The 144,179-nt window shown below is 37.1% G+C and overlaps 2 protein-coding genes and 1 long non-coding RNA gene across 8 annotated transcripts in view; 2 read left to right on the plus strand and 1 right to left on the minus strand.

Moving 5' to 3' along the window:
- Positions 1 to 3,962, plus strand: part of SLC30A7 (solute carrier family 30 (zinc transporter), member 7) — a 92,888-nt gene extending 88,926 nt beyond the window's left edge. The window contains exon 12 of the mRNA XM_011935201.1: positions 1 to 3,962. This exon is cut by the window's left edge and continues 2,468 nt beyond it. The gene's annotated coding sequence lies outside the window, so the exon portion shown is untranslated.
- An 8,148-nt stretch (positions 3,963 to 12,110) lies between these two features.
- On the minus strand, positions 12,111 to 48,400 carry DPH5 (diphthamide biosynthesis 5). Of its 6 annotated transcripts, none has more exons than XM_011935196.1 (8): positions 47,980 to 48,113; positions 47,603 to 47,760; positions 44,488 to 44,612; positions 36,560 to 36,668; positions 24,034 to 24,154; positions 17,634 to 17,673; positions 15,100 to 15,203; positions 12,111 to 13,120 (listed from the first exon to the last, which is right to left on the minus strand). In XM_011935196.1, exons 2-8 carry the CDS (start codon positions 47,735 to 47,737, stop codon positions 12,897 to 12,899), a joined length of 858 nt encoding a protein of 285 aa, XP_011790586.1. In that variant the 5' UTR covers positions 47,738 to 47,760; positions 47,980 to 48,113; the 3' UTR covers positions 12,111 to 12,896. The 6 variants fall into 6 exon arrangements, with proteins under 6 accessions (XP_011790586.1, XP_011790585.1, XP_011790587.1 ...); XM_011935195.1 differs by having other exon boundaries at positions 12,111 to 13,106; positions 15,080 to 15,203; XM_011935197.1 differs by having other exon boundaries at positions 47,962 to 48,103.
- LOC105506902 lies at positions 48,143 to 109,794 on the plus strand. Its single transcript, XR_001001007.1, has 5 exons — positions 48,143 to 48,357; positions 98,201 to 98,522; positions 100,131 to 100,279; positions 105,933 to 106,046; positions 109,265 to 109,794. It is a non-coding gene; the product is annotated as an uncharacterized LOC105506902 (long non-coding RNA).
- Positions 109,795 to 144,179: the final 34,385 nt, after the last annotated feature.

Consider the following 144,179-nt stretch of genomic DNA (forward strand, 5'->3'; position numbering starts at 1 on the left):
TTTGGTTTTTTGGGGGTTTTAGATGGAATTTCACTCTTGTTGCCCAGGCTGGAGTGCATTAGCGCAATCTCAGCTCACTGCAACTTCTGCCTCCCGGGTTCAAGTGATTCTCCTGTCTTAGCCCCCTGAGTAACTGGGATTACATGCACCCACCACCACGCCTGGCTAATTTTTGTATTTTTAGCAGAGACAGGGTTTTACCATGTTGGCCAGGCTGGTCTTGAACTCGTGACCTCAGGTCATCCTCCTGCCTCGGCCTCCCAAAGTGCTGGGATTACAGGCATGAGCCACCGAGCTCAGCCACTAGCTTTGGTTTTTTAAACACAGATTATATTCCTCAAGATGAAGGGCTTAACATATCTACAGCTTCCTCAGTTTGCTAACTCCCCATGCGTCTTTGTGAAGGACAGTATCTAGTTTATCTGTAGGTCAGTGTTCTTGTGCTGTCATTTCCCTTATATCTAGAATTTGTCAGCATTCCTGAAAACCTACACATGTGTATCAGTAACCAAAATGCTATGACTTTTTTGCACCTTTGTACAGCAGCCAAATCATGAACTCAAAATGTATTTGATCACAGTTCTGTAATATTTTTACCTACCTACTATGGAATAATCAGTTTTTACAGAGATTATTAATATGGTAGAACCCTGTTATGTAATGCCAAAATTTAAGAACCATATTTACATTGCTTAACGTAGAATTTTACATCTAAGCAAGGACTGGCCTTAGAAGCAGTCTAGTTCTACCTCTCATTTTACAGATGAGAAAACCGAAGCCCAGAAAAGCTCTCATTTGCTCAAAGTCACAGATATCATTAGTGGCAAAGCCAAAAAGATTCAGATCTTCTGACTGAAAGTTGAGAGTTCTTTATACTCTATTATGCTGCCTCTCCAGTGTAATATTTGCCTTTCTGTAAATGGGATTAAATATGATTTGTAAATAGGACATCTAACCTCCTTTTTTTGGTACATTAAGGCACTTTATAAATGGACTTTTATTGTCTCATTTTTCATATATAATTATTTCCATGATATTCTTTATGGAAGATATTGTAATTAATTTTAACTTTTTTACTCTTATAAAGCCAGTTCCTGACATTTTAAAAAATGATATCTGTAAAATGGATCCTTTTATGAGTGAATTTTTCTGTTAATTGCCCCAGGCTAAATCCATTGTAAGGATTGCTTAGTTTCTTTATTTTGTTTATGTTCTCTGAACTGGTATTTTTTTTATAAGCCAGGCTAATTCACAGGTCATTCCATTTCAGTCTTGTCATGTTGGCTTCCAGTCACTGGAAAAGCTTTTGCATTTTAAAGATTTTTAGAGCCATGCAAAACTGGGCATTAAATGTTGCATAAAACAAATCTTTTAATTAAGGTAAAATGTTGAAGTCTTAACCAGAATTCTAAATACTAAATTCTAACTCTTCATAAAAGCATGACCTTTGGAAAGTTAAATTTTTTTTTTTCCTTTCATCACCATCTTTGAAACAAATTATTTTCCAATTCATAAGAACTTTGGTTAAAAAATAAATAAATAAAAGGAAATTATATTTTGTTTGGACATTCATTGGAAGGCTTGTTGAAGACATGATCCCCCAGAAGCCTTAGTGACCCACATCTCAACCAGAGACTCAAGATAGCCTCAGATACAATGAAAGATTATGAATCCAAAAAAAAAAAAAAAAAGAGAGAGAGAGAGAAAAGGAGCAGAGAAGGACAGTTCTATTTAAAGCCAAATGGATGTGAGTCTGACCAGGGTGTCTTTGGTTTGTATTTCCTAACTGCAGATTACACAGAAGGCAAGGTTAGTAAGTATTTATGTGCCAGGCGCTAAGTGTGGTCTTCATGTTATTACATTTACGCCTCAAATTTCTACAAAGGAATAATTTTGCATGATTTTATGATTGACAGAGCATTTTCAAATCTCCTCTAATTCTCATAACTTCTCTGTGAGGAAGGGATTTGTATCCTTTTTACAGATGAGGAAGCTGTTTGGAGATAATTTAAGTGACCTGCCTGGGGAATATAGCCAGTAGTAGAGCACTGATTAATCAGGTGCTGACATCTGCTCTGCTTTGTGTATGTCATTCAGCAGTGCTTCAAAGATCCAAGAAGTTGTAGCAGATCTCAATAGACTCTCCTGTAAAATTAGTGAACAATCACCATGACAAAATGGGTATGGGGGAACAGTCATTGTACATTATTCAGACTCATTCCTTCTTCCAGTGCCCTTATGCTTATTTCCTACCTTTACCATTGGTCTTAAACTGTGCAGGCTAAAAAGAGGAACCAGAACTCCCTTAAGCACTTTTAAGACTATTTAAAAAATGGAGTTTTGTTGGCATTGCAGAGTAAGCTGCTTAAGGGACTAAATCAAAAGATAGTACCCTCTGTGGCTGTATGAAGAGAGAAACTGAACTTCTACCCGGGAGACCTTAATTTAGTTTATTAGGGAATTATGTTCCCCAAAAGTACAAGTAATTTTGTACTGCAGGAGAGGGATAAGTAGATTTGATTTACATTACATTTTGTGCATACCTTTCAAAACTAAGAAATATGTTTCATAAATAGTAGTAATCTATGCTTAAACTTAACTTTTAATGTTGACTTCTTACAACAGCCTTGAAAATTATTTGTAATTTTCATCATGATGTTGGAAAGCTTATAATAAAGAATATCTTTCTCTTATGCATTCTTTTATCCTCATGGATTTACATGCTCAGTAAATGGTTAACTAGTGAACATTTTAGATAGTTGTGTCAAAAGTAAGAGTTAGGGATAGGTAAAACCAGTAATTTACTGTTTTTTACAGAAGACATCTCAGCATTTCTTTGGCATTTTTGCACAAATAAATGACTATATATTCACCTTGACCATTTTTTTTAAGTAGCCCTGTGAGCTGCTCATTCTTTTTCATATACAGTGGAAGTATAAAGATGTTATCCATTTTACAAATTGTTGGATCGGAATTTGACAGAATTGGGACTGTGGAACCTGGGTCACTTGAATTTTCTGTATTTTGTATGGCCAAGTCAGGAACCAGACAGTCTCCATAGTCTCCTTTGTTTTTATGGAAAATTGCCATATTCACATATTTCATTTATCCTGATGTATTGTCATCCAAAACGAAAGAGGTCTTTCTTGAAGGTACTTTAAAGACAACACTACATGTATTCAATTACTGATTTAAATATTTCCAGAATTATTTTTTACCTTTCTCTTTTTCCCCTCAAACACATTTTAGTAGCACCTCCCTCTATTTCTTCGCTGATTTTTCATTGTTATTTCCATTATAGAACTTCTACTTTATACTAACGGAAAATTTTTTTATTTTGAATTTTAATATTTGAATTTTGTTTATGTATCACATATTGTGCTACAGTTAGCCTCAATGAAAATTCTATTTTGAACTAGACATCCTGTCAATAGTTTGTCAAGTAACTTCATTGCTTCCCTTAATAGCAATTCAGTGAAATTTTTTCCCAAGTGATATTCCCCCCAACTTTGTGAGTTTGATAAACAGAATGAGTCTTTTATATTGGAAATACTGTGAATGGAAAATTGCCAAATCCCTTCTTAGTATATTTTAAACACCCCTACAACACTTTACCTCCCTGCCTTCAGTGGTGTTTAAACATATGGCCAAGTTAGAATTTGGGTTTGATTCCTTTGGTGAAGACTATGGCATCAAAACATTTCTTAAAATGTTTGACTACAAGGCTAAGTTATAAAGTTATAATGTCAACTTTAAAAGACTATGTTGTGATTTGGTTTGAATATGCTGAAGTGAGCAATTATGATTTGCCCAAGTGCAATACAACAAATCTACAATGTATATGTCACATTTTCTACTTGAACTCATTCATGTATATATTTTGTTAAACTTCATATGTATTTAAAAAGAATCATGAACTGTATCAAAATTCTTTCAATAAAATTTCTGTTTAAAAATCTCTACCTGAATTGTGTCTATCAATCAATCAGTTTGATGAACTGAAATGAACACTGCGAATCTTACAGGTATTGGAATAGATTCTAGAGGACTTAAGGAATGAAAGGCAAAGAAGGATTCTCAGAGCCAAGAAATGGCAGAACTCATTAGGAGAGAAGAGATGGTAGGAGATTGAAAGTTTCTCTACATTGTGAACAGCCTCATTGTGGCTCTTAGTCAGCATTTGACCTCATAAACATGTTTCAAAGTATTTACTTCCAGATATTTCCATCACTCCCAAATTGTTCTCTCATCTCAGTTTCTATGGATGACTTAGTATTATATGACGTGAAAACCAAAGCATCTGATGTGAGCCTCCATTATCCTTCCAAATTTTTCCCTCTAATTAGAAGCAATTCCTTTTTAAAATAACTTCTTCCACAATATCTCAGGCACCACTCATGTCACCTTCCTTCTCAAATGTCTTCTTACCAAAGCAGCTTCTTTACTATCAATCTCTGCCATACTTCAAGGCTTTATCCTCAGCATGTCTGCTGTCAGATTCCTTGTGTGTGGTCTACATTTGCTGCTTCTACCTCCTTTCTAACCATTTCCATAGCTTCTAGTAGTATAGCTTCACTCCTCCCTATCTTGTAGAAGTTGCTTCAAGGCCGTCAGTGGCTTCTTGTCACATTCATGGCAGAACGACCAGCATATCCCATTCAAAATTGAAGAAAACAAATCTTTCCCATTCAATTCTCAACTACCAATTTGTCGGAATTCTTCATAGAATTCTTAGAAAACTGAGCAATGCCTTTATCACCTCCATTTCCTGAATCCCTTATCATAAAATGTCTTTCTTCCTTTGAAATCGTTTACATTCTTTTCCATTCCCACTGCCCTATTCCAGGATTTCACTGATGATTGCAAGCAGAATCACTTTCCTTGTCCAGCTCTAGCCACCTCCATTCCAGCCCCCACCCAAACAATTCTGGCTTTGGCAGGGAGTACAAGGAATTTTTGTTGAATCCAACTTTTGTCCAGGTGCTTTTGAAACTTTTGTCCTGTCCTGGCTTCCTGAATGCCTGGGGCTGGCCCCTCTGCATACCTGCTAGATTGAGACTCCCTACCTATCCTGTGTTCTCTGGAATTAGCCTCTGGCCGAATTCTACAGTGGCCTGGCAACACTCCTACAGAGCAGTCTCTTCTGTTTATACACTGGGTTAGGAAGTTGTTTGGTACAGTACTGCACCGGCCAATCTTATCTAGAGTTTTGGTTTTCCTAACCGCAGAAGCCACCCTCTGTTACACTGGTCTTGCTTTCCCAGTTTCCACTTGCAGTCCTCTAGCTCAGGAATCTTGAGTGGCTCTCTAATGCTTATCAAGTGTAAACTCTTCTGAACAACTTTCGAAACTTAAATGCATTTCTTTCCCTCCTTATTAAATCAAACCCTTGATTATGGCACCAAACTTTTCATTAGTCTAGAGCAAAAATACAGCAGAGACAAGGAGGAGAAAACAGGTTCAATAGGTGTAGACAGAATGATAGCAATTTACTATTTTTTTTCATTCTTTCCAAAAAAAAAAAGGAAACAGCATTTTAATTGGGTTCTCGTTCATTAAAACATTATCAGGTCATCCAGTTCTACTTTGAGGCAAGAAAAAAATCTACCATGAAATTCAGGCTTAGCACATGCTACCAACATTTAAATTCACAATTCAAATTTATCTGCTAATGTTAACGGTAAGAAATGCATAGTCTGGCACAGTGTAGGCAAGGCAATTTATTGAAAAAATGGATGATTTTTGCTTTTTAATCTAAAGTTTAACTCCTCTTTGAAAAGTGACTCTGTATGAATTGTTAAAGTGAATAATACTCTTTTTTGTGAGAGAGCAACTGCTGAAACTAAAGAATAAAACAAAATAATACAAAGACATTATAAAAAGTATTTCCTGAACGTAGCCACCAAATGGCATTTTTTAAATGTGGTATTTTTTAAGTAAACAAGATATTCAGATTCACATATAAGCAGGAGCACTTTCATAGCAATTAAGGCTTGGCTTGGCCATTTGGCTTGGACTTTTGAGTATGTCATTTTGACTTGTAAAATTACAAATAAAGTAAGGTCCATCTGATTAGCCGTTGTTGTCTTCCAACCTAGACAATAAGTTAAATCATAATGTTCAGCTTTACAGGGTTTATTGTCCTGTATGTGCATCATACTACTTTCCCCATGAGCAATAATTTGTACATAGGTCATGTCGGTTTCTACAGACTTCAAAAGAAGGCAAAGTCCCTACATTTGTTGTTAACATTAGTTGGAGGGAAGACTTCCCACTGCCTTCCAAAAGCTTCCCCCAGGCAATCCTGTGGTGGTGGCCAACAGTTATGGAAGCCCACAGGAACTAAAACTTTGAGGGAGGGGAATATTTCTGTTTGGCTGAGTTATGGTTTTAAAAGGGTACAGCAACCCTGTTGCTTTTATTCTCTCTGTACCCCCTCCACATGGGTCAGAATGCCGGCCCAGTCATGAAGGTATGAAATAGCAACAGAGTAGAGTAACTAGATCCCCAAGTTTCTGGCCAGAAGACCAACCAAGAAAGGGAGCCCAGGGAACCAGAAAGTAGTGGAGAGATTATGGAGTGGGAGGAAACTAGGAAAGCAATCTCATAAAGTTGTTTACGAACACCAAGGATCATCCTCAAATCACTAATGCTTGGATCTGGTTCTACTTAGCCTTGAGAATCTTGAGAACTAAACTATCCAACAGACTACTTCATAAGTCCCAAACTGCATGCCACAAACTTGAAATAGATCCAAAGAGAACTGCAGTCTTTGAAAACCGAACTTACACTGGAACTGTAGCCCATAAAGAGCAATCTGATAATTGTATCCTGAACCTAACAGGTTGGTTGCCTGCTAAAACAAAAAGATTGATATTCTCCATTAAATCTGAACAAGACCCAGCAACTCACAACGTAATATTCAAAATGCCAAGCTATAATCCAAAATTACTTGACAAAGTGCTGCAAAAATTTCAACTTACAGAAAATCAATAGATGCTAAAACTGAGATATCAATCTTAGAATTACCTAACAAAGACCTTAAAGCAGATACTTAAAATGCTCAAAAAAGCAATACAAAAATGCTATATGAAATGCTCAGACACCTACAGAAAAATATGTGACAAAGAAATCACAAATAATCTTGCAACAAATGTTAAAATAAAAAACAGAAGATACAAAAATAACCAAATGGAAATTTTAGAACAGTAACCAAAATTTTTAAAACATACAGAATGGACTCAACAGCAGAATGGAGAAGATAGAGAAAAGAGTCAGTGAATTCATAGATGGATAAAAATTATCAGCTCTGGGCAACAGAGAAAACAGACTGCAATAACAACAATGAACAGAGCTCAGGAACCCGTGGGACAGTAAGAAATATCTAACATTTATATTTATCGGAATTTCTCAAAGACAGGATAAAGTATATAGTGCTGAAATAAGATCTGAAGAAATAATGGCTGTAAACTTCCCAAGTTTGGTGACATACACCTAGAGTCAAGAAGTTGGGCAAACCCAAAACAGAATAAACCCCAAAATGTCCACACCATCTCAAACAATTCCAATCAAAATCTCACAAGCTCTTTTGTATATGTCAACAAGCTCATTCTAACATTTATATGGAAAGGCAAAGGAACTAGAATAGCTAAAACTACTTTGAAAAAAGAATGTTAAAGGAATCACACCACCTGTTTTTAAGATTTACCATAAAGCTAAAGTAATTAAGACAGCATAGTATCACAGAAGGGAGAGATACACAGATCAATAGAACAGCAAGGGTTCAGAAAGAGACCTACATAAATATGCCATAATGATTTTTACAATGGTGCAGAAACAATTCAATGGAAGAATAGTCTTCTTATCAAGATGTTGTAACTAAACATCTACATGCAAAAAAAAAAAAAAATGAGTGTGGATCTAAAACTCACACTTCATACAAATATTGAGTGTTGAATTTGGTGATGGGATCTTAGACATGGCAACAGAAGCATAATCCATATAAGAAAACATAAGCTGGATTTAATCAAAATTTAAAACGTTTGCTTTATCAAAAATGGTTAAGGGAATGAAAGGACAAGCTACAGATGGGGAGAAAATATTTGCAAGTCATATATCTTACAAAAGCTTTTATCCAGAATATGTAACAAACACTCAAAATTTAACCATATGGAAACCATCCAATTTAAAAGTAGGCAAAAGACATGAAGAGATGCTTCATCAAATAGGATATAAGAATGGTGAATAAGCACATGAAAAGATGATCCACATCATTAGGCACTGGGAAATACAAATTAAAACCACAACAAAGACACCACTGTGGCTGGGCACGGTGGCTCACGCCTGTAATCCCAGCAATTTGGAAGGCCGAGGCAGGCAGATCACCTGAGGTCGGGAGTTTGGGACCAGACTGACCAACACAGAGAAACCCTGTCTCTACTAAAAATATAAAATTAGCTGGGCATGGTGGCACATGCCTGTAATCCCAGCTACTTGGGAGGCTGAGGCATGAGAATAGCTTGAACCCAGGAGGCAGAGGTTGTGGTGAGCCGAGATCATGCCATTGCACTACTGCCTGGGCAACAAAAACAAAACCCTGTCTCAAAAAAAAGAAAAAGACACCACTACACACCTATCAGGATAGTTCAAAATACTGCCAACATGAAGTGCTGGCAAAGATAATACAATGCTGGCGAGAATGCAAAATGTACAAGCACTTTGGAAATCATTTTGGCAGTTTCTTATAAAATTAGGTGCACACTTAATCATGTGATCCAGCAATCCCTCCGGATATCAGGCAAAAACCTGTTATGTTAATGTTTTAACAACTTTATACATAATCGCTAGAAAGTGGAAACAAACCAATTATCTCTCAAATAGTGAATGGATAAAAACCGTAGTCTATCCATATGAGAGAACACTACTTAAGGAGGAATGAACTAGAGGGATGAATATAAAGGGAGAGTGGGAGATCTTGTGGGTGATGAAACTGTTCTGTATCTAGATTATGGGATGGGGTTTCACTACATGATAATTTTAAAGAACTTTATAGTATTAAAGAGCTAAACACTATTAAATAAATAAATGTATGCAGCCTTCAGGTATTTCTATTTTAACTAACACTGGGATTTCACTACTGTTCATCCTTTCCCTGCTGAGTAATGCAGTGTTCATTTTACAATTTCATTAAATTGAGATTAAGTTACATACAGAACAGGATTGCCAGATTTAGCAAACAGAGGAACCTAGTTAAGTTTAATTTCAGATAAAAATTTGGTAGGTTCCCTACTAACACCCTTGGTAGCTTTTTTCTTTTATCCTTGATTTTTAACAGTTTTACCTGTTATGTTAGGTATGACTTTCTTTATTTCACTTGGGGTTCACTCAGTTTATTGGATCTGTTGACAGCTTTTTGGGTTTGACAGAATTTGGGGTAATTCTGGCCTGTAAGTTACTTATATTTTCTTCTGCCCTATTTTCCTTCTATTCTTCTAGAAATCCAGTTACGTAAGTTAAATTGCTTGATATTTCCCCAAATGGCATTGAGGCTCTGTGCTGTTTTCCTTCTGATCCTTTCTTCTCTCTTCCTCAGATTGGACAATTTCTTTCATGTATCATCTGTATTCTCCAGTTAAACCTGACCATTTTCTTTTTTTAATGTTTCCACTTTTGGGGTGAGAGTATACACCTATATTCATTCATTACAACCACACTACCTTTTCTTCCATGAACATAGTTCTAAAAACTGCTTTAAAAATAACCTTGTCTGCTAATTGCACTATCATCTAGTTTATGTTAGGTTTTTTTTTCTATTGTCTGTCTTTTTTTTAAAACCATAAGCTATAAGCCGTATTTCCTTATTTCGTTGGATACCCTATAGCATTTTATTGTATTCAGGTCATTGTTTATATGTTATACAGATTCATTTTATTACACTCTGAAGAGTGCTAAGCTTTGATCTCATTTAAATTATTGGCTAATCACCTTGATTTTATATTATGTTAAAGGTTTTATCATTAGCTTTAGCATAAATCTTTAGTCTTGTGCACAGCCTTTATTAATACATGGCCATTCTGGGGTTTGGGAAGCTCAAAGTTCTATCAAGCCCTTCTAACTTGTCAGAATTCAAACTTGAAACTCTGTCTTCTGTTGCAAAAGAAAACAGCCATCTCTGTTCAGCTTCTTGAGACTTCCAACTGTGGCTTCCCACCAAGGTCCGTGGAGTCTTCCCGGGGCCTGCAAGGTTCGAGAGTTACCTAAGGATTTTCAAGGAGAGATCATATGCAGACAGGAAGCCTCCTCCATTTCTGACACCTTCATTTCTAGGATCTGCTGCTTTAATTTTCAGTTCTTCTAGCAGCCCTTAATTCCATCCTAACACCTCAAGCCAGTAAGACCGCAACTTTCTCTTGGGTTCTAGCCATGCCTTACCACACAGTCTGGGAATGACTTAAGGGGAAAAAATCATATATAGTTCACAGCTGGTTTCAGTGACTGCCTAGAGTTTTTAGACCATTGTTTATTATATTTTGTCCACAGTTTATAATTGGGAGGGTTTGGACATTACAAGCTATTACACCATTACCAAAACCAGAAGCTCTTCATTTTATAGTTCTTAAATGTTTAGTTTAACATATGAGAACAAAATAATATACAACTGGCATTTAAATGTACTTGCCTCTCTCCCGTTCTGTGTCTAACAGATTGAAAATGACGCCAGGCGTGGTGGCTCATGCCTGTAATCCCAGCACTTTAGGAGGCCGAGGCGGGTGGATCACTTGAGGTCAGGAGTTCAAGACCAGCCTGGTCAACATGGCGAAACCCTATCTCTACTAAAAATACAAAAAAAATACAAAAAAAAAAAAAAAGAAGAAGCCAGGCGTGGTGCCGCATGACCGTAATCCCAGCTACTCGGGAGGCTGAGGCAGGATAATCGCTTGAACCTGGGAGAGACAGGTTGCAGTGAGCCAAGATTGCACCACTGCACTCCAGCCTGGGCTACAGAGTGAGACTCTGTCTCAGAAAGAAATAAAGAAAAAAAGAGATGTTTCATATATATATATATCAATATATTTTATCTCGAAGTAAAATAAGTCGAATAATCTTTAGCTAACTGATGAACCCAGGGAGTGGGGAAATCTTTGTTCAACTTCCAATGGATTTATTAAGGGCTCAGAAAAATTGGTTAGGCCATGGAAATACTTAGAGTTGAACCAACTGAACTAGCAATAGAAATTTGTCAATTTCTATTCAGAATTGACAAAAAATATGAAACTCTTTGGTCATGAAATAGAATGACCTGTGGTCATAAATGGAGTGTTATATAAAACTAGTAAGATGTGTGACTACTCGCACATATACAATGGCATATTAACTGAGTTAAGTGATATGGCATATCTTGACTAATCCATTGTTGCTTTCAAACTTACATTTTTACAAATGTTATTTTGTTTTTTTTTTTTTTTTGAGACGGAGTCTCGCTCTGTCACCCGGGGCTGGAGTGCAGAGGCCGGATCTCAGCTCACTGCAAGCTCCGCCTCCCGGGTTCACGCCATTCTCCTGCCTCAGCCTCCGGAGTAGCTGGGACTACAGGCGCCCGCCACCTCACCCGGCTAGTTTTTTGTATTTTTTAGTAGAGACGGGGTTTCACCGTGTTAGCCAGGATGGTCTCGATCTCCTGACCTCGTGATCCGCCCGTCTCGGCCTCCCAAAGTGCTGGGATTACAGGCTTGAGCCACCGTGCCCGGCCTACAAATGTTATTTTGTAGTCAGCAAGTTTTCTATTTGTCTGCTTGGATGTGAAAGATGCTATTTAAAACCAAACAGCAACTGTACAAGACTGGCTGAACATTTATAATTAAACAATTATATAACCTCCAAAATACAGCAGAATATGAGCCACATAATTAGGATGTCAGCTAACCAAGACAGTGAATTCAGAAGAATGTCATTTTGTGGCATGTGCTCAGCTGAGCTTTAAGTCAGACTGCTGAATGGAAATGTAATCTTTCTACCTTTGTTTATATACACTAATACCAGCTACTGTCAGTACAACTCCTCATGCAGTCAGGACAGCTAACTTTTTTAAAAAGAAGAAAATCATAAACGTATTTTGTGAATATTTACTAATCTCTTATTTGCTTTTCTTGGCACTCATAAATTCTACCCTTTAAAACTGAGATTCGAGTGATTCAAATTCCAGTTACCTCTAAGTTATATTCTGTTAACAACCATCTTGTATAAATTGGTTTCATAAATAAAAACTGCTCTTAAATGATTCTGTCAGTAGGTGTCTATCCACAAGCTTGCCAGCCTGGTCTGCTTTATGTGTGTACATCCTGAAAAGTTGCCAAAATAGCAGCAACAACTGATGAAACCATAGGGAAAAAACTCACTGTCACGCGAAACCAAGCATTGTTGAATTAACTTCTTTGTGGTCACTTGTTTTATGCTTGCTAGATAAGCCAAAAGACCTGTTTGTTACACAAATGTGCATGCATCCATGTATTAGTCCGTTCTCACACTGCTATGAAGAAACACCTGAGACTGGGTAATTATAAAAGAGGTTTAACTGACTCACAGTTCCACATGGCTGGGAAGGCCTCAGGAAACTTACAATCATGGTGAAAGGCACCTCTTCACAGAGTGGCAAGAGTGAGAATGAGAGCCAGTAGGGGAAATGCCAGACACTTACAAAACCATCAGATCTCATGAGAACTCACTATCATGAGAACAGCATGGGGGTAACTGCCCCCCCCCATGATTCAATTACCTCCCACAACACCTGGGGATTATGAGGATTAAAATTCAAGATGCGACTTGGGTGGGGATACAGCCAAACCATATCAATCCATATATGGCTGAAATTTAAATCAGACAATAGTAAATATCTATGTTCAAAGTCCATCAATGCTTTGAGATTCTGAGCTATTTTCTGGTATGGAAAACAGATTTAGCATCTCCATCTCCATTGGATGTATGCTGCCTCCTGTGATGATCAAGGAATGCAATGGTTCTCCCAAGTCCACAGTACACATTTGCTGTAAAGTGCCTGCTGCAATTTTCTGGTCGTCTGCTCCAACCCTGGCTAAGCCAACACAAAGTGTCTCCTCGGTGATTGCTATTAAAAAAAAAAAAAAAGATACTGCCATTCAATTCAGCAAATGCATCATCCTGTCCAACAGTCAAACAAACATTAGTACCACAAGTACATTTCAAGAAGCCCCAAATATCTTAAATCTCTTTTGCCACTTATGGACCAGTTATCCATTAATTCATCCAAGGGATTTTCTAAATCATTTGTATTACCTAATATTATAAAAGAGTACTTCCAAACTTTACCCTTTTCAGAATTCCAAAGGCTTACATTAAGCTTTTAGGACTTGACAAGCTGTACTTACACTCTACAATTGCATAGCATTTGTTTTAAAATAAGTTCTGAATAAACAATGTTTATTACACACTTATGTTTTTAATAACTTACTTATGTTCATATTGACCTAGATATACTGAAGAAACCATGAGATTATGAAATAAATTCACAGATTTGAGTTTCTCCCTTACCAATGTGATAAATTTCAGTTTTCTGTTTTTAAAATGTAATACTCTCTCTTTTAAATCATGGTAATGAGAGCTAAGATAGTAGATATGAGACTAGTAGACTATAGATTCCTTAACAAATAATGAGCATTTGGCATGATTTATGTCTTTAAATTCAAAAGAGCCAGCCTTAATGAGCTTTAGTATTATTGACTCTGGTGCTACAGCTAAAGAGCTGACCTTTTAATGGTTGTATTGTTTAGTTGGGAAAGGGGTCTTGATTGAACAATGATCAAAAGGGTGCAGATGATTTATCCAAGGACAAACGGGAATGCAAGCAACCTCTGTACAAAGTTACGGATATAGAACAGCCTTGCAGACTATTTGCTTCACGACTGTAACATGGCCTACTAAGGAGAATAAAATAGGCAACAATCTCTCAATCTCTTGACCAGGCGCAGTGACTCGCATCTGCAATCCCAACATTTTGGGAGGCTGAGGTGGGCAGATCACTTGAGCTCAGGAGTTCAAGACCAGCTGGGCAACATGGTGAAACCCCATCTCCACCAAAAATACAAAAAAATGAGCTGGGCGTGGTGGCATGCACCTGTAGTCCCAGCTACTCAAGTGGCTGAGGTGGGAGGATGGCTTGATCCCGGGAGGCTGAGGTTGCAGTGAGCCGTGATTGCACCACTGCACTGTAACCTAGACAACAAAGCGAGACCCCATCTCAAGAAAAAAAAAAATCACAGTGGGCGCGGTGGTTCACACCTGTAATCCCAACACTTTGGGAGGCTTTGGGAGGCCGAGGTGGGAGGATCGCTTGAGCCAAGGAGTTCGAGAACAGCCTGGGCAATATGGTGAAACTCTGTCTCTACCAAAAACACACAAAGAAATTAGCCAAGCATAGTGACATGCACCTGTAGTCCACCTAAGGTGGGAGGATCACTTGAGCCCAGGAAGTGGAGGCTGCAGTGAGCTGAGATCGCGCCTCTGCACTCCAGCCTGGGTGACAAAGTGAGACCCTGTCTCAAAAAAAAAAAAGAGAACCTCCCATAAAGATTTACTGACAATAAACATTATTATTATACACCACACACTGTGTCTACATATTAGGAATATAATAACAAATTTTCTCATATTTACCCTGAAGAAAACGATTCCTAGTTTCAGTGTTAAGAATGAAAAGAGGAAAAATAAAAGTAGGATAAGTATATTTTTGCAGGACAGATCTCACCATTGATTAGGGATAACATGATAGATACATTTTACAAAAATATTTATATTCTAATATATCAAATGTGACTTATGTTTAATTTGTGAAAAATCCTCACGTTCTGGAATGGTGTGAATTACACTATAAAAGAATGCCAATTTTTTTTTCTTTCAATACAACTTGAAGCCTATGGGATTAAAGTTGGACAAAACTGACAAGAAATAGTACAATACAAAAACACTGACTCTTGCTTCCATAGTGGTATGAGTCAATATTAAGTCATATACACATCTAAATGCAGCAACAGAGGAATAATATGAGAGCCCTTCTAGGGTCTTGAGTACCTGGTTCTTCTCCTTGTATTCTTTGATTTTGAATAATCTCCAGAAGCTGCTGGGCTGCTTGGTTTACACTCATATACCGTGGAGGTTCATAGATCTTCCTTCCCCTATAGGTAGAAAACTAGATGCCACTGTTCTTAGCCATTAAACTACATAATACGTTATTAATGCAATTACTCTCCCAGGTATACTCAAGTACCACAGTCTACATTCTGTTTGATGTTTTTTACATATACTCACTTTAACCATACACAAAAGCATGATGATTGTTCATTTCTCAAGCTTTTTCATTGTTCTACTTCAACTTTCATCTCACTGAAATGATGGCAGGGACACATAAAGATAGATGTCTAAATGAAAGTTATCTTTATTCAAAGTGATACCTTTGGCAAAAACAATTCAAAATAAGTGGCAATTTGGTCTATACTCTAGCTTAATCAGGTTTAGTGTGCTTTTTATGTCCATTTTTAAACCACATTTCTTCTTTTCACTGTTTCCTCTAAGAAAAGTAAACTAAAGCATCTTGGATGCTTAAAAGTCTCAGTTGATGTTTATTTCTGTATGCCTCAAAAGCCTATCAGGCTTGCCGAATTATCATATTAATAAAAATATAGCTATTGCAGGTCACGTGTGGTAGCTCATGCCTGTAATCCGTTTTTTTTTTTTTTTTTTAATCCCAGCATTTTGGGAGGCCGAGGCGGGTGGATCACAAGGTCAAGAGTTCGATACCAGCCTGACCCACATGGTGAAACTCCATCTCTACTAAAAATAAAAAAATTAGCTGGGCTTGGTGGTGCATGCCTGTAATCCCAGCTACTCAGAAGACTGAGGCAGGAGAATCAATTGAATCAGGGAGATGGAGGTTGCAGTGAGCTGAAATCACACCACTGCACTCCAGCCTGGGTGACAAAGTGAGACTCTGTCACAAAAAAAAAAAAAAAAAAAAACATATATATATACACACACACACACACACACACATATATACACATATATATATAGCTATTGCGGTTTACAATACAGTTCATATAGATTATTTTAATGACTCTCAAAACAATTCTCTAAGTCAATGCTATCCAATGGAAATATAAATGAAGCCACATATATATATAATCAAGTTTTCTAATAGCCATATTAACAAAAAAGTTTGTAAAAAGGCAAATTTTTTTTTTTTTTTTTTTTTTTTTGAGACAGTCTCACTGTGTTGCCCAGGCTGCAGTGCAGTAGTGTGATCTCGGTTCACTGCAACCTCTGCCTCCCGGGTTCAAGCAACTCTCTGCCTCAGCCTCCCAGGTAAGTGGGATTACAGGTGCACGCCACCATGCCTGGCTAATTTTTTTTGTATTTTTAGTAGAGACAGGGTTTCACCATCTTGGCCAGGCTGATCTGGAACTCCTGACCTCATGATCCACCTGCCTCAGCCTCCCAAAGGGCTGGGATTACAGGCATGAGCCACCATGCCCAACCAAAAAAGGCAAAAATTTTAATAATATATTTTATTTAATCCAAAATGTTGTAATTTAACACCTACTCATATAAAAATTATTAAAGAGACTGTTTTTATATTAAGTCTTTGAAATCTGGTATGTACTTACAGCATATCTTAATTTGGATATTAAATTTTCACTGGAAATAGTTGATCTGTATTTAAATTTCATAAAATTTATAGTTGTAAAAGTAGATTTATATACTGAAGCTGTTTCAAACACACTTAAAAGTTTTCCAACAACAAGAGTATCATTTTTTAATTAATTAAAAGTAAATGAAAAATTCAGTTCCTCAGTCACATTAACCACATTTCAAATGCTCCTTAGTCACAGTGGGTAGTGGGTACTGTATTAGACACTGCCTCTCTAAGTAAAAAAGGATTAGTACTATCATTATACATATGAAGAAAATAAGGCTCAGAGATGGAAGTAACTTGCCTAAGAACACTCAAGTAGAGGCAGACTCAACACTCAAACCCATGTCTTTTTTTTTTTTTTTCTCACTCTGTTACCCAGGCTGGACCACAGTGGTGTGATCTCAGCTCACTGCAACCTCTGCCTCCCAGATTCAAGCGATTCTCGTGCCTCAGCCTCCCAAGTAGCTGAGATTAAAGGCACGTGCCACCACGCCCAGCTAATTTTTCCCTTTTTAGTAGAGATGGGGTTCACCATGTTGGCCAGGCTGGTCTGAACTCCTGGCCTTGAACAATCCACCTGCCTCAGCCTCCCAAAGTGCTGGGACTACAGGCGTGAACCATCGCCCAGTCTCACACCTATGTTTTCAGAATCCCAATGCATTAATTCATTCCACAAACACTGAGTGTCTGTTAGATGCTAACCACTGTTCTCAGTGTTTAATCTACAAGATATATTGCTATTTCTACTCTATTATACTGCTTATCATTTCATAAGAATAAAAATGTTTAATGTTCACACTGTTAATGAGAGCTCATTTTCAACCATCTTTAGAACTCAGGTCATTTAAGTAGAATTTATTGAATTGTTCAAGGAAATAAAACAGACGTATGCATTCTCAGAATAATAACTTACTTGATTAGATTTTCCAAAGACTGCTCCTTTACTTTGATGTCTGTAGGAAGTAAAAATAGTTCTTTTAATTTAATTAAAAACTTTATCCAAAATCCTATGTGTAAACCTCAGTTAAGAGTCACCTAAATTTGGGGGAAACATTCTTCCCTCACACTTTAATGAGCCACTTTGTTACAGTAACATAGAGAAGAATGGAAGCTTGTGGTTGTGCCACTAGTTAGAAAACAAACATGAGCTTGGCCCTGAGACCATCCTGCTAACATCTAATTTCCTTTTGGAAAAGAAGACAAAGGAAAGAATTAGATAAACATTGGCAAATACACTACTAACAGCTAATCACAATCTTTGTTTTCATTTCTGCCAGCTAGTAACTGCAGAGACCCAACTGAAAGGCCTTCAACAGATGTAAGTAGAAAAAAAATCTTTTTCACATTTAAAAAAGTCTTTCGCTTTCTTATGAATGTTAACACATGCCATAATTTTGAATAAATACTTTAATTCTAAGTATTCATGCTTTTAACAGGGATTTGAGCACCAACTGTGTGTCAGACACTGTGCCAGAGACTGGGATACCACAGGGACCTGACAAGATATAACCTCTGCTCTCAAAAAGCTTGACAGTCCAAGCATCACAAATATTTGATTCGGTATACTTTTTAATCACTAATGCTTAACTGAACTATTTGGTAAAGGTAAAAAAGCAGAATCACTCTACATCCTCAAAGGAACTCAGTATACAACAGCAACAGCTGCTTCCTGCTTTACATGCTGAAAACAAATGGTTCAGCCAAAGTTTGTTTTTGCAAAAATAAACATAGTGCAACTGAGGAGTCTTTAATAGCCTTATGCAGATTTCCTAAGTGATTATAGAAGTGTTTCTTATAAAGGATATCCAAGAGTTTGCTTGGAAATTATAGCAGAGTTAATATTAAATACATATTTTTAAACGTTCTTGGAACCAGCATTGAAAGCCTTTTTCAGGTTTGAAATATATTTCTACTTGTCTGTCACATTATGGAGAAAAAAGTGAATGTCTGTTATTAAGAATGTGGCCTCCCTATAATCAATGGTGTAAGTCAACTTTTAGATTTCCATTAAGTTATGTTTCTAAGATTTTAAAAATTTTAACCCATTTATTAATTCATTTTGAGCTTCTGAAATGTTGTGATAATGAGATTTTTCATATTTTCAGTTTTCTTTACATTTCAAATATGCTCTATAGAATCTGATTTTTAAAATGAAGAGGGCTGAGAAGAATTTTTACAGGCAAATCCTTTTTAATCAAGGAATGCATTCGTGACTTCGTCTCAAGCCAGACCCCGCGTTACTTTTCCCTTGTCTTCAAACAGTCCATAATTTTTCTTCTCTATTTCTACTTGCTAGAATGTAAGCTTCTCTGATTCATCTTAGTACCAGGACCTAGCATAATGTGAAGTACCCAGAAGACACTCCATAAATGTTTACTGAATAAATTTACTCATGTGGCTGTCCTACCACTCAGTCACCTACCCATCTTAAACTATCCACCTTCTGGACAACATAAGTCTAACTCCTTCATAAAGTCTTTGTTGACATCTCCTCAAATGCTTTTTGTTCTTGGAAAGATCTATACAATTAATGCTATCTTTTATTAACCTCTAATTATATCATATATATTGGTCTTCTCTTTCTAAGTAAATTTTAAATTCTGTGTTTTCCTACCATGATTTATCCACACTAATCCCTATAGAACTTAACCCACAGCAAGCATTCAATAAATACATACTAATTTAAATAATGAGAATGCCAGATGATAAAACGATAAGAACTATGGTTTGAGGATTTGAAATCATGACATCCTATACTTCACACCCTGTTCCTGCTTTTGTTAATGGAGCAAGGAAGATATATTGTTTAACCTTGTTTGTCTTTTCCCAGGAAAGCTAAGAAAAGTGGCAGCTCTTAGAAAGGGAACTCAAGAGCCAAATTTCTGGTTTGTCCTTCCTGCCTCTCCATACAATAGAACTTAATTGTTCTTTAAACTTTCACATGCACAACACATTAGTTCCAAACTAGATTTCAAAGCTTTGAGAGTAGGACCCACGTCTATACTTTCTTGGTATTCCAAAAGAAACGAACTCTACATGGGGCATAGGGTAAGCACTCAATAAACACCTGTACACTGATCTTGTATTTGTCTTTCCAAAGCTTCTGAAAAGATAAGTGCTGCTTGCTCTCCTTCCTGTCACTTTTTCTTTTTTTTTTTTTTTTGAGATGGAGTCTCGCTCTGTCGCCCAGGCTGGAGTGCAGTGGCGCAATCTCGGCTCACTGCAAGCTCCGCCTCCAGTGGCACAATCTCAGCTCACTGCAAGCTCCGCCTCCCGGGTTCACACCATTCCGCCTCAGCCTCCAGAGTAGCTGGGACCACAGGCGCCCGCCACCTAATTACATTACTAAATTACTAAATACACCTAATTACTAAATACAGACGCCCAGCTAATTTTTTTATATTTTTAGTAGAGACGGGGTTTCACCATGTTAGCCAGGATGGTCTCGATCTCCTGACCTTGCCTGCCTCGGCCTCCCAAAGTGCTGGGATTACTTGCGTGAGCCACTGTGCCCAGCCTTTCCTGTCATTTTTAATGGCTATAAGGGGAGGTTATCAGGTGGCCTGCCTCTCAGATTCTTCCTTCCCTGTTCTGTTTTAGAACCTTTCAGTACTGTTGTAAAACACACATTCTAATATCTGAGCTCCAATGAATCCCCATTTTTCATCCCTCAGATATATCTTCTTCAGCAAAAGTCCTTTTAAAAATTGTCCTTCACCTGTCATCTACTTTGACCTTCTACCCACAGCTGATCTTAACTGGATCGAACTTTGGGATAACAAGATGGATATATCTGATGGCACAGTCCACACCAACTCAGAAGTCTTACAGTGTCCTTTTTAGTAAGGACTATAAAGAAGTAAGACCAGTGTCTTTTTACATGGAAAATTCAAGGACAAAATTATAAAGCTAATTAATGATGAATGAAGCACTAAATCACACTGACAATAAACTAAAATAAGAAAACGTCATACTAGCTGATTGCAAATATTGGCATAAGACAAAAGAAAATGTGTTGGAGAACAGTTTATGGCTTAATCTAGATCTATAATTAATTAGATGTCAAGAATAAAAGGGGGCCAGGTGCAGTGGCTCAAGCCTGTCATCCCAGCACTTTGGGAGGTCAAGATGGGCAGATCACTTGAGGCCAGGGGTTTGAGACCAGCCTGGTTAACATGGCAAAATCCCATCTCTACTAAAAACACAAAAATTAACCAAGCATGGTGGCACACTTCTGTAATCCCAGCCTCAGGAGGCTGAGGCAGGAGAATCACTTGAACCTGGTAGGCAGAGGTTGCAGTGAGCTGAGACTGCACCACTGCACTCCAGCCTGGATGACAGGGTAAACCTTATCTAAAAAAAAAAGAAAGAAAAAAATGGAATTAAAAGGAGTGTATTCTGGCTGGAATTGATTGAACTAGCACGAGTTAAGAGATTTTCTGTGCCAATGGGTAATAAGACCAAGTCTGAGAATATAGACTAAATAAAACTTCAATTAATTTCCATAAATATTTATTTAATGCCTACACTGTGCTAGACTTCCAGACATTAGGAAGAGAATAATGAGCAAGATAAAGTCTCTGCTCTTACGACGCAGTGAAGAAATCAAGTTAATAAGGTAATTCATATGGCTGGTAAGACTATGAAAAAAGTAGTGTAAGGTTATAACACATCACTGAAGGGATTCAGGGTGCAGCACATGAGATTAGATAAAATTTCACCCACGATCAGGAGTCAGCACATTTCTGAAAAGGGGCAGACATATTTTAGGTTTTGAGGACCATATGGTCTCTGTCACAACTATCCATCACTGCTGTTGTGGCATGAAAGTGGCCATAGATAATATATAAATGAAGGTGCATGGCCATGTTCCAATAAAGCCTTATTTACAAAACAAACAGCAGGCCAGATGTGATCCATGGGTCCTTGTTTGCTAATCCCTGCTCTGGATATTAATTTCTATCCTAAGAAATGCCAATCATTAGTAAAAATGTATAATAATATTTTCTATTAAGACATACAGCCAGGCACTGTGGTTCACTCCTCTAAGCCCAGCACTTTGCGGGGCCAAGGTGGGTGGATCACTCGAGTCCAGAAATTTGAGACCAGCCTGGGCAACATGGCGAAACCCCATCTTTACAAAAAATACAAAAATTAGCTAGGTGTGGTGGCATGTGCCTGTGGTCCCATATCTAGAAGGTTGAGGTGGTAGGATCACTTGGGTAATGGGAGGTTGAGATTGCAGTGTGATGAGATTGTGACACTGCACTCCAGCCTGGGAGACAGAGCAAGACCTTATCACTTAAAAAACGAACAAACAAAAAACTTACTGTGTTGCTTAAAATTAAATATTGTTAAACAATAGAGAATTGGTTATATTATGCAAATAGCTTAAAAATTTTTGGCAAACAGGCCAGGCGCGGTGGCTCACACCTGTAATTCCAGCACTTTGAGGGGCAGAGGCGGACAGATCATGAGGTCAGGAGTTTGAGATCAGCCTGGCCAATATGGCAAAACCCCATCTTTACTAAAAATACAAAAATTAGCCGGGTGTGGTGGCAGGCACCTGTAATCCCAGTTACTCGGAAGGCTGAGGCAGGAGAATCGCTTGAACCCGAGAGGCGGAGGTAGCAGTGAGCCAAGATCGCGCCACTGCAATCCAGCCTGGGCAACAAGAGCAAGGCTCCATCTCAAAAAAAAAAAAAAAAAAAAAGGGCCAGGTGCAGTGGCTCACTCTTGTAATCCCAGCACTTTGGGAGGCTGAGGTGGGTGGATCATGAGGTCAGGAGATGGAGACCACCCTGGCTAACACAGTGAAACCCTGTCTCTACTAAAAAACTGCAAAAACTTAGCCGGGTGTGGTGGCACGCGCCTGTAGTCCTATCTACCCAGGGAGCCAAGGCAGGAGAATTGCTTGAACCCGGGAGCCAGAGGTTGCAGTGAGCCGAGATTGCGCCACTGCACTCCAGCCTGGGAAACAGAGTGAGACTCTGTCTAAAAAAAAAAAAAAATGTGGCAAACAGAAATCTTTTCTAATGTTCTGAATATCTGTATTTAATATACAGAGGCCAAAATCATGGGTTTATCTGCCCTGATCTTGTGCTATGTGATAGACATTTTGGTGAGTGACTTCACACAGTTTCACTAGGACAGTACAATTCAAAGTATGATCTCAGGACCAATGCCAGTATGTGAGCTTTGTGTTATCAGTAAATGATGAAGTAACTACAGGAGTAAGAATATGTACAAAATTTATAGTAACTTGACACTGACATAAAAGATTGAAAATTTAAAAATCAAACTTATGTTTTAAACAACCCAACCATGGTTCTTTAGTGTTTGAGAAGTACTGCTCTATACAACTCCATGAAGTAGAAAGAATTATTCCTATTTGATAAATATGCAGGCTAAGGAATGTTTACAGTATTCTCTAGCTAGTAAGTAGGAGCACTGAGATTTTGTCTTCTGATTCCAAGTAGAAGTATCATTTCAAAGTTCTCAAAAATGTCAGTTAGCTGTGTTCTGTTCAGTCACAGATTAAGTCTTTGATACCAGTATTTCTTTCTACAACATATGCTACTAAAATAGGGGCTGATTAGCAAATGTGAGTCAGTAAAATTTCAGTGCCTCTGCTACAAAGAAAACACCATGCCTTTCTGAATCTCAGTACTATTATCTTGGTAAACAAAGACAGTGATTCCAGCCAGCTCTTTCCACACGAAACAGGAAATAGGATTTGAGCAAGATGGTACAGTGAAATGAACTATTATTAAAAGGCTGATTCTCCCAGTTCTGTCACCAATTGACTAGGTGACATTGGGGAAATAATTCAATATTCTGGGCCTCAACTTCATCTGTAAAACAAGCTTCAGTAAGATGATCTCCAGAGTCTCTTTTAGATCTATCATTGTGAATCTGATAGCATCAATACTGCAGTATTCAAAGAACCTCCCTAGGAAGGTGCAGGATGGTCCTTGGTAAGACTTGCTCAGTGCATGTCTATTGGATTGCAGTAAATCCTTGATGGACAAATGAGTAAGATATGGAATACTGGAGAGGATCTACTAGGGCATAAGAGGGAGCAGCATAACTATGGTGTGTATGCAGAAATAACCATGTGGTACCTGAAGCAGAAGATGCATGTCTCTCTAAGAGTGTAGGAAACAGTGTGGTCTGCATAGAATGGCTAGACTGTGTCTTTTCTTACCTCTAGCTTATTATCCATAGAACAGTTTTTACCTTAACACAAAATCAAAAAAAGAAAAATATGATAGTTCCATATTGTTACTTCAAGGAAATTCCAAAACCCTTACCTAGTAAACATAATGTGTGCATGCCATTTTGTCTGTTCTTCTTCACTTTGTCAAAGAAGCTTTCTGGTCTCCAAGTGTCTGTCCAAAAAACAATAGAAACTGTCTCTCCAAACTTATATAACTAGAAAAAAAAAAGCACATTAATTAATGATGGAACAATTCACTAACTACTATTTTATAGATAAGGAGAGAATTTAATCATTTTACTACCAAAATAAAACGTGAAAACCCAACTTGAAATGGGTTGGGGATCAAATCTGTCACCAAAAAAGGTAGCGGGAACTTCTCTTTGGTTCATGGTAGCTGGTGTCTTTCTGATACCAGTAGTAGGTAAGTTTCAGTAATAAGTTTCTAGTATTTCTGCATTCTGTATAGGAACATGTGTAACAATTTCATAATTTAGCTATATAGTGTTGCTAAAAATACTGAAATGCAAAGAACCCAGAAGAAAAAAAAAAAGTTCTGAGCAATCAGAGCAGGGTTCACAAAGTTAATATTGTTCTCATTTTACAGATGAGACCATCAAGGCTTAGAAAGATCAACTGACTTAGCTAGTCACGTAGCTAACTAATATAAAAACAAATACTTAAATCTAGTCTGAGGGAATGCTCCTTTCCATCACACTATCTCAATAAAACAAAGTATATGCTCACTTCTGCCATTGTTCCAAACGTACAGTCCCTTAATTTGGCAAGATTCTATTTGTTCCCTCACTATAGAGTTCAGGGGTGAGGGCCTTTTTCCAAACCTCCTCTTTAATAACCTCATGTGGCCTACCCTACTTCACCATCACTACAACCAAGAAGCTTTCTTCTCTGATCCAGACTGGCTGAACTAGTTCACTTAAGTGAGTCCACTTTCAAATCTTACGCTGAGAAAATCTACTTTTGAATTCTGGCTCTGCAACTTGTTGGCTATGTGATATTACTCTAAGACTTTATCTCTAAAATAGGAATAGTGATAAAATTCTGTTCTTTCTACTCCTCAGGTTGTGAGGATCATATTACATGTAAAAAGTTATTCAAGCCCGGCGTGGTGGCTCAAGCCTGTAATCCCAGCACTTTGGGAGGCCGAGACGGGCAGATCACGAGGTCAGGAGATCGAGACCATCCTGGCTAACATGGTGAAACCCCGTCTCTACTAAAAAATACAAAAAACTAGCCAGGTGAGGTGGCGGGCGCCTGTAGTCCCAGCTACTCGGGAGGCTGAGGCAGGAGAATGGCGTAAACCCGGGAGGCAGAGCTTGCAGTGAGCTGAGATCCGGCCACTGCACTCCAGCCTGGGCGACAGAGTGAGACTCCGTCTCAAAAAAAAAAAAAAAAAAAAAGTTATTCAAACTGTGAAACAATAGGTTAATATTAGTTCTTATCTCAGCTCTGAGCAAAGGACATTTATTTTCAAAGACTTAATATAAAACAGAATACTCAAGTTATATAAAGATTTATTCAATTTAAATAGTACTTGAAATAATTTATAATAGAACTGGTAAGCACTAGACTCTGAAAGTCACATCTAGTCCTCTGCCACAAATTAACTGTGTGCCTGAAATAGCCGTGTGACTTCAGGAAGTCACTTTTCTCACCCTTGGGTTCTTCATTTAAAAATGCAGAAACTGGTCTGGAGCAAGGATTAGTCATCCTCTGCTTCCAGTAGCCTAAGGCTTGTCAAATCACTTTCAGAGGCTCGGCAAGAGATGAGGGGAAGACAGGCAGGAAGGAAACAGAGAAAGCGGGGCATTCAGGTGCTTCATCCCTAATTCCCTAGAGCAGCTCAACGTTTCTCAGTTTTTACATAATGAGGTCCTATAAACTATAATCAATACGCATAATGGTGACTTTGAGTTCTAAAGGGAAGGCTCATCATGTTCCTCATAGACCACAGTCTACATCTTACCTACCAACAAGCTTTACTCCAAAGTCCATTTGAAAGCTACCTAAAAACGTATTCTCTCATAGAAGTTATGCTATTCAGTAGCAATCGAATTCACAGGTCAGTGTACAAAGACCCATGTAACTCCAAGTATTCAATCATGAAACTTCCTGCCACATGTGACAAGGTTTCTCTGTAACAAATGTATTTCTAGTTCCAATATGGAATGCCAGGAATATGTTCACTCTGTGCCACGTCTGGGCCCTGATGAGGGGTTTCGTTATTATTACTGGGTGATGAGAGGCAAACTTAGCCAACATATACTTATTACAGATCATCTACTATGTACCAGGTATTATGCTAGTCACAGGTTTAAAATGACAGGCAAAACATAGCTCTGGCTCTCATGGATTGTGCAGTCTTGCTCATGTCTCACACAGCAGGGAAAGGCTCTGCAGTCATGGCACTGGTTCTTACTATGATTAATCATGGACAAGTCAAGTAATGTTCCCAAGCCTTGGGAGGAACCCTTCTACAAAATGGATATAAATAACTGTAAACATAAAAATGTGGTTTTTTAGGGTTGAATGACACAAAGTATGCAGAGTGCCTAGTAGTGCCTTGCACATGGAAAAGTCTCAGTAAGTGTTAGGAATTTGATGATATAATAATGATAATGTTTTAATAATGATGATGTTCTAAAATGCTGTGCCCTGCTATAATCCAACTGCTTTTCTTATTGGAGTAAGCTCAAAAATATTATTAAATATTTGAAACTACATTTATAATTTCATTCTGACAAGTTCAACTGTTCACATTCTAAAAAGGATTTTTCACATCTCTGATCAAATTATGAAATATTAGTATTATTCCATAAAAAAACTTCAAGGTAAAATTGTTAAAAAAATTATATATGCAATAATACATACTTTAAATGAGTCTTAAATACTTTAAGAGTCATGGGAATACAGTGATGGAAGGAAATAAGTTCTTCATTCAAAAAGAAAGTAATAGACCACTTAAGAAAGAACTGAGATGCAAGTCACATATAAACACTATCTAAAGCATTTTGTGTAGCAGTGTCTTTGAATTGTCTAATTTGAGAGATTAAAGAAAATCTCACACAAGCACTGCTCTCCAGGACCCTGATTTATAAACTGTAACCACTCCTATAGCTGTGGTGCAAACTTCTTCAGTGAATCCTGGAACATTATGCAAACAATTTCACCATATGTCAATACCTCAAAGAACAAAAGAACCAGTTCTTTGTGTTTCACAATCCAAGGGCTCACCAGTGAACTATACTAGGGCAAAATCACACAGTGATGAGAACTGAGATTGCAGAAGTCTAAGTATTGAGCCATCCTATAATATTAATATAAGCCTTTGTGTTGTAATCACTTTTCCTCCAAAACATTATCTGCAAATCTAAATTTAAAGACTACAGAAACAGCTGTTTTGTAAGAAACAGTAGGTAAACACAGGCCTTTTTAAATTTTAACCTGGAGTAACCTATAGAGAAAGTAGTTTACCTAACTTATACTGGATTATGTTTTATCTAAGATAAAAAACAAAAAAACTCAACTCAAAACATCCACTCATTAGGCATAAGGCACAATCTAGTCAGAAGATGCACAAGAAAGACAATAGTAGGTAGTAATAATTATTATTAAATATGCTGTAGACTCTAAGCATTATAAGAATTCAGCATTTCCCCCACTCAGAGGGCATCTGAAGGCATCTTCTGAAAATACAAGGTGTAAGCTAGACCTTGAAAGACAGTTAAGATTTAAGACTGGAGAAGCCAAACATGGGGAAAGAATGAGATACTATGAGCAAAGTAACAGACGTGGGAAGTCTTGGGCAATATTTAGAATGGCATTAAGCAATTACCTAGAAATAGCTAACTGTACTTGACTTCTCTCTAAACACATATCTAATTCCTGATATCTTATTTAGTGCCAATTCCTGTAAATTCTGCTGTATAATTTATGTAGCTGACTAGTCATTTCTTTCCCTACAACTATGGTTTGAGCCTTCAATGTCACTTGCCTGAATAACCTTAACAGTCTCCTAACTCATCTCATAGCCATCAATATTTCTTTCCTTTTAGAAGCATAGATGCTTTGTAAAACCCCATTTTAGACTTCAATGCTTTTGTTATTTTTTATAATAAAAATATTTTCTGTGGTATTTACATTAAAAAGTCTGTTAAATTAAGAAAAATTAAACTTGCTAAGAACGCTATTAAGCCCTGCAAGTATCATATATTTATATCCTAAATTAAATCAGTGAAATCTGTGAAGGGAAAGAAAGCCAAGCCAGCAAAACTGTCAAAAAATGTACCACAAAACCACATAATCAAGAGTGATTAGTTTTCTCTTCTATACAGAATACTGGTCTTGGGGTTGGGTTTTGTTTGTTGTTGTTTTTATCCCCACATACAATTTGCTTATCATTGATGTAACACTGATTTTTGATGACACTAAGAAAGAGTATGCACATGGCCACACACTAGGTACATAAAGTTGAATGACTATGTAGACAGAAGAGCCACAGGATTTATAATGAGAGCCACTTGTAAATTAAATTTTAAAATGACAATTTAGAGCATATAATTTCAAAGACAAGATTGAACTCCATGGTGGAAGGCAGGGGGTTGGGGGAAAAAAATAAATAAGAAATTCAACCCAGCAAGTACTTGTTACATATTGATTATATGCATGGCACTGTGATAGACTGCAACGGCAGACAGGAAAATCAGTAAATCAAAGCATTTATAATATCATAAAATCATAAACATATATAACATGGCTTGGGTGTGCCCCCACCCAAATCTCATCTTGTAGTTCCCATAATCCCCACATGTCGTGGGAGGGACCTGGTAGTGGGAGGGTGAAGCGGGGGGGCAGTTACCTCCATGCTGCTCTCGTGATATTGAGTTCTCACGAGATCTGATGATTTCATAAGGGGCTTCCCCCCCTCTTTACTCTGCACATCTCCTTGCTGCTGTCATGTGAAGAAGGCTGTGTTTGCTTCGCCTACAGCCATAATTCTAAGTGTTCTGAGGCTTCCCCAGCCATGCTGAACTGTGACTCAATTAAACTTCACAGTTTATTGACCTCAAAGTCAATTTAACCTCAAAATTGAGTCAAAATTGACCTCAAAGTCAATTTCCCAGTCTTGGGTATGTCTTTATGAGAAGCATGAGAATGGACTAATACAACATACAAGTAACTGAACATTCTATATAGGTTGGGGATTAATTTACCAAAATTGTTTTAATAGAAGAATGGCACAATTAGATTTACAATTTAAAAAGTAAACTATGAAGTAGGAAAAAAATAATGGTAAGGTGGCTATTAAAAAAAATAATGATTAGAACCAGTAATAAGTAGAAACAAAAAGGAAGAAAAAAATTAAATATGCTCATGACTTAGCAGGTAGTCAAAAACTGTTGCTAAGTGACTAAAAGAATAGAAAGAGCTTAGATTATTTTTTCTAAGACTACAGAAGGATGTAGAACTCTAGATGATAAAACCTAGCTTAATACAAAGAACACTAAAACTAGGTGTTCTTTGTATTAAGCTAAAGTTTTTCATTACTACGTTAGTCCCTGGACAACAATGAAACCAATTAATGATTCTGAAAACTAACAAGAAGAATCACTATAAGGTCGACAATGCTGACTATCACACTGAATGTTGTGGTATTAAAAAAAAGGGAGGAAATGAGTTGCTACTTTCGGATAGTAACATACATTTTTCCAAACTAGAAATGCATTATATAAACAGATGAACATATGGCAATACTCAAGGTCACTCATGCAATAGCAAGAGAAAGTGGAAACATTTCACAATGATAGGAAATTATACAACCTTTTCTCTGAAGTCAGCCACAACTGATAATGCAGTTTTTATCTAGAAATCATTGCTACCTAGTTTCATGGAATTGTCTCATTTATCTGCCTTTCAAAATGTTTTAAAACCATTTCAGTCACCAAATTTCTACAAGAGAACTAATATATTCTATCACACAAATGATTAAGATAATAAAATTATATATAAAGAAGTATTTCAGAATTTTTAATTTCTTCTAATATTTGTTTGGCCTATAAGATCAAGTAAATATACATATACTAAGTGTTGAATAAAAAGACTGAAATATGCCAAAATTGGTAATTGTGGATACCTCTAGGTGGTGGTACTATGGATGCTTTTTAATTTTCTTTTTATAATCAATATATCTTCCTAATTTTCTATGAGTATAGAAATCATTTATTATCAAGGAAAATGGTTCTTCTAAAGCAGGAACAATGCTAAATGGAAGCAATTCTGACTCTGTATATCTAAGCTAACTGCTTCTGCAGAAATGTTAAACTCAAGAATTCAAGAAAAAGGCTTTATTCTCCTATCTTCTGTGTATTGAGAAAAATCTCTGATTTATTAAGATTGATCCTCAATTTATTAAGCAAATTTTCGTTACCAGGACATCTGAACACAACCAACATGCCTGGCTTTAGACATACAAATAGGCTTTTCTTTCATTAGAAAAATCTGAAAAATGTTAAACAATTACAAGTGTTAGAAATATCTGTTAGGAATTTAAAAACATGATTTTAAAGTATATGTGTTTATAACTATTATTTTAATGTGAAAAATCCTAAAATTTATTGAATGAAAATTTGAGTACCTAATAGTATCTCAGTCAAGATAATCTTTGCCAAATGTTGGTAAAGAGGCTGGCTTTTTCGCTTCCAAATCTATAAGATATTAGAGCTTATCTAGTTTAGTAATTTTCATACATTTTATTGGCACTTAGTGTACATTTAGTTCTTTTTTTCTAAATGAACTGCTCTTAAATAAAACATCAATAGAGTTAAAGATAATAACTGGGCTCCCTGAAGATCTAAATATTTGTTATTTGGTGTTATGTCACTACTTCATTATCTGCAGAATCCCTAAAGCATCTTCATACATCATGGTGCGGTTTGAAAACCAGCTCTCTTATCCAATCTCCCTCTCAATCCTCAACACATACCCTTACGGTAAAGAAATCTGAGATCCAGAGAAGTAAGATGGATGCCTTAGTTACTGCCTAGGCAAGAAGTAAAACCAAGGCCTTTTAATTTGAAGTTAAATTCTAAATCTTTTCCATTATATTTTTCCTCTACCAATTCTACCCAATATGGGTCAATTTTTATTCAACATACATATTCTAAGCCTTGTGTTAACTGACTCCCTAGACAGACAAGGTTTCTTTGGTATTTATTTATGTGCATATTTGTATGTATGTGTGTGTTTCTGCAATACCTTACAGATTCCCTAATGTGCTTCTAAGACTCTCTCTTTCAACTACACTACTCTCTCTTTTGGGAATGCCTTCTGCCCTTTTGCCTATCTAGCTAACTTCTTATAATTCATTTTTTTAACCACTTTACTGCATTATCATTCACATAACAATGACCCTTTCAAGCGAATAATTCAACACTTTTTAGTAAATTACCACGCTGTGCAACCATTGCCATACTTAGTTTTAGAACATTTTTCATCACCCAACTAAGACCCCTTATGTCCATTCACAGTTAATTCCTGTAATGCCCAGCCCCAAACAACCATTAATTACTTTCTGTCTCTACAGATTTGCCTTTTAGGGACACTTCATGTAAACAGAATCAAATACATGGTCTTCTATGTCTGGCTTCTTTCATTTAACATACATGTACTTAATATCTACCCCATGACTTTAACTCTTCCCAAGACATTAGTAGAGCCTTCAAGGCAACATCCATACCCTCAAGAGTCTAGGAGTAAGATAAACATACTACTACTCTTCCACATAATCAATTCTATGATTAATCTATGGTCCTGAAAGCACAGGAAGATTGGCACAGGGCTCTTAGTGAAAGGAGGCAACTGCTCTAGCAATGACAAGTTTAACAGAACCAACCAAAGTAGGAAGCCAATTGAGCAACAGTAATAGAAGAGTCCAGCCCTACAGACAAGTTTTTGTGGGGTACAAACCATAATAACAGTGGTAGTGAAGATGATGCATAAAGACCCCAATTCCTTTCCTAGGACTATCAGTAAGGCAGAAATGGCTCTCTACATCTCCCCAAATCTCAATTCTCTTAATACAAAATGCTCCTAAATTCACTTTCTAAATCTTCTCTTATGCCCTACTCCACACAGTACAAGCCACCATCATCTTTCCTCTAAATGTCTATAATTAGCCTCGTAATTGATTTCCTCAATTCCAATCTTGCCTGGCAGTAATTCAATCTTCACATATTGGCCAAAGATTATGTTTTAAAAAATTTATCAGATCAAGTATTTCTATTGCTTAAAACCCTTCAATGTCAATCTATGTCACTTACGTTAACAGCTAAACTCCTAATGTTGGATGAGAGTCTAGTGATCCAGCCCTGTCCACCTATCCAACCTCAAGTCATTCTTCCCCTTGCCTGCTACGGTCCAACAGCCTTTCCTTGATTCCTTTAACAAGCCAAGCTCATTCTCACTTCAGGACCTTTGTACCGACTGTTCGCTCTGTATAGAATATGCTGGTTTCTTCTTGATTCATATCTAATCTTAAATGTCACCTTCTTAGAGATACCTCCCCGACCTCAGTAGTGACTTAGTCACTCTCTAAATACCAGTCTACTTGAATTTCTTATACTTACCAATATCTAATATTTATCATTTTATTGTTGTTGTCCCTTCTGCCCACTAAAATAGAAGCTCTTTGAGAGCAGGGACCCTATTGGTCAAGTTTATCACTGTATCCAAAGGCACTTAGAAAAATAAGTAGGTTAACAGTATTTGTTGAATGAATGGATCACTATTCTCTTTAAAGATTTCTAACTTGGAAGCCTCTAATACACTTTTTATTTTACAAGGAAATTTTTCATCAGGAATATGGAGTTTGTAGTAGATAATTTTATTTTACGGCAAGCCTATAAGATAGTGCATATCAACTGGCTGTGTATGTGAATTTCTGTGTGTATGAAGGAGTGTTAGATAGTTAAACGACTATTTCTACCATCACAGTGATAAACAAAAATTTTCTGTTGGCTAATAAAACTACAAAGGTAATGAACAAATACTCAGTGGCTGATTCTGAACTGTGCATCTTATTTCTTTAGAAAACAACAAAAACAACAGAATAGTTCAAAGGGGGTTGATATATTGATAGCTGAAAAGTCTGCCTATTTCTAGGTTAGAAATTTCACACTGCTACTCTTTAAGGCAAAGACATTAGAAAGCATATATGGTTCAGGTTTGTCACAACATACAAAGTATATTTCTGTTCAATAACTTGATGACTGTTTTTGAACTCATGGAAAGCTCTTTCATGGAGATGACAGAATGCCTTTTCACAGTGGTTCTCACTTCCCATTAAAAAATTGAGCAAGAGCACATGGCAAGATAACCCCTCAACAGCCTACATTTAACAAGTGTATACTGGGAATTAAAAACCTAGTCTTCCAATCCTGCCATGTCAAATGAAAGATAATACAGTTCTCTCACTTTCTAAGTTTTTAATTTGTCTAGGTTGGTGGTTCTCAAAGTATGGTACCTGTAGCAATAGCTTCAGCGTCATCTGAGAATTTGTTAGAAATATAAATTCTCAGACCCCATCCCAGATCTACTATATCAGAAAGTCTGAAGATGAAGCCTAGCAACCTGTCTTACAAGCCCTCCAGGTGATTCTAATAAATACTAAAGTCTGAGGACCATAGATTTAGGTTATTGTTTCTTCCATAAGCACTAATCCAAATAGTAAAGAGAAAAAGGCCAGCTATTATAAGGAAGAAGACTTTGTCAAAGTATTTGCATTATGCAGGATATCTATACATTTATTTTAAAATTTAAGTGTTACGCATATGATTTGTAATGCTTTTTATATTAGAAAACTATATAAAATGAATCAATAATTACCTCTTCTGATATGAATTTCAGTGGTACAAGAAGTATATCTTCATGGAAATGTCATCACTATATAAGACAGAACCTAGAAAGGCACCTCCTGTTTCTCACACAAATAGTCGTTTAATATCCAGATTAGATAATAAAACTAAGCTGGGGGGAAAATGGTGTGTGGCTGTTTAGAGAAATCCCACACACAATTGTGAGAAAGTTTTTTGAAAAATAATATATTCTATATGGATATGACTGTAGGTGCTTATATGAAGACTGCTAATTCTCACAGTAAATTCCCACTCAAATACCTTCACCCATTTTAGACATAAGAACAATTACACTTTACCTATCTATCAGTGTGGAGGATCAGAAGGACAGAATCACCCAGGTTTAATTTTAACCAGTCTATAAAACAGATTTACAAGTGATGTGTTCTATTTTTATGCTTAAAAAAGCAAAAAGAATAATTAAAAATAGCTATATTTAGAGCAAAATATGATGGAGAAAGGGTTAGTTAACTTTCTTTACAGGACATAAAATATGAAATATGATAAAAATGTATGTTCTATTAGCTTAAGGTTTACACATCTTTATTTATCAAATGATAATTTCTCTCCTTTTTTTCTTTCTTCTAGCAGTTATCAATTTTTTTTTTTTTTGAGATGGAGTTTTCAATCTTGTCGCCCAGGCTGGAGTGCAATGGTACCATCTCGGCTCACTGCAACCTCCGCCTTGCGTCTGGGGTGATTCTCCTGCCTCAGCCTCCCCAGAAGCTGGGATTACAGGTGCCTGCAACCACGCCCAGCTAATTTTTGTATTTTTAGTAGAGACGGGGTTTCACCATGTTGGCCAGGCTGTTCTCGAACTTCTGACTTCAGGTGATCCACCCGCCTCGGCCTCCCAAAGTACTGGGATTACAGGCGTGAGTCACCATGCCCAGCCATCAGTTATCAATTCTTAAAAGGCAGCACTGTCACAAGCTTGTCCAGTCCGCCTTATTTTGTGGTTGTTTTTCTGTTTTGTTTTGTTTTAGGCTTTTAGCAGCCTGAAGCCTTGGTTTTTAGTTTCTGTCTCTAGTGATAAGCAGAAAAGAGGGATGAGGAAGGGGCTTTACTGGCTCAACCAGCAACAGAAACTAAGATTTCTCTCCCTCGGACACCCACAGAAGGGAAGAATACTGGACTAGGGATCAAGAGTCTTAGCTCCATCTATGCTACCACCTACCTGAATGACCTTGGGAACATATTCTGGCATCATTTTCTCCATCCCTATAGCATTCTTTGTAGCGCTAACACTTGATGGTTTTATGAACAGCATTCAACTTACTCCAACACAGAAATGTTCAGAAGGGTTTCAAAATGTAAAAAAAGACTTGAATGGGCAAGGTTTTTCAAAAGTATGCATTTTGGGCAAAAAAGATAGCAAAATTCCATGCTAATTTAAACATAACAACTAAGAGCAAGTGGTGAACACTGTCAGGTCAATCATTTATACTTTTTCTCTAGTTCTTCACAAACACAGGCAACATTTTGACATAAAAAGCCAATATTAGTCAATTAAATTGAACTATTCTCTCCAAGTTATACAGAAAATATCGTCCTCTAAAGCTATAGACATAGAACTGATGCTATAGACATAGAACTGATGCTAACATTTCTTCTTGAAAGTATCTATTTTTAAATTATGCGTTTCAGGAAGACACACTGGGGAATACTTTATTTCACAGATTCTAAGATGCATGTTGTTTTCCTGTTATGATATATCTGAAAATAGGACTATGTCTTAACAATCGATGATGTCTTTTTTTTTTTTTTTTTTTTGAGACGGAGTCTCGCTCTGCCGCCCAGGCTGGAGTGCAGTGGCCAGATCTCAGCTCACTGCAAGCTCCGCCTCCCGGGTTCACGCCATTCTCCTGCCTCAGCCTCCGGAGTAGCTGGGACTACAGGCGCCCGCCACCTCGCCCGGCTAGTTTTTTGTATTTTTTTAGTAGAGACGGGGTTTCACCGTATTAGCCAGGATGGTCTCGATCTCCTGACCTCGTGATCCGCCCGCCTCGGCCTCCCAAAGTGCTGGGATTACAGGCTTGAGCCACCGCGCCCGGCCCGATGATGTCTTAAAACCACTGTTAGCCAAGCAGCAGTCATAGTTGTCATGGATTATCCATGTGTGAACATCAGAATACAAACACCAAGCTTGGAAAATGAATGTCAGTAGCTAAGAAGTAAATCTTGGAAACAATTGTGGGGCACTCTAACCCGTCAGAACCAAGACTGTTGGACACAAAAATGACTAACTTTACACATCAATAACTGCAAATCCGGTTTAAAAGCTTACATCCCTGGCATTTAGCGTTTATACTGATTCTATTAAGAAATGCAGCATCACAATGCTCTTGACAGCACACAAAACAATACTGTATGAAAAATCATGGGCCTCGACAATGATGAGTAAGTCATTTGGGTTAGTTTATATTTTCCTTTTTATGTAAGTACAAGTTGGATATAAGGTTAAAACAATTTTCTAGTTAAATCTAAATGTTCTACTCCAATAAGGTGGAAAACCTAGCATAAAAAAATTAGTGTTAAAAAATTCAGAATATGTATATACTAAGTAGTCTAGTATCAAATAATAGTATGTTTTATGATTCATAAAATACAAATAAATGTATTTTCAATTTGTGGAAAAATAAAACCTTTTGGTTTAATTCCACTGAAAAACCTCCTTTGTTGCATTACCTGTAAACCACAGCAGCCTACAGCATTCATTATGGAGGCATTGTGAATAACTCTATAAGGAATTCCCAGCTTTGTTGCTCTTAGAACAAGATCACTGTGTGTTGTAGCCCTGTAGTGAGAAAAGATTAGATTGGATTAAAGCAAACAACACCTTCAAGACAGTAAAGCTATAATATTTCCTGAGTTCATGTCAATTAAAGAGACAGGAGCACTGCATTTCTTCAAATTCTTCTACACATCTGCATAAGGCTTTCATCTGAGCTTTTTAGCAAGAAAATGCAAGACTAAACATGCCCTTCAAACTGTTGAGTTGCTACTATAACACTCCAAAAGCAGCCTTGGCAGCTACTTAAAGGGACCTTTACTTGCCCTTTGTCCTGTAAATATCTGAAAAAGACATCTATGAAATATAAGCTCAGCAACTTAACTCTTGAGCAGCAATTCTTAAGCTCTTTGGTCTCAGAGCCCTTTTAAATTCTTAAAATTACTGCTCTAAAATTCTAAATTAGGGCACAACTAGAATCACTGCTCTATTTTGAAGGCTTTGTTTTTGTATTTAAAATATAAGGCAGAATATACAGATATATCGTGAAGATACTGCAAGTTTGGGTCAAGATAACCACAATAATGTAAATATCAAAATATAGTCAGCCACATTAATTATTTTGGTTTCTTATACATATAAAAGTTATGTTTATGCTAAACTGTAGTCTGTTAAGTGTGTAATAGCATCATGTCTAGAAAATGTGCACATCTTAGTTTAAAAATACTTTATTGCTAAAAAATGCTAACAGTCATCTGAGCCTCCAGTGAGTTGTAATCTTCTTGCTAGTGGATGGTCTTGCCTCTATGTTGATGTCTGCTAACTGATCAGGGTGGTTGGTGGTTGCTGAAGATGGGGGTGGCTGTGACAATTTCTTAAAATAAAACAATGAAATTTGCTGCATTGATTGACTTTTCCTTTCATGAAAGATTTCTCTGTAGCATGCAATGTTGTGTGATACCATTTTACCCACAGTGGAACCTCTTTCAAAATTGGAGCCAATCTTCTCAAATCCTGCCAGTAATCTAATCAACTAAGTTTATGTAATATTCTAAATCCTTTGTTGTCATCTCAGCAATGTTCACAGCATCTTCATCAAGAATAGATTTCATCTCATGAAACCACTTTCTTTGCCCGTCCTTAAAAAGCAACTCTTCATCTGTTCAAGTTTTATCCTAATATTGGAGTAATTCTGTCATATCTTCAGATTCCACTTCTAATTCTAGTTCTCCTGCTATTTCTACCATATCTACAGTTACTTCCTGCAATGAAGTATTGAAGTCCTCAAAGTCATTCATGAGGGTTGGAATCAACCTCTCCCAAACTCCTAATAATGTGGATATTTTTACCTCTTCTCATGCATCATGAATATTTTAAATGACATCTAGAATGGTGAATCCTTTCTGGAAGTTTTTCAATTTACTTTGCCCAGACTCATCAGAGAAATCACTATCGAGGGCAGCTATAGCCTCACAAAATGTATTTCTTAAATAAAAAGACTTGAAAGTCAAAATTACTCCTTGATCCGTGAGCTGTAGAATAGATATTGGGTTAGCAGGCATAAAAACAACAGTAATCATCTTGTACACTGCCTGAGCTCTTGGGTGACCAAGTGCATTGTCAATGAGCAATAACGTTTTGAAAGAAATCTACTTTTTTGAGCAGTAGGTCTCAAGGGTGGGTTTAAAATATTCAGTGAACCATGCTATAAACAGATGTGCTGTCATTCAGGTTTTCTTGTCCCACTTACAGTACACAGGGAGAACAGATTTAGCTTAATTCTTACAGGCCCTAGGATTTTCATAAGGTTATATACATGAGCAATGGCTTCAACCTAGAGTCACCAGCTGCACTACCAAGAGTTAGCCAGTCCTTTTAAGTCCGGCATTCACTTCTCCTCTCTAGCAATTAAAGTCCTACAAGGCATCCTCTTCCAATAGAAGGCTGTTTCATCCACATTGAAAATCTACTGTGTAGTGATTTATCAGTTATCTTAGCTAGACCTTCTGGATAACTTGTTTCCACATTTGTTATCCATAAAAGCTCACACATTTATGTTATAGAGACAACTTTTTCCCTTAAACTTCATGAACCAATCTCGGCTAGCTTGGAACTATTTTTCTGCAGCTTCCTCACTCCTGTCAGCCTTCACAGATTTGAAGAGAGTTCGGGCCTTGCCCTGGATTAGACTTTAGCTTAAGGGAATATTGTGGCGGATTTGATCTTCTATACAGAACACCAAAACTTTCTCCCTATCAGCAATAAGTCTGTTTTACTTCCTTAGCATTTGTGCATTTGTAAGAGTAGCACTTTTAATCTCCTTTAAGAACTTTTCTGGCCGGGCACGGTGGCTCACGCCTGTAATCCCAGCACTTTGGGAGGCCGAGGCAGGCGGATCACGAGGTCAGGAGATCGAGATCATCCTGGCTAACGCAGTGAAACCCCGTCTCTACTAAAAATACAAAAAGTTAGCCGGGTGTGGTAGCGGCCGCCTGTAGTCCTAGCTACTCGGGAGGCTAAGGCAGGAGAATGGCGTGAACCTGGGAGATGGAGCTTGCAGTGAGCTGAGATCGCGCCACTGCACCCCAGCCTGGGTGACAGAGTGAGACTCCTTCTCAAAAAAAAAAAAAAAAGGACTTTTCCTTTGCATACATAACTTGGCTGTTTGATGAAAAAGGCCTAGTTTTCAGCCTATCTTGGCTTTCTTTTTCGAGACAGAGTCTCGCTATGTCACCCAGGCTGGAGTGCAGTGGAGTGATCTTGGCTCACTGCAACCTCCACCTCCTGGGTTCAAGCAATTCTCCCTACCTCAGCCTCCCAAGTAGCTGGGATTACAGGTACCCGCCACCATGCCCAGCTAATTTTTGTAGTTTTTAGTAGAGACGGGGTTTCGCCATGTTGGCCAGGCTGGTCTTGAACTACTGATTTGAGGTGATCTGCCTGCCTCAGTCTCCCAAAATGCTGGTATCACAGGTGTGAGCCACTGCACCCAGCCTCCTGGCTTTCTATCTGTCTTCCTCACTAACCTTAATCATTTCTAGCTTTTGATTCAAAGTGAGAGACATGTGACTCTTTCACTTGAACACTTTGAGGTCATTGTAGGGTTACTAATTGGCTTAACTTCAATATTTGTATCTCTGGTAAAAGGGAGGCCCAAGGAGACAGAGAGAGAGTTGGGGGAATGGCTGGTTGGTGGGAGCAGTCAGAACACACACAACATTTATCAATTAAGTTCACCATTGTATATGCGCTTGGTTTGTGGCAACCCAAAGCACAATAGTAACATCAAAGATCACTGATCACAAATCACCATTAACAGATGTAATAATGAAAAAGGCTGAAATATCACAATAATTGCCAAAATGTGACACAGAGACAGGAAGTGAGAACATGCTGTCAGAAAAAAATGGCACCAACAGGATTGCTCAATGCAAAGTTGCCACAAACCTTCAATTTTTAAAAAATGCAATGTATGTGAAATAAAATAAAGCAAAACACAATAAAACAAGGTATGCCTGAGAATAAATTTTCACAGCTTGTCACTCAGTCTTTATATGAGAGTCCTATCTCATATAATATTGGATTTTGTATCTGTCTAGCAGTCATTTTATTTATAACTTTTCATTTGGTTACTGTGTATAATTAGGATATATGTATGCAAATGTACGTGTGTGTGCATATTTGACCTGCTGTCTTTCCTTTTTTAAGATAAATCTCAAGATTATAAGTAGGTAGATTGGAGTAAAGACAGAATACAGATAAACATGAACACAGTGAAATGTAACCCCTTATCAATTTAGAACTGCATTTTAAAGACATTTTTCCCTCTTGATAAAAATTCCAGGCCCTACTGGGTAAAGCAACATTAGCATGTCTGAGAAACCACATGCAAACAAGCAGAACCTGTCGACTGGTCAATGTATACTAAGTAGGAAGATCAAGGGCTTTCACCCCATGAAGCAGTCAGATATATATTAACAAATGCCCACCAAGGAAGCTTGTTTTTAATCACATACATAAAATAAAACTAGTATGAAACATAATCATTAATTTGATTTCAAATAAGCTTTAAAAAAACATGAATATCAATTATAAAGAATTTTTTAAAATATCACCTTCAACAGAATCTCACTACTTAAAACATTAAGAGTAAAGAAAACTAAATTAGTTACTTGGTGAGTTATTTAAGTACATGAAAAAGAAAAACTGGTTCAAAATTACATCTCTATCACAAGTTTATTTAAAATGAGTAGACACATACATACACACACACATTTACTATTTCTAGGTATATGGCTCTATCTAAAATCATATATGTGTATATGTATGTATGCTCAGAAATAGTAATAAATCTGTCTGTAATAATATGCTTGTTACTTGAAATTGTTCTAAAGGCAATTTCAAAAAAGGAGACCCAAAAATGTTTTGATTAATGGAATCGATAAAAGTACACAAAGGTGGCCAATTTGAACACAGAAAATTTGTTTTTTTTTTTTTTTTTTGAGACAGAGTCTTGCTCTGTTGCCCAGGCTGGAGTGCAGTGGCACAATCTCAGCTCACTGCAACCTCCACCTCCCAGGTTCAATCAATTCTTCTGCCTCAGCCTCCCGAGTAGCTGGGATTACAGGCACCTGTCACCACACCTGGCTAATTTCTTGTATTTTTTAGTAGAGATGGGGTTTTGCCATGTTGCCCAGGCTGGTTTCGAACCCCTGAGCTCGGACAATCCACCCACCTCAGCCTCCCAAAGTGCTGCGATTACAAGCATGAGCCACCGCGCCAGCCAGTATGTTTGTTTTAAATGTTATAGTGCCTCCCTTTTTGAAGTAAGTATGGCTAGTGGTCCAGAAATTCAGTAATGTTTGCAATAATATAGTGAAAATGATGTTTTCATGAACTATGGAAGCACTAACAATTGGCACTATCCTTTTGAAAAATAATTGATAATATGCTTTTTGCTAGAAAATCTCCATGTCCACACTTTTTGATATTTTATTCCTAAAAAACCTATTTTGGAGGATCTACTATAAGGAAACAATCTAAAATATGGGGATAAAGAAGTGGGAGGGAGGAAGGTATCATATACATAAATTTATACGTGACAGCTTTATTTATATTGAAGAAAAATGGACTAATAACAATGCTGAGATTGATTTTATAGTTATTAGGTGCCAAGCACTGTTCAGATTCATTACATGGAATGGAAGCAGTCAAAAAGCCTACATCAGGATATATTATCTGTACATGTATGCCACTAAGGAAAAGGCATACAACTTAGGGATAAAAATTATGTATTCATTATAATAATATAGTTACAGAGCATATTGAAATACAGAATGGAATAATAAAACAGAATCATCATTAGAAACAGTGTGTTTAATAAAGACTTCTTACGCAGAGATTTAGGGATAGAATGTTTGAGACTATCAACTATCATAATGATTAAGTTCTATTGATTTAGTATCTTTTTGGACTCATTTACTTTCTTTGTGTGATCCATTTCCATATTCCTTTCAGTAACCTGGGTAAAAGAACAAAGATGAGACTACATGAACTTACTTTACTATGACTTTTAATTGTCTTCAAGAACTTCATATTGTTGGAGATGGACAGTGCTGATAATTGCACAACAATGTGAATGTACTTAGCATGCCACTGAACTGTACACTAAAATGGTTAAAATGACACATTTTGTCATATGTCATTTTACCATTTTAAAAATATTGAAAAAAAGAATTTAAGATTCAGCATCTTAAATAATCTTCTCTTTTTATATATTTTATTTAAATAAGAAGGGGTCTTAAAATTAAATAAGGGATATTTTTTGCTGATATCTAAGAATTTCAATGCCTTGCTGCCGTCTATATTCCTTACCTGATTTCTCCTCCATTTAATTCACTCAAATTCCAATTAAAATTACACATTCCTCACCATGCCATTTTCAACTATTACATCCTAACCATAATCTGCTGTTAAATAAAAAATAACTGCAGTACAGTAAATATTCCTTAAATCTGAATTTAAACACAAGGTTATATATAATGAATCACTGAGAAAGAGCAAATTAAAGGAGTTTAAAATGAAAAAAAAGGCACTCCTGAATAAAACAGGAATGAAACAGGTAGCATCTGAGCTGTATACTAATTTTATAGTACAATTAGGTATAATTAGGAACTGAGAGAACTGTTTTAAGGAAAAAGCTTGAGCAAAGAAATGGGGGAAGAATATTATAAAACACTTATGAAATAGAAAGTTGCACAATTTGGTTCTAGCATAGCAGTTAAAGAGTAGCTAGAGAAAAAAGAAAGACTTCAAGATTTAAGGCCATGAGAAGTCACTGAAGGTTTTTGAGAATGGGAGCAATTACATTAAGGTACTTTCTCTGTACCTCAGTTTTTTCATTTATATGAGCATTCTTCCTTCCACCTTTCTCCTGACCCACCCCATAATCTCTATCTGTTGAACCCTACCCAGACCCAGCTCAGGTTCCAACTCCTCCATAAAACCACCACTAATCAACTCCAAACATCGTGTCTTTAAATTCATACACATACTTCTATCCTCATCTTACAGTCAAACTTTCAGTATTATATTGAAGCTATTCAGTCTTTCCTTTTTGAAACCGTCTCTTTTCCTGGCTTCTATGACAACATACTCTCTTGCTTTTTCTCCCTCCTCCTCTGGCTCTAGGTACACGATGAAATTCCAAGGTTTCCTAGGGCTATCCTAGGTCCTCTTCTTTTCCCATTCTTCTCTCCTAAGCTGATTCTATTCATTTCCTCCAGTTTTAAACACCATAAACATACGGATGATTTCGAAAGCCATTTATCTAGGATGACCTCCCACCCCCAAGCTCTAGCAGCAGCTAACTGCCTACTTGACATCTCAAAGTTAACATATTTCCAGAACCAATTCTTGTTTCTCCAAATCCTGTTCTTTACCAGTTTCAAGTGACACTATCAACCACTCATTTATAAAGCTAGAATCCTGGGAGACAGATTTACTCCTTTCCTTTTCCTTATCTACCACATCCATCTTGGCATTCTTCTTCTAAATATGTTCCCATCTTTTTCTCTTTTCCACCGAAAACATTCCTGCCTCCCTGAAATCCATTTACCTAAGCATTTAGAGTGATCTTTTAATGCTAATCAGATTTTGACTTTTTCTGCTTTGAATCCTGCAAAGGTTTACCACTGTATTTAAATTAAATTCCTAGCCCCTCCAAGGTCTTACATGGTCCTTATGTTCCTTAAATCTGTGATATAAATCTCAGGTAACCAGCTGTAGACAAAGAACTCTTCTGTTTGATTTGACATTGGAGATTGATGACGCTTGACTAGGCAGTAGATGCCCATCTTCATGGTAATGACAAACAACAGGGTTCCCAATGGGTATAAGAAATTAAAATTAGAGACTTGATAAGCGATAAATTCAAAGCAAGCAAAGTGATGGCAGTATTGCCAAATAGTAGATGATTACAAAAGGGAAAAAAAAACCTAGGACAAAATAAGTCAAAGATGCTTGAAATTATCAGCAGCAAATAGCAGGCATGACTTTTGATAATGTAATGAACTGTAATGAACTATTTATAATGATATACCAGTTAAGGCATTTGTTGCCCTACATGACCTTCTAAAACAGCAGAAGCAATGATACAAACTTTACAGTTGACACTTGATAATACAGTGATACAAATGATGATATATTTACCAAGTAGCTTTTCTTCATTAATCTCAAAGATCATAAAAGTTTAAACTACAACATTTTAGATAGAGCTTAAGTAAATAGAGTTCCTGGCAGGTAAGTTTTAAATGCAATAGAATAATTCTTACTGATTAAAAAAAGTAAATGAGTTAAAAACTCAAAACTATCTGCCTTGACTTACCCAAACGGATCGCCAACCACAAGGAACGCAACATCACTGATATCAGCATCCTTTAAAATATTATCTGCTTCTTGTTCCACTTCTTCTCTATCAGCAAGAATCAATTTTCTTCCGTAAAACTCTTCCTACAGATATAAGTCCAATATGAAGATAAAGAGACAGCAGGTGACCATTCTAACTAACACACACACACACACACACACACACACACACAGTTTGTTTGGGACTGGTGCATTATCTTGGCAACCACCCAAACACAGATCGTTCAATACAACTCATCAGTGAGCCAGTACTTTATATCATGTTGCAATTAAACTCTGTCTTTGGGGCTATCTTAATATCCCAAAGGAGACAGACCTCTTAACATCTGAGGCTTTTTGCATTTTTAATTTATTTCTAAATTTGGTTCTAAAAGCCAAGCAGAACACTGTAGGATGAATACGGAATATGTACACACATGAGCCCTACTTCAGAAACATGATGTAATATGGAATAAATATATGAAACAATAAGTTTAAACAAACATGGTGGTTTAGCTTTTATTAAATTTTCAGTGGTTAAACATATGGAAACTCAGCTAAAAAAAAAAGCAGCACCAATGAGAAACAATAGAAAATTAGCTGTTTACAGAACCAGTAAACATTCCTACATAAATGCAGAAGATAGTAAAAGTATATTCCTTAGTTTCTGCTAAAAAGGCAGAGTTGCAGGAGCAATAACTGAATTCTAAATATGTAGAAGTTTGCAAACAAACTGCTTTGTGATTTAATTCCCTACAGCTCAACTCTAGAGAACAAATCCAGTAGAGAGTGAGCTAGTAAGCTAGTAGTCATCTGATAGTGGTTACAGGCTGTTATGCAAGATCATGAATCCTTTTTTTATTTTTCATCTCATCAGCCAGTACAGAATGAAGGAGCACGAATCTTACAACTGATTTCCTGAGAAGTAATAAGTAATTCAAATGGAGTAAAACTGGATGCATAGATAAATAATACGGTTTCTTACATACCGAGAACTTTGAGTGAGTTATTAAAAGTTATAAGGATTGCTGTAGTGCAATGGTATCTGGTACTCAATATTATCTGTCAAACAAAGGAGTACATGAACAAATTATTAAGCAGGGCAGGATCCAGCATTGACCATTTTGCTTGAATCCTACCTTCTCTGTAGGTGTTCTGTGAAGTTACACTTTGTGTAGCTATTATCTATCCTTAAGAATACAGAGACACCGTACGGTGTAGAGGTCAAGAGTGGCAGACCTCAGCTGGGTGCAGTGGCTCTCACCTATAATCCCAGCACTTTGGAGGCTGAGGCAGGTGGATCACCTGAGGTCAGGAGTTCGAGACCAGCCTGGCCAACATGGTGAAATCTCATCTCTACTGAAAATACAAAAATTAGCCAGGCGCAATGGCACACGCCTGTAATCCCAGCTACTCAGGAGGCTGAGACAGGAGAATTGCTTGGATTCCCACTTGACAAATGAAGAAACTGAGGTTCAGAGAAGTTTGGAAATGTGACCATTGATAATTTCTATTTCTGAACACTTTTGTGCCACATACCATAGCTAAGAACCTACGCTAAGACCTATGCTCAACACCTAAAGTAGGTGGTTTTTACCCTATTTAGAAAAGTCACTAAAGTTAAAGGACTTGTCCAAGGTCACAATAACATGTAACAAAGCAAAGATAAAACTTTATCCAAACTTTCCTCTATGCCATCCCCTGATATGTCATTCTATCAAACTGCTGTTTTGTTATTTGTCTCTCTTTTCTTGATGGTATTAAGTTCCTTCTACCTTTCCTTAATCACTGATTAGAGAGGCACATTTCTATCTTTCTGAGATTAGATATTTTGGTTCTATCCTAAGAATGAAAAAATGAGGAAAAAAAAAGTTTTTTAAATGAAAGCTGGTCTTAGGCTGGGTGTGGTCGCTCATGCCTACATAATCCCAGCACTTTAGGAGGCTGAGGCAGGCGGATCGCTAGAGTCCAGGAAACTGTGACCAGCCTAGGCAACATGGCAAAAACCTGTCTCTACAAAAAATACAAAAAAGTTAGCTGGGCATGGTGGCACCCACCTGTAGTCCCAGCTACTCAGGAGGTTGAGGTGGGAGGATACTAGAGCCCAGGAGGTTGAGGTTGCAGTGAGCCATGATGGCACCACTGCACCCCAGCCTGGGCAACAGAGCAAGACTTACTTTCTCTCTCTCTCTCTCTCTCCACGTATATGTATATATCAAAATTGGTCTTTACACACAACTTTTATTTAAATGCATGGCCAATTCAAGCAGCAGTTCTTAATTCCTTCTTCAAGATGTTAAAGTAATCTAAGGCCTAAAAATTTTAAGTCAATTTTTTGTTTGGAAGACAGGACAAAGACAATTCTAAAAATCTACTCTCTTCTCCCATAACATATGTATTAATCATTTGATTTACATTCTACTTAGAGTTTGACAATGAATCTGAAGTTGACCCTTCCCCCAAATTTACTGGGCCCTTATGAGGGCCAACTAAATGTATAATACATTAACAAATATTCTGATTACTTAGTGTATACTCATATAACTGTATACTCATACATTTGTATATAATAAGTCCAGGCTCACACAATGTATACAAGTGTATCAGTATAAGCCTTATTGGGAGATAGTCTATTTAAGGTAAGATCTCTCTGGATATGATACAAAAAGGCAATCACCATTCCCTATGGACATACTTCAAAGGGGGAAGCTTTCAGCTTGGTTTCTGAATATATAACCAACTCATTAGGCTGTGTCAGCACCTCATTAGCACTCAACTCAGAAAGGATTTCTTGACTACCTCATGAAATAAGGGGTTTTGATAACTACCCCCCAAGAGTATAAAATGGCTTTCCTATTTACTGGAGAAAGCCACCAAATTAGACTTGTAAAATAGGACAAAGCACCCTTTCATTTTCCAAGTTACTTGGTTGGTGTATAATTTCCATTCTTCTGCTCCTCAGATCATTAATGAACAAAGGATGCGTTTCAAAGGGTTTAAACAAGCAGACCTGAAAATTCTGTTCAGCTTAGTGTATGAAAATCAGATGTTAGATAGCTTTCTTCCCAGGAGGCTGGGGAGCGCTCAGCACCTACCAAGGCTTCCTTCCCTACAGTCAGGACTGAGGTGTAGGCTTCTAGATACACTCGACTGCAGCGTCTAACAGCTTCCAGGCCCTTCACTGTGATGTCCTTGGCATCTCCCAGGCCCAAGCCGATGAGATAAAGCATTTCAAACTTCAGAAGAAGAGAGACTGCAAGACGAAGTGGACAGAAAAACCGTCAGTTACACCGAGGACACTTAAAACCTAGTGATGAACACGAAGGTGACAACCAAAGTAGCACAAGAGAAGCGGCAAGTCACAAGGAGGGGTTTGGGAACCTTATGTCACGCTTAAGGACTGGGATAAGAAGTTTTAAACAACCCTACCACTTTTACCGCTTGTTACACAAACCTAGGAGCAGCCAATTACCCGCTGACAGAATCGTAGCTAGTTCCCTGGCCTTTCCAAATTCCAAACTACCGCCTTTCCGCAGAAAGAACTACCAAAGCGCCGGCTCCGTGCACCGCAAGGACCCACGCCGCCGGCCTCACCTACGGTGCTGCAAAATGCTGGTGCTTTTACTGCACTTTACGACTAGCGGGAGGGGCCGGGCTAGCCGCTAGTGGGCTACGGAGACCAGACCCACGCTCCACGGGTAGAAACCCGTCGGCCGCTGGGGCAGGGCGGCGAAAGATCAGTCGGCCGAGAGGAGTCCGTGGAGCACCCCTTTCATTGTTCCAGGGAAAGGATCGGGCGTGCTCACGAGCCCCCTAACCCATGGCTTAAACACCCGCTTCCTAAGCCTGGGTAAGTGCAGTAGCTCGTTGCCGGAAAGGAGCCACGTGGGAGAAAGTCTGGAGGGTCCCTGCGTCCTACTCCTCCTCTCCAGAAACTGGGAGGGCTGGGAAGGATTTTCCTGAAATGTCCCCGGATTTGCCCGAGTGCACAGATTTTAGTCCCCCCTTCTCATCCTCCTGTAGTTCAACTAGGTGTCTTCCTGGTGAAGCGTCAGATTGGCAAACCCAGCAGTGAGTGTGCTTCTGATTTCCCAACGAGGCAATGACTCCTCGGGTTTGTCCCCAAGACCTTATGCCTGGAGTGCCCCAAGGATGCTTGTCACCCTCAGTGTCAGGAATCCCAGATCTTCCTGTACCTAAAGAAGTGACCTTTAATAGTGCTCAGGGAGTTCAGACCTCTCAAGTATTTCTACCGGGGGAATTCTTATAAAGGTGTTGGTTACATGTAATTATGAATAGAGAAGATTTGTTTTGACTGAAAATGCTCTACCCAAGGTGACCTCATCCAAGTTGAAAAGACAGCTGTCATTGCTTTTCTCAGCAGGCAGTGTTGGTTACTCAGAATTTTCCTGTTGCCTCCCCGACAGTGCTGAACTCTGCTTCCTTGAATCTTGGCTTTTTTTCATTCCCAGGTTCCATTCACATTTTTGCACTTCCTATCTATAAACTCTTCGTGGCTGGTTTTATCCCCTCTCATTAGGTTGATCTATTCCTCACGCCGCATACCCCAAAAAACTCAAAATGGATCATAGATGTAAATTAAAATCCTAAACCTATACCAGAAGAAAACATAGGAGGAAATATATTTGTGACCTTATTTCGGCAAATATTTCTTAGACCAAAAGCATGGTGAGAAAAAATTGATAAGCTGGACTTCAGCAAAGTAAAAATTTATGCTCTTCAAAAGACTGTTGAAGCCACATGCTGTGAAAATATTTACAAAGCATGTATCTGATGAAGGACTTGTGTCGAGAATATATAAGGAGCACTCAAAAAGCAATAATAAAACAGCTCATTGTTTAAAAATGGGCAAAAGATTTGAATAGACACCAAAGAAGATACACAAATAACAAATAATCATTTTAAAAGATCCTAAACAAACAAAAATGATCCTAAACATCATTAGACATTAGGGAAATAAAAATTTAAATTACAATGAGCTACCACTACCCACCTATTAGAATGGCTTAAGTAAAACAAAACCCCCAAAAAACTGGCTGTTCTCTCAAAATTCCTAGTGTCTCTAATATTTTGCAGATTCAAATTTCAGCCTGCTATCCAGACTTCCTCCCTCTTGGCTTCTTGTTAACTTTCTGCTGGAAATCTTCACCTAGGTAACCCGGAGTCATATTCAACACTTCCAACGTTGAATCCATAACCTTCCCCTTCAGTTTTGCTTTTCTTTCCATATTAGCTACTTGGATGGAGGGGGGGAGTGGGTGAGGACAGTATTGTCATCAACAGATTAACCCCAGCCAGACACTTGGGAGTCACCCCCACATCCAGTCTGTCCTGTCTGCCTGTATATCTCAATGGAAACCATACCCTCTGTCACCATCTTGGTTTTCAGGTCCTCATTTTGTCACTCTTGTAGCTGATCATCATGTCTCCTTCACTCAAGGGGGTCAGAGAGTTATAGTTGGTACACAATCTGAAAATATCACACCCCTTCTAGATCCTTCTGAGACCAAGAGAAAGTCCAGGTTTGTTAACATACCCCACAAGATCATTCATGGTGTGGCCACTGCCTACCTTTTTAGCATCAGCTCTCTCCACTCCATACCATGAGCTTTCTCTCCAGCAATACTGAATTGCTTATAGTTCTCTGCCCACAACATGCTGCTTTGTTCCTCTATGCTGCTGCCTCATCATAGAATATTGTCTCCCATTCTCTCCTGCCTAGATCACTAATACCCATTCTTTAAGACCAAGCTCAGGAAGCCTTCCCAGAGACCCTCACCCCGCTAAGCTAATTTAGGTTTCTCCTCTTTATTACAGTATTACTCTACATATACTTACTAACCAATTTATGAGATTTTGTATTTGTTCATTTGTGTTTCTTCTTTACCAAACTATTGATTTAGTTAATTCAGGGACTTCATCTTATTTGTATTCTCATCTTTAAGGTTTAGCACTATCCTCGCACATAAAGTATTAAATGTTTGTTGAATAAATCATTATTATCCACTAGTAGCTGAGTTACGTATTTTTGCATCTTTATTAAATACAGAGTATGTTTTAAATAACTACCAAAAAGTCATTAATGGAATATCAAACATAAATATGCCTGTCTCAATGCCACATTAGAAGGTCATTTGTATTGAAAGGCTTGTAACACACAAAACATATAGTTCATATGCACGCTATTGAGTAGGTAAACACATTTTCCAACGTGTTGATCATTTGTGTTTTTTATTTTCAGATTTAAAAAATAATATTTTCAGATAGATTCACAGCGAAAGGACACTGCCAAAAAGGATGATTAAGTAATCTGAAGAAGGTGTGGTTTATCTCCTTTCAGGAAATATATCTGTATTGAAATAAAGTTATTCTGGGTAATCAAGGAAGTGAAACATTGTCTGAAATAACAGTAATAATTTGTTTTTAAGCTTCAAAATTTAGCCAGAGGAACTTAGTTTCACCACGTAGAATTCTTAACAAACAACCCTTTCACCTGCCATTATTTCTCAATAAGAGTGTAAATTTTTTGTACTTTTCTGGAGCTAGACAGATAAAGGGATTATGGTAACCTTTTTTTTTTTTTTTTTTTTTCTCAGCTCAACAAACATAAGCTGCAAAAATCTTGCCTGTTGGTTTTTGCAGAATTCTTCTGTGGGATTTGACATTTCTCCCTTGCCATTTAAAACGGGTTTCAAATGTGATAATATTTTTCCTAACAATTTATTGTGAAAAATTTCAAACATATAAAAAAGTTGAAGCAATGTCACAGTCAACACCCATATAGCTGCCTCCAAGGTTCTAAAGTTGTTAACATTTTGCTGTTTTTGGTTTATCACTTACTTATCCTTTTACCCAGACATCAACCCATCTTATTTGTTGATGCATTTCCAGGGAAGTTGTAGACATCAATACACATAGTACATTTTGCTTGAAACATAAACTCCTCATCTAGGTAATAGATTAACAAAACATACCTAGGCATATAGCTGATTAAATGATATCATTGCTTTACCTAATTTAGGCTGGGTTTTGAAAATTTTGCTGTTAAACGGTTTCGAATTAGTTTTTAACAAATATTATAGTTTTATAATGATAATGAAAGCAGTTAGAGGACAAATTCATTTATGCCACCAAATTTGTAGTCTCATGTCTAGCAGAAGAGGGAGTGATGGTTAAAGAGAAGGGTGATTATAGGACAAAAGAAAAAAGATTTTTAGCCTTTTTTGGCTTCAAGAATAACATGGATAGATTAGACCTGAAGAGTTTTCTACTTTGTATTCTTGCTTTCAGGTCAGATGATGCCAAGTCATCCCTGAGGGTGAACATTTATGCTTTTACTGAAAGATCTCTAAGATGTTTTTATAACCTTTGCCAGTAACTCATTTTCACTGGCAAATTCTTCCTTATATTTGACACCTACAAGCAGTAGTCATAAAATGTGAGAGAGATGCAGATAGTCATAAGAAGTTAATGCTGATGGCTTTTCCATTCCATTGTCATAAACACATCATATGCTACTTTTATTTTGAAGTAATAACATAGTCGAGTCACTGCATTACATTATGGACAAGTTATAATTACCCTACATTGAAGAGAAGTCATCCTTCAATTGTCCTGTTTGAGTAGTTTGTCTATTGAAAAGAAGACATCAGGGCGACTGACTAAACTCCATCTGACCTTACTGTGAATAAAGAATATTATTTTACTCTGAAGCTGGCCTTTTAACCTACATGTTCCCAGAGATTGCCTTTGTTAGAGGAAATCTGGATTAATATTTGTGGAGCTCAGACTCTGAATTGATTGGTAGTCACTATTTTCTAACAATTCACAAATAAGTGATAATTAAAGATAGCATTGCTTTAGGATAAGGACCTGTATTTACTAAGGTTAAAAGATTTGAAGTTACTTTATTGTACACTTATTTACTTAGAGAAAAAGTCACTTTTTATAAACTCAGTGATTTTAAATACTCATCCACGCATTATATGTTAATCATATGATGTAAAATGCATAAATAGTAAACAAATCTAGAGCTATTTTCTGTGTCTAATGTGGAAATTTTTATTGTCATTCATCCTAGTTTAATAGATTGAATGAGTAACAATATGGACTGTCATAAAGAAGTCACCTAGAGCCCTGCATTTTTGTGTAAAGTAGCTCCCAGAATGTTCCCTTAAGTGCCTGTGTGTTTGTGCATGTATGTGTAAACTTTCTGTGTGTTTCTAACCCATTTTTATATATGGCAGTTCCTTCCTCCAAAATCTGTTGCTAAAAAGGTTCAATCAGGGATACATAGTTCACTCTTTTTGCACTTAAAAAAACTACAGTGTCCCTTTAAGTTTTTTTAGGGAAACATAGCTGAACTAGCCAAGATTTGGTGGGAGAAGGGGAGTGGTTTCCCTTTCATTCAAAAGCCAAAACATAAAAAGCGAACTACCAGGCTGTATATTAGCCACACATACATTCCCTCACTGTCTACACCACTCCCCTAGTTCTCCCACCTCACCTCCTGGTCTCCATCCCCCTGGCCCCTACAGATAGCTGTGTGGCTCTGGCTTTACTTCCTTGAAGTCATTGTTCAGAATTCACTTCCTCAGTGAGGGGTATCTTATGTAAAACTTCAACTGACATTTCTAATCACTTTGTCTGCTCATTTGCCCCTGTAGCATTGCTCACTTTCTAAGACAACTGTATAATTTACTTATTTATTATGACTTTTTTGTCCATGTCCTAAGAATATAAGCACCACAAAGGCAGGATTTTTTTGTCCATGTTATGCTCTAATGTGAAACAAACAGCCAGAACAGTGTTTGATGCTCAGTAAATATGTATTGAATGAATGAGTATACATCTACACTTGGTAATAAGTTATAAATAAATTTGAGGAGAAGAACTGAGCAGAGGGGATTTTTTAATGATGGTTGAGATCTCACATTTTGGTGTCATTCAGACCATGTTTTAGTCTAGGCTTTCCACTCAGTAATGTATTCCTTGCATTCCCTTTTTAAACCTCAGTTACTTCTATAAAATAGGGATAATAGTAACATCTTTCATGGGATTATTGTGAGAATAAATGAAAAAATACTCATAAAGGGCTTAGCATACTTTCAGACAACTAGTAAAGACTCAGAAAACATTGGCAAATATTGATATAGAGTTTGAAATTAATTTTAGAGTTATCTACAGTGTCTGTCAGATTATAATATGAAAGTCAAGTCCACCTAGATTGGTTCTCATTCTTTTCCCCATTCACAAAAGTTCTGTGAATAATTTACATAATTCAGTAATTATAGACCAATCCACTAAATAGTTTATTGATTGACAAAAGTCTTCTTAAGCAAACATTATTATTTTAATATTATACTGAGGTATTCTATGAGAGAAACTGTCTTCATTTCAATTATTCTGTCACTGAGTTCAACACTATAGACTTTTTTGGCACCAAAGAAATGTTGTCTAGCAATTTGTTAAAACTTAAAGTAGAACTTAAAGGAAATGGAGCCGAATGTGGTAGTTTACAGCTGTATAATCCTAGCACTTTCAAAGGCTGAGGAGGAAAAATCACTTGAGCCCAGGAGTTCGAGACCAGCCTGGCCAACATAGCAAGATTTCGTCTCTACTAAAAATAAAAATAAAAAAGTTAGCTGGGCATGGTGGCATGCACCTGCAGTCCCAGCGCTCAGCAGCTTGAGGCAGGAGGATTGCTTGAGCCCAGGAATTTGAGGTTGCAATGAACTATGATCACATCACCACACTCTAACCTGGGTGACAGAGTGAAACCCTGTCTCAAAAAAAAAAAGCGAATGGACTTTTCTTCTTAGTAGTTTAGTAAACAAAATCTGCTAGTGAGCAGAGAAAATGTTCATTTGGGAACTGAATTCTTTTTTAAAAAAATTTTTTAGATGCCCAACAACAATAAAAAGAATCATTGTGTTGTGTGATACATTCATATAATACAATGCTATACAGCAATCAAAAAGAGTGAATTACTGCTACATGAAACAACCTGGGTGGATATCATAGAAATGGGATATAGCTTACATAAAGCAAAGTCCACCAGATTTTAAGTATACAATTTGATGAGTTTTTACATATGTGTATAACCATGTGCCCATTATTCTGATAAAGATATGGAACATTTCTGGCATCTGAGAAGATTCCCTTTTGTCCTCTCTCAGTAAATGCCCTCCCCTCCCCAAGGTAATCGAACCACTATTTGACTATAAATTAGTTTTGGCTATTATACATGGAACCATATAAAATGTACCCTTTCGCATCTGGCTTCCTTGGCTCTGCTTTACTCATGCATGTTCCGTGTAGCAGTCGTTCATTCTTTGCTGAATAGAATTCTGTTATTTGAATGTACTACTATCATTCTTTGCTGAATAGAATTCTGTTATTTGAATGTACTACTATTTATCTTTATTTTTGATGGATGTTTAAGTTTCAGTTTAGGGCTAATATGAATAAATCTGCTATGAACATTGTTGTATCTGTCTTTTGTTAGACGTTTAAGTATTCATTTCTGTTGAGCTGTATTACCTAGGAATTGGAATTGCTGGGTTATAGGATATATGTTTTCACTTTAACACATTGTGCCAAACAGTTTTCCAAAGTGTTTGTACTATTTACATTCCCACCAGCAATGGATGCAAGTTCCAGTTGCTCTGTATCCTTGCCAACAGTTGGTATTGTGAGTCCTTTTAATTTTAGTGGGTGTGTAGTGATATATCATTGTGGTTTTAATTTGCAGCTCTCTGTTGGTTAATAGTGTCAGTTGCCGCATATGTAATTTTTTTCAGTTATTTTAAATTTTCAGTTATTTAATTTTTCAGTTATTTTCTTTATTCTTCAATATGAATAAAATCAATATCACTTTTTGTATTGGATGAAAGTGCTTTTAAAGTTAGTATTAATTGAAACCTTTTCAAAATCAATTTATTTATTTTTGAAGACAAAAGTATTTCTTTCTTCCACCACAGTGATATTTAAATGTGGAATCTATACTTGTAGTTTTGTAAATCCATTTGTGAATAAGATACTTCCTTTAAAGGGGCCTTAATAGATTCACTAATAAATATGTGTGAAATATGTTTTAATGTATAAAAAGTACTTAGTGTCTGAAACATAGTAAGTGCTAAAGTTTTTTTAAAAAATAATTAAAATATACTTAAAAAATTCTATATATGTTTTGCCTGGAGAGAATACCTGTTGTCAGGACTCCCACTTCTCATTCTGTCTCTGCTGCCAGTAACTATGTGGGTTTGGACCATTTTTTGCTATCAGTAACATGAATGCCTTTAGTTAGATGATTTCTAAGTCACATTGTAAGACTCAGTAGCTTCCTTTTGGGTTAGAATGGAAAGAGCACTAGACCAGTAATTAGCCAATGTAAGCTATTTACACTTGTGGACCTTTGCTTTGTTTCATGACTCAAAACCCCAATAAGAAGTATCTCTCCCCTTCTCCTCCTTTTCTACCCTTCCTCCTTTAATAGATTTTTATATAAAACTGCAAGCAATACAGTAATTCCTTAAACCTGGAAATTAGCATAACCAATATAAATTTTTTTAAAAAAATGTAAGTTGTTACTAAATTTTTTACACTAAGAAACTGTGTAGACCTTGAGTTATTCTTTACATGACTGTACTTCACCGTAAGTACAGTGATTTTTTTTTCATGATGTCTAGAAACGTTTTCAACCAAAATTAAACTGGTATCTACATCAAGTTGCAGAATTTTCACAGATTTAATTTTCTCGGAGTGATTTTAGTTTGTATTTCTAAATCCTGGGTAGTCATAGAATATGATTCACCCTAATCTTATTTCCTTACATTTTGCTTTATTTTATTAGGGTCTTTTGTTTGTTTTGCAGTAATATTTTCTATTGTATACTTAGAGTAACATTTTTTTTTTCTTCAGCAATTTTTACACCTTACTATCAGAGCTCATTACATATTCTGATAAAGGCTTATTGAGATTGAGACTCAAACTCATAGATTCTATGTTAGTCTTATCTTTGCTTCTGGCTACTGCCTGTCTTCTGGTGTTCACTAAAACTTGTTGAAATCCTATCGTATCAAAATATTTGTAGTAGTATTAGTGGTATCAAAAATATTGTTTTCTCCATGCATACCAATTGCAGAAGCAGTGAATAGCAGTGGTTAAAAGCCTGGACTTTAATGTCATGGGCTTTAGAGTCAGACTACATAATTTGAATTTTGGCTTCTCTTACTAGCAGTGTGACCTTAAGAAAGTTCTTGAGCCCTTAGTTATATTGCCTGTAAAATACAGATAATAAAGGCACTTACAGGACCATCATGATGATTAAATGAAGTAATACTACATATAAACAGTGTCTTTGAACAGTGTTTTGCACTTTGTAAGTGTTCAGTAAATGTTAGCGATCGTTATAAATATTATTACCTTTAGGGTTTTGTGAAGATTAAATGTGATAAGTAAACTGTATATCAAAAGGCCTGCAATATAGTACACAATTAACGTTAGCTAGTATTACTACCAAAAATATTCTCTAGCTAGCTGGTTTTACAGAATTTCTGTGTGTTCTAGGTAAAATTGCAGTTTAGGACCATCATCCATCCCCCTTGACACCAAACAAAAAGTGAATTTGTAATTAGAATATTTAGTACTCAGAAAACATGAACATCCAGGCTAAAGCTCAAAGCTTTTAAAAGTTGTAATGTAGCTGAAATGTTATTTGCAATGAAAGGAAACAGAAAGTGGTATTAGTAATTTTAAAGATACATTTTTTCTTGAATAAGGTGTGATGTTTAGTTCCTAATAATTTTGTCCTGTGACCAATTAAACCCATCAGTAGGTTGAAGGTGTTCGGGGCATAGTGATCTAAGACTGAGGCCAGTCACTTTCTTAAGACAGAGAAGGTATAAGAAATCCTATGTAGAAATTACTTAGTATCACACTAATGTTGATATTTGCATCAGTTAGATGTTATTTACTTTCCTGTTACCTGTGCTCCTGTCTGGCCTCCCTGCCATCTCAGTAATAGAGTTCCTTGCCTTATTCCTAGTCATCAGGACCTGCATCTCTGCCTTGCTATTTCAAGAGGTTGAACCTTGCTACTGATTTCATTCTGAGAGACTTAAATTCTTGCCTTGGCCCCACCTCCCCATGATTGGGTTCCCTTTTACAAAGCTAGGCTCCCGCAAAGGTAGACACTCACCTATCTGAAATTGCCAGGGTCATTGAGCACTTTTGAACAGGTGTAGGCACAACTTCAAGAGGTACCATTCACATAGATGACATAGAGCTGCCCAACTGTACACGGTGGCTCAGTGGCCAGTTGCCTATTTCTGGAAGTATGGTTGATCACCTGCTGTGTTCGTTTGCTGGTCTTCATTAGACAGCACATGCTGAGATTCTTGCAGTGTTTGTGGTCTTCAGTTTTTTAAATTATGTGATCTCCCCTGCTTTTTATCTTGCTTCTGGTTAATTTATCTCAAATGTCATGGCCTTTCATTGCTCAGTGTATTGCCTCTACCCGGGAATACTTCCCTACTTTATCTCATAGGAATCATCCTTAGAATTCCAGTTCAGAACCCTCTCATCTGTAGTGTTTTCCCACCTCACATAAACTGCAAATTTTTTTCTTATTTTGATTTTCTTTAATAATCTATTGCTATTGTGTGTTTTTCTTAAGTAAGACCATAGATTTTAAGGGCAAGGCCAATGTTTTATCTTTATATTCTCTGTAACTCCTGCATGGTGTTCTGCTCATAATAGATGTTAAATGAGTATTTGTAGAATGTCTTGATGAAAGTGCTACTTAACAAAAGGAGGCAAGTCAAGGTGTGCTAATGAACTGAGAAAAGAGAGGCTAGAAACAAGGAAAGAGACTTGATAAACTATTGCAACGATCTGTACCTGAGGTGATAGTAAGTCTTGCGTATTCTCAGTGACAGAAGAAGTTGAGATGTGTTAATAATATAAATTAGTGGGGATGACCGTGAACATAATTAAATGGGAGAAGGGAGGAAAGGGATTGATTAAAGCCAGAGGATGATGCAAACTGGATCCTACTTCTTACTTTTAGAAGTTTATATCAAATGTCAAGAAAATAAAAGTAAGTTCAAATTTAAATTAACAGTATTCTACATTCAGTTTAATAATGTTTAAAACCGCAAAGAAATGGATCCTAAAAAAACTCTCATTTAGTCTTTGCGGAGCTGTCATAATATTTGATGTACTATAAATGTAAATTCCATTTAATGGTGAAATTTCAACAAAACTGAAACGAGCTATGGGATTTTTCTTTCACAACCAGATAGACAAATAAATAGGCAGAGAGAGTTGAGATTATTACTCATTTTTGAAAATCATTGGAAATACTTTTATACTCCTTTCCCAAAAAGGCTTTTGAAAGCTAGAGTTGGCCGGGCGCGGTGGCTCAAGCCTGTAATCCCAGCACTGTGGGAGGCCGAGATGGGCGGATCACGAGGTCAGGAGATCGAGACCATCCTGGCTAACACAGTGAAACCCCGTCTCTACTAAAAAAAATACAAAAAACTAGCCGGGCGTAGTGGCGGGCGCCTGTAGTCCAGCTAGTCGGGAGGCTGAGGCAGGAGAATGGCATAAACCCGGGAGGCGGAGCTTGCAGTGAGGTGAGATCTGGCCACCGCACTCCAGCCTGGGCGACAGAGCGAGACTCCGTCTCAAGAAAAAAAAAAAAAGAAAGCTAGAGTTATTTTTGGAGCATCACATTTTGACAGATTTTTGCACATTCTTCAATGGTCATCACATGTAGAGATTTAGCTTGATTCCTTGCACAACTAACTTGAAGTCTTTTGATACCTAGTTGACCTTAATTGTGCCTTGTTCAGTCCAACAAATGCTTGCTGTCTGTCATGCATAAGGCTATGTGCTTTTTGTTCCCAGGGATAAAAAGAAACATCAATCACTATTTGTACCACCTAGGGATTATATTCAAATGAAGAACATAACACACCTGTGCTCTATAGGGATATCACAATATGTACAGTGATACCTGCTATAATAGAAGTGCAAGCAGTAAGGCAGAAAAGGAGGAAAAGATTAATTAAACTGGATACTGTTCTAATAGCTTGATCTGATCTTATTGTTTATAATATCTAGGTAACACATGGAAGCTATTTCTGGATTCTTGATGATTTAGAAGACTCATCACAAGATAACCAAAGTTTATTTATGTCATGGTTTACAGAGACTAAATTGGTATAATGTTGTCCAGGAAGCCCAGACATGTTGCAGATAGGACAGCATTGCAGCATTGCAGATGGCCTTCATCCTTACAAACATGCTAACTGGATTTTTCTTAGCATACCTGTAATCCCAGCACTTTGGGAGGCCGAGGCAGGCAGATCACAAGGTCAGGAGATCAAGACCATCTTGGCTAACACTGTGAAATCCTGTCTCTACTAAAAACACAAAAAATTAGCCGGGCATGGTGGCAGACGCCTGTAGTCCCAGTTACTTGGGAGGCTGAGGCAGGAGAATGGTGTGAACCCGGGAGGCGGAGTGTGCAGTGAGCCGAGATCATGCCACTGCACTCCAGCCTGGGTAACAGAGTGAGACTCCGTCTCAAAAAAAAAAAAAAAGAATACCCAGAATACGAGTTGCTTAGCAATGGACTAACACTAACCATGTTTATCTGTTTCTGGTATACAAAAGTCTGGCTGCCATTTTGTCCACTTCCATTAGGGTCTAGGAAGAGGTGAATAATATGTATTTCTTTTTTTTTTTTTTTTTTTTTTTTGAGAGAGATGGAGTCTCGCTCTGTCACCCAGGCTGGAGTGCAGTGGCGCAATCTCAGCTCACTGCAACCTCTGCCTCCCGGGTTCAAGCAATTCTCCTGCCTCAGCCTCCTGAGTAGCTGGGATTACAGGCGCACGCTACTATGCCCGGCTAATTTTTTTGTATTTTTAGTAGAGACGGAGTTTCACCATGCTGGCCAGGCTGGTCTCAAACTCCTGACTTTGTGATCTGCCTGCCTCAGCCTCCCAAAGTGCTGGGATTACAGGCATGAGCCACCACGCCCGGTCAGTAATGTGTATTTCTAATTAGTACATCCCTTCTTTCAGATGCCAGTTTGCATATGATAAGCATAAAATTATAACAGGTAAGTGGGTCTAATTACCTAGATGCTTGGAAGACGCAGAAAATATCTTTCTTCCACATAGTGTCCTAGTTAATGGAATTCTTTGGAGCCTTGTAAGTGCCCTTTCTGAACTCTGTTTTCTGGACTAACCTTTTCACATTAGTTCTTTCTGTTAAAAATACTGTTTAAGCTACAGTCCAGTTGCTGTTTCTGAGGGCCTGGAAGAATTCAGCCTCATCCGATTAAGTGTAGGTGTATTTGACCAGCTCTCTGTCCTCTTAGGCCCATCCCTTTATTACAGTCTATATTTAAAGTTTTAATGTTTATAATTAGGATCTCATTTATTCTTTTCTGGTACTGCTGAATAACCACAGTTTTACTAACAATAACATAAAAATATTTCAGCCACTACATGAGCCCCATTAAAAAAAATTAGTTTCAAGTTAGTTTGTTGGCTGGAACTACAGTGGCACTAATATAACACTTGCTCCAAGATCTATGATCTAATGCTTTAATCACACAGAATGTATCTAGTTACTCAAATCAGAGATTCTAGAGTCACCCTGAGTGTTCTCATACTCTCCAGGTAATTGCTCTGTCTTGTCAGTTTTGTCCCTTGCTTATCTCTTGAATCTTTCCAGTGTTCTCCATGCCCACTATTCAAGCTTTAATTCTGGCCTCTGTCATTTTTCACCTATACTGTGGAGTAGCCTGCTAACTAGTCTCCCTATCTCAAGTATTGTCCTAGACCGTCTTTACACTGCAATAGCGTTTTCTCTAAAAAGATTCATCACGTAATCTTAAACTTTTTTAATCCTTCTATGATATCTTATATAAAAGTTCAAATTCCTTAGAATAATATACAGACCCTTACTATTTAGATTTTGTCTATCTTTCCAATCCTTTCTCCATTCCTCTATTGTATACCTTTTACTCCTGCCATACAGAACTGACTTTCCAGAAGTCGGGTTTTTCTTGCCATCACCATTTTGCACATGCCGTTTCTCTAGAGAACTCCCACAACCATCTTCCAGGTAGATTTCTATTTATTTTCAAGAGTCATCTTAGACATTCCTTGCTCCAGGAAATCTTTCTTATGCTCCCAGACATAATGTGACATCTTTTCTGTTTCCATTCCTATGTCTAATAGCACATGCCCTCTTAGAGTAATTAATTATTTGTGAATTCACCAGTGGACTTTGTACTTCGGAGAGATAAAGACAATGTTCTCTTCCTTTTTGTGACTGTCACAATACTAGAACATAGTGATAATATTTGTTTTGAATGAAGTAGAGTAGGCACTTGGCATTCTAGATTTAATTTCCTAGCTTGCAAGCAACTTTGAAGATTCATCATTTGTACTAATTTGTATTATAATGTGCAGAGGCATAACTTTGACTTAAGTGCCCTATGGGGTCGGTATGTAGGAACGAGTCACTAACCTTGTGAGAACTCTAGCCAGCTACTTGATGCCACCCTTTCAGAGTAGCTTTGCTTTTTTCTTTATGAAAACTGTCAAGGTTCTTTTATTAGTTTTCATACTGCTGTAAAAACATACCTGAGACTGGGTAATTTACTAAGAACAGAGGTTTAATTGGCTCATGGTTCTGCAGGCTGTACAGGCTTTTGCTTCTGGGGAGGCCTCAGGAAACTTACAATCATAGTGGAAGGCAGAAGGGAAGCAAGCATGGCCTTCATGTGGCCAGAACAGGTGAGGGGAGTGGGGAGGTACCACACACTTTTAAACAACCAGATCTTATGAGAACTCTATTATGCACCAACCCTAGGGGAATGGTGCTAAACCATGAGAAACCACCCCACATGATCCAGTCACCTCCCACCAGGCCCCACCTCCAATACTGGGGATCACAATGCAACATGAGATTTCAGTAGGTACACAGAGCCAAGTTGTGTCATTCTACCCTGGCTCTTCCCAAATCTCATGTCCTTCTCACATTTCAAAACACAATCTGAGGCCAGGCGCAGTGGCTCAAGCCTGTAATCCCAGCACTTTGGGAGGCCGAGATGGGCGGATCACGAGGTCAGGAGATCGAGACCATCCTGGCTAACACGGTGAAACCCCGTCTCTACTACAAATACAAAAACTAGCCGGGCGAGGTGGCGGGCGCCTGTAGTCCCAGCTACTCCGGAGGCTGAGGCAGGAGAATGGCGTAAACCCGGGAGGCGGAGCTTGCAGTGAGCTGAGATCCGGCCACTGCACTCCAGCCTGGGTGACAGAGCCAGACTCTGCCTCAAAAAAAAAAAAAAAAAACACAATCTGGCTTCCCAATAGTCCCCAAAAGTCTTAACTCATTCCAGCATTAACTCAAAACTCCAAGTTCAAAGTCTCATCTGAGACAAAGTAAGTCCCTTCCACCTATGAGCCTGTAAAATCAAAAACAACTTATTTACTTCCAAGATACAATGGGGGTACAATTCTCTCATTCCAAAAGGGAGAGATTTACCAAAATAAGGGGGCTACAGGCCCCATGCAAGCCCAGAACCCTTCAGGGCAGTCATTAAATCTTAAAGCTCCAAAATAGTATTTGATTCCATGTCTCAAATCCAGGCCACACTGATGCAAGGGATGGGCTCCCAAGGGATTGGGCAGCTCTGCCCCTGTGGCTCTGCAGGTTGCAGCCCTCACAGCTGCTTTCACAGGCTGGTGTTGAGTGCCTGAGGCTTTTGCAGGCACCCAGTGCAAACTGTCAGTGGATCTACCATCCTGGGGTCTGAAGGACCCTCTTCTCACAACTCCACTATGCAGTGCCCCAGTGAGAACTCTGTCTGGGGGCTCCAACCCCACATTTCCCCTCTACGTGTGGTAGAAAAGAAAAACTCATTTTCTGGGGAGGAAATGCCCTAGTAAAGGTTCTACTTAGGGCTACAGTGCCCTAGTAAAGGTTCTCCTTAGGGCTCTGCCCCTACAGCAGATTTCTACGTGGACTGTCAGATGTTTATGTACATCCTCTGAAATCTAGGTGGAGTCTCCTAAGCCTCAACTCTTGCCCTCTGCACACCTGTTGGCTTAATACCATGTGGAAGCTGCCAAGGCTTATGGCTTGTACCCTCTGGATCGGTGGCCTTAGACTTATCTGGGGCCCTTTTAGCTGCAGCTGGAACTGAAGCCACTGAGACACAGGGTGCCATGTCCTGAGGCAGCACAGATCAGTAGGTCCCTAGGCCTGGCCAACAAAACCATTTTTCCCTCCTAGGCCTCCAGGCCTGTGATGGAAGAGGCTGCTGGGAAGGTCTCTGAAATGGCTTGGAGGCATTTTCCCCATTGTCTTAGTTATTAACATTCAGCTTATCTTATGCAAATTTCTGCAGCTGGCTTGAATTCCTCCCCAGAAAATGAGTTTTTCTTTTCTAACACATGGCCAGGCTGCAAATTTTCCAAACTTTTATGCTCTGCTTCCCTTTTAAATATAAGTTCCAGTTTCAGGTCATTTCTTTGTTTATGCAAATGAACATAGGCTTTTAGAAGAAGCCAGACCACACCTTGAATTCTTTGCTGCTTAGGAATTTCTTCCACAAGATACCCAAATCATCTTTCTCACAGTACACCAGTCTCTTTGCTAAAGCATATCAAGAGTGACCTTTACTCCAGTTCTCAATAAGTTCCTCATCTCCATCTGAGACTACCTCAGCCTCAACTTCACTGTCCATATCACTATCAGCATTTTGGTCAGAACCATTCAACAAGTCTCCAGGAAGTTCCAAACTTTCCCTCATCTTCCTGTCTTCTTCTGAGCCCTCCAAACTGTTCCAACCTCTGTATGTTACGCAGCTCCAAAGTTGCTTCCACATTTTCAGCTATCTTTATAGCAGTGCCCCACTCCTGGTACTAATTCTCTGTATTAGCCCATTCTCACATTGCTGTGAAGACATACCAGGAAGTGTGTAATTTATTAAGAAAAGAGTTTTAATCAACTCACAGTTCTGCAGACTGTACAGGCTTCTGCTTCTGGGGAGGCCTCAGGAAGCTTACAGTCAAGGTGTAAGGCAAAGGGGAAGCAGTCACACTCTCCACATGGCCAGAGCAGGAAAGAGGGGTTAAAAGGGGGATGTGCTATACACTTTTAATCACCAGATCTTGTGAGAACTGTATCACAAGACAGCACTAGAGGAGTGGTGCTAAACCATTAGAAACCACCCCCATGATCCAATTATCTCCCACAAGGCCCCACCTCCAATACTGGGTATCACAATTCAACATGAGATTTGGGTAGCGACACAGAGCCAAACCATATCAGTTCTATTGTAAAATTTTAGTTACAGGATGAATTTATTCCATTTTTATGGACTTTTTATGAAACTTTTCATAACCTACATATCCATTTCAGTAGTTAAAAGGAAACACAACATGGAACTGTTTCTTACTCTTTGGTTTATTTATGCATGATATTCCTCAGTAGAGAATGTATTAAATTCTTACTTGGTTTGTATCATTTTCAAAGATTAGCAGGTTCAATAGTATTTCCATTGTCAGTGAATTCCATTTTCCAGTTGTAATGTAAGTGTTCTCTTTCTAGCACCCTCCCCTACCATTGTTTTGTTTTATTTTCACTCAGAATATAGTATTCCTCATCTTGCCAAACACAGATCCCTCTACCGCTTTTCTGAATTTATTCTCCCACTTTCACAGAGACCTATTATCCTCTTCCATAATTTCAACTACTCCCTCCCCACTGACTTTTCCCCTTCAGCATATTAGAATACTCCCATCTTAAAAATAATCAAAACAACTGTCCTCTAATCATTGCCTACTTCTAGCTATTCCTTAGTACTTTTCCTTTTCACCCTAAGTGTTTTGAAGAAATGTTCAGAGATCATCTCAAATTCTTCATCATCTCTGCTGTTTTCTTAATTGATTTTATCTGACTTCCACCCCTACTACAATGAAACTATTTTTGCCATGGTCTCTAATGATCTGCATATTATTAAAATAGGGACAGTCGCTACTGGATCTCTCTGCATTTTTTTACTCTGTTGATCCACTTCCATGGTTTGTCTGACACCATTTTCTCTTGAATTTCTTTCTATCTGTTCTAAGTTAGTCTACTCCTCAACTGCTGGTATTCTCAGCATTCCGTTCGAGATCTTATTCTTCCCTCATTCTGCAAAATTTCTACTTAGTGATCTGATTTACTCCCATGGCTCCAAAATCACTTTTAAAGTTATGACTTCTTTCTTTCTCTCTCTCTTTCTCTTCCTTCCTTCCTTCTTTGCTTCCTCCCTTCCTCCCTTCCTCCCTTCCTCCCTTCTGTTCTTTCTTTCTTTTCTTTCTTTCTTTCTCTCTCTCTTTCTTTCTTTCTCTTTTTTTCTCTTTTCTTTCCCCCTTCCTTCCTTCCTTCCTTCCTTCCTTCCTTCCTTCCTTCCTTCCTTCTTTCCTTCCTTTTTTTCTGAGACAGAGTCACACTTTGTTACCTGGGCCAGAATGCAGTAGTATGATCAGCTCACTGAAGCCTGAAACTCCTGGGCCCAAGTGATTCTCTTCCCTCCACAATAGCTGGGACTGTAGATGCATGCCACCATACTAGGCTAATTTTTTTTTTCTTTCTTTCTTTTTTTTCTTCCTTGGCAGAGATGAGTTCTCACTATGTTGCCCAGGCTGGTCTCATACCCCTGGCCTCAAGTGATTTTCATGCCTCAGTCTCCCAATGTGCTGGAATTACAGGCATGAGCCACGTAATACCCAGCTAAAGCTGTGACTTTCATGTATGTTTTTTCACTTGGGATTTCTTTCCTGAGCTGCCGTCTCATATATTCAACTGCATGTTCCACAGCAGCTCAATACTGTGTGTGCAAAACTGAACTCCCATTTTCCCACTGTATATGCATTTCTTTCTGATTTCCCTTTTCCTCTTCCTGTCAATTCCAAGACCTTATTTCTTTCCTCCAGAATTGCTTCATCACTTCCTAAGACTGATTCCAATCTCATCTGACATTTAATCTTCATCTTCATCACTGCTCCCAAAATGATTTCATTTTCTGAAGCACATCTTTATTTTATTCCTCTGCTTGAAACATTTCAGTGCTTCCCATTATATTCAAGATAAAATGTATGTAAATATATGTACACCGTGTATTTAAGTCAATTTATGATCTGGCTCCAGTGTTGCTGTGAAACCACAATTTTTGCCTCTCCTGTGTGCTAGTCAACTTTATATCAGATCTCAGGGAGCAATCTACTGTCTACCTTCGGTGTTACCCACTTTCACCCCTCTAACCTCTTCCTCCTGCACAATTCTCATTCTTAAAGCCTGATGTCACTACTTCCAAGCCTCTGCTTTTCTTCCCCATCCGCTCATCTGGCATTGCTATTCTTCCTATTTCATATTTCTTTTATAGCACTGACTAATTCAACTATAATGATTTGTCTGAGTATTTCCTAAACTATAAGCTTTCTGACAGCAAGAGTTATGTGCTTTATCCTTGTATCCTGACAAGTAGAATGTAACTGTGGAACATACTTCATAAAAGTTTGTTGGATGAATAATGTCTGTGTTTAGTTTACTTCAAAAATAATCAGTATTTACAATTACAGTGGTTTCTTTTTCGTTGTATAGTGAGAAATAGGTTCACCCTTTTAAAATGGCCACAACTCCTATGCGAACTTAGAGATATGAGAAGGTACCTCAGGGTAAATGTAACTACAAGTGATAATAATATGATAAAGCCTTTGCAATACAATTCTGACCTGAATTACCCAGAGGTAAGCTAAACTTCATAGGTTAGGGGCATAGTTCTCCACAAAACTGCCCTCATTTCAGACACCAGTCACAAGCTAGGGGGCTTCCAGGACTACTCTCACTTCTGATCAGCTGGTTACAAATACATGAGGATAACCTACAAACCCTTCAGTTTCAATCATTAACTAGAGTTATTACACTTACAGAATACAGAAAAGCACTATAATTATGATAAAACTTTTATTATAGCAAAAAGAGTACATATCAGAACCAAAAGAAGAGGTCTGGGAGGGCCCAAATATGAGGATCCATGTCCTCTCTCCATGGAGTTAGAATTCATCATCTTCTGGTGGATTGTTGTGCGACAATTGCTAACCAGGGGAGCTTACCTGAGCCTTGGTGCTTAAGAGTTTTTACTGGGGTTTTATTACATAAGTATGATTGACTGAATCATAACCATGCAGTGGAACTCAACCTCTGTACTTCCCTCCTTGCAGGTCAGGCTGGTATCACGTGGCTCAAAGTACCAACCTTCTAATCACATGGTTGCCCTTTCTAGAATGTCCAGGCCCCATCTTAAGTCACCACATTAGTTTAAACTATCATTAGCCCACCATAAATAATGAAGACACTCTGATCATGGGGAAATTTCAAGGAGTTACAGTCTCCCTCCTAGGGACCAGGGACAAAGGCCAGCTACATTCTTTTTTGCAAAACCTAAATTATGTTGGTAGTACAGAATTCTTGTTCATTTATCTGTTTTAATCATATGATCATTAAGAAAAGTCCAGAGAATTTGGAATTCATGTACAGATTAGATGTCTGAATGGCACTATAAAAATTGAGTTGACAGCATTAATTTCCATTTGGAAGAGTCTGCTAGAGGTTATTCACACAGGAAGAATTTATCAGAATTTGGAACTATTTCTAAAGTAGATCACACATATCTTATTTGGTGAATGTTCCAGAAATTGTATGTGGACAGTTAAGAGAATAAAACTTAAATGATCCTTATAAAGCTGATGGTCTGTGAAATCCTACCTATATCAAACAGATTCAATAGAGTTATCTTTATCCATTAAGTGTTATTTCCTATTATTTGATATTACTGATTTAATAAATTTAAAATCTATTATTTGTAACAGACAAGTATATCTAGGTTTCATTTATAATTAGACTAATTCAATCTTGATTAAAGTTTCTGCCTACATTATAGGTATCCTAAGCAGCCCGATTAAACCCATTGCACCAATAGTGACACTTTCTTATTAAGAAAGCCTGAGTGTAAAGTATAATTCCTGGGAAGGAATTGAAAAGTCTGTCTAAGACATTAACCTCCAAAACTTTGAAAACTTATGTAAGGTAATAAAAGAAGGTAGACCAACACAGTGATTTAAGTAATATGAGTAAAAATCACTTGTGATTAGAGGGTCACTGTTTCTGGCAGAATGGCAAAATACCCTGAATAATTCTGCTACTGAAAATGGCCACAGATGCTGGATAAAATATATAACTGAGCTGAGAAGAAATTTAAGAAATTCACAGGTCAAAAGCAAAATGAATACAGAAACCCAGAGACATACAGTAGGATTCAAGCTGCCTTTTCTAGGGATTTGTGCAAAAGCCTCTTTCTTTACCCTGAGCTCAATTTGCACATTTGAGGCGGGTGACAAAGTCTGAAGCCTATCAAAGAATCTAATGATACCTCTTTTGTAAAGAGATCTGTACTCAAATGGCTTTACCAGCATATTTAGGATGAACTAGAAATAAACCTGTCTCACAAAAGGGGACAACAAGGAACATTGACAGAAACAACTTTCTCTAGGCCACGGGACAGCAAACTATAACCCCTGGGCCAAATCTGCCTACTGCCTGCTTTTGTACAACCCATGAGCTAAGAATGGTTTTTGTATTTTTTAATGATTTTAAAAAATTAGAAGGACAGTACTTAGTGATGTAAAAATTATTATGAAATTCAAATACCAGTGTCCATAAGTGGAGTTTTGTTAGAACAGTCATGCTAATTCATGTATGTGTTGTCTGTGGCTGCTTTCACACTATAGCACCTCAGCTGGTACAGAGACCATAATGCTTGCAAAGCCTAAAATGTTTGCTATCTGGCCTTTTACAGAAAAAGTTCACCAAACCCTGGTTTAGGATTTATAATGGTTAGAAATAGTTTGAGTTTTCTTCAGATTTAATTCAAATCTCTAGCCCATTTGATAATACTACATAATCCTTTGTTTAGGTAATAGATGCAGTTAAACAATAGCACAGTTATTGTAAAGGCAAAGAAATAGAAATTAAATTACTTTAAAGCTGCTATTCTTCGTGACCACTTTGAATCTTTGTGTTCAAAACAATGAAATAGTGGAAACTTTAAGGTATAATACATATTTGATCTAAAATTTATTCACGAAATATCTTGCTTAATTTTTCTTTACAGTAGAAATATATTCTTATTCATTAACTGTTAATTTTTTAAGCTAAAGAACAAATTAAAAAATGATTTATTACAGAGGGCACAAGCCACTAACCTTAAAAGAAAAAAATTGCTAAATAGGGTTTCCCTAAAATTAAAAGATGCTTATCAAAATATATTGCTAAGAAAAAAGTAAAGCCAGAGATTGAGATAAAATATTCAAAATATATATACCTGACAAAGGACTTACATCCAAATAAATAAATTCTGCTACCTAAAAATACAATAACTCAAATTTTAAAATGACTTGAATGACACTTCACCAGAGAAGATATATTCATGTTTGTAATCACAGGAAGAAGGTATGCAGCAGCATTAGTTATTAGAGAAATGCAAATTAATATAACAAGGCTAAAATTAATTCTCATACATAGTTGGCATAGTGTAAAATGGTGAAAGGACTTTGGAAACCTGTCTGGCAGTTAAATGTCATATACTTTGTGGCCTAACTCATTTGACTTCTAGTATTTATTCAGAGAAGTGAATACATGTACTCGCAAAAATACTTGCACAAGAGTGTTTGTAGCAGTTTTATTTGTAATAGCCTCAAACTGAAAGCAAGGAAAATATCAATCAGAAGGAGAATGGATTAAAAATATATATGTGATACAGTCATGTGACAGAATACTATAAGCGATTTAAAAATGATCTGCTGATACAATCTGAAAGATGACTGAATATCAGAAACATTATATTGATCAAAAGAAGCCAGACACAAGGGAATAAACACTGTTTGATCCTATTTATGTGAAATTTTAAAACAGGTTAAACTAACCTATGCTGATGGAGTAAGTGGTTGCCTACAGGGGTGAAGCTTGATTGGAAAGGTGCTCTAGGAAAATGTCCAGGGTGATACCCCCCTTTTTTTTCCCCAAGACAGGATCTCACTCTGTCACCCAGGCTGGAGTGCAGTGGTACAATCCTGCCTCACTACAGCCTCGACCCAGGTTCAAGCAATCCTCTCATCTCGGCCTCTTGGGTACCTGGGACTACAGGTACAAGCTACCACTACCACACCTGGCTAATCTTTTTATAAAAATTTTTTTGTAGAGATGAGGTCTCACTATATTGCCCAGGCTGGTCACAAACTCCTGGGCTTAAGTAATCCTCCTGCCTCGGCCTCCCAAAGTGTTGGGATTACAGGCTGAGTCACTGTGCCAAGCCCCAGGGTGATAATCTTGATTAGTTATTGGTTGTATGTGTGTATCCGCTTGTCAAAACCTATCCAGTTTTGCACTTAAGATTGCATTTCTGCAGCCACAAAAAGAATGAAATCATGTCCTTTGCAACAACATAGAGCTGGATGCCATAATCCTAAGTGAACTAACTCAGAAGCGGAAAAACAAATACTGCATATTCTCACTTATAAGTGGGAGCTAAACAATGGATACACATGGACATAAAGATGGAAGTAATAGACACTGGGGACTCCAAAAGGGGGAGGTTGGAGGGGGCAAATGTTGAAAAATTACCTATCAGGTACAGTGTTCTCCATTTGAGTAATAGGCGTGTTAGAAGCCCAGTCTTCACTAGTATGCAATATACCATGTAACAAACAAGCACATGTACCCCCTGAATCTAAAATAAAATAATAAAATAAATCTGTGCATTTCACTGTGTAAATTTATTAAGCAAAATAAAACAAAAACTTGATATTCACATAACTTACAATCAAAATATTCCTAGGACTAATCTAGAGCAAAGGTCTTGCTTAACACGTTAGTTAACTAGTACCTCTGGATACCATTATACATATTGCATTGTTTTTTTAAATGGCATATTATGTGATAGGGTAAAAAATAATTTCCAAATGGAAAACCGCTTGTCTAAAAATAACATCAGTAAATAATGTTCTCTTCAATTTATCTTCATCATAAATTAAGTGCCTACAACTAAATGAGTCATAAAAATAAAGCATACAGGAGATCAGCATCAAACTGTCAAGTCAAAATTAGGATCACGAGAGGAGCTTACTATCAGTTAGGTGTTTTATGTTCATTATCTCAGCTATCTCAGTTAACCGTAATAATAACTCTGGTAAATAGGTTTAAGCTCCCTTTTACAGTCTATTGAAGTTTAGAAAGGTTAAGCAACTTGATCAGACAAAAAACTAGTGTCTAACACTCAGTTTTTGAACCTAGTTCAACCAACTTCAAATTTTAAGGTCTGTCCAGAGTACCCCACATTTCAGAGATCAGTGAGAAGGGGATAGAAAAGCAGTTTAGGATTTACAGGCTGAAATACAGCAGGGTCTGAAGGATATATAATTCCAGTAAGGCCTAAGGACCTTGACTACTTGACTGCACCTTCAGATATCTCTTCCACTGCCAGACCCAAGCCCCCAAGTAATCTCTGCACCTCATCATTTTCCTTTGGGTGCTCTGAAAGTCAAAAGCTGGCCCATTTGTCAGTAGTTCAGTTACAATTCTACCGATGTGATCCATCAGTACTAAAAATAGATGCGTCAAGGGGAACAGTGAAGGTAAATCAGTGCGATACATTCTTCAAAAGTGGAGGAAAATACCGTGTTTCTATACTGTGGTAAAGAGTAGTGGAAGAGAAAAGCAGAAAAATGAAGGACAAATGGGAAAGTAGACTTAAAGGCAATTGAAGGTATACTGAAACAGGTGTATTTTTCTATAAAGTCTAGCATTAGAACCTATGTTCTAATGAAAAACAATGGAAAGAATTATGAGATTAAATAGTTGCTGACTCGGAGACCAAACATTGGTATTTGTGTAGATCTCAAAAAGGAGTAGAGAAAAGTGTGGCTTATTGTTGTTTTAGGAAAAGTAGTAAGAATTAAATAAGTGTTTTGAATGTTTAGACTAATGTGGAATGTATGAAACGTGCACCAGCACACTTTGAGGAAATGTTTAGTTCTCAGAGTGAAGCCTGCCCCCAGTTAAAGCATTCCGAATTTATTCCTAACTTGTCTGCCACTCGCCTTAAACATTCTTTTGGAGACTCAGTGTCACCATCTAGTAGATGAGAGGTTTGGACTATATATGTTCTAATAATAATAATAATAACCACTATATTGATTATCTTCCATGTACTAGGACCCACACACTAGATGCTTTAAGTTTTCACAATTGATTGTGTGTGTGTGTGTGTGTGTGTGTCTGTTATTGCCTATCTTATTAATGAGGAAACTGAAATTCAGAGTGTTTAGCTCTGGGATTTGACCCTGACTTTATCTGCTTCCAGAGCTTTTAACCACTGTGTTATTTTGCCTGTCTATGGGTCCTTCAACTTTAATATGCTAAGATTCTATTTCCTTGAGTCAGATCAGTAAACAGATTAAAGTTAGATGTAAATCCTTGAAAGTCAGAGGACTTGATTATTGTCCTACTTTTATCTTTATCTTCAATGCCAACTACATTTTCGGCCTGGCTGCACTCAAGTGAAAGGAACCAAACAGATTCATCATAATCTTTGTTAGGAGGATCGTATTTTATCATTGCATTCTGGTTGCCACCACTCGTGCGGTCCTCTTTCCACCATGTTTAGCATGGAATTTTGCATGTAATGTACAGTCAGCAATTTTTGACTGATTACAAATAGAAAAAGGCTCAAAAATGATCAGCTCTTTTTGGTAGAAATTAGACTCAGTGCTTTCATCCAAACACAACAGCTGTTTAATGTGGTGGACTGATAATAGTGGCCACACGTTTGAGGTTAAGAATGACCTTTCATAGCCAAGAGAGGCTCAGAAAGGTCACTCTTAACAAAAGAAATATTTTGTAAATTTTAATTTATAGAGCCAATGGACTTTCTCATGAATGCTAGAAGAAGCCTCTCAGAGAATAGTTTTTGCCTTAGGGAGGCCCAAATAATTTGTGTATATATTTTTAGTTAAGAAGAAACATATATAAGATTATTATCTTACTGAATAGGTATTAAGATTATGTGTCAAAAAGCTTTCTACTAATTGTGAAAGTTTTTTAGATGGCATTTTTATTCCAAGTAATAGTTCTTCTTGACTTCATTAGAGACAAATGAATATTTACCTTGATAAACAACCAATTTAAGTTCTGTTTACTCATGATGAAATAATCCTATGCACCCATGTATCCTAAGTGTACTCTATATGAAGTCTGTTTGTTTTTAATCAGCCAGACTTTAAGTATGACCACTTAACAAAACTGGTCATGTCACAGATAGTTGCAATCTTTCCTGATACCAGAAAAGAATATAGATGACAGCTAACTTTTTAAAGCAATATTATTTGATAATGAATATATTTCCATGTCTTTCTACAAAAAAATATAAAACTTTTTCTAGGGATTCTCTAATATATCTTAAAGTATTACTAATAATGTCTAATTTGTCATCTGTGACATGAAACTAATTTCCATAATGCTTGGCATCTAAACAGCCGTGACTGCACCTGTTGCTGGGTTATCCCCTCAGGGAGTGGTTTTAGCCCTGGGGAAGACCCAAATAATTTGGTGGTAGAAGGAAGGGAAAGTGGTTTTTAGAACATTTCGGTTATTGTTTCTACAAATATATTGCAATAATGTCCTTACTCCCTCAACTCCCTTTCATTTATCAGCTCATTGCTATCTTGCTTCCTTCTCTAAACTATACTGAAGCAGATCTTGCTAGGTCACAATTAACTAAGTGTCAAATTCCACGAAGAGATTTAGGCTCTTAACTTATGTGACCTCTTAATAGGGCTTGACACGGTTGATCATCTTGATGATCTCTGCCTTTTGGCTTCTCTGATCCCTTTCTTCACGTTCTCTGCCCCCTTCCTTCACGTTCTCTGCCTCTCTGACTACTACCTGTCAGTACAGACAGTCCCTGACTTACAATAGTTCAGCTTATGATTTTTAACTTTATGATGGTGAGTAAGTGATACATGTTTAGAAAAGGTGTGCTTTGAGTATCCATTCTTCTTTTCACTTTCAGTACAGTATTCAATAAATTACATGAGCTATTCAACACTTCCAAAATAAGCTTTGTGTTAGATGATTTTGCTCAACTGACAGCTCATTTAAGTGTTCTGAGTATGTTTAAGGTAGGGTAGGCTAAGCTATGATGTTCAGTAGGTTAGGTGTATTAAATACATTTTCGACTCAAGACAATTTCAATTTATGATGGATTTATTAGGACAAAAATCCCATCATAAATTGAGGAGCATCTGTATTTCTATACCTTTGTTTTGCTATTAATTGCTGGATTTGTTCTTTACTCCTGTGAAAGTTAGTTTTATGTGTCAACTTGTCTAGGCTAAAGTATTTGGTTATTTAATCAAACACTAATCTAGATGCTGCTGTGAAAGTATTTTGTAGATATGGCTAACATCTACAATCAGTTGACTTTAAAGGAGATAATGCAGTGGGTTGTACACACTCAGTTGGAAGGGTTTAAGAGCAAAACTGAGGATTCCTAGAGAAGAAGAAATTTTGTCTCAAAACTGCAGCATTAACTCCTGCCTGAGTTTCTGGGTTTCCTGCCTGCTGATCAGCCCACCTTAACAATTTCAGACTTCTTGCCCTACAGGCTTCAAAGTGTCAGCCCCTACAGCCACACAAGCCAATTCCTTTAAATAAATCTCTTTAAAAAAGTACACACTCTCATATACATATACATGTACAGATACAGATACAGATACAGTTATGCCCCAGTATTTATGAGGGATTGGTTATATGTCCTCCCTATGATACCAAAAGCCAAGGAAGCTCAAGTCCCTGATATAAATGGCATAGTATTTGCATATAACCTATGCACATTCTCCTGTATAAATCATCTCTAGATTACTTACAATAACCAATACAATGTAAATACTATGTAAATATACCATATTATTTGGGGAATAATGACAAGAGAAAAAAGCCTGTACATGTTCACTACAGATACAATATTTCTTTCAAATATTTTCAATCCATGGTTTTTTGAATCAGCAGATGTGGAACCCACCAATACGGAGGACCAACTGTACATCCTACTTGTTCTGTTTTCCTGGAGAACTCAGATTACAAATCCTTTTATCATTTTATTCATCATGCACTCTATATAATTTATCTATTTCACTTCTTCAACTATGTTCATAATATATCTTTTACCTCAGAAGATTTACCCTGGTTCCACCTCCTGGGTTCACGCCATTCTCCCACCTCAGTCTCCCGAGTAGCTGGGACTATAGGTGCCCGCCACCACGCCCGGCTAATTTTTTTTGCATTTTTAGTAAAGATGGGGTTTCACCATGTTAGCCAGGATGATCTCAATCTCCTAACCTCGTGATCCGCCCGCCTCAGCATCACAAAGTGCTGGGATTATAGGCATGAGCCACCGCACCCTGACAACCCCAATCTTTTATCTGAACTCCTAATCAACATTTTCAACTACTATGCATCCCTATATTGATGTCCCAATCCCATCTTAAATTCAACATGTCCAAATGAAATGGTTTTTTTAATCCCCACCTCAACTTCCTTCTCTCTTTATTTCCAATCTCAATTAATGGCAACTCTACACCTAATTATCCTATGTAGAGATCTCTGAGCTATTCTTCATAACTTTCTGTGAACTCTGAAGCAGCTGGAGTTTTTTCTACTTGGTTGAAAACTGTTCCCTCAAAATTCATGTCCATCTGGAATCTATGAATGTGACCGTCCTTGGAAATCAGGTCTTTGTAGATGTAATCCAGTTCAGATGAGGTCACACTAGATTAGAGTGGGCCGTAAATCCAGTGACTGGTATCATAAAAAAGAAGAGGGAAATTTGGACATAGAGATACACAAAGGGAAAATGGCCATATGAAGAAGGAAACTGAGATTGGAGTGATGCCGCAGCTCTAAGCCATGGAATGCCAGGGACTGTCTGAGGCCACTGGAAACAAGAAGAGGTAAGGAAGGATTCTTCCCCAGAGCCTTTGGAAGGAGGATGGCCCTGCAGACACCTTGATTTCAGGCTTCTGTCCCCTGGAATTGTGAGAGAATAATTTTCTGTTGTTTTAAGCCAACTGGTTTGTGGTAATTTGTTACTAGAAAACTAGTACAAAATTCATAGTCCCTTCATATTCCTCATTTTCCTTGGTTTAAGGAAGACTTAATTGTACCTTTCAAAATTTATTTTTACTTATTTTAGAGACAAGGTCTCACTATGTTGGCCAGCTTTTCTTGAACCCCTTGCCTCAAACGACCCTCCTGCTTCATTCTCCCAAAGTGTTGGGACTACACAGTCATCGTACCTTTCATAGTAAAATTCTTGCATTAAATTTGAGAGTCCACTAAGATCTTCATGAGCTCTTTTCCCTCCTCTTTCACTTTACTGTGGGCTTAATCCAAAACCCTTTGCCCTTCTCTTCATTCTTTCTCCCATTGGGACCACTCTCAATCTTGTGATTTTAATCGCTGCTTCTATGTTAACTTCTAAACCTAAGTTTCCAACTTTGACCTATCTTTTTAGCTTTAAATCCTATGTTTTCAGTAACAGTAATTTTAAATTTTGTATTTTAAAAAATGTTATAGGCATTTTTGTAGCAAAAACCACATAGTCACTTAGCCCGTATGCTAAAGACTTTACATACATGTTAAATATTCGCAAAAACCTTATCAGGCCATTACTCTTATTATCCCCCAATTTAAAGATGAGAAAGTTGTGTGAGGCACTGAGTGGTAAAAGAACTTGCCAAAGGTCCGACAGTCAGTAAGTAGTGCAGCTGGGATGCAAACCCACCGCAGTGCGCTTTCAGCACATAGGCAACCCAGACCTCTTTGAGAATTTGGTAAAAATTATGGTCATTCACCACAGAAATAATACAAAAAGTTTCCTATAAATATTAGAAAGTTTATACATTTCTTAGAAGTCTATTTATGAATCCCAGGTTAAGAACACCTGTGCTGTATTAGCCAGGTGTGATAGCACATGCCTGTAGTTTTAGCCACTTAGGAGGCTGAAATGGAGGATCACTTGAACCCAGGAGTTCAAGACTGCAGTGAGCTATGAGTATACCACTGCACTCCAGCCTGGGCAACAGAGCATTGCCTCTAGAGAAAAACAGAAATTAAACACAAAACATCTGTTTTGGAAAGATCGGAGTCACAATAAATATACTAATAAGAAGAAAAACATAGCTAAATTCAATGGCTAATTTTCTTCATCAATTTGATTCTCCAGGAAAGTGTAATTTAGTTTAGCAAATTAGTAGATCTTTATTTTAAAGAAAATAGTGAACATCATGCTCATTCATTTGACACAAATGTAGTGAATGTCTCCAAATCAAGAAGGGAAGACAAAACATGTAAACCAAAAATTACAATATGATGCAACAGTTAGACAAGAACAATAATCTTTGTGAACTGTGCAGAGTAATATGAAAGAAAAGTACTGTATTGAACACAGAGATCAGGTAAAAAATTACTATAATCAGGTGAGAATAAAATCCATGCAAGAGATGAGTATGGAGTTTCTAACCTATGGCAGTGGAAGTGGTGAGAAAGGATTAAATCCAAGGGTTACTAAGGAGGAAAATGCCGTCTGAGTTTAGTGGCTGATTAAATCAAGATGAAAGTGAGAAAGGAATGAAGAACAGCTCAGAGATCTCTACGTAGAATGATTAGGTATAGAGATGCAATTAACCGAGATTAGAAACGAGAGAAAGGAGTGAGATGGGGAGAAAAAAACATTCCATTTGGACATGTGATAAATTATATAGAGATAGAGATTCAGAAATAGATATATAGACACAAATATTATATAGTTATATAACCTAAGCATGTTTTTAGGCAAAAGTGGGTGACAGAGGGAAGGTTATCAGGCATAATTGTGGGAGGGTTAGTTGGATAGGAGACAGGATACCTGTTTCTCTGAAATAGGAGGATGGACTGCATTCTGCAGTTCCAGTAACAGTTCAAGAAACAAATGACTATTATTAATCATATATTATTTAAAATAGTATCCACTTGAGTGTCTGATTTTAAATTGTGGATATCAGTTACATATTTAGCCAAGAGATCTGCTTTTTCAAAAGCAAATCTGAAAAGCTTATAATTAAAATTGACTATAGCCAACATGTTAGAATCCAAAGTGTATTTGATAATTTTCTTACAGAAAATGTCTTAGGCCTACCAAGGAACTTAGTCTAGTTAGAACCTGTAATTTCACACTCTTTCAGAGTAAGCATACTAAAAAATAGTTCTTTTCATAAAAGTGTGCAAGTGATTAAATCCTAGTCAATTGCAAAATGTTTATTTCTGTGATGGCATGTGTATTTAAAAGCTTTGACAATATTAAAATGCAACTTGATGCTCTTCCTTAGTATGGTTAAATTCAGCATGACATCACCCTTTGTGGGAATCTTCATGAAGGTAATTACAGCTAAAATAAGTGAAGTTTCCTGATAATGAAATGGCTTTGTTTCTGTGGGTCTTGATTTAGTTTTATTTGTTGATGCAATCAAATAAATAAATATACATCCACGGAGACAATATATTCAGATTATACATTTATATTTAAAACCTTTCTTTCCAACTTTTTATTTTACAGATTTGTTCAGCTTACTTTGAATCACTAGAATGTAATTAAACACTGCCTTCTCAACTGGAGAAAATAGGCTGTTGTCACATGGTTGGACTTTGTTAAAGAACAATAGATTTAAATAAAACTTCAATAGACTACAGTATGTTTCCTGAGATACTACATGGCTTGATTTTTTAATATTAAGATTCAAAACATTGACAAGGTCCCTTACAAGTTGTAAGGGACCACAGAGGTTATCAATTTGTGCCCTTTTTCAGATCAAGAAATGACAGTTCAGAGCAGTAGTTTGCCCAGAGCAAAGAAGAATTATATAGTGGATTCTACATGCCAAACTCTGTTCTAAACAGTTTACATACATTTTATATATTAACTTATTAATTCTTAAATTCACCATTTTACAGATGAAAAAATAAACACTCAGAAGTGAAGTCACCCAAGAACCCTCACCTAGTAAGTGATGGCCCTGGGATTTGAACCCAGGTATTCTTCGTTTGGGTCAGTGCACTTAACTATGCTCCCAGTTTCTACAAAGGGCAGTGTTGAGACCCTGAAACCATTTAACCTTCTGATATGGTTGGGCTTTGTGCCCCCAACAAAATCTCATCTTGAATTGTAATCCTCATAATCCCCACTTATCTAGGGAGAGACCTGGTGGGAGGTGATTGGATCATGGGGGTGGTTTCTCCTATGCTGTTCTTATGATAGTGAGTGAGTTCTCATGAGATCTGATGGTTTTAAAGCATCTGATATTTCCCCTGCTCATGCTCTTCTGTCTCCTGACACTACATGAAGAAGGTCCTTGCTTCCTCTTTGCCTTCCACCATGATCATAAGTTTGCTGAGGCCTCCCTAGCCATGTGGAACTGCAAGTCAACTCTCTTTCCTTTATAAATTACCCAGTCTCAGGTATTTCTTTATAGTAGTATGAAAATGGACTACTGTTACTACTACTACCAGTACACACACACACACACACACATACATGCTAGGTGTAATACACTGATTTTATTGAATTACACTTATTTATGTAAATGCCAATCTCTTTCACTTGACTGAGATGTTCAGTAGATCTTCGATAACAGGAACCATGTTGTATTCACCTCAGTGAAGAGTTCATTACTTGGTACATGGTAGGCGCGGCATAATATTTTTGGATAAATAAATGAGCCAATTTATACATGAAGGATTTTTAGGAAGGTGAGTCTAGAGGTAAGGAAACAAGTTAGATGGAGAGTGATCTCTCTTTGAGAGGTAATATGATACAAAATTCAAGTGGTGAAGTTATTTCGTTAAGGGAAAACATTGAACAGATGAGAAAAACATTACAAAGATTGGAGTTGGTGATTGACTGCTGTGAGTGACAGAGAAATCAAAACAACTATATGACCAGTTCAGTCCATCACAAAATTTATTACTTTGATTAATCTTTTCTAAGTTGGACTGAAACAAGATATCTTGTTTTGTTTGTTCATTTTCTATGCATTGTACAATACCATAAATTTTGTCACATCCTTCCTTCTGCTTATTTTAGGTTTCATTTGTTCTTCTTTTTCTCGTTTCTTCGGGTATATGCTTAAGTCATTAATTTTAGAACTTTATTCTTTTTTAATATAATTATTAAATGCTACAAATTTCCCCCTAAGAACTGCTTTAGCTATAGGTAATGAGGTTTTGATGTTTTCATTTTCATTTGGTTCCCAAAATTTTTTTGAAACAGAGTCTCACTCTGATACCCAGGCTGGAGTGCACTGTTGCAATCATGGTTCACTGCAGCCTCAACCTTCAAAGGCTCAGGTGATCCTCCCACCTCAGCCTCTTGAGTAACTGGGACTACAGGTACATGCCACCATGCCTGGCTATTTTCAAAATATATTTTAAATTATTTATGATTTCTTCTACAGTCTATGATTATTTAGAAAGGTTTTTTAAAGTTTCTAAATATTTAGAGTTTTTTTTCAGATATCTTTTTGTTAATAACTTTTAGTTTCATGCAGTTTTGGTAAGAGAACTAGTGTATTTGATTTACTTTTAAAAAATTCATTGAGACTTCTTTTGTGACCCAAAATCTGTTTTTTCTTGGTGAATATTCCATTGGCACTTGAAAATAATGGATATTCTGTATTGGTTAGAGTGTTCTATACATGTCAGTTAGGCCAAGTTGGTTGATAGTGTTGCTTAGGTTACCTACATGCTTAATGATTTTTGTTTTTTCATTTGCTAGAGAGGAGTGTTAGAATATCGAACTATAACTGTAGGTTTATATATTTTTCTTTAAAGTTTTGTTAGTTTTAGCTTTATGTATTTTTAAGCTCTGTTATTTGATGCATGTACTTTAAGACTGTTATATTTTCTTGATTGACTTTTTTATCGTTGTGAAATATCTCTTTATATCTAATATATCCCTTGTTCTGAAGTCTGTTTTAGCTGATAATAATATAGCTACACTGCCTTTCTTTTGAGTAATATTTACAAGGTATATATTTTTCTATTCTTTTCTTTTTAACCAATCTCTGTCTCTGTATTTAAAGTGGATTCCTTGCAAACAGCATATACTTGGATCCTGCTTTTTCAGGAATCCAATCTGACATTAAAATTATAGTGTCTAGAGCATTTAGAATTAATTTAATTATTGATACAAATATGTCTACCATCTATTTGTTTTATATTTTTCTCATCTGGTCCTTCCCTTTTTTCTCTTTTAAAAAACTTATTAATTGGGTATTTAATTTCTATTATTAGACCATTTTTTAGTTGCTGATTTATTTTTAGTACATATCTTTAACTTGTCATAGTTGACATTTAAATTATATTATACTCCTCCTTATCCTTTATGCTCTTATTATGTCATACATTTTAAGGCCATATATATATATATAATCAACCTCATAATACATTATTATTTGCTTTAAATAGACATAAATATCTTTTTAAGAAATTAAAAATGAGAAAAATTATATTTTATATATGTTCACATATTTACCATTTCTGTTGCTTGTCGTTCTTTGCTGTAGGTCCATATTTCTATCTGGTATCATTCTTCTTTGGCTGCAGAACTTCCTTTTACAGTTGTGTATGTGTGTGTGTGTGTGTGTGCATGCGTGCACGTGTGCACATGCATGTGTGTTCAGGTGTGTGTTCGTGCAAACGTGTGTGCTGGTCTGCTGGTGATAAACTCTTGAAAGAATTCATCTGAAAAAGTCAATGTTTTCCCTATGTATTTGAAAGATATTTTTACTGGGTTAGAATTGTAGGTTGACAGTTTTATTTTGTTCTGTTTCCTTTCAGCACTTTAAAGAGGTATTTTCATTATCTTCTGGTCTGCATGGCTTCTGATAAGAAATTGGCTGTCAGTTTTCTCTTTGTCCCCCTGAATATAATGTATCTTTTTTCCTCTGGGCATTTAAGAGTTTCTCTTTATCACTGATTTCCAGCAATTTGATTATGATTTGTCTTAGAGTGGTTTTCTTTGTTTCTTCTGCTTGGAGTCATTGAGATTCTTGGATATATCTGAAAACTTGCTTTATGTATTTTTTCTGGTTTACTAGCTGTTTACAGTGAAAGTGCAATGCCCATGGCAAATGTTTTTGTCTGGGCTGCTGTAACAAAATGCCATAAACTGGGTGGTTTATAAACAACAAATGTATTTCTACAGTTCTGAAGACTGGGAAGTTCACAATTAAAGTGCTAGCAGATTTGGCGTCTGGTGAGGTCTGCTTTCTAATTCATAGATGGTGCCTTCTCACTGTGTCCTTACATAGTGGAAGGCATGAAGCAGCTCTCCCGGACGTCTTTGATAAGGACACTAGTTTCATTCAGGAGGGCAGAGCCTTCATGATTTAATCTACCTACCAAAGACCCACTTTCTAATACCATAACATGGATGGTGAGGTTTCAACATATTAATTTGGGGGAAACATGAACATTCAGATCAAAACAGCAGGTAATATTTCATGTGTGGAATCAGAAGTCTTATTTTGTTTTTATTGGTAGAAAATGGCTTTTTTAGCTTACAATTCATGAACTTGTTATTACTAATGTCTTCTAAAATTTTCAGATTTTGTTGTCAAATTTGAGAAAACTTCTCTCATTTTTTCTTGACTTAGCCACATACTTTCAGTGCCCGGCACCATAAGACCCATTCATATACCATGACCACGTCTGGACCTGCATCTTTGTGTCATGATTCTAGATGAGTCAGTACTTGGAGTGATAGAAGTATTGCTAGAAACCCGTCTTGAATTTGCTTAGCTAGTTATAATATAACCATACACAAGACTCTGCAGTCCACATAGGCCTATCCCATTAAATCCAAGCTAAATATATCCTTAACTCAACTTCCACTTAGCTGGATCTTTGTTGTTGTTGTTGTTTTCTTAAAAATGGGGTCTTACTCTGTCATCCAAACCAGAGTGCAGTAGGTCAATAATAGCTTACTGTAACCCCAAATCCCTTGGTTCAAGCAATCATCCTGTCCCAGCTTCTCAAGTAGCTAGGACTACAGGTGTGTGCCACCACATCTGGTTAATTTTTAAAATTTTCTTGTAGAGAAGGGGTAACACTATGTTGCCTTGGCTGGTCTCAAACTCCTGGCCTCAAGCAGTCCTCCTAGCCAGGCCTCCCAAAGCACTGGGATTACAGGAATAAGCCAACATGCCCAGCCAGGTGGATATTAACATTTGCGTAGCCACTCCAACATCCCTACCATGAGGAGAAGTAATGGAGAACCCATAATGAAAAGAGACACTGTTATTAATTGATTGCAGGTAATATATCTTACTTTTACAAATTATACAAAAGTGTGTGATCACTAAATACAATGCTTGTGTTTCTCTCTGGACCTTGGGAGGGGTTTGTGCAGAGAAGCCCTGTCACTTATGCTTTATTCATTCACTTTACACTAATTCTGCTCTGACTTTACCATTGGTGTTTTAAAAGGAGGATCATTCTATGTCGCATAGCAACTCAAAAGTTTGGAATTATCTATTCACTAGTATAATCTTGGGCTGTAATAGAAATTGTTGTTCAGCACCAAAAACAGGAATCAGGAAACGTGCTGTTGGTTTGTCTCTTACTTCAGCTATCTGATTCTGACAAAATCCGAGTCAGTACTCAGTTACATACTGTTTCCCGAGCCCTAGTAGAAAAAGAAAAGTGAGTTTAGTAGAGATTTGGATTAAAGAAAAAAAAATCCCTTTTGCAGTTTAGAGGTCTTAAATGATTACAAAACAAAAATAAGTAAAAAAGTTTTGATTCAAAAGTAGAAAGTGTATATTTCATTTTACTTTTGTACTTAGTGGTATAGTTCTTACTTGTTTGTGGTTTCATTTGTCCCCTCAGTCTGTCACTCAGAAATAATGAATGTGTAAACTTGATATTCACGACTTGGTTTGCTGCAATATAGCCCCCCAAAGTAATTGGGCTTTTATTAGTTTTTTCTTGCAAGTATTCCAGTTTTAACAGCTTTGATAGCAACTATATCTTAATTTTTTCTCCTATAAAAATACGGAGAATCCCTTTTCATAAACAAGTGATTTTTTAAAGATAACTTTATCAACACGGTAACAGTCTCTAAGTTTCAGAGGTGGTGCTGCTTAGTCTCTCATAAAGAATGAATGGGGGCCGGGCGCGGTGGCTCACGCCTGTAATCCCAGCACTTTGGGAGGCTGAGGCGGGTGCATCACGAGGTCAGGAGATTGAGACCATCCTGGCTAACACGGTGAAAGCCGGTCTCTATTAAAAATACAAAAAATAAGCCGGGCGTGGTAGCAGGCGCCTGTAGTCCCAGCTACTCGGGAGGCTGAAGTAGGAGAATGGCGTGAACCCGGGAGCAGGAGCTTGTAGTGGGCAGAGATCGCGCCACTGCACTCCAGCCTGGGCGACAGAGTGAGACTCCATCTCAAAACAAAACAAAACAAAACAAACGAATGGTGTCGGGCGCGGTGGCTCAGGCCTGTAGCCGAGATTGCACCACTGCACTCCAGCCTGAGTGACAGAGCAAGACTGAGCAAGACTCCATCTCAAAAAATGAAAAATAAAAAAAGGACAAATGGAATTCTTTGCACACTTAATAGCAACACCTAGACTATAGTCATGTCTGGCTGCTGATAGGAGGTTTAGAATCCTTTTCCTGTTTTGAATGTTCATTCCTGCTTTGAATTGTTATAAAGAGAACAGATTTATTGATAGATTTCTGCTTTTGATTTCAAGTATCAGTGTCGATTGACTGTCTACTGTAAGCATAATAGTGATGGATACAAAGCCACTAGTATTACCTTTCAGAATAATAAGATTTAATTACATTAAAAGATAAAATGCTGAGGTAGATTTCAAAGAAGGGAGAGATCTCTGTGACCTAAAGATTCTAGAACTCAAACTGGGCTTTAAGGTTGAACAGAATGTGAAGAAGGACATTCCATGGGACAAGCAAAAACACCTCATAAGAGTAAAGACTTCTTTATGTCTCATTTAATTTTGTTTAATTCAACATTTATCAAAAGCTTATTATCTTCTGAGTATTTTTCCAGTTAAATATACCAAGATAAATATGGAATAGTCTTTACCCTCAAAGAATTTAACAATCTAGGAAATGGGAAATGACATTGACGCAACTACTAGAAGACAGTGGATTTCTATGAATAGAATTTATAGCATAACCTTTTATTTAAAGGTTGCCTGAGCAACAAACTTTGGGTCAGAAAGATCTGGGCTTAAGCTTTAGCACTGTCTCTTCTTAGCTGTGTAACCTTGAGCCCCTTTGAGTCCAATTTTATCTGTGTCTATCTTCCACAGTATTTCACAGATATAATCTGAAGCTCTCCATCAGCAAATTCATTCCCACCAGGTCAGAGAGAATTTCACTGCCAGCTGTACTATCAAATAAATGGAACCTGGGCTATCTTTCCCACCATAGGCTTTGTATCATGTTGCTGCATACATACCCCCAAGGCTACATTAACCCAGTCCAGATTACTGGGCTCCAGTTCTTGATGTCTGCCTACAGTCATTGTCATCCTGCCTCACCAGCTAAATTAACTGGCCCTGACTCTTCTCAAAACCACATCTGCACTTACCATTCTTTTCAAAGTAGCTTATTGGACTACTCCAAATTATCAGGGTGCTTTCATTTCAGTTTCCTTCCACCTCTTGCTCACGAGGCAACTGTTGCCTTTTGCCCAGGACTCAGGGAATTCCGGGAACTTGGGAATTTCAGGGCTAAACAAGTGAAACAGGATGAGTTAGTCATCCTAACACCAGCCTGGTTCCAGCCTCTAGCCCTTGTTTCTGAAGTGTCGACATATCTGCTGCTTAACCTAATCCAAGTTTGGCAGCCTTCTCAATTTTTTGGTGGGGAGGGGGAGGTGGGATGGAGTCGCACTGTGTTGCCCAGGCCAGTCTTGAACTCCTGAGTTCAAGTGATCCTCCCACTTCAACCACCTGAGTAGCTAGGACTACAGGCGCACACCACTGCACCCAGCTACCTTCTTAATATATTGAAGGTCAAAAGACATATATGTAAGAGCTGATTCCAAAAATATATTGGTTAGTACTGAGTGAAAATGCCAAGCCAGTTTAAAACTAAAAGAAATAGCAGGTTGCAAATTAAAACTTCTTGCTGCTCAAAAAAATTAAGGACTTGGAATGGTAGCCAGATGGCTGGGGTGAAAGGTTTATGAGATGTCATAGATAAAGCTGCTAAGTAGGTTTGACCAGGATCCCTTTTCTGTGTGTGTGCACTTGTGCAGATGGGCTTGCACGTGTGTGTACATAAGTATGAGGGAGAACGTTAAATGCTATGGACAAATTTTGGAAAAATCAGATTGTAGAACTAAGATAGTAACTGGATATAGCAGGTAAGAGCAACTTAACTAGGAAAATGGATTAATTAATAAATTGTTCTCAAATTTTATTTTTATCATAAATTTAAGTAAGCCCTTGGTTCCTTTTATTACATTTCTATGATAATCTAGTATAATATCCGATATAAATCCAAAGCAGGTGATTGGTTATTTCTAACTTAATATATCAATATTTCACAGGCAAGTTTGAGATGCATCAAATAATTGTCAGAAATAGGGAAAGAAAGATGAGTAGGCTGGGTGCAGTGGCTCACGCCTGTAATCTCACACTTTGGGAGGCTGAGGTGGGAGGCTCACTTGACCCCAGGAGTTCAAGACCAACCTGTACAACATAGTGAGACCCTGTCTTTATTAAAAAAAAAAAAAAAAAAGGATAGTCAAAGTATGTATTTAGAACATTTGTGCAATTGATATTTTTAAATTAAAATGTTTTAGAAACTTTTGATATTCTTTTTCTTCACAACCTTATGATAATAGGTCTTTTCTTGCATTTGATGACTTTAACTAAACATATTACAACCACTGATTTATTTCCATAGCTGGTTTTATAAAAAGTTCCCTTAATAGTCAATGAAATGAGTTTCTTAACTGAGAGCGCTTTTTTTCCACTCAGAACTAATTAGCTATGCTTAAGACTTTCTCACAAGAATTTCTCTACAGAGGAAACAGTACTTTGACTTTGAGGCTCTCCACTAGAATAAAACTATCTATGGGAAGGATCATGTCCCCTCTACCATCCCCATTTTCATATAGGCTGTTAAATGTTCAGGAATCTGTTGGTGTTCACAGAACTGCCTTTTCTAATACAATGATTTTGAGGCAAGATGATTCGGGGAGACAAAAAGTGTGGGACTACCGTTTTGGGCTTCTAAATCAGTAACAAAATGCATATCAGATATTCAAAAAACTAAATTCCGAATGTATAAATTCAGGGGGTTTCTATTACCATATTAGTCTGTAGCTGTTAACACACCACAATAGAGACAATTAATACTGAGTATACAGTTACAGATAAATTGATCAAATTCATTCACTCAATAAATATTTATGGGATACTTTCTATGTTTAAAAACATTTCTAATCACTAGGAATATTGTCAAAATATTAGCCCTGTAGAGTTTACAAAATAGCTAGTAGAATTTACAAAAATCTCTAGCCTTGTAGAATTTAAATTCTAATAGGGGAGACAGATAAAAAAAGCCCAAAAGTAAATAGTATGTCAGATGGTGATACATGCTATGAAAAAGTAAAGCAGCCTAAGAAGGTTAGGGAATGATCCAGAGTGGATGGGGCAGGTATGCTGCTTGAGATATGGTGTCAAGGAAGGCCTCTCTGAAAAGGTGATTTGAGCAGAGACCTGAAGGAAGTGAAGGAGTGAGGGAGTGGGCCTTGAAGGTATCTGAGGAAGAGCAGATGAGGGAGCAGCAAGTGCCAAGATCCCGAGGCGGAATTGCTGGACATATTCAAGGAATAGCAAGGAGGTTAGTTTGGTAGGAGCAGGATGAGAAGGGAGAGAATGGCAGGAAATGAGGTTAGAGAGGTGGGAGGAGGGTGGCAGATCTTGTCAGGTTTACAGATTACAGTAGATATTTTGGGCATTCAATCCCAAGGAGATGCCTTTAGAATTAGAAAGTTGCATTTTTTTCCTTCAATTTTTATTTTAAGTTCTAGGGTACATATACAGGATGTGCAGGTTTGTTACATAGGTAAATATGTGCCATGGTGGTTTGCTGCACAGATCATCCCATTGCCCAGGTATTAAGCCCAGCATACATTAGCTATTTTTCCTGATGCTCTCCCTCCACCCCCTCAACAGGCTCCAGTGTGTGTTGTTCCCCTCCATGTGTCCATGTGTTCTCATCGTTCATCTCCCACTTATAAGTGAAAATATGTGGTGTTTGGTTTTCTGCTCCTGCATTAGTTTGCTGAGGATAATGGGTTCCAGCTCCATCCATGTCCTGCAAAGGATGTGACCTTGTTCCTTTTTTATGGCTGCATAATATTCCATGTTGGATACATGGAATATTACATTTTCTTTATCTAGTCTATCAGTCACTGATGGGCATTTGGGTTGATTCCATGCCTTTACTATTGTGAATGGTGCTGCAGTAAACATATACATGCATGTATCTTTATAATAGAATAATTTTTATTCCTTTAGGTGTATACCCAGTAATGGGATTGCTGGGTCTAATGGTATTTCTGCTTCTAGATCTTTGAGGAATTGCCACACTGTCTTCCACAATGGTTGAACTAATTTACACTCCCACCAACAGTGTAAAAGCATTCCTATTTCTCCACATGCTCACCAGCATCTGTGGTTTCTTGACTTTTTAATAATCACCATTCTGACTGGCATGAGATGGTATCCCACTGTGGTTTTGATTTGCATTTCTCTAACGATCAATGATGTTGAGCAGTTTTTCATATGTTCGTTGGCCACTTGAATATCTTCTTTTGAGAAGTGTCTGTTCATGTCCTTTGCCTACTTTCAGCGGGATTTTTTCTTGTAAATTTCTTTAAGATGCTTGTAAACTCTGGATATTAGACCTTTGTCAGATGGATAGATTCCTATAATGTTCTCCTATTCTGTAGGTGAAGGTTGCATTTCTTAATTAAAATAGCCTCAAACCAAACGGGTGTTCCTTCTCTTATGTTCAGGTGTATAATGGCCCCTGCTTTTGCTAGAATGTCTTTCCCTAACAAGAGAGTGGGGCTTTCCAGCATAGTTAGAAAAGCATGTGAAAAGAGTAAAGCTCCCCAGTCACAACTTAGTGGCTGGGAGAAGTATCTAGTGACTGGCCATCCTAGGACCCCTCAGATAGTGACAGATCTGGAGGACAGTTGTCCAGGACAGGAGAGTAAGACTGAGAAGGCCCTGCCAGTGTCCAGGGAACAGTTAACCTCCTGGCCCTCAATGGTCAAGCATACCCAGGGCTCTGTGAGGGTGATGACATGGGCTGGTGCTTGTCCCAGGCACCCCTCCCAAGGAAATCTCAACTGCACAACCCCTACTATGCCCCAATTCAGCAGGAAGCAGTTAGAGTGGTCGTGGGCCAACCTCCCCAACAGCACTTGGGTTTTCCTGTTGAGAGCGGGGACTGAGACACCAGACTAGCTGGATTTCCTAGGCTGACTAAGAATCCCTAAGCCTAGCTGGGAAGGTGACTGCTTTCACCTGTAAACACGGGGCTTGCAACTTAGCCCACACCCGACCAATCAGAGAGTAAAGAGAGCTCACTAAAATGCTAATTAGGCAAAAACCGGAGGTAAAGAAATAGCCAATCATCTATTGCCTGAGAGCACAGTGGGAGGGACAATGATCGGGATATAAACCCAGGCATTCAAGCCGGCAACCGGCAACCCCCTTTGGTGCCCCTCCCTTTGTATGGGAGCTCTGTTTTCACTCTGTTAAATCTTGCAACTACCAGGAAAAAAAAAAAAAAAAAATCCTCAAACCAAATTGTCACAATACTGGCCTTAACCAACCCATTTATGCCCAGTGTTCCATTTTTTGATTGCCACATAACAATGGAACACAATAAAAACTTTTTCTCTTCAAATTTTTGTTCCTTAAATTTTTCTAGGTAACACATATGAATTTCATGCAAAAATTCAAAAAATTGCAACCTCAGGCATAAATGGGTTATGAAGACTGATTTCTACTTTGAATTATTTTTCAAACTTAGATAGATCATTCTATAAGCATATTAATTCAGTCTTGGGAAAAACTTGCCTGGTAATATGGCAGAAACCCTAGTTGTAAAAACATCTTAGAACAGCTTGACTATTTCCCAGGTTTTCCATCTTTCACCTCTCTAAAATGTTCAGTGCAAGTTTTTATAGTGAAGCAGGGCTGATATTTTTGTAAATTTATGGTATATTATTGATAATTACCATATTTTCATTTATTTCAATTATTTATTCAAAAAACATTTACTTTGCATTTATTATATTCCAGAATTGTGTTAGGTCCTCAAAATACAAAGATATATAAAGGCTCTTTCCTCAAAACAGATTCATAAGTAAATAATTGCAAGATGATATGGCAAGTGCCTACTACATAGTAGTTGCTCATTAGATACTTGTTTAATGGATGAATGATGGTAGGACCGAGAATGAAATTATTATCTTTGTCTGAGGAAGTCAGAGAAGGGGGAAGGAATCACTTCTGACCATTGGCTCCATGGGAAAAGGGGGAAAGGGCATTATCTTGTTCACTCCAGCATCTAGCAGAGAATCCAGCAAATAATCAGTGCTCAGTAAAAATGTATGGAATGAATAAATGGGTGAGTGAACGAGGAGATGAGTCAGCAATGTCTGAGGGAGGAATAAAATTTGGGAGGCAGGTGCACATTGCTTGTAAAGGAAACAAAGTGTACAGAAGGCATAGAGATGTAGAAATGTATTATTTCTTTCCAGTAATAATTTTGGGTTTTCATTTAAAGTACTCTGTCACGTATACACACTAGAGACGTAATTGTTGGTACACATGCTTCTTTTTAGTGTATTTCATTTGAATCTATATGCATCTAAAAATTTTCTACAACACTATTGGTATATGTGTGCATGTGTGTATATATATACACACACATATATATATGCTGGATGAAATATCTATGTTTTTAGCACAGAAACTTGTGTTGTCATAACTTATTTTAAATAGCATATTTACAAGCAAGAACAACTCTGAAATCAAAACACATAACATTGTCCTAATAATACAAAGATTAATTCACAGAGCACATTTGGTGGGAAAAAAATTATACATTTTGCCACATAGTTAAGTGTATTATCTTGTCCATTAGTTGTGCAGTTAAACCTTTATCAAGGTATAACAAGCCCTCAAAGTGATTTCAATTGTATGACAAAAGGGATGGAATAAAATTCATTTAAAACTGGTTCACACCAGCTCTCCTGTGTGTACTATTAACTGCTAAAATCAAGTCACAAAACATTATTTTGAGGAGAAAGGGTTTAGTGAACCCTAGAAATTGGGTTTGATTTATGCCAGAAAATCTGCCTTTTCACTGCTTGAGATTTCTATGGAAGAAAGCCACAGTCTTTTACCAAATGGTTTCTAAGGAAACCCCTTATAGCACAGCATTGGAAAACAATTTGGTTGTTAATGAGAAATAGTTCTCACGGTGGGAAAGAAAAGGCTTCTGGAGTTGGCGGTCAGTCTGTAAAAAGTGTTTACCGCTCTACAGTTACGTTTATGAAATTTCTAGATACAGCAAACATTTTTAGGTCCCATTTTCCAGTCATTCTCACTTGTAAATATATTTTTTTAAGAAGCTAGGGCAATAGAAAAGCTTTGTCTTAAAGTTTAGATATTGGAACTTGCAAAAATATATTCAAACAAGTTGTCTTCCAGAATCTTTGCACTCCAGTGAGTTTTTCGGTCTGTTTTGGAATTGTAACATTCCAGAATTTATATGTTAGCATTGAAATATAAGTAAATTAATTTTGCATAAAATATTTCTAAAAATCCTAAAATACAGTAGGTTATTTATATATTTTTAAAACATTTTAAAAATGTATTCTGAAATGTCCCATAAGTTGTATTTATTTTACTTCTTTAATTTCTCCATGAAAATAAAATAATTAATTGCAATGAATATTTTAACTATAATCCTTTTGTAAGAATTTCAAGATTAAATTTTAATATCTAATGAAGCACTAAACCTTGTAGTTAAAAAATAAATGCTAAATATACACGAATTCTTCTAAATGTACCTATTGAAGTCAGACTCCAAAATAACTACACCTGTATTTTCCTGATAATCTTTAAGTAATGAAAGCCAAGGAAACTCATACAATAAGTTTATTTAAAGTTATTTAAAGATTTTCATCTGTAGCATGATTCAGAAACATGAACAAATATATGACAGGAACCAAAAAAGTGACCATCAGAAGTTCAGAGGAAAATATTTAGAAATATTTCTTGCTTTGGGATTGTTATAAGTTTTCAAGTCTGTTTAAAAATATAATACTCAGTTGTTAAGTCACTTGAAAGCATATTGCTATATTGCTTTGCCCAAAGCTGCCATCAGTCCATCTGTCCACAAATGTGTTTTCTGCTTTAGACTTTCATACAAGGCAGAGTTGCCAAGAGTCTTGGTGTTGTCTTCAGTTGTTTTCCTCATTTGACCCCCACCTCCTTTCTCTTTCTTCTCTGGTCTTTGAACTTCCTCCACTTTGGGCAGCTGCTTTCATTTGCAACTCTGCTTTGAGCAGGGAAAAAATTCTGCCAATGAAAACAGGAAAAATAAGAAAACAAGAAGGGTTGCAAGTGTTTTGCATGTGTTGCAGCTCTCCGGCTGTCCACTTTGGGGTCTTCCCACCATTGGGTAGTATACTGAGAACGAATCTGTTGTTGGAAACTGACCCTAGGTGACCAGAGCTTATCTAAGGGACATTTTTCTTTTCATCTTAGAATTGGTAAATTTAGAAATCATTTGTGTTAAAAAGAATTGTGAAAGTGATATTTTATGTTTACTCACCCACTTCATATTCTGAGGGTGTATATTCATCATTTGGTTTGGTCAGATCTATGCTATTGTTAAGTTACAGTAATATATATATATATATATATATTATATTATATTTTAGAGACAGGGTCTCGCTGTGTTGCCCAGGCTGGTCTTGAACTCCTGGGCTCAAATGATCCTCCAGCCTCAGCCTCCCAAGTAGCTGGGACTACAGGCACTTGCCACTGTGCCCCGCTATAGTATTTTTGATTATGACAGTTGAGAGGGAGAGAATATGATCTTTTTTTAACTCTCCTTCATTCCCTGCAATACACACAAAAAACCTCACAGGGCAGAAACTTCCCTAACTTTCTTAGAGTAGTATATGATAGATAATGCATGTACAATACATGAGAGTACTTCATAAATATTAGTTCATGAAGCTAATGAAGAAAACATATTTTCTAAGTCAAAAAAATAGCAAGCAAATTCTTAATAGTTGCTGTTATTATGCCAATATGCTTGATTTTTGAAGTTTTGTGAGATCTTTTTTGAGTGGCTATAAAAGGGAAGAGATGTAAGTCTTGTCTTCGTTAATAAAACATTGGGAGGATTGATTGATGGTGGTATCTGAATAATATACTCAAAATTGTAATGTAGTTTCTGACTTGGCACATCTATCTTGTTTTCACTTCTTTGCTTCCTCCTTTTTCCACAGTATCCACTGCAGCACCACAGGATGGTTCCCCAGATAAGGCAATAATCTAATAAGGCAGCTGTATATCTCTGTGTTAGAATTAAGGAAGGAGTATTTGTCATTACTTCTGTAACCCACTCTGCATCCACACTCACATATAACATATAGCTGAATGAAGAAATCGCCCAAGCAAAATGTTGCCTCCCTTTGACCTTGTCTGAGTGCCAGTCATTGTTATTATCAGAATGAGCAGTAAATGGCAGGAATCACACAGAGCTGTAAACAAGTACACGTGAGGAAAAGAAGTAACTGTATTTGCTGAGTCAAGATCCATGTAAAGGAGAGGATCACATTTCCCTTTCTTGGAAACACTTTTGAAAATATTTACAGTCCGAAGTTCAAGTTAAAATATTCTCATTAATTGCTGTGTGTTAGACTCTTCACTAGTAGCTGTGAATACAGAGATAATGAAGTATCTTCCTCATGGAAGAACTCACAGACTAGACTTAGGATAACCTCTCTTCTCCTTAGAATTTGAAGGACTTTAGATGGTTTCCCCTAGATTTCTGTTTTGTTGCACAGTGTTACTCATATTCACTTAATGAATCTCTAATGAAAGGCCTATTTGGTGGTATAGTAGGAGTCCTAATGATGAATAATTCCTAATGATAAATAAGACATCATTAGGACTTCTACTTTATCAGTCTGTTTTACGAGTCCTACTCCACTAGACTGGGGCCTTCTGGAGGGTAGGTTCCAGAAGGCCCCAGTCTAGTGGAGGAGTGAGACTTGTAAAATGGAAATTATAGTACAATTTTTATAGAAATGATCAAATCGTATACTTTCTGGAACACTTAACTTCTGAGATTGATAGATCTTACCAGTCAAATGAGAATACACATAAGGTGTTGTAGCATTGTATCTGGCAGATTGAGAGGACACAAAAGATGTTAACTGCCTCCTTTACCATTATCACCTTTACCTTTCCTGTTTCACTATTCTTATGCTAGATATTGAATACAAATCTAGCCCTTCCGTATTTGACCTCTTTAAATGTCTCATTAACAAAAGTCAATCTACTTTCTAGGTGACATGAGACTCCTTATGTATCAGCCTATCATTATCACTTATGTTCTTCCACAGTTCCTGAATATCACATGTGGTGATAAACATGAAAATGTATGAAAAATTGTGTTCATTGAGACAAAATGGAAGGCTTTTCATTCTACTTCCACATTTTCATTCCAGCAGCTTTTCTCTTTTGGAAGATGAGTACTGAATCTTGCAATGAAACTTTTTAAACTTAATGTATATTTTAGTGAGTTCCACTCTGTCTGACTGTCTGATGCCATCATGAATATTCAATTAACTTTTATTTTATTTTATTTATTTATTTATTTTTGAGACAGAGTCTCACTCTGTCGCCCAGGCTAGAGTGCAGTGGCATGATCTCGGCTCCCTGCAACCTCTGCCTCCCGGGTTCAAGCGATTCTCGTGCCTCAGCCTCCTGAGTAGGTGGAACTACAGGCATGCACCACCATGCCTGGCTAATTTTTGTATTTTTAGTAGAGATGGGGTTTCACCATGTTGGCCAGGCTGGTCTCAAACTCCTAACCTCAAGTGATCCACCCACCTTGACCTCCCAAATTGCTGGGATTACAGGCATGAGCTACTGTGCCCAGCCAAATATTCAATCAACTTTTAGATCAGGGTTTGTGAACCTCAGCTCTACTGACATTTCCAGCCAGATAATTCTTTGTTGTGTGGACTGTCCAGTGTGCTGTAGGATGCTTGGCAGCATCCCTGGCCTCTACCTACTAAATGACAGCACCCCTGCACAGCTCTGACATTCAAAAATGACTCTAGACATTGCCAAATATCCCTGGGGGATAAAATCATCCCCAATTGGGAACCACTGCTTTTGATCATCCGGCCATTGATTTTAGGCCAATAGGTTGGAGCTATGTGACTACAAGGGTATGTGGTCTTTCTTCTGGTAGGTGTAGGACTTCAGTCTGCCATGCTCCTTCACATACTCAGTGCCTAATGTGTGCAAGGTACCAGCAAACCATGAGGAGAAACGTGGTCCATGTCTCGAAGAAACTCATAATCTAACAATTTGTAAGTTAAGTTGATTCTTCAGGTTTTGGAAATATGCTAGGTGATTCTTGGTAATGCTTTGAAGTGGTACCTTGAGCTTCTTAGGTAGCTGTGATAAATTTCCAGTTGGATATTACTATGTGTTATCAAAATACTTCCAAAGCAGTGGACAACCCCTATACTTTTCTTGAAATTTTTCATTGAATAGTTGATTCTTGGATAAAGAATGGATTGAAATTTGAAGCTTTGTTTTACTGGGATATTTGCTTGCTGTTTTAATGTTTAAACCTTATCCCTCCAAATCTTTTATAAATCAACACTTGTGTTGTAGATTTGGAGGATAATAACAGCACCTGTCCTGATACATAGAGTTCTTATTGTTTAGACAGCTGTCTACACTCTGAACATCAGCTGTCTGTACTCTGATTTCAGGGGTGTGTATGTGATCTAGGTTTGAACAATAAAAATATTGAACCCCCCTTCTCTGTACCTACAATTGTTTAAGAGATGAAAACATGCAAAAGTTGGTATAAATTTCAATTCTAAAAGAATATTTGTATAGTAAAAATCTTACAATTGTGTAACTGAAGCTAACCTAAGTGTTCAGCTTACTATCAAGTATATAAAAACCTTAAAAAGCCTTTGAAAATAACAAAAAAATTCCAAATACTGTAATTAAGCATTTGATTCATTTAAAATCAAGTATGGAGCAACATATAATATAGCATTTAATATCACATTTGAACTGATAAATCATTAGGACAACTTAGTTAAATAGTAATAAAAGAATTAATCCCCAGGAGTATAGCATTTCTCTGGCATTTATCTAGTCCTTTGTATGTAACAAAGTGGTTCAGCTCTTCATTCATAAAACTGTGTTAGGAATCTGAGTCATATGGTTTTCTGTGTGACAATTTAGACACTTTAGCCTTTGCATTTCAGAAACACTAGGAAAGTTTTTATTTGTTTGAAATAGATTCCAATGATCTGTTCTATTTTTTTCTGATGAAAAGGGTAAAGGGAAATTTCTCTGACTTCTAAACTAACTTGAGAGATTTCCCTATTGCCTCAGTCTGTCCTCCCACCCCTAAGCTAGATAGAAAGACAGATATGTGTGTACACACTGTAACATTGTTTAAATGATACTCGTATTATTGTTCTGAAGTAGCCATACTTTAAATGGTTTCAGATAATTAGCTTCAGTTTTGCTAATATAATTTATGTAAGTCATGTGGCTAGGTCAAACTTAGTAGAACATTTGGGAAGAAAGGTATTTAAAAATATATTTTATGATGAAAACTATCTTGATAAATTTCCTTATTTATTTTATATGATAAAAAACCATTAGTTGCTCCCTAATAAAATATCATTTAACTTACATTACAATGCTGGGCATGTATTACAAGTTGCTCACTTTTAGAGCTAATTTATGTAGCATATTTGCGTGTGTGCATAAAAGATTGTGACAGAGATAAAAGAAATAAGTGAAACATGTTCACTTATTCACAATAGAAGTGAATATAATCTATTAATATTCAAATTAAAAGTTAGATAGCAAGTAAGTAGTTCATTTAGTTGAGAAACTTAGGGGAAGATGGGGAACTAACAATAATGGTACGATTATTATCATTCCCATTTTACAGACAAGGAAAATGAAGAAGCACAGAGATGTTAAATAAAACTCTCTCAAGGTCATGCAGCTGAGAAGAGACTGGACTTGAACTTCAGTGCCAGCCCTGTTAATCACTATTCTCTACTGTCTCTCAGGTTCTTATGCCTTTGTTTGAAAAACATGGTTCCCTGTGAAATTTTACATGTAGAAGAAAGCTTCACACTGTGAGAGCTCTCAGGATATAATTATTTCAGACAGATACTGGAAACATAAGATGGCTTATCAATCTAAGATGACCTTCCTGTCCTTTGGATTGAACTGAAACCATCCCTAATTGCAGGGATAGGTAGATGATCCAGGTTTGGACAATCAAAATATTGAACCACCCTGGGCTTACAAGCGTTTCTGGGATGGAAACATGCAAATGTTGGTCTAAGTTACTGTTCTAGGCAGCCCAATACATTTCTCCAATGCCTGGTGAGCTCTAAATGTCTCTAAATGTTTGTTGCAGAATGAATGAGAATAAAAGTTTTCTCTTAGAACATATCCCTGACATTAGGTATGGGATAAAAGTGGAAAATGCAGTTTGCCTTGTAATAATACCTTTCAGAAATAACTTTTCTATAACAGCCATTCACCAGTATTCTAAAGGGCACCTGTCAAGGAGTCACTGCATTTTCAAAAGTACATTTATTTTCATATCACTTGCCAAAGTCGATCTATTATCATCACATTATGCCCCTAGTATAGAGATGGCCTCTAAATTAGAAGTAGATATGAATTGCTGAGACCTAGAAGCTTAGTTCCCTTAGAAGCCTTTTTACCTGAGGGCAGGGAGTATAGTGAGGATCACCTGCTTTGAGTCATACTGGCCTGAGGTTGAATCGTAGCTTTGAAGTCAACTGAGGAATCGCATACTATGCATAGCATGACCAGCGGCATACTGTGCAATTCCTCAGTTGACCGAGTAATTATAATCACCCATAGGATTGTTTTGTGAGTTAAAGGAAAGCTATATATACTCACATAAAATAAGTTGTATTATTTTACTTTCTTTTACAACTCTCAGTTGCAGGGATAAAAGGGAAGGAAAGAGGGAGGGATGGAAGGAGAGAATAATGGAAGGAGGAAGGGAATGATAAATTGGCTAAAAAAATTAACTCATTACTGAAATATTAAGAGTTCAAACAATATTCTCAGGACTTGGTCTCTGCATTTCTCCAGTCTATTTTTCTTAATACTTGCTTTAACTTCAAAGAAGTTATTTCCTAATGTCATCCTTTAGCAGCTCTAAACTTACACATCTTGCCAGTTTCTAATATAACATAAAAAAGAGCAACTCTCCCCAGAAATACCTATAGAAGTCTTGGCCTCACTTTGATGAGACAAACTTGCACGTTTCTATTCCTAAAACAACTGTAAATTCAGGGGGGTTCAATAGTTTGTTAGATCACATGCCTGTCCCTGGAATTTCAGCTCAATCCAAAGCAGGGGGACCGAAGGCACAGGAAGCATGGTTGTCCAAAGAAAATTGTTGATAGTGTTACCAAAAGAAAGGGGAATGAATATTAGATGGTAAAATCAGGGAAAAAAAATGTCCACTACACTGTCACTTAACTAAATAGCAGTTATTATTGTGTTTTGTGCCACTTACAAATTCCTATTAAACCTATTACTACATTTTAAAAAATCACTCTATTTAACAACTTTATTCAGAAAATATATTTAGATTTCCAATTTGGGATATTGCAATACATCTTCTACCTTTGCTTCAAGATGAATATAATTAGCAGGAATTCCTTAATAGGCCTATGTGGAACTCTCATTTAACTTTTATGAACCTCAGTTTTCTTCTCATTGTCTAAAGAGTTACAATTTTCTGTACTTTTGGCCAAGGTATCTCTGCTCCCTGCAGAATATAACAGATTGTTGTCTTATAACTTTTTTCCTTTCCTCTTGTTCCAGAAGCAACAGTTACTTCTTTTAGGCTGGGTTATTTTCTTTTTTTTTTCCCCCTCAAACTGCTGATAACTATATACATACCACTACTTCTGGCTTCTCTTCTTTTTTTTACTTTGGCTCTAGATGGAATGATAGGGTACACATAAATGTTCACGTGGGCTCTGGAGTATACCAGGAACTGAAGTAAGGTACATGGACATCTTGAATATTGTTAAGTGTGAGATGGGCAAGCCTCTGCCTTTGCAAATAAAGAAGGACTGGGAAAGATTAAGGTGAGCTTTCTCGCAAATAGATGGGTCATGGTAATAAGGAATTCTGAATGCATGAACAGTGATGCTCAAAAGCAGGGGGTCTTCAAACTGTACTCAAGGACCAAATCATTGCCTCTTTTTATAAGTAAAGTTTTATTAGAATACAGCTCCACTCATTCATTTAAGTGTGGTCTATGGCTGCTTTAGGACTTAAAATGCCAGAATACTTGTGACAGAAACCTTCTGGCCCTCAAAGCTTAGAATATATGCTAATCTGGCTCTTTAAAGAAGTTTGCCAACACCTGCTCCATTGTAAGGAAGATATTAGTCGGGTTCTAACAGAATTGCTTGTTGAACTAGAGTTTAAAACACATGGTGGAGACTCCACTGTCATAGCCAGAGAGAAGACTGCCAAGAATTAGGATAACTTGTTCTCAGGCAAAAGGGCTACATAAAAGGCAGAATCTTAGTTCCACAGGGCCAGTGCAGGAGGTGAGGAGGCAGGGGTTACACTGGTGTCCATGGGTCATTGTTCATGCAATGGATACTCAGTCTGATTGAGGGATACATGCGAGGCTAGAATTTGTGCTGAGTCACCAGATTTAAGATCTGAGAAAAATGACGTACATTTCTTCACTTCAAAGACGTGGGGGTCATTAATCCAGATTTTCCCCTTGTTGAACTAACTCAGGACTGGAAAACAACTTTGGTGAGGAAATGGGACACTGAATAGGGATACTTCCTACCAGCCCAAGACTAGGGTTAGGGAAGGACTCACTTATTGGTAAGAAAGGGTTTTTGCCTCTACAGACCTTTACTTAGACCTGTACTTAAATGAGGTAAAAAGTGAGAAAGCAATATTTCTCAAGTGCCTACAAACCTGAGGAGTCTTTCTCCATTTGTATGTTACTCAAGATCTCAAAATGCCACAACTCTTTAAAAGGGCTCCTTCTCTCCTTTGTATTGGTGACTTGCAACATGCTATTTGAATCTTTCAGTAGGCTGACCTGTTTGGCTAATGCCATAACCCAAATTAATTGTTCTTTCCTCCATGTTTTTATCTTATCACAGTAGTCAGCATATCTTGCCTTGTATTATACTTATATGTGTACATGTAGTCTTCCCCCAGACTAGCCATTACTTGAGAGCGAAATTTTAGCCTTACCCATCTAACTATCCCCTGAGTGCTTGTCTAGTGAATGCCTAATTATAATGCCTATTGACTTAAATGGAGTTTAATTAAATAGGGTTTGTTCTATTCTGCTAAGACTGTAGTAGATGTAGGCACAAGTCTGATTCTTTTCTTATAACCACCATTTTCCCCTGTTACAGATATATCAAATTACCACCCTTAACATCTCCTCCAGATTAATTTGTCTTGAATAAGCCCCTACTTGACCACAGCTGATTAAATTCCCCCAAGGGAACTCAGCCACATAGGTTTTATTTGTTTGTTTGTTTTTGTTTTTTGGTTGCAAAAAGCAGAATGGTGCGTATGCAACAGAGACTATCTTAAATACGAGAATTATTAGAGTAGCTCACAGAATTGAAGGTATCACTGAACAAGCAAGCTTCAGGAGGTTAGAAACCAGGACAATTCTGGGGACTCGAGCATTGAGAACTCATGAACTCTTTGACCCAGAGCACCCCAAGGCACCTCCACTTAAGACTCAAATTCTAAGGATCTGTGTAAGCCAACTGGATTCAATAATGTAACTCTGTGCTCAGGAAATAGGTGGTTCCTTTTTTTTTTTTTTTAAATCAGAAATTGGAGTTAAGAGGATGCAGGGAGAGTGGTAGACAAAGGGAAACAAGTGTTACCATAGCAATCTATTAGAGGGCAAACTAAGCCACCAGGAGTCTCTCAAGAATGTAAATTTAGAGGCCAAACAAACAAATGTTATGAGTGACTTTTGGCTTACATATCATGTAGACTAAGACTGGAGGCACAGTGGAGAAGCAGGGAAAGCAGAGCTGAAAGAAGCAAAATGAAGGATAGGAGCGAGCATCCCCTAAGATGGACAAGGTGGCTTCATTTCCTAATGGTTTCTCCTCTTCTTCTTTTCCTTGAACCTACCAATGTGTGGTTATTTTCCTTTCAATATTGTGTTGTAAGATATCCTTCCAATTTATAAACAGAAAGGATAGTAATTGCTTCATGTTAGAATGTTTAGCTATAGAATAATAGGAATCAAAATTATCTTAGACATCAAAGAGTACAGAAAATCAAAGATAATCTGAGGCAACAAGACACAAATCCCATTTATCAATTCTGCCATTTGGTGATCATGATGGTAGTGATCTGAGATATGTCTAGCTAACTACCAATCACTATGTTAAGCATTTACATGTATTGTTCTCTCAAAAGCTCTGAGGGATAGGTAGAATTATTAGCCTCATTTTACACATAAGAGAGCTAAAGTATAGAAACAAAAAGTAATGGAGCCAGGATTCAAATTTCCTAATTCAACATCGAAGCCTAAATTCTTGAAAGTGCAGGTCTCTTCACAAACTTCAGAAATGCCACAGCATACAAGAAATCTTAAGTTTTAGGGTGGTTCAAAACCTTATAAATCCCTCTGAGTCAAAAATTTCTCTTTTTTTTCCAGATCCTATTCAAATGTCAGTGTTACTATTTAGCCTTGGATATCTCCATTAAAGGCAACTTCTTTCTGGACCAAGAAATAAAGCTTTACATCAGCAGCTTCTGTAACAGCAATAATATGAATGACCATTTACTGAGCAATTGCAATGCACCAGGATTATGGTTCATGAGCACTTTATATTTATTATCTCACAACTCACTGAGTTAGATACTCTTCGCAACCCAGTAAGGTAAATACTATTACTTCCACAGTATATATTATTATATAATAAAATGCTTAGAATATACACACAGTAACTAAACAATACTTATAAAATATGGCTCTAGATATGTTTGATAAATATTTGCCGAATGAAAACATGAAGGAATCAATTAGCAATATCTCTCTGCAGCCTTTAGCCCTTGAGAAGCATGTAGAAAAGAGGAGCTGTCTTCTCTTTTAGCAAAACATCTGTCAGAGATAGTTTCCCCTGACTTAGACAGTTGTGTTTTTTTCCCTACAGAATGATTCAGTCTCAGAATTGTTCTTTAATCCTCAATATTTCCATTAAGAAGAGCTTCTATCAAGTGCTTCAAAAGTACCCAATGTGAAGGAGTAAAAATGACTCCCAGCTGGTGAACAAAGTGTGGAGGACACAGGTCGCTTAGCCATCCACTGGATGCTGCACTGTTTGGCCTGAGCCAGTGTAGGCAGAAATACAGGCAGCAGCATAAGCAGATGCCAAGAACCTGTCTTGCTTCTATTTTCACTGGGTTACTGTATCTCCTTTGTAGTGCAACCTGCAAATTACTTTGAGAAGAAGAGCTACACCCCTGGACCAGTCTAGGAATATATTTGTTCCCTTGCCAAAGTAGGAAAAAAAATACAGAATCTTTCAAAACTGAACTCGAGGGCAACTAATTTAAATTCCTTTCCTTTCATGTTGAAAATCTTTTGACTGGGTTATTCTGAAGCCATAGCATTAGGTTACAGTTTATTTCTCTGTTACTTTACCATCTTTAAATTTGGCACCTTCAGAAGGTTGTTCTGTGCGTTTAAAAAAAAAAGGAACTACAGTTGGATATTGTATTGTTGATGACCGTTATTTGATTTTGGATTCTTTTGTGTGTTTGGGTCTCGGGTTTTTTGGCTGTTGTTTGTTTTCTAGAGACAGGGGGTCTCACTATGTTGTCCAGACTAGGTTCAAGTCCCTGAGCTCAAGGGATTCTCCAGCCCCAGCCTCCTGAGTAGCTGGGACTTCAGGCACCTGTCACCACACCCAGGGACAGTTACTTGATTCTTAATAGTCCAGTCATAATGAGACAGGATACTGCATAAGCCAAAGACCGCACAAAGTATCAATGTTAAGTGTCAAGAGGGTGTGGAGGAAGTGGGTTATAACCACTTTGTCTCCCAACTGTTGTATGTTTTGCCTTTAAAACTTTTTTTAAGTACATTAAACTCTAATGTATTCAGATGTGGCTGAAACAATGACAAAACATTAGTTTTCTTTAAATATGCATGACTTTTAAGCTTTTTCCCTTTCCCAGTGACTTGCTTCTCCACTAAGCTCTTTTTTTCCCTTTTTTTTTTTCCTCAAATATTATTGTTTCATGTCACTGTGATAAGTTTAGCCTACTGGAAATTCCTATGTTCTCTGTAATTTAGGTTTTAAGCAACATATGATTTATCTTGTTATTTTGAAAAAAAACTATCTGCCTTCCCTAAGTGGGTGACTCTCTGGCATCCTTAATATTCTTCTATAGAAATTGCGATGAAAGAACAGATAAGCCTAAGTAAATCTAGCGTGTGGAGCTCCTTTAAAATGTGAAGATTGTCAACTGGTTAAAAGTAAAACTTGATTTTGTCCTAAATATCTTTGCTGGGCCTATTATGCATTTAAAAAGGGGCCACAGCCCATTTGCAAGGCTTCTGAATGAACTCCATTCATTCTGTACTTGGAAATGTCTCTTCAGCCACAAAAAGAAACAATAGTTATAACCTAATTTATTTGGCGCCAATATCAGCAGAAGAAGAGCCAAGAGACCATTATGAAAACTCTAGTAAGTTCTTCTGGTGATTATGTAATTCTGTATTCATTGATCATATTTCTATATTTAAATAAGTACATTTTTGAAAACATTATAAAGTGGATTGGTAATGCTGTAATATCACATTTCATGTATTATGCAACATTTTTAAAATGGAGTACTCTAAAGTAATTTGCTTCTTACGGTTACCAAAGTTTAAAAAATACCCTAACATGCACTCTGAGATTTTAAGAGGAAAGCCTTTGTGCTTTTCATTACCGTATTTTGAAGCCGGAGAGTGCAAAACCAGTTTTCTTAGGTAAATCCCTTAGTCAGTTTCCACATTTACCTGTAAAAGTCATTGGAGGGCATACATCTGGAAGTAGTAATGGTGGTACACAATGTGTGTTCATATGATTTCCAAGGGGCATCTAGAGTGAACTTTCTTAAGCACAGATCTGATCTGAGCATGCCGCTCCTTTCTTAAAACCTTTTGTTGATTTTCCGTTTCCCTAAAAGGAAAGCCCACTGGAGCATGGGCCTTGCAAAGTGCTCTTTCTGGCTTCTGCCTACCTGCCTTTGCAGCTTCACCCCTACCATCTTCCCTGAATGAACTTTTGTCAGTGGCCTCGCTCTTTCTTCCTATGGGATATTGTTTCTGCATGTTCTTGCAGGGCATTCTCTTTCTCCCAACCCTGTTTCATTCCTTTAATCTATACAACTCTTTCTTATCCTGAAGTCTTTACCTTCAGGTTGCCTTTTCAGGAAGACTTTTAATTATATTAACTAATTAATTAATAAATAGTCTGATGTAGTTGGAGCTGAGATTCTATGGGAATTAGTTGCTGGAGGGTAGTTTAGAGCCAGATTGTGAAGGACTTTCTAAACTGTGCTTTCAAGGTTTTGAACAGGAAAATGATGTAGGCGCTCTGGTTTTTAAAAGTTTGGAGGATGGTTTGTGTCTTAAAAGAATATGTAACATAACCATTTAATTTGTGAGTAGTGGACTAAGGAAACAACAGTGTAACCTTTTTCTCTCCGCAGTAATCCCATCTTCAGCCTCTCAAGCACTGTGAACCATCACTTTCTCTGGTTGTATTCTTGGAGCCCCTGCTAATTCATTATTGAAAAATACCTGCGGCCTGCATTTGGCCTTATGTTGTCATTTACTTGGTAAGTAATGCTAAATATAATATTAACTAAAATTAAAAGACCGTTAAATTATTGGATAGTGTCTACTATAGTGGTTTAGAGTACAGGCTCTGGAGAGATCTGATTTAAAATTTTTGCTCTACCACTTGCTAGCAATATAGATATGGACAGGCTATTTAGATAATTTTCTTAGCAAAATAAACTTGAACTGAAGGGTAAGAGATTGAGGCAAGGAAGGTAGACCCTAAAGCAGTTTGCCAAGTACAAAATCTCTTGGAATTTGAGTGTTCTCTAAAAATCCATGTGAATCTTGTATTCTCTTCCACAATACATTTCTGTTTGTTTTAATATAAAAATACTTTTAAGTTGGAGGAGGGGGTTAAGTGGGTTGGTGATTATTGCCTCAAATTTTCCGTACAATTATTTCTCCAGGAAAACACACATTGTTTATTCATGGCTTGAAGCAGTTTTTTTTTAAAAACATACTTTTATATTACACAAGCATGTGAACAGACTAAGGAAATTACCAGAAATGTAAATATAATATCTCATTAGAGCAGAAATTCTGCATTGATCTTCAGCCACAGATTTACAGTGTTTACCCCAATATTACTATATTCTAGATAAAATGTTAAAAATCTAGCACAATAGTGTTACAAAATAAACTGATTATTTCCTTCCCCTCACCATGTATACATCTAGATTATTCCATTCTTTCTAGTTACTCTTACAGGAACCTCAAGAGGCATGCTGGTTTATCTCTTTTCCTGCCTACCCCCAAACATTTTAGTTACATATTTTATTCTTTATACAATCCATCCTAAACATGTAATTCTTTCTATCACTTCTTTTCTTTTCTGTTTATTTCATGCAGTCAGCGGTCCATTTTAGGCTTTTGCCATTTTTTCTTGCCTGTAGTATCACTGTGAGTTCAAGAATGAGTTTTCTATATACGTTCTCTTTCCTCTTTTGTTTGACCTATGAACTGTATTCCTTCATTGTCTCTGCATCAGCTACAAAATTAAGTATTGATTTCCAAAACAGGCCTGCCTTCCCCATATTTTGCTTACCTTCTTTTCCAGCCCAATATAAGGAGAGTAAAGGTACTCTCCTTAATGGTCCATCCTTTACTGCCAAAATGAACCTTCCACTCTTCCCTGAGCATCCACCGACTCGCTTGTCTCCAGGCCTCAGCACCAATTATTCCCACTGCTTGTCACTACCGTGTACATTGCCCAAAGCCTGTCGCACAGGCCTCCTCCTCCTCCATAAATCCTTCTTTGATCATCCCAGCTGAATGTGTGGGGTCTCCCTCTGCTTTCGTTGTTTCATTTATGGCACAGATGTTTATCAAATGCCTGGTGTACATCAAGCGATAAACCAGCGCTGAGGATTTAGTAATAACTAGGGCAGAGTTATTACCCACTCTAATGGAGGTTATAATCCAACACAAAAGTGGTGTTGATAACTAATTTCAAGTTTCATGTGTTTTCCAGGGTCTGTGCAGCGTGTTTAGAAGCCTACACCTTAGGCTGGGGGTCAAGAATGTCTTCCCTGATGTGAGGTTTACACAGAGATCTGAAGAATGAAGAGTCCAAGTGAAGTGGGAGCGGATTAAGGGAATGCAAGGACATGAAAGAGTGTCCTAGGCAGAGGGAACAACATATGCAAACGCCCTGAGGTGGGAGTGAAGAAGGAACATTTGAAGAACTGAGACAAGGTCGCTGTGGAAAGCCAGATGCCGTGTGACATGACTAATGCGACAGGGGAAATTGAGATATTAGCAAAAGAGGGATTGATGACCCTTGGGCTTGAAGATGTACTGGAACTAAAGTAAGGGGCGAGGATAAATAAAAAAGAGGGAGAAATTGGAGAAACAGAGTGCTTGGAGACCCTGATGAATTTGAGGAAAAGCAAGGTGATAGAGTTGACCTAGCCAGCTAGAAGGGTAGTACTTTTTAGTCAGTGAGCCCTCCATCCCATTTCTCATTAAATCTTGTAATGCTTTCTCACCTCCTATATTCTGTCATATTTTATAGTTGTTTATATAATTATCTTATTTTTATACCAATCATAGTTTCCCTGGGTGCTTATTATGGGTTAACCATTATATTATTATTAATAATATGGGTAAATGTTTACAAAGAAAGAAGTCTTTGTTGCTATTCTTATTTCTTTCTTTAATCTTTGATCAGGGGTTTTTATTTATGAATTCATCTTATATATCACTTGACAAACACTGAATGCTGAATGCCACAGAGTACATGACACTTTAGCAGCATAAAGAAAGGCACCAAAACCAAACAGCAAACTACATGCTACAAAACAACAATTTTTGGAATTAAGGAATGAGGCTAATTTTCTGGAGTCTTCTCTCTCTTTCAAAATGTAGGAAGTGTTAGTATGGCCAGGCATGGTGGCTCATGCCTGTAATCCCAGCACTTTGGGAGGCCGAGGCCGGCAGATCACCTGAGGTCAAGAGTTTGAGAACAGCCTAGCCAACCTGGGGAAACCCTGTCTCCACTAAAAATACAAAAATTAGCTGGGCATCGTGGCACGTGCCTGTAATCCCAGCAACTCAGGAGGCTGAGGCAGGAAAATCACTTGAGCCTGGGAGGCAGAGGTTGCAGTGAGCTGAGATTGCACTACTGCACTCCAACCTGGGCAACAGAGTGAGACTCAGAAAAAATGTAGGAAGTGTTAGTATGTCTAGGTCTATTCACAGGTTTGGAAGGAGAATGGGGATAGAAGACAGAGCAGAAAATTAGTGGTAGGATTGAGTAGATCAGATCTCCAGCTTCTTAGTACCTTTGATATTTAGTCCAGTTATTGAATTGCTCTTCAATTCTCCACTCAGAACTTCTTTTCATTCCAGTGGGATTGCTTCACACTTATGAGAATTAAGGTACCTATAAAAAGCCATTTTCAGAAAGCAATCACTAATATTATTAATAAACACAGATTTGTTTTTCTGTTACTCTGAGTTCATTGAATCTCATTTGTATTTTCTTCATATGTTACCTTATACAGATATAGGCAGGATGTCCCTGTTTTTTCATCTGGCTGTTAGATAAATTCACCGTACATTCACTTTCAACCTTGTGTGTAAAAATAAAATTAGTTACATGAAGTAGTCATCCACATGACATAAGAGACCTAATTTTAATAGGAAATAATATTAGAAGCGTAACTCTCAGAAAATGTTAGTGATCATCATCTTCCTGTATTTTTTCTCCTAGGTACTTCCTAAGGGTGGCTACTCCAATGTAGCTGTAGTATGTGTACTGAAGGAAGATCCTCTCATACTGCCACAGCCAACAGATAAAGTTGTGAATCTTTATTGGGAGAAGCCGCTAAGGACAGGTCTGTGAAATGGAAGGATCTCTGGATCACTACAAAGTCTGGCTCAGCGACTATGGCTTTGCAAACACTAAACATTCCTATCTCAAGTCCTGTAGATGGCTTGAAATAGCATACATAAGCATGCCTTATAAACATCTTCAGTCTTATCAACTCTTTGGAGATTCAGCCATTCTTTTTTGTACTTTAGGGAATTAAATAATTTTATAATGTGGTATAAATCTGAGCATGGCAGATGGTAGAAGAAATTTTGTCATATATTTTTAAAGAAATAAAAATGTATTATGTTTTAAAATTCCTTTAACTGTTTTTCTTACAAAGCTCTCAACAACGTAGTTACCAAGTAAACTATCTCAGGTGTGATTTTTCAGTCCTTGCTAATCTGTTTGTAAAATCTTTTGCTATTTTATAATTTTATCATTTATGTCTGTCCTTAAGTGTTCATTTGTTTTTATGTCTCTGTATGTCATGTTTATTTGAGCTGTTTAGTGTAAAGTAAAACAAGAACTCCCTGCATCTTATAGCATAAAAAGCAATGTTTTTCACATTCCTACCCTAATAGAAACCCTCATTCACAGAGTGATGGCTAATGCTCTACCTTTCTGCAATTCCTAGTCATAGAACTGTCCAAGTCTCACATGACCTGCCTCTTGAAGAAGAAACATACCACGAGTTAGTTACTTCTTAGCTATACAGGTTAAGAAACTCAAATGACCCACTAACTAAATCTTGTTTCTTAACAAAAACACTATGGTCTATCATCATAACAATGTCAACTTCTCACATTATCATTTTGAATCAACAACATGCCATCGTATGAAAGAGAATTTATCATGTTAGCATATTGAATATAGAATTACAGTACAGCTATTTCCAAGACCTGAATGAGTGTAGTATATAAGAAGAGCAGTGGTTTAGAAATAAGGCGATCTGGCATGCTTATTTCAGTTCTGCTATGGGTATTTAAGGCTAATTATTTAAATTCTCTGGGCTTTACTTAAAAAGGGAGAAGAAGTAGAGGCATGCCCATTCCTTTTAAGAATATGACCCAGAATTTCCATGCATCATTTCTGCTCATGTACCTTTGGCCAGAGCGTAGTTTGTCCCAGGTAGTAGGAAAGGAGGCTGGAATATGTGGCCTTTAGCTGAAACTTTGAGGATTCTAAAGGAATTGGACTATTGAAAGACAAGTACCAGTCTTTGCCATTGCTCTCTTATCAGGAAAGCAAAATGCTCTCTCAGACCCTCCTCCCCTGCCCCACTGAGTGATTCCATCAGATGAATCACTATCTATGGCAGCATACCATTATGAAAACTGTATGCAGCAGATTTCTGCTTAGGCCATAATTGAGCATATAGTTACCCCTAGATTTAAGGAAGCTGGGGAAGCAGGAAACAGGATTGACATGATTGGCTTTGACCAAAGTTTCACAAACTTTCTTGGTTCACAGCTCCCTTGGGTTCTTAATAATTTTTTTCATGGTACCAAAAAAATACATAAAAGCTTCATTTACAATTTAATAACCATTTGAACTACGATACATAAGTTGAAAGAAAAGCAATACCTTGTTCATTCTTAGATAACTATAGTTACTACTGGGCTATATATACCTGTGGGGCACTCTACAACTTCTCAAACATTGGACTCAGATAGGATGGTGTCACCCTTATGTCTTGCCAGGCAGTGCTTGCTTTTTGTCACAGCAACTCCTGAAAACCCAGCTTTGCAGTGACATAATATTCTAAAGAAATGTAGCATGGTCTAACGTGGAAACTGTGAATCACCCCAAGCTAAAAGCTAATAGTGGGCATGCTGTCTGCCAGAGGTTGAGTCTCTATTTCCCTTGAAAATTTGAATATATTATAGCCTCCCCAGTGAGTTTACTTTAACACCTTTGAGGGCTGGGCACACAGTTTGGGAACCATGAGTTTAGACTAATCATCATTTATTTTCTGGGCTGGACATATTGCTCCCTAGACAAGAATTAGTCTTTTAGCAGGGAAGAAAGAAGAATGGAAATTATTTAGGAAACTGACTATTTCTGCCCCCCTCTATTCCACCTAAACTACATGATCTTTAAGAAGAGAGGCTATGTCTGTTTTTACACACTGTTTTCTGTGTGGCATAGTTCTGGGTACTTAGAAGGAACATAGAGGCTGGGTACAGTGGCTCAAGCCTGTAATCCCAGCACTTTGGGAGGCTGAGGCAGGGAGATCCCTTGAGGTCAGGAGTTCAAGACCAGCCTGGCCAACATTGAAAAATACCATCTCTACTAAAAAATACAAAAATTAGTCAGGTGTGATGGTGCACGCCTGTAGTCCCAGCTACCTGGGAGGCTGAGGCAGGAGAATTGCTTGAACCTGGGAGGCGGAGGTTGCAGTGAGCTGAGATTGCGCCACTGAACTTCAGCCTGGGTGACAGGAGAGAGACTCTGTCTCAAAAAAGAAGAAGAAGAAAAAAAAGAACATACACATTTATTAAATGATTATGAAATGATTATATGATCAACGAAATATGATTAATAATATTAACCAACCATAAAATGCCAGCTCATAGGAAATTTGTTGCCTATACAACAGGCTTCTGTGTACATTCAAGGACCTGGACTATGCCTTCCTACTTTCGTACCACCAGTGCCCAATGATTATTTGGTATATTGTAAGTGAGAGAAAAATGTTCGTCAAATGAATGGGTGAATGTCTCAGTGAGAGCTAGTTCTGTCCCAAACACCATTACAAAGGAGTTTCATTACATGCTAATAAAAATGCTTATTAGTGGACTCTTAATGTAAATCCTCACACTGACTGCCAAGAAAGAAAAATAACCACTTTCTCTTATCATTGTGGATCTAAGGCTTTTTTTGTTACCACAGTCACCACGAGAAAAACTGACAAAAAGAGAAAAGCAGAACTATTCTGAGATATAAGATGAAGTTTTCTTAAAATGGTTTATATTGTCAGCAGCTAAACTGTTTCACTATTCAGGATTATTACATAAAGCCCAGAAAGTGACTATTTTCAAAAGAGCTACCAAACTTTATAAGTATAAAGATACAATCAAACTTTATGATTACTATATCATTTGAGCAAAATGTATCTTTCTCCTTTTTCTTGTTCCATAGCCCAAATTGGCTTTTGTCTATTTTCATGGTTTTGCCATTCTAGCTCATTCTGTTTTCTGGGGAAGCCATGCAAGCTCTTTGATTTCCATGATTGTAAAGTGTATGGCTCTGTGACAACTCCATAGAAGAATGCGTATGTGCTAGTGCATTAGATTTGTCTAGATCTGAAAATTATCTATGGTTAGTTGATTGTTTTCAGTAATATATTTAGAAAACTATTTATGTGTCTGTCTCTATTGCTAAATCAAAGGTGTTTTGAAGGCAGGGACTACGCCCTTTTCGTTTTTGAATCTCCAGAGCATTGCATCTGAACCCCCAAGACCTGGTACAGAGTAGGTGCCCAATTCATATTTGTCGAGGTAATAAACTCTTTCTTCACAAAATTTTCCCAATAGCACAGTACAGAGTTTGTTCATAATAAATACTGAATGTATTTTTATTTTGTGAGAGCCTAAATCATTTTTAATTCTTTCAATGTTTCTGAAAACTAAGAGACAGGATTTATTCTTCCTCTTTTCTAAATGGAAAAATATAATTATCCTTAATGATGGATATCAAATATTGAATTTGTACTATACAAGACATAATTTATTGACTTAAAATATTCTAAAGCGTTCTTTCTTTTTTTGAAGAATATTATATTTCTTTGTTAATGTATTTCTTTTTTTACCAGTTTAATAAAAGCTTTTGCTGGGCATTTCTACATGTTCAGGGGCCAGACTGATGTTGCAGTTGTATGTTCCTATATTTTATTTCAAAAATGCATTTTTGTTTATTTTTTGAGCATGAAAGTAATATATGCTCAGTGTAAACAATTAAGTCATTATAAATATATTTAACAGGAATACCAGAGATAACTTCTGTTAATAATTCAATGTATTACTACAATTTTTTTCTATGAATTTAATATAATAATATTGTTGGAAATTTTGATACAATTATTTAAGTGAAATCTAATCATACTGCACATACTATTTTGCAGTTTTTTAATAGTGTATTTAAACTTTTAAGTGCAAAAGATTTTCAAGACTAGCAAATATAAATCTACCTTATTCTGTTTAATTGCTAGAGCCTACATTTAGATGTTTGCAGTACCCGATCCTCCTACTTTAAATTACTTACAAATTTAAATTTGTAATTAAATTGTTTATATAATTGTAGTTTTCATATCTGTATCCCTAAATATATTATATTTAGGGATATATATAATATATTTGTGGTATATAATGTGGTATGTGCCTAACACATACCACACGAAACAATACATATAATAGCAATAGGTGCTATGAATGAATGAATGAGTAAACAGTGGTATTCCCCAGAACTTTCTTTACAAAGCCTGTGCTCTTTCCACAATGCCACACTTCCTCCTCTTCGTGGTTCCTTTATATACTATGGGAATTTTCATAATATCATTATTAATGGTTACATTATTTTGAGTTTTATTACATATGTTTAGGTCAATTGTGAAGGCAGAACTAAGCAATTTAGAAATTCAGAAATATAGGAATAATAATTATATACAGACACACCTTGAAGATATTGTGGATTTGGTTCCAGACAAGTGCAATAAAGTGAATATTGCCAAAAAGCCAGTCACACATATTTCTTGGTTTCTCAGCACATATGAAAGTTATGTTTACACTATACTATATAGCCTATTACATGTGCAATAGCATTGTCTAAAAAAGTACGTAACTTAATTAAAAATACTTTATTGCTAAAAATTGCTAATGATCATCTGAGCCTTCAGGGAGTGAATCTTTTTGCTAATGGGGGGTCTTGCCTTCATACTGATGGCTGCTGACTTATCAGAGTGGTCAAGACTGGAGTGGCTGCGGCAATTTCTTAAAATAAGACAGTGAAGTTTACCATATCAGTTGACTTCTTCTTTCACAAAAGATTTCTCTGTAGTATGCAGTGTTTTTTTGATACCATTTTACCCACAGTAGAACTTCTTTCAAAATTTGAGTCAGTTCTCTCAAACCTTGTCACTGCTTTATTAGCTAAGTTTATATAATATTCTAAATCCTTTGTTGTTTCAATAGTGTTCACAGCATCTTCACCAGGATTAGATTTCATCTCAAGAAATGACTTTCTTTGCCCATTCATAAGAAGCAACTTCTCATCCAAGTTTTATAATGAGATTGCAACAATTCAGTCCCATATTCAGGCTTCACTTTATATTCTTATTCTTTTGCTATTTCTACTACATCTACAGTTACTTCCTCCAGTGAAGCCTTGAACTCCTCAAAGTCATTCATGAGGGTTGGAATCAACCTCTTCCAAACTCCTATCAATGTGGATATTCTGACCTCCTCCCATGAATCATAAATGTTCTTAATGGCACCTAGAATGGTGAGTCCTTTCCAGAAGGTTTTCAATTTCCTTTGCCCAGATCCACCAGATAAATCTCTATCTATGGCAGCTATAGCCTTATATGTTTCTTAAATAATAAGACTCAAAAGTCAATATTACTTCTTGATCCATGGGATGCAGAATGGATGTTGTGTTAGCAGGCATGAAAACAACACTGTAACTTCCTTGTACATCTCCATCAGAGCTCCTGAGTGAGTAGGTGCACTGTCAATGAGCAGTCATATTTTAAAAGGAATCTTTTTTTCTGACCAGCAGTTCTCAACAGTGGGCTAAAAATATTCAGTAAACCATGCTATAGACAGATGTGCTGTCATGCAGACTTTGTTGTTTTATTTATAGAGCACAAGCAGAGTAGACGTCACATAATTCTTAAGGGCCCTAGGGTTTTCACAGTGGTAAATTAGCATTCATTTCAACTTAGGTCACCGGCTCCATTTGCCTCTCATGAGAGTCAGCCTGTCTTTTGAAGGTTTGAAGCCAGCCATTGACTTCTTCTCTCTAGCTATGAAAGTCCTAGATGGCATCTTCTTCTAATATAAGATTGTTTTATCTGTGCTGAAATTTTGTTGTTTAATGTAGCCACCTTCATTTATAGTCTTATCTAGATCTTCTGGATAACTTGCTGCAGCTTCTACATCAGTACTTGCTGCTTCACCTCGAGCTTTTATGTTATGGAGACAACTTCTTGATCTCATGAACCAAGCTCTATATCTGTAAGCTCTTCTGCTGCTGCTTCCTCACCTCTCTCAGCCTTTATAGAATAGAATTGAGTTATGAACTTGCTCTGGATTAGGTTTTGGCTTAAAGGAATGTTGTGACTGGTTTGATCTTCTATCCAGTCCAATAAAACTTTCTTCATATCATCAATAAGGCTGTTTTGCTTTCTTATCATTCATGCATTCACTGGAGTAGCACTTTTAATTTCCTTTAATAACTTTTCCTTTGCATTCAAAATTTGGCTGTTTGGACACCTGGCTTTTGACTATTTTGGCTTTTGACATGAATTCCTCACTAGATTAATTATTTCTTGCTTTTAATTTAAAGTTAAGAGACAAGAGATGTGACTCTTCCTTTCATATGAACACCCAGAGGCCATCGTAGGGTTATTAGTTGGCCTAGTTTAAAAATTGCTGTGTCTCAGGGAACAGGGAGGTCCAAAGAGAGGGTGAGAGACAGGGAAACAGTCATTTCGGTCAGTCAGTCAGAACATACACAACATGTATGGATTAAGTTCACTGTCATATATAGGCACGATTCATGGTGCCCCCAGACTAATTACAATAGTAACGCGAAAGATCACTGATCACATAGCATCAGAACAGATATAATAATAAAAAATTAGAAATATTGCAAAATTTACCAAAATATGATTCAGAGATAAGAAGTAAGCACATGCTGTTGGAAAAATGATGCCAATGAACTTGCTCAACACAGGATTGCCACAAACCTTCAATTTATGAAAACTGCAGTATCTGTGAAGCACAATAAAATGAAATATGCCTGTAACGACAAAAAAACACAGATTTTAAAATTTTTAAGTAATTAGATCTTATCAATTTTGTCAAGGTTTACATGACACAGGCTAAGGATTTTACTTTTTAATTTAATGCTTAATTCCTTGACTTTATAGTAGGAAAAAAAGTAATATCTCATGAATTTTTTGTTATAGCATGGTGCACAATTTATACCAAATATTTTTATTTTCAAGTGTGGCTTTAAAATCTTGTAGAAGTCTATCTTTCTCTTCCAGAGAGTGGTACATTTTAAACCTTTATTTTAAAGACTTTATTCTTATGGAGCAGTTTTAGATTTATAGCGAAATTGAGCAGAAGGTGTAGATATTTTCCATATACCCCCTGCCTCTCCACATGCGTGGCTTCCCCCGTTATCAACATCCCCCATCATCAACATCCCCCATCAGAATGTTAGATTTATTACAACCGATGAACCAACATTGACACATTGTTGTCACCCAAAGTCTATAGTTTAGTGTTCACATTTTGCATCGTACCCGCTATGAGTTTGGACAAATTTATAATGATGCATATGTGAAGGATAATTTTGCAAGATATAGAATTCTTGGTTGCTGGTTTTTTTCTCTGCCACTTTAACTATTTCGCTCCACTCTCTTCTTGCTGTGTGGTTTCTGAGGAGAAGTCAAATGTAATTTTTATCTCTACTGCTCTATATGTAACGTATTCCTCTCCCCACCCCCACCGCCAGCTTCTTTCAGTTTTTTTCTTTATCTTTGACTTTCTGTAGTTCGAAAATGATATGTATATATATGTAGATATGCTAGCATTTATCCTGCTTGATGTTCTCTGAGCTTTCTGGATCTGAACTTTGGTGTCTGGCATTCATTTTGAGACATTTTCAGTCATTACCATTTTGAATATTTGTTCTGAGTTTTAGTCCATTCAAGCTGGTCTAACAGAACACCATAGACTAGTTGGCCTATATATAACAAACATTTTTCTCCCATAGTTCTGATGGCTGGGAAGCGTAAGATCAAGAAGCTAGCAGATTTGGAGTTTGGTGAAGGCTTGCTTCTTGGTTCATACATGGCTGTCTCTTGACTGTGCTCTCACATGGCAGAAGGGGTGAGGGAGTTCTCTGGGGTCTTTTTCGTAAAGGACTAATCTGATTCATGAGGGCTTCACCCTCTCTAATTACCTCCCCAAACCTCCACCTCCAAATACCATCACACTGGGGATTCAGCTTCAACATAAAAATTTTGAGGGGACACAAACATTCAATTTATAGCATTCTATCCTTTGTCCCTTAAATTTTACATTTTTCTTATATGCAAAATGTCCCCATTCCATCCCAATAGCTCTAAAGTTTTAACTCATTCCAGCATTAACTTTAAGTCAAGAGTCTCATTTAAATAGGTCAGGTACTGGCGACACTTGAGGTATAATTTATCTTGAGGTAAATTGCTCTCCAGCTGAAATCAAACATGTCCTGTGCATTATATACAGTGTTCAGACAGGCATAGGATGGACATTCTCATTCTAAAAGGGACAAATAGAAAAGAAAAAAGGAGTGACAGGTCTAAGGTAAATGTAAAACCTAATGGGGCAGGCAACATGAAACATTAAAGCTTGAGAATAATCCTTTACGGCTCACTGCTTTGCCTTCCAGACCCACTGCTGTTGTGGTCCCAAATCCACATCTCTCATGGCTGAGAGTTGCATGTTTGTGACTCTTACGAGCAGCAATTCTGGCTCACTGAGGTTCCATGCTTGCATCTCCCCCAGACTGGAATCATACACTGGTGGCTCTGCTGGTCTGATGTCATGGAGGTAGCCTCACCCGCTTGTCTCCACTGGGCATTGCCCTAGTAGGAATTTTTGTCATGGCCCTACCCATGCTGCTGCTCTCTTTCTGGGCCTTTTGGCTGTCCTTGTTGGGGTCCTGTACCCATGGCTCTGCTGGGAAGTCCTGCCTTTGAAATATACGTGGAGGCAGCAAGGCCCTCCTGGCTTTGCTGGGTCTACCCCATTTCACAGGTCTCTGTGTGGGCCCCACCCCTGAGCCACTGGAAAGGGGTATCCTGGCCCATGTGGACTGGAGACATGACCCCATCCTTTTGAAACTATTCTGTCCTAGACCCATGCACTCTGGGTCTGTGATGGGAGGTAAAGCCCTAATAACCTCTGAACTGTTATTTTTCCATCATCTTAGAGAGTAGCTTCTGGCTTCTACTGAGATGGCTGATCAGTACTAACATCCTTTTCAAATAGTTGCCTGGCTACATGCTTAGTGTTTTTTTTTTTTTTGAGACGGAGTCTCGCTCTGTCACCCAGGCTGGAGTGCTGTGGCCAGATCTCAGCTCACTGCAAGCTCCGCCTCCCGGGTTCACGCCATTCTCCTGCCTCAGCCTCCCGGGTAGCTGGGACTACAGGCGCCGCCACCTCGCCTGGCTAATTTTTTGTAGTTTTTAGTAGAGACGGGGTTTCACCGTGTTAGCCAGGATGGTCTCGATCTCCTGACCTCGTGATCCGCCCGTCTCGGCCTCCCAAAGTGCTGGGATTACAGGCTTGAGCCACCGCGCCCGGCCAGTGTTTTCTTCTGACCATGATTTCTCTGTTTTTACAGTATAGGTATGCTGAGAATTTTCCAAATCTTTGAGTTCTGCTTCCTTTTCACTTAATAATTCTGTCTTTAAGTCAGTCATTTCTTTCTTTCTTAAATTTTACTAAGAGCACTAAAGAGAAGCTAAGCTGCACCTTTAAGACTTCGCTTAGAAATTTTCTCAGCCAAATGTATTCAATTTTATTGCTCACAAGTTCTACCTTCCACAAAACACTAGAACACAGCACAGTTCAGCCAACTTTTTTTTTAACCACTTTCTAACAAGGATAGTCTCTCCTCCAGTTTCCAAAAGCATCTTACTCACTTCTTTTTAAGACCTCATCAGAATGACCTTCACAGTCCATATTCCTACCAATATTGTGTTCAGAATTACTTAGGCATGCTCTAAGAAGGTTGAGGCTTTCTGTACTGTTTTCTTTCTTTTTTTTTTTCTACCACGACCTCACCAGAATCACCTTTCAAGGTCTGCTCCCAGCAATGTAGGCTTTTTCTAGCATGCATTCCAAGCCTTTCCAGCCTCTACCCATTCCCCAGTTCAAAAGTCACTTATGTGTTTTTAGATATTAATTACAGCAGCACGCCACTTCCAGGTACCAATTTCTGTCTTAGTTCATTCAGGTTGCTAGAAAAGAGTACCACAGCCTGGGAGGCTTTTAAACAACATTTGTTTCTCACAGTTCTGGAATCTAAAATGTCCATAATGAAGGCATGGGTAGATCAGGTGTCTGAGGAGGGCCCACTTCCTGGTTCATTAACAACCTTCTGTTTACTGTGTCCTCACATGAAGGAAGGGGCAAGGGAGCTACCTGGGGTCTCCTTTGTAAGGACACTAATACCATTAATGAGGGTTTTATCCTTATGACCTAATCACCTCCCCAAAGCTCTACCTCCATATACTGTCATGTTGGCAATTAACTTTCAACATATGAATTTGGGGGAGATATAAACATTCAGTATATTGTAGTTTTGTCTCTTCTTTCTTCTTCTTCTTGTATTTTTTATTATACATATCTTCTATCTTTGTAATTGTCGCACAGCTCTTAGATATTTTGTTTTGCTTTAATTTTTTTTCATTTTGTTCTCTTCTCTTTCTAGTTTTGGAGGTTTCTCTTGATATATATCCTCAAGTCCAGAGATTCTTGCCTCAGCCATGTCCAATCTACTAATAAATTTATCAAAGGTATTCTTAATTTCTCTTAAAGTATTTTTTATCTCTAGCATTTCTTTTTGGCTATTTCTCTGAATTTCCATCTCTCTGCATACATTGCCCATCTGCTCTTGCATGTGTAATTTATCCCTTGGAGCCCTTAGCATCTTAATCACAGTTTTTTTCCTTCTTTTTTTATACTTTAAGGTCTGAGATACATGTGCAGAACGTGCAGGTTTGTTACATAGGTATACACGTGCCATGGTGGTTTGCTGCACCCATTAACCCGTCATCTACATTACGTATTTCTCCTAATGCTATCCCTCCCCTAGCCCCAACTCCCCCAACAGGCCTCAGTGTGAATCACAGTTGTTTTAAATTATTTGTCCAATAATTCTAATATCCCTGTCATGTCTGGCTCTTTACTTGTTAGAACAGAGTGGGAACATCCAAGCTCTGATACTTGCTGTCTCTTCAAACTTTGCTTTTGCCTTTTAGTATATGCTATGGTTTGAATATGTTTCCCAAGGTTCATGTGTTGGAAACTTATTCCTTGCTGTGACAGATACAGTTTGTTTGTCCCCGCCAAAGCTTATGTTGAAATTTGACCCCGAGTGTGATAATATTGGGAAATAGGGCTTAGTGGGAGATAGTTGGGTTATGGAGATGGATTCCTCACAAATCATATGATGCTGTTCTCATGGTAGTGGGTTCTCATGGGAATGGATTTAGTTCCTGAGAGAGTGGGTTGTTATAAAGCCAGGACGTCCCTCAGGTTTCCTTCTTTTTGTACATGTTCATTTCCCCTTTGACCTTCTCTGCCATGTTGTGATACAGCATGAAAGCCCTCACCAGAGTCAGGGCCAAGCCCTTAAACTTCTCAGCCTACAGAATCATGAGCTAAATCAACCTCTTTTCCTTTTAAAGCACCCATTCTCAGGTATTCCTTCATGGCAACACAAAACAAAGACAATCCCCACTGCAACAGTGTTGAGAGACAGGATCTTTAAGAAGTGATTAGGTCATGAAGGCTCTGCCCTCATGAAACAATTAATGCTGTTATCGCAGGAGTGGGTTTCTGATAAAAGGATGAAGTTGACCCTCTTCCCACTCCTGCATGCTCTTTTGCATTTCTGCCATTCTTCCATGGGCTGACACAGCAAGAAGTCCTTTGTCAGATTTGCTCATCAACCTTGGACTTCCCAACCCCTAAAACCATGAGCTGAATAAATATCTATTCATTGTAAATTACCTAGTCTCAGGTATTCCGTTATAGCAATACAAAGTGGGCTGAAAGAGTATGCCTTGTGATTTTTTCTTGATAACTGAACATGGTGTACTGGGTAAAAGGAAGTGCTGTAAATAGGCCTTTACTAATATGGTGATAAGGTGTTGGGAAAGGGGAAACTTTCTATAGTCCTATGATGAGGTCTCTATCTTTTAGCAAGCCTGTTTCTCTGGGCTCTGAATATCACAATTGTTTCTTAGCCCTTCCCTTTTTAAGTAAAATAGGACAGCTAGAGTAGGCTGGGGTTGGTTATTTCAATTCCCTTAGGTTAGCTAGGCGCTGATGAAACCCCAGCAGGTGGCTCTGGTTAAACAGTTTCTCCTAAGAGTAGACCTTGTTAAGAACAGAGCACTCTGGCATATATCAAAATGATTTTTCTTTCCTTCCTACTGCCAGAAACACAATGTAATTTTCTTCAATAGTTAGTCTGATAATCTGGTCATGCTGCTGATGGTAAAACATACAAAAGCATGGTGGTCCCCTTATGACAAGGTCTTCCAGAGTTTTTATCTCTCAGACTTGTCTACACATAGCCTCCAGCAATTCATCAATTAGTTTAGGTTTTCCTACCTCCGCAGTGGCTCCAGTGGAGGTTTCTGTTCCAGTATATTGTGATTCTCTGTATCTGCCTGTCCATCTTGCTAATTCTGGGGGCAACAGTTTGCCCTGTGACCTCACTTCTCTTATGGACCCAAGAAGACTTGTTGATTTTTTCAGTTTGCTCAGCTTTTACTTGTTAGAACTGAGTGGCAACTTCCCAGCTCCTTAAATGTGAAATTGGAACCTGGAAGTCTTGGAGATTACTTTTTCAAAATTAAAAAGGCAGTGATAAACAGTCACAAAGCAGCTTTATTTAACTTTTCCAACGTATTTCTCAGGCCATTCTCTTTCAGACGTTCAAAAAGGAAAAGTTTCTAACCTTAAAATAATTAAATGACAAATGGTAACAGCTGCTAGTTATCTCCCAGTGCCTGTTCCCATGGTGGTAGGGCCTCAGATGTGTGGCCATTTGCAATGGACACAGCATTTCTAGCTTGCAGCCAGGCACAGCCAATAGCAGGAGAGAACAAGGTGTGTTCCTTTCCTCTCTTGTCTTCTGACCCTTTCCCTGTTCTGCTTCTCTGGAATGTGATGTTGCCATGTTGAGACCTTGAGGTTGAAGCTTTCAGGAAAGAATATAAAGATGAATGGAGTGTGAGTTCCTGACAACATGGAGCATCATGCCAGCCATGAACCACTTCCGAGACATCCCTGTGAGACAAAAATAAACTTCCATGTTCTTTAATTTGTCATTTTGGAGGGTTTTCTCTTATTTGCTGCAAAACCTGATCGTAACTAACACAGACATTGAATCTGAAATTCCCAGGAAAATCCCTGTAAACCTGTTGCTTGCCACAAATAACTGGCCTCTACCAGTAGCATTCTACTAAAAAAAACATATGTGGCATTATCCCTTATTTATGGATAAATAAAATAAGGGCCAGAGAAGTTTCCATTCAGATTCTGAATCTAATGCTCCTCTTAATAAACTGTTTTGCATGCTAACTAATGAGTAATAAATTAGAATACAGAGTCAATGTCAGCCTTTTGTATACAGTTCTGTATTTGTTTCAAGATATTAATCTCATCTAGTTACTCACAACCACCCTTAAAGCAGGTTCTTAAACGACAAAACTGAGGCCCAGAAAGTGTCATCTGTACAAGGTAACACAACTGGACAGTGCACTAGCTTCCTGGTTTCCAGCTTTTATGATTTGTGTCATATTCTTCACCAATCTTTTAAAGCCTCATCTGTCAAAAAGTATATTATTTAACATTTTATCCACCGAGTTTGATCAATAATATTTTCCATCCCCATTGTAGACTACAGGCTGTCCTTTTCACACTTAAATCTATAAAACTGAGAGAAGAGCATGAGAATCAAGAAGATGTTATTGTTTATTCAATTAGGTAATGTTTACTTCCACATCTGGGAAGGAGGAGATTTTGAAAGGAAGAGTAGACAGGGAGTATATATGACTTAAGACACTCTCTGAGTTCAGGGAAACAATCCTTCTAATTGTTACTGAAACACTGGACATAGGTAACAAATAAGATATCATTTCCATCCTGCAGAAAATCAAGCAGTCTATTCATTGACTGAAATAATAAAGCCTGATTGAAAAATCCACAGGCAGAAAAATCCCAATGGCTGCTTTGCGTGCTCTAGTTAGTTCAAGCTGAAAGTTTTAGTATGCGGTTTGCATTTGCTTTCATGCCCCAGTGCACTCAAATTTCAGTATTATTCAGTTTCCTGAGGAGCCCAAATATGAACAACCTTAATAAACAATATTTTCCTCCACTTCCTATATGAGTGTTTAAGGTAATTGCTCTATATTGCTTCTGCTGTAGCCTGAGATCATCAAAAGGATAATCGGTATATGTAATGAGCTGACCTTGACCTCTTCTTCAACCAACTTTAAAAAGAAACCAATTCTGTTGGGTCTCTGGTGCGTTCTCTTTTTAATTTGTCTGCTTTTGTTGTGTATTTTATTCCTTTTTGCTCGTGTGGCAAAGGGACTGAATGTTGATGACTGAAAGTTTGGATCTTTTCCAGGCATTTATTTTGGGACAAGTTCTCAGTCTCTTGGCACAAATACTTACCTGCCACCCCCGTCCTGCCCTCTCCTCCCCACAGTATGACCGACATACATCTACCCTTTCTCCCTTAGGTAGTGGGAAGAGTGGGAGTTCTTTTGACAATCTCTATAAACTTAAGTATTTATAGCAAATTTCTGGGTAGACATAGATAAGGCCTGGGGAGTTTGTTAAGGATAACAAAATTAGTTGCTTTACTTTTTTTAAATAAAACATTCTTAAACCACTTCTGAGCCATTCTATCATTAATTTGCTTCTATCTTGAAACTTTCCTTAATAGTCACTTCTTATGCAACTTCCTTTTTCCCTTTGACAGCATGAAGCATTTTATTCACATGAGTTTTCCTGGTATAAACATTTGTATTTGAAGGAGTTGGAAGATGCAGCTCACAGTAGACTCTTCTCTCTTTTGTACATCCCACTATTCATTTAAGGATCCTAATTCTTAGAGTTTGCACTTTCATATTCTCGTGCCATAATATTCTGAGTATGGTGAAGCTTTGAAATGCAAGTTAGAAGTTCTGAATGTTACTGGATTGACTTTGATTAGTCAATAACCTCTTTATTTCTTATTGGTGAAACACATGTATAATAACTAGAAATCAACAGATCTATACATTTGCTTTGAAAAATAAGTATAACTAAAGTTAGAGAAACAGTGCTGAGTAAATAGTGTATAAAAGAATTGCAAAGAAAGGGATTCTTGTTATTTGATTGGCTTGAATTAAAGAAGAAAAACCAGTTTTTTCAACGATTATAACATGATTAGCTTAAAAAGAACTTTCTGCTGAATAGTATAAGATATTTTTTCAAAATATACCTCAATAATAACAGCAATTTTTTCAGCAGTCCTAAGAGTGTAGGTAAAATAATATTATATGTTTTGTTTTTTTTTAAAAAGGTAAAGTACTCTCTTTTATGACTCCTCAGTTCATTTCCTGTCTTGCAGGTCCAAGTTCAGTTCCATATTAGGCATAAAAATTCCTGTAATTATTTCATATCCCAAGAGTTTCTACCTCTGAACTGTTCGTTATATATTTCATGTAACTTATTACACTTATTCTAATACTTTCCTATACACAATATTATTGTTATTATCTAGAATTTTGAAAAATGTCCTCCATCTTCTAAACGGAATTTTAATTTGCTGGAAAAAAACGATTCCATAGTCTCATTTACTCTCAAAGTTTTATCTACTAATGTAGAATAAGTTTCAACAAATTATTCAACATTTAGCTTGCTCTGCAGTTCTTTTGCATTGGAATGTATAAACATTACTGTAGGCTCAATTCATATTAGTCTACTTAAGTAAACAAGAAACAGTTAATTATGATCAGTTTCTCAAACTTATATACTATTTCCTTCAAGAGAAGAACTTTGTTTTGACATGTGTAACATTCAGTGTAATCCACTGTAGGATCAAAACATAAAAATCTTTGTGTTATGGAAAGGGAGGCAATAATTAAAGTTTTACAATAAACATATTTTACATTTTACAGTGTTCTATGTTTTTCAAACATGTTTTTATGTGCCTTTTGAAGGTAAAAACAAAACACATTTTAATGTTATAACATCATTTAATAATGAATATTAGGTTTTACCTGGAGTTCTTTGAGAAACAACAAGGCATGGCGGAAATATTAGAATCAGAGTGCCTAAGTTTGAATCTTGACCCCACCACTTGCAAGCTGTGTGACCTTTGTTAAGTTACTTAACCTCTCTGTGTCTCATTTTCTTCATCTGTAAAACAGGAATGATTACAATAATTGCTTGTAATATATTAATGTATATCATGCATTTAAAGTCAGGCCTGGAACTTAATTAGCCCTGGGTAATTTTCTGCTTATACTATTATTTGGGGAAAATTTTCAATGTATCATGATTTTTTGTTGTATTCAGATTTATTATCTAAATTATAAAAATGGATCTACTGGAGTTGATAAAAGAATTTTATTCCTCTAACTGTGATGCAAGAAACATAGCTATAACCACAGTGTCTTAAACTTTCCTATAAGCTATGCTTCACCAAGTACCTCAGACAATTCATTATCATGTGCTCAATAAATACCTGCTTATTGTCAATTAACTGCATAGCTGACTTCCTGTTGCTGGATAAGTGTTAAAATTTAGTCTCTTTAAATTTATTTTGCTTGCTTAAGTGGCAGGCTTTTTTGGACAATTGAAATGTACACACAGAAGTTATATATATATATATAAACATACACACATATATATATCTTCTTTAGTCTTATATATGACTAAAAATATATGTTATAAAAAGTGTAAATCTCTCCAATGCCACTCTATTCCTCTTATAAGCATCCTTATAATCCCATTTTCCAGAGGTTTGCTTCCTATTCCCCCTAGGTTTTGATATGCCATGTAAGCATAGCTATGTGTGTATATATATGCACACACAGGATGTTTTTTCTCATAAAATTGGTATTTACCACACATAATAATCTTCTATTGTGTTTTATCATATCACATAGCTCTAACTTGATTAATACATATAGACTTAACTTTCTAATTTTTTTGAAAATTCACAAGCATGTAAAAATATATGTACAATGGTATATGTAGCTACATAGTGAACATCCATACATCCATTACTCGTTAAGAAGAACATTGCCAGTATATCAGAAACCCTATCTAATAGCTACAATAGTGTTCCAGTTTATGTCTATATCTTAATTCATTTCACATTCACTTATCAATAGATATTTAAGTTGCTCCTAATATTTTGCAGTTACTAATAATGCTGTAATGAACATCCTCTGTTTTACTTTTACATTCTCATGTAACTGTGCCTACATGACGGATTCTTAGATGTGAGATTTGTAGGTCATAGGATGTATACTTTTCAGGTTTGAACAGGAAAAACTAAACTATCCTCCAAAAGTTTGGGTAAATTTATACTTCTATGAACAGTATAACAGAGTTTATTCCCCCAGACCCAGCACATATCCAACAGTTGTTGTTTTCAATATTTTTAATTTTTCTAATCTGATTAGAAAAAAGTTTTATTTAGTTTAATTTCTATTTCTTAACTGGTGAAGTTTAGCATAATTTCATATATTTATTAGGTACTTGTATTTCTTTGGTGAATTGCCCATTCATGTACAAAACCCATTGATACTATTGGATTTGTTTATGCTTCCTTACTAATTTGTAGTAATTCTTTATAAAACAGATATGTAAGTCATTTGCCTGTCATATGTCACATGGATTTTCTTCTGGGTATTATTTTAAAGTTTTTAATGTATCATTGAATGCATGAAGGTACAGGTCCTGTAAAGCTCAAGAATTAATATTTAATAAGCTATTTTTTTCACACATATTTCCTCACAGTATTTTAACCTCTTACAGAAAGGTTATTTAAAGCAGTTGGATTACTGAATCTAAAATTGCATTTGCCATTTTGGTTTCCATTTGTGGATATGCACCTACACATCACGTAATTTGTGCTTAATTTTTTTCATTCTTATGGACAGAGAATGTTAAATTGCTAAGAACCCTGCAGTGTTAGTGGACCGTTTTAGAGGTGTGTATCTAGTTTTCCAAAGAGGCTATTTATTTCTATATCAAATGAATCATTATATAAAAGCTATCTATTCTTCAGTAAAAGTACAATTACACTAGTTTAGAATTAAATTAGTTCTCAATACTTCAAATTACTTTTCTTAACAAACTTTTGTGTTTTTTTTTTCCATTTGTTTGTTTTTGAGACAGTCTCACTCTGTTACCCAGGCTGGAGTGCAGTGGCGTGATTTCGGTTCACTGCAACCTCTGCCTCCTGGGTTCAAGCGATTCTTGTGCCTCAGCCTCCCGAGTAGGTAGGATTACAGGAGAGCGCTACCACACCCGGCTATTTTATTTTTTATTTTTTATTTTTTTGTATTTTTAGTAGAGATGGGGTTTCACCATGTTGGTCAGGCTGGTCTTAACTCCCAACCTCAGGTGACCTGCCTTCCTTGTCCTCCCAAAGTGCTGGGGTTACAGGCGTGAGCCACCATGCCTGGCATTAACAAAGGTTTTTATATGTACCTCTAGTGTGTCTCTTGGTATGTTTTTAGAATATTTTTGTTTCTAGTATTTGTTTTATTTCTAGAATTTGTTACTAAAGAAACTTTGAATGTGACAGAAAGGTGAGAAAATCCTAGAAAAACTGATAATCTATTAAATAATAGCTTGGAAACTTTATATATTGCTAATATAAAAGAATAATTGCTCTCCATATAGAGAAAACTATGCTTGACATTATTTTTACAGGAAAAAGAACACGCTTTTTCAAAAGTAATGACATTAAAATTATAGCCAATTTTTTAACGGGTTATATACCTCTGAGAAGTAAGGAGTGTGTCTTATTGGCAGCCTGTAAATAGAACAGATATTCTGTCACTTGAATTTTTAAAATGTACTGTTTTCTAATTTGATTTAAAGTTTTTTGGTTTAGTATCTATAGAAAAAAAATGAAAGAATAACATATTTTGAGAAACAGGAAAATCTGATCTATGCTTTCTAAAGACTATAACATGTTTCACGATATAATTTCTCTTTAAATATGTTAGTACATTTAATGTGTTTTTAATGTGTTAGAAAATAAATGTATTCTCTCTGTTTTTTCATTCTCTGCTAATTGTATGCTACTTGTTGTTTAGTTCATATGCATGAAGTAGCTAAATGTTGGCAAGAACTTTTAGCTGGGCTCAGCTTTTAGTAAGCCAAAAAATTTTAAAAGAAGATGGGCATTCTTTAGCTTCCAAAATGTTGACTCTGGATTTAGCAGCCACTAAGTAATAATAGACTACCCACTGACTCAAAGGTCAGAACCACAAACTAATTAGGACATCATGATTATGTGAAGAAAGAAACATTGGGTTATCTAGTGCCAAGTTTGAATCGGATTGTGTCCTGTGACCTACTTTCCTTGCTCTCTATGGATGGAACATGCAGCCGTATTCTCTGGAGACTATTAACAGTTATTATTCAAAATGTAAAGGTTTTAAAGAAGTCATATATTAATTATTCTAGCCTACTCAGCAATATTATTGATGTGGTTAATTTGTTTGAGCTATATGATGTAAAGAACATTATAATGTGCAAAAATAAAGGCAAGCAATGTTACTGGAAGACTTGATGTAGGCAAGTATTATAAACTTCACTGCTACCTATGTAGGTTACACAGATCATGTTACACTGTTGATAGATACACGTTTAAACAGCAGTTTTAGTCACATACATAAAATTCATCCTTTTAACATGTACAATTCAGTGTTTTTCTAGTATATTTACAGAGTTATACAACCATCATCACTATTTAATTTCAGAATATTTTTATCAATCCAAAAGCAAGCCCTATGCCATTAGCAGTTACTCCCCAAAGTTGGTTCTTTGGAATAATAGGCAAAATTGATAAGCCACTGACTAGATTGACCAAGAAAAAGAAGAGAAAAAAATCACAAATAAAAAATGCAGACTTGAAAGAGATAATAAGAGAAAATTTTTATTATATTATCATAAAAACTTTGTCAATAAATTTGAAAATTTAGATGAAATTTTCAAATGAACAAGTTCTGAGGAAAACATACTATACTAAAGTCGATGAAAAAAGACAAAAAACTGAATAGTAACTATTCTAACAACTATTACAGAAAATGAATTCATATTCAAAATCCTTTCCACAAACAAAAGTCCAGGTTCAGATAACTTTACCAGTGAATTGTATCAAAAACTTAAGAAAAGATGAATCTCTTCTGTTCGAATCTATTCTGATAGATTAGGATCTGTTCTAATACAAACTCTTCCATAAAATAGAAAGTAAGCAACTTTCTTTCTGTTTCAGAAGACCAGCATGACCTTGTCACCAAAATTCAAGGACATTATGAGAAGAGAAAATTATGAGGGAAACATATTATTATCTCAATGATGCAGAAAAAGCATTTGATAAAATATAACATCCTTTTTTGATAAACAGAAAAATTGTATCTAGGAATATAAAGGAACTTCATTAATCTGATAAGGGTCTCTACAAAGAAACAATTAGCAAATATGATACTTAGTGGAGATATGCCAAAAGCTTTATCTTTAATATCTGGAGGAAGGCAAGGATATTCACTATCACCACTTACATTCAACCTTGTTCTAGAGGCCTGAGCAAGTGCAGTAGGGTGAAAAAAATACACTGATTGGAAAGGAATACATAAAATTGCCACTATTGGTGAATATGATTGTGTTGAATGAAAATTCAAAAGCATCTACAGATAAATTATTAGAAATAGCAAGACCGATGACTATAAGGTCAGTATTAAGCAAACAACTACCCATCTTAAATCTCTACTTAGGTATCTCAGAGTCATCTCAAACTTAACAAAATTCCAAGCTCTTGCTTCTTTTCCATCACAAATCTATCTCTCCTCCATCCCAATGTCCCTGTTTCTGTCAGTGGCCAACACCATTTATCCGGTTACTCAAGCCGGAATTAAAGGGTCAGCCTGGATCTAGCCTGTGTACTGCTTTTGTACAAATTAGAAAAGGTCTCCATGGTGGTAGCCCCATGCCAGGGGACATGACTTGGTGGACCAAGTGTGAGCTGGGTTTCAGCTCCTATTTGCCTTTCTCAGTTAAGTGCTCTTATGCAGTGAACATCCTGCACAACTGTGTATGAATGCAGTGAACATCCTGCACAACTGTGTATGACAGCTCTGCCTTGATCTTCCTCTTTTCCCCAAACTCAGTTCACAAATACTGCCAAGCTTGTCTCCAAAATATATCTTGAAACCACTCTCTTTTCTTCCTCACTCCTTCTACCTTAGTTCAAGCCACCATCACCTCTCACCTTCACTACTATATAACACCATTGTAGCTGGTCACTCCATTTCTGTTCCCGCTCCCTCAATTTCCCCATAGCATGTGAAGTGATCATCTTAAGACATAAATCCAGTAACATTCATCTCCTGCTGAAATTCTTTAATAGGTTCCCGTTTAACTTAGAAAAAAGTCCCAGCTCTTTACTATGAGCCACAAGGCCCAGCATGATCTGATCCTATGTTTCTCACCTCATCTGTGCCACTGCCTCTTTGCTCTTCTGCTCCAGCTGCATTAATCTTATTTCAGTTTAATTAACACACCAAAGATCTTTCCTATCTCAGGCTTTTGCGCATGCTGGTCCCTTTTTGTGAATAAAAACATATTATAATTAATAACTAGTATTTGTTTTGTTCATGCTATGTACCACGTACTGTTTGAAGTACCCTACAATCATTAACACGTTTTATCTTTACAATAGTTTTATGGAATAGGTAATACTGCCCTCCATATTTCACGGATGGGGAAACCAAGGCATAGAGAGGTTAAATAGGTTGCCCAAGGTCTCACAACTTGTAATCAGTAAAACCAGGATGAGCTTCTTCACATTCTTTGTACAGCAGCCTCTTCTCATCCTCCAAGTCTTAGGATATTAGTCCTGTACCTGGGGAGGCCTTTCCTGACCACTATATGCAGGATAGGTCCCACTGTTAGTCGCTATCTCAGCTCCTAGCCTGCGTCCTTCATAGTGTGGACTACAACTTATTGTTATTATTTTTATTTTTCCCCATCTTCCCCACTAAAATGTAAGTTCCATGAAGACAGAAACATGATATTCAAGCATCAATAAAATGATGAATGAGAACACCTTTTCAACATCTAGCACCTTACTTTGGACACAATAACCACTCAATAAATGTTTGCTGAATTTATAAGAGTGATATCCCTTTCCTATTCAGATATTATTGACTTGCAGAAAAATAAATGTTTTATAATTTAAAACAAAATAAAAAATACTACTGAAATTACTCCTCGATCAACGTAACGGGTTTTGCTAGAAACATCCTATCTATGCCTGACTCACTGTAGAGAGTATAAACCAGACAGGAAGCAATGTGTCTTGCTGTGAATTAAAGATAAGCTAATAAAATTATCTTTTAAAAATAACTAACTCACTGTTGAGATTTTTTCTGATTATGGGCCACATTCCATGGGTTCAGTAGTAATCATTACTTTATTTCAATTGTAGATTTACTTAGGAAATAAATAGTATTTTCTTATTGATTGAATGACTTAATTTATTCTGATGTTCAGCCACGTTTCTTATCAAAAGTGGCAGAAACTAATTGGCTAATTGAAGTGAAGGAAATTTCTTGAGAAGGCTTCAGGGTCACAGAACTTAGAGGAGACCGGGGCATGGGAGGCTTGGAAATAGGCAGGAACCAAAAGGTCACTAGAGCCAAAAAGCATGAAGCAGCCCGGAGTTACTGTGTCCTCGCTGGATGGCCTGATCAGGGTGCCACCACCACTGCTGCCACCGTCCTCCAGTCCTGGCATCACTCATACATACGAAATGCCATGAGCAACCATCTGACTCACCTCACTCATGCGTTGGGCTGCCCAAGTCTTAGTTCTCACTTTAAGACTACTCAGTTAATTCCCCACAAAGAGACTGACTAAGTGTGTTTTACATAGGGAAAAGCAGCAACATATGTTCTCATCTTTTAAAAACAATTTTGAATTGTGTTAATGGCATAGGTTTTACCCAAGCATACAGATCACAACACTAGAAGGGACTTTACTCTTCCTTTAGTCAAAACTCTTACGTCGAATTAGCCATTAAGCAAGAAATAAAAGTGAGTATTATCATTGAAGAGTGAAATATTAATACATGATGAACCTTTGTGAATAAGTCATGTGTGAAACAGCCTTGCAGGAATCAGAAGGTAAGAGTGCCATCCACATTCTTTGCAGAACTAGAGAAGAGTCTTGCATTCAGGTCATGACCCAGCCGTATTTTCAATTACCTAACTAGCCTCTTCACATGGTTTCCCACATCCACACATCAAATTTGGGACATTCTGAGTTTGAGCTCAAGCTCAACATGTGTAAAACTGAACTCATCTCTTCCACACCTGCTACTTCCCCTGTTCCCAATAGTGATAAATGCACCACTATCCAATCTAGTCACATAATCCAGAAACTCAGGATTCATAGATGACCATTCTATATCTCACCCTACACATGCTGTCATATCACTGCATTCTGTCAATTCTTCCTCCATCTTGCTTTTTGAATGTGTGCCTTCCTCCATTCCCTTTTGCTAGTATCTTGGTTCAAATTCATGGTATCTGTATTTCTCACCACCCAGCTTATCTTGCAATTTAGCTTAATTTTAGTAGGTCCCATTGTTGCCAGTAAGCCGGTTCAGGTTCTTGTTTTTGCTTCACAAAGTAATTTGAGAATGAGTCCAAAGTAAGAGTAAGCAAAGAAGTTTATTGCAAAGCAAAAGTGCACTTTGAGAGGCAGAATGGGTTGCTCCGAGGGAGCGACAGCAGTTAGTGCCTTAGGAGGAATTTCTTTTATGGGAGTAGTATATACATATGCAAAAAATACTGGTGAGGTCAAGTATGTAAAGGTAGACCTGCAGCTGGCACATGTGCTCAGTATCTACAAGCTTTAACAGGCATCACATGTAACATTAGCAAATAAAATCTCCACCTAGGGCTGTCTTTTTTACTATTAAAATGAGGAAAATGTTACTGTTAATATAAGCTAAAACTTGACACTTGTTGCACATGCGGGATCCTGGAGAAGTCCCTGCCCCCCCAGCCTCCAGGCAGGAATTTGTAGCTAATAGCTTCTTGGGCTTTTGGTGCTGATTGGCTGGAGACTGGGGAAGCTACATCAGGAATATGGGGCTTCTGTTCTCTTTCCCAGGCCATACTGGGTATCAGAAACATGTAACCATCTGGCAGTCTGCTCATATACTGTAGGATCACCTATCTTGCAAAAGAGTTAGGTGCCGATGCACGAAGGTGCAGGTGAAAAGGACCCCTTGCGAAAGGTGCCTGCTAGGCTTCACACAACGGGACAAGTCTGTATGGCCTTCTACCCTCACTTATCCTGCCTCACCATAGGATATCAAGTTTAGGCTGTTAGTTACAGTGTCAGCCATATATCCCACAACTTATTCTCATTTTACCTGGACTACCTAAATTCTGAATATATCCTGCATTTTCATGTGACTTAGATTTTAATATGCTGCTGTTTAGTTAGTTAATCTTTCTACCTGCTTCAATCACTCCTGTCCTTCTTGTTTGCTTGGTAAACTTCTACTCCAAACTTCCAGTTTCAGTTTTATTGAATTTTCCATGAAGACCTTCCCATATCAACTACCACCTTCCCAGGTAGTCTCAGGTGTTTCCTCTGAGCTCCCATAGCACCTGTACAAACTTCCCTAGATCGCTTCCTTACTCATTATTTGTTTACATGTCTGTTTTTCCTTTTGGACTGGAAGCTTCTTGAGTGCTGGGACTGTTGCCTATTTACAGTTGTGTTTTCTCCCCTTAACACATTCATTTAGTGCCTGGTTCACCACAGGCAATGAAACATATTTGTTTAATAAATGAATGAAGCATGCATCATTGAATAGAGCATGTAGACAAAGATGAGACTGTAGAAAACTCCAGAAGCCAAGCTGAGGGAGTGCCTCTGTACCCTGACTGTGTCCTGCCTTTTACCCAAGCTGCACTCAAAATGGAGGAACTTCAGGAAAGCAGCCCTTATCAATCCCAGTTTATAAAACCTCTTCTCCCTTGCTTTCCCCAATTATTATTACCTCATTACATTTACCTAGAATACAAACTCTGCCTTCTGCTCCCATTTCTAGCCTAGAACTTGCCTCAAACACCTCACCATGGATTTGGTCCATTCACCTGTGAGCCTCAGTGTTCCTCTTTACACACAGTTTATTTTATTTTCTTCTTGCCATTTTGTCTCAAGTGACTACACCCTGAGCCAGCCTTTGACTCCCAGACTATGCTTCAGTGTTGGTTCTTATGGCCCACATTGCTTTGGGGGTCCAGGCCTAAAGGTTGGGAGAGATATATAAGGCAGTGCCATGATAAGTATCAGCCTAACTTCACGCGAGAAATAAAAGAGTCATAGAGGAGACAGTCCAGAGTACAACCCGGACAGTTTTATCTGAAAACATCTCTTTGTTTTCATGCCGCTTTTCATAGCCTAGTATACACATACCACATGAGTCCACACATGCATGCCTTCTTCCTTTCATTTATTTCTTTTGGCCTTTATTGAGCTCTTTCTGATCACCAATCACTATGCTAGGCTCTAGAATAAAATATTTTAGAATAAAGAAGTTTCCCCTGCTCTTCTGATTGCTTATCATCTGGGATGGAGGGATAGTTCCATGAGTGATAATTATAGGATAATAAAATAAAATGTCAATTGAACACAGGCCCAATAGTAACAAAGCAAAGGGAAATGCAGCCATAAAGGTAACACCAAGTGTCTGACGAACCAAGAACATTAAATAGTTCATCCGAGGCGCCCCATAACCTGTCCTATCTCATCTTTTCCAACCTTAATGCTTTATACTGTTGCATACTCTCAACTCCAACCAAATGTAAGACTACCGTAGAAGACGCTCATTATGAAATTTAGACAGTTTATTTGTGGGATACATTTTCTTATAGTTCCATGAATACCAAAAGGGCTATGGCAACAGTTTATAATTTCTATAGTCTTGTATTTCAACGTGGCAAAGTAAGGTTGATTTATTTTGGGAAGGTATTTTGATAGGGTAACTTTGTGTTAAATATAGTCAACCTTCTGCTAGCATTATGTATAATGACAAATAATCTAAATGTAGTTTCACAGATAATCTAAAGTCACGTGTAGATTTATGATGTATTTTCTGCTTTTCTGCTCTGCCGTCTCTCCTAGAAGGATATCCCATAGTTTTGCCACTTTTAAGGCTAATGTCAACAATTAAAATGTAATATTAACAAACATTTTCTAACCACATGCCACTGTTGATATGTTTCTGATGGATAATGAGGAAGGAAACTGTTTAACGACTAAACATTGTCTTGCATTATCCCTAAAAGCATAATCAGATATATGTTAAAATGACACATTTTTCTCATGTGTGTGTGTGCGCAAACAACTTGCATAAAAATAGTCTAACTTCTATACCAAAGAGGTGTACAATACATGTAACTATAGGGTTCACTTGTAGTATGTTAGAACCCACCTTTGGGTGGAGTTACGTTACTGCCAACGGATTTAGTTGTTGTGGTTTATTCTAACACTTTCGGTCACTTTGAACAATCAAGGTTGTTTGATCCAACGTTAGAAGACTGCATTTCATGAGAACCAAGACAACATCTACTACAGCTGTCTGGGCCAGCAGCGTGCGTCACACCACAGACAGCCTGCCCAGCCACTTCTTTCCGGTTCCTGTTTTTGTCTGAAAAAGGCAAAGTTGGGAATTAAAACTTAGTTGTAAGAGCCCCCAAATGTAATACTTTGTAATCAAATGTAATTGTTAGCAAAAGCACATTTGTTTCTGAAATCAAATATAAATGTGCATACAGTATTGATTCCTTTTTAAAATAAATTTGAATACATGTGATGAAGCAGCACAGTTACACCATTTTCCTTCTGTATTTTTAACCTTTATCAGAACACTAGCTCTCCAGACCTAGATTACAAGTGTGCTCTGTTTCCCTTTGCCTCAAACACTTTCCTTGGTAACTAACTGCACTGCTGCTTCTGTGTCCTCATTTTAATCTCATGCCTCAGCAAATGCAATCTGGCCCTGCTCTCAACAAACTGCTTAATGAAAGCTTGCCCATCTCCCAACCTCATTGGCCACTTTCAGGTCATCATTTTATCAATCTTTGTTTAAGTCTTCAACACCAACTATCAATGCACTCTTCTCTTGACTGTTGTTAACTCGCAAATATATTTCAGTCCTCTTTTCCACTCTAACTCTTAGACTTGTGCTGAATGTCTTTGACCTTTTTCTTTCCCCTCTCACTTATTTTCTTCCACAGCTTTTTTAAAGTGCTAAAATGAACTTAAAAACACAAAAGTAATGAATGTCTGTTGTAACAATACAAAGAGTGCAGTAAGCTATCCAGTAACAAATTAGCAATCTTTCCTTCTTCTCATATGTATACACACGTACAATTATATATTTGTATTTACATACATGTATATCATATATTCATACATACATGTATTTACCAATGACTTTCTTCACAGAACTGGAAAAAAACTACTTGAAAGTTCATATGTAACCAAAAAAGAGCCGACATTTCCAAGACAATCCTAAGCAAAAAGAACAAAGCTGAAATCATCACGCTACCTGACTTCAAACTATTCTACAAGGCTACAGTAACCAAAACAGCATGGTACTGGTACCAAAACAGAGATATAGACCAATGGAACAGAGCAGAGACCTCAGAAATAACACCACACATCTACAAGCATCTGATCTTTGACAAACCTGACAAAAACAAGCAATGGGGAAAGGATTTCCTGTATAATAAATGGCACTGGGAAAACTGGCTAGCTATATGTAGAATGCTGAAACTGCGTCCCTTCCTTACACACAAAAATTAATTCAAGATGGATTAAAGACTTAAATGTTAGACCTAAAACCATAAAAACCCTAGAAGAAAACCTAGGCAATACCATTCAGGACATAGGCATGGGCAAGAGCTTCATGACTAAAACACCAAAAGCAATGGCAACAAAAGCCAAAATTGACAAATGGGATCTAATTAAACTAAAGAGCTTCTGCACAGCAAAAGAAACTACCTACAGAATGGGAGAAAATTTTTGCAATCTACTCATGTGACAAAGGGCTAATACCCAGAATCTACAAAGAACTTAAACAATTTTACAAGAAAAAAAATCAAACAACCCCATCAACAAGTGAGCAAAGGATATGAACAGACACTTCTCAAAAGAAGACATTTATGCAGCCAACAGACACATGAAGAAATGCTCATCCTCACTGGTTATCAAAGAAGTGCAAATCACAACCACGATGAGATACCATCTCACACCAGTTAGAATGGCGATTATTAAAAAGTCAGGAAACAACAGGTGCTGGAGAGGATGTGGAGAGATAGGAACACTTTTCCACTGTTGGTGGGACTGTAAACTAGTTCAACCATTGTGGAAGACAGTCTGGTGATTTCTCAAGGATCTAGAACTAAAAATACCATTTGACCCAGCCATCCCATTACTGGGTATATACCCAAAGAACTATAAATCATGCTACTATAAAGACACATGCACATGTATGTTTATTGCGGCACTATTCACAATAGCAAAGTCTTGTAACCAACCCAAATGTCCATCAATGATAGACTGAATTAAGAAAATGTGACACATATACACCATGGAATACTATGAAACCATAAAAAAGGATGAGTTCATGTCCTTTGTAGGGACATGGATGAAGCTGGAAACCATCATTCTCAGCAATCACAAGGACAGAAAACCAAACACTGCATGTTCTCACTCATAGGTAGGAATTGAACAATGAGAACACCTGGACATAGGGTGGGGAACATCACACACCAGGGCCTGTAGTGGGGTGGGGGGAGGGGAGAGGGATAGCATTAAGAGAAATACCTAATGTAAATGACGAGTTAATGGGTGCAGCACACCAACATGGCATATGTATACATATGTATACTTTGTGCACATGTATACATATGTATACTTTGTGCACACATACCCTAGAACTTAAAGTATAATAAAAAATAAAAATAAATTCCATTTTTATCAAAGAAAAAAACACACAAAAATAATGAATGTCTGCTGTAATAATGCCGAGTACAGCGAACTATCCAGTAAAAAAATTAGCTATCTTTCCTTCTTCCCATATGTATACACACATATATTTATATATTTGTATTTACATATATGTACATCATATATTCATACATATATGTATCTACACGTATATTTTGTTACAAAAGTTGGGTCATATTAAATACTGTTGTACAACTTATTTTTTCCTTTAGAGAAAACCATGAATATCTTTCCTAATCAATGCATATGAAGACACCTAATTCTTTAAAAGGCTGCATAGTACTATACTTCTAAATTATTTATGCTCATCTCCACATGGTTATTCCACTAGCTAATCAAACTCAACAAACAAAACTCCAAGTTAAAATTTTCATTCTAAACTGTATATCTCTAAACTGTATTACATATTTAGTTAATAGTATCACTATCCTTTGATGTACGTAACTTGAAAATGAGCACTACAATTTTCCCTAAGTCATGAGCATGGATTTCTCTATTAGAAATGTTCCCTTGGGTGTGCCACAGATGCTTCGGGCTCTGCATTTTCCAAATTGGGTCTTCATTTGGTGGCACCATTCTCAGCTTAGTAGTTCAAGCCAAAAATCTGGGAATCAGCTGTTTCACATTCCATGTCCCTGAGTGTGTTCAGTTTTGCCACCTATCTCCTGATTTTGTTCTATCCACTCTATTATTACTGTCTTAAATAGGGATTTCATTATTATTCATCTGACTTGTTGCAGCAGTCTCTTTACCATTTTCCTCTCAATCCCAGCCCCTATCCATTCACCAAGCTTTCATCAATGTGTTTCTCATCTGCCCTAAAGGGCAAAATTGCCAGCTGCCAGGCAGTTTAAAAACCTTTACTGACTCCCATTCACCCAGGGAATAAAATTCATGCTCTTTAGCTTGCAACACAAGGACTTTTTATTCCCTATTCAGCTCTCCAATTTCATTTCCCATTAGGTTCCAGTTACCTTTTGCATTTTTTGCTTTTGCAATATCAAAATGCCTACATATACACATGCACATACACACACACACGAAAAAATTTTTGGGGGGATCTCTACCTGCTTACAAATATTAATTTCTTTGTGTGAGATGGCCCCCTGTACCTCCTTATCTGAACAATTCCTATTTATTTTTCAAAGTCCTGCAGAACCATCCCTTCCTCAACGAAGTCTTCCCTCACTCTTCCCAGACAAAATACATTACTTATTTCTTTACCTTTTGTAAACATTGTATGCACATTATTGCCTATGTATGCAGTATTATTGCATATTATTTTTATATATGTGTTATTAAATATCTTTACTTAAGTGTCACCTCTAGCTGTTTGATAGTGAGGGTCAGATATTAATTCATCTTTAGATATTTAGCACCTACCAAGCTTCTGGCACAAAGTAAGTGCTCCATGAATTTTTATTGTGACAAATTGCATAGCATTTTTATTCCTTTGCCTTCCTCAGCAGCTATATCCAGCCAGTTAACCTCTCTTTACAATGCTAACTCAATAGTAGTATTTCTCTTTTTCCCAAGCTGGTCTTAAACTGGGCTAGCATGATCCTCCTGCCTCAGCCTTTTGAATAGCTGGGATTACAGGCATGTGCTTCCATGCCTAGCTTCCCTCAAAGCCATCTTCATGTGATCAAATTACTATTTTTTGCCCAAAATCCTATAGCTTCCTATTTATTGCAAAATAAAAACTCACCATTTAGATTGGCAGTCAGGACTCTATGCCTTTTATATCTTATTCCACAGCTCTCCCTTCCTCCTCTACTTCCTGATTTCTTGCCCATTTGTCAAAGATTAATTAAGATAATACCTTTTTCATGAAGTCCTCCAGGATCCTTCTAGGAATAATAAGCGTGTCACTTCTTTCGTTACAACATTAATGTGCATCCTGCTTTGTGCTATAATTATTTAGGTATGTATCTATCTTTATTATAAATTGGGACAAGAAAAGGATTTGAGAGGGGTTTTTCTTTTTGACATCACAAAATGAGTACTAACAGAAATATAGTGGGCTTTGAATTTGAAGCTTATGTGTTATTCCATGTAAAGGTTATTCTATTTTTGTAATATATAGTTCTCAATGACATTTCCATCTATGAGCCTTACAGAATCAAACACCATGATGGTAAAATTTATTTTATTTATAAAGAATATGATTATTTTATGAAATAACTTCACACTAAATATAACTTAATTCTCTAGAAAGGATTTTATTGCCTAGAGTCACAGTGGAATTACATAGCAACGAGCCTTCATTAATGAAGAGTAATTATTTTACTGTGGTAATCTCAAATGCCAAGTAGTGTTACAATCGGTATATATATTATACTCGCCAAATGAATTAATACTGCTTACCCTTCTGATTAAAAGATCAAAGATTTTTTAATCATGTCTTTGCACATTTTGCATATAATCTGCTGAATCCTGTAATAAGTGATAACAAACCTATCATTTATGTAAATGTTCAGAAGCTTGACAATAAAGTAATGAAACTTGAATTAGCTCTTATGGAAGAACGAGGAGTCCAAATATATAATCTTTGCATATGCATGCAAGGTAGGATAATTCTTTTTTTCTCTGCAGTTGAGAGCCTTTTTCTGATGCAAAAGTGATTTTACGTTGCTTTTAGATCTTTATTTGATACATTGGGCTGGAGGGCAGATTACTGGAAAGAGTTGTGGTGAAATGCAAGCAGAAACATTGGCAGCTATGGAAGAACTGCATAATAGAGATTAGTTTTCCGTGTATACATCAGTTAAAATTAAAGAGTATTTATCTGAATACACTATATTTCTTAGTGTTAGAATTAAATATTCTGATATGATATATATTTTGTTAAAATATTTTATTTCTACATTTTATTGAGATGCAATTTGCTGTTGTAGGAAAAGGAGCATGGACTTTAGAGTCAGATAATCAACTGTGGCTTTGGGCAAGGTACTTATATTCACTTTATTTCAGCTTCTTAATTTATACATCTTTAAAGGATTGTTGTGAGGATTAAATCAGATAAGATATGTAAAGCATCTAGCACAACCCTTGGCAGCACTCCTTTTCTCTTTCTATATGTTATATATATATAAATTTTATTTGAGGGTAAGTTGCCTCTAGCCCTTATATTCTTGAATGCATATTTTCTTAGAAATAGGGATGTTCTCTTACATGAACACAGCAGTTACATGCTTCAATAAATTTGATCTTCATGTATTACTTTAATCTACCATTTGTATTCCTATTTTTTTATTTTGTAAAGACTAGGTCTCACTATGTTGCCTAGTTAGTCTTGAACTCCTGGACTCAACAGATCCTCCTGCCTTGGCCTCCCAAAGGGCTAGGATTACAGGCATGAGTCACTGCACCCGGTCTGTATTCTAATTTTGTCAGTTGGTCCAGTGATGTTCTTTATAGTACTTTTTCCTCTCCAGCACAGATTCCAGCCTAAGTTCATAAAATTGAATTTAATTGTCATGTTTCTTTAGTCTCTTGTAATCTAGAGCCTTTCTACAGCTTTTGTCTTTCATAACATTAATATTTTTGAAGAATATAACTTCCCTACCACCTTCCATAGATCGTGCCTCATTTACATGTTTTATTTCACAGATGTAAATTTCATGCCTCAAAGATCTTATCTATCCCTAGATTATAAAAGTATTCAAGTATTTTTTCTAGTTCTTCTAATAGCCCATTTTGAAAGATCTTTGATTCATTTACTGATGATCAACAAACAAAATGTGGTATCTTCATATAAAAGAATATTATTCAGCCACAAAAAAGAATGAGGTACTGATACATAGTGTAACATGGGTGGACATTGAAAACGTTATGCTAAATGAAAGAAGGCAGACAAAACATACAAGTAATGAGTCTGTGTTATAACAATACAAAGAATATAGTAACTATTCAGTAAAACATTAGCTACCTTTCCCTCTTCCCATGTGTATACACACATACATTTATATATTTGTATGATGTGTATACAAATATATATAGGGCACATATTATGTAATTCCATTTACATGACATATACAGAATAGGTAAATCCATATAGACAGAAAGAAGATAAGTGGTTACCAGAGGCTGTTGGGAGGGGAGGGACTGCTTATTCGGTACGGAGTTTCTCTTTGGGATAATAAATAGTTTCTGGTTGTGATGATTATACAACACAGTAAACTGTATACCTTAAAATGCTAAGTATTATGTTATATCTATTTAATCACACTGTATAAAAAAATCTTTGGTCCATTTACAATTGGTTTAAGGAATCAGATAGGAATGAGCTTTCAGCTTCCTTTTATTTTTATTTTTTTGCCAGCTGACTATCCCGTCACCCCAGTGTCTAAATGATTAACCTCTTTTGATCTACTTATTGGAAATGTTTCCTTTAATCATATCATATGTTCTTATATACACTTGAATCTTTCTCTAGACATTCTTTTCTATCCCAGAGTTTCATTTGCCTCTCCCAATTCCAACACCATAGCATCTTATGCAATGTAGGTTTATATCATATATTATATATATAGATTTATATCATATGTCATGATATTTTATAGGGCCAGTTTTCCTGCTCAATTTTTCACTCCCAGAACTCTTCCTTTTCAGAATTTTCCTGAAAATTCTTCTATGTTTATTATACAAGATAAATATTATAATCTCTTATTCAAGTTCCTTGATAAGGCTGTTTATCTTTTTTACAGAGACTTTATTTTTTATAGTAGTTTTAGGTTCACAGCAAAATTGAGCAAAAGGTATAGAGATTTCCAATATATCCCCTGCCCTACACATGTACAGCTTCCTCCATGATCAACAGCCAGCACCACAGTGGTACATTTCTTACAATTAATATAACCTATATTGACACATCATTATCACCAGGTATTTATTGTTTATGTTATGTTAGGGCTCACTCTCGGTGCTGTACATTCTGTGGATTTGGACAAAAGTAGAACGACATGTATCTGGCATTGTATTATCACATGAAGCAGTTTAACAACCCTAAAAATTATCTGTGCTCTGCCTATTCGTTTCTCCCTGACCTCTAATCCCTGGCAACTACTGATCTTTTTACTGTCTCCACAGTTTTTCCTTTTCCAGAATATCACGTAGTTGGAATCAGGCACTGTGGAGTCTTTTCAGACTGACTTCTTTCACTTGGTAATATGCATTTAAGTTTCTTCTATGTCTTTTCCTGGCTTGATCACTTGTTTCTTTTTAATACTGAAATATTCCATGGTCTGGATGTACCACAATTTATTTATCTATCAACCTAATGAAGGACATCTTGGTTGCTTGCAAGCCTTGGCAATTATTAATAAAGCTGTTATAAATACCTGTGTGGGGGTTTTTGTGTGGATATAAGTTTTCGATTTATTCATTCGAGGATCACAAATGCTGGATTGTATGGTTAAGAGTATGTTTAATTTTGTAAGAAACTGCCAAACTGT

Source organism: Colobus angolensis, unplaced genomic scaffold (genome assembly GCF_000951035.1).
Source record: "Colobus angolensis palliatus isolate OR3802 unplaced genomic scaffold, Cang.pa_1.0 Scaffold141, whole genome shotgun sequence".
Classification (NCBI taxonomy): Eukaryota; Metazoa; Chordata; class Mammalia; order Primates; family Cercopithecidae; genus Colobus; species Colobus angolensis.

Bases quoted from the DNA above. Each gene is read 5' to 3' on its own strand.
- DPH5 (XM_011935195.1), bottom strand. From the start codon at position 47,737: ATGCTTTATCTCATCGGCTTGGGCCTGGGAGATGCCAAGGACATCACA. The intron at 44,613-47,602 runs GTAGGTGCTGAG...TTATATCTGTAG, and splicing joins CTGTAGGGAAGGAAGCCTTG to GAAGAGTTTTACGGAAGAAA. The intron at 24,155-36,559 runs GTAATGCAACAA...TTTTTTTTCTAG, and splicing joins TAGGCTGCTGTGGTTTACAG to TTATATAAGTTTGGAGAGAC.